Here is a 140,246-nt window from a genome sequence, read left to right on the forward strand (position 1 = left end):
AGAAAAAAAAACCCTTCAAGTCCACTCCCAGTGACACAGTCTGCAACAAGACCACACCTCTTAATTCTTCCCAAACAGTTCTACCAACGAGGGACCAAACATTCAAACATATGTGCCTACGGGGACCATTTTCATCCTAACCACCATACCTGGGATCACAAATCTCTAGATCCTTTTTCCATCCACACATGTGGGAATGCCTTCCACTGCCTGGAGCTGTTAGCACAGCTTCCCTGGAGTGGTTGCTTTGTGGGGTGCAGCTGGTGCCCCTGAGAATCCCCCCTGTTACTTCTTCTCAGACCACTACTAGACTCCAGGTTCAACTGAACTCAAAGGCTGAGAGAGACTCAAATAAATAATGGTGACTTTGTGGTGATGTAGAAAGTTTTGACCTCAATCTGTGGTTTCTACCCCGCCTTTGACCATTTAGTTCCTGGATAAACAACACTCACAATGTTTATATTTATAACAAGCCTTAAAAGGCACAAGAGCTGGGCAGATGTCTACCCTCTATGTTACTAAAATCTATTTCTTATTGATAACCTCGAGTTATTTTTTACTGTGTTTTATCCGGGCTGCTCCTAACTCCAGTTGGCCACTCTTCAGGGCCACATTTTCATGACTCACCCAATTCATGGCAGCTTCTCTGTTTACCTCCAACTTTGTGGTTCTCCTCTAACTCCCCAAGCCCAGGAACCCTAAACCCCACCTATGTCTCTTCTGCCCAGCTATTGGCTGTTGGAAACTCTATTTAACAAGCAAATAATTAGTGGGCAAGGTTACATATCTCCTACCTGTGGTCATTCTTGTTTGTGGGGCAATCAGTCTTGAGGAACTAATATTAGCATTAGAATTCAAGCATCATCAGACTAACCCACTATATTGTGTGTAGGGGATGGGTCTGCTGCTAAAGGTCCTGTTCCCCAATTGGTTCTTGATTGATCAATAAAAATGCCAGGGGCCAATTGCTGGTTGGAAGGAAAGAGGAGGGACTTCCAGGTCCCTGCAGATAGGCTAAGAGAGGTCAGAAGAGGAAGGGTGTTTCCCCAGGAATTGGAGGGAGAAAAGGTAAATGGCCATGTGAGATCTTGGGTAGAACAACCATAGGCCATTTCTCCAGTCAGGAGATTAGAAATGCAACTAAGCCTAGGGAAGTTTGGGGTTGTTGAGCAAGGAGACAGTAACCAGGACGCTAAGCTAATGGCAGATTAAGAGGTGCTGAGCCAAGCATATTGGGAAGGGCACGCTAGCCACGGGAGATTAGAAGCACCCAGAAATTGAGCCAATAAGGCAGGTTGATACTGAGTTATGTATGTGTACATCTGTGGGTGGAAGCTGGTAGTAGCTTTAAGCTGCCCAGAGCTTAAAGCAGGGTAGTAGAAACTACATGCTACAGTTGTGGGATTAGATTCATTTATGCACATGTGCCAGATGGTTATGGGGCTACTTTTCACTGTGGAGCTTAGAAATAAATGCATGAAGTGTGTACTGGCTGGTTTTGTATCAGCTTAACACAAGCTGGAGTTATAAAGAGAAAGGAGTCTCAGTTGAGAAAATGCCTCCATGAGACCCAGCTGAAAGGCATTTTCTCAACTAGTGATCAAGCGGGGAGGGCCCAGCCCATTGTGGGTGGAGCCATCCCTGGCCCAGCCCATTGTGGGTGGAGCCATCCCTGGGCTGGTAGACCTGGGTTCTATAAGAAAGCAGGCTGAGCAAGCCAAGGGAAGCAAGCCAGTAAGTGACATCCCTCCATGGCCTCTGCATCAGCTCCTGCTTCCTGACCTGCTTGAGTTCCAGTCCTGACTTCCTCTGGTGATGAACAACAATGTGGAAGTGTAAGCTGAATGAACCTTTTTCTCTCCAGCTTGCTTCTTGGTCATGATGTTTTGTGCAGGAAAAGAAACCCTGACTAAGACAAAGTGACTCACAGGGAGGCAGAGGCAGGATGATCTCTGTAAGTCTGAGGCCAATCTGGTTTACCTAGCAAGTTCCAGGCCAGCCAGGACTATTTAGTGAAATCTTGTATCTTAATAAGGGTTTCTATTGCTGTGATGAGACACCATGACCACAGATACTCCTATAAAGGAAAACAGTATTATCATCACGGGAAGCATGGTGGCATGTGGGCAGAAACATTGCTAGAGATGGGCTTGAGAATTCTACATCTGCATCAGCAGGCAGCAGGAAGAGAAAGACAATGGGCCTGATCTGAGCATTTGAAATCTCAAAGCCCACCCCCAGTGACACACTTCCTCCATCAAGGCCACACCTCCTCCAACAAAGCCACACCTCCTCCAACAAGGCCACACCTCCTCCAACAAGGCCACACCTCCTCCAACAAGGCCACACCTCTTCCAACAAGGCCACACCTCTTCCAACAAGGCCATACCTACTAACAGTGCCACTTCCTAAGTGCCTCTGAGGACCATCTTCATTCAAACCACCTGTCTCAAAAAAAGTTTGTGTTTGTGTGTCTGTCTGTCTGTCCTCTATGGGTCAGAGGACAGCTTTCGTCCCACCTTCACGTGGGTTGGGAAGGTCAAACTCAGGTCATTAGCCTTACCCAGGACTTGAACTGAGAATTTTAAATGGAAAAACGTGTTTGGAGTCTGAGATACCAGGGGTGATTGTGGCACTCTGCTTCCTGATTTGTTTACTTAGTTATATGAGACAGGATTTCACTGTGCAGCCCTGGCTGGCCTTGAACTCACGGATCTGCCCGCTTCTGCTTCCTGGGTGCTGGGGTTAGTGTGCAACCACTGTGCCAGGCTGCGTGGCGCTTCATGGCAGACACAAGGAGAGTAGGCTCCTACAGAGAGAGGGTAGTGACGCCAAAATAGCAAGATAAGCACTCTGACTCACAGGTGCAGTTGGCGTGCGTGGGTTTATGTGAGATTCCCTAGAAAGGAAAGGCTTCATCAGAATGGGTGGGTTCTGGGTCCAGAATCTTGAAATACAATCTGAACCGCAGAACCAGAGTCAGATCCCACAGTTGGATCTGTGACAGGAGAAGAGGCTGGGTACCTGTGAGGAAGGAATTTGGGATGCTGCCAAAATGTCACACACACTCTCTCTCTCTCTCTCCCTCTCTCCCTCTCTCTCTCTCTCTCTCTCTCTCTCTCTCTCTCTCTCTCTCTCCCTGATGCTGTTTCTCCAGATAGAGATGCAGGCATACAGAGCGGAGCTATGCAGTGGAGAGAGGGAAACGATTCGGTTTTCCAAAGATTACTGCACTCATAGCTTGAACACTTCTTATCACAAGGGTGTCAAGTGTCACTGTGGTCTGCTAACAGAGGCACTGGGGAGTAGTGGGCGGGGAGGGAAAGCCCTATCTTACAGAGGCTCCGCTGAATCCACTTTGTGGTTATTCACACACACACACACTGGTGGTGGTTTTCTGTAGTTTTTTTTTTTTTTTTTTAAATAAGATGTCCCCCATAGTCTCAGACATTCGAATAGTTTGGTCAGCAGTTGGTCATACTCTGTGGGGAAGGCTTGGGAGGTGTGGCCTTGCTGGAGGAAGTATGTCACTGGAGCAGGCTCTGATTGATGAAAGACTTGGGCTAGTTCCAGTTTGCTCTCTCAGCTCCATGCTTGCAGTCCAGGGTGTAAGCCCTCAGCCTCCTGTTCCTGCTGCTACGTCTCTGGTCCACCATTATGAACTCAGATGCTCTAGAACTGGAAGCTCAAATAAGCTCCTGTTAGTCACACAGGAAATTGGGTTAGCCTTCTGTCTAAGCTCCGCCCCACAGTTACCTGGCAACAGGGGTATACCTGACTCACTATAAAAGGGGCTGCTTTCCCCCTACTCCTCGCTCTCTTGTTCTTGCATTCTCTTCCCGCCCCCCATGTGCTCATGGACTGCCTCTACTCAACTCTACTCCTCTCTCTCTTTCTCTCTCTCTCTCTCTCTCTCTCTCTCTCTCTCTCTGCCTTTCTCTCTACCTTTCTCTGTTTCTACTACCCTCATAACTCCCTTCCCCTGAATAAACTATTCTTTACTACACCGTTGTATGGCTGGTCCCTCGGGGGAAAGGATGCCTCAGCATGCCCCCCCTTCCCCCACACCTGACTGCACATCCATATATCATATCCCTCTCTCCTTTTATCTCTTCATAAACATGTCAAAATTGAATTTTCTAAACTCCAAAAGACAAATCCAAATATCGAAAAATGAGGTCAACCTGAGCTACAGGAGGATTTCTGTGGGTCTCCCCACTCTCATGAATCTTTGGCCAACACTGTCCACAAGGGCAGTGGGAACGGAGTTCGGAAGCCCTGTGAGTATGTACGCTGAATAAATCACACGCAGTCAGTAGGCAGATCAACTTTACTTAGGGTGAGTAAAGGCTTATAAAGTTTTGGGGGACTGAGGGTAGGAACATTGAGATGAGCAGAGATGTTGGCTGGGGGCTTAGGGTACCTGGAATTAGCGTGGGAAAGCATTTCAGGGATCTCTGTGATGGCTGAACAGGTTTTGTCACCAGAGAGGAAATTGCTCCTATAAACTAATTGACTCTTGTCTCTGGAAGAGGCCCTCCCCTGGGGCTTAGAACTCCTGAGCAAGGTCAGAGAAGGAGAAACCCTGCTAACAAGGGAGTCCTCCACTACTTGCTGAGCTCTGGTCAGTGGTAGATTGGACAGCCTTAACTTTCCCCCACAGAATTCTGGTAGTTAGGTAAAAGCCAGCAGCATTCCTAGGGAACTTGGCAAACTGGTTCTTTTTTACCAAAAGGTCTCATTTCCCTTACCTCTAGCAGAAGCAAATCGAAGAGCTTGCTGGCCTCCAGGTTCCCTCAGTATCACAAGTACCTGCTACTCACTTCCAAACCCGTGTTAGCATCCTAGCCCTTCTCATCCCTCTTGCACCCTAACTGCCCTAGCTTCCCTCTCTTCCCACAACTACTCATATAACCCTACTATTCTCAATATGTGTGCGCGCTCTCTCTCTCTCTCTCTCCCTCTCCCTCTCTCTCTCTCTCACACACACACACACACACACACACACGAGCACACACACATTCGTATGTGTACACTCGGGAGGGAAGGAGAACACATAAGTAAATACAGAGAGACTGCCAGCATTGGTTCCCTGACTCATGCAGTGAGGGACATTAGGGTAGGAAAGGACAGGCGAAGAAGCCATTCCGATGCCCTCTGCCCACAAACACAGTAAACCAGAAGCAATGCCACATCCCTGGTGGGACTGAACTTAGCAGGGGGCCACCGTGCGGGGCTGGAACCAGTTTTTACATGAAGTCAGCTGGGATTCTGATGAATGTTCGAAACGCAAGGGCTCTGAAGAGCAACCAACGCTCTTAACTGTTGTGCTGACCCTCCAGCCTCTCTCTAGAGAGTTTTTACTGACACAAAAAGATAGCTTTGAAGGTGAGTTGATGTAGGGGTTTGCCTCTAAAGGGCACATACATCACATATCTCTTGGGGTCTTTTTTTCAAGGTACCTTCACATATAGACACTTTCCAGCTGTGGCGAATCAGCTTTTTCCTTCTTAAATGATCTGAAAATGATCAGTATAAAACTATGCTCTGAATTTTGAATGTTGGCCCCCTGCTCCAGGACACCAGCTTAGTGCTAGTCTCACATAACGCTGGGATGGCTGGTGGCCATTCCTTAGGCTGAGAATATGCTGTCCTTTGAACACCTGGACACAGCCGTACATAAATGGAAATACCTCCACACTTAGGAATTCCGCATACCAAGTTCCATCTTTGTCATTTAGGTCTGTTTGAACTGGGGTTACTAACTGTCACCATACAGCCAGGAAGAATAAAAGACCCTTCAGCAGTAGAAGCTACACCTCCTTCACAGACAAAGTGTGAAGTGTTGAGTTTTAGCAAAAGCAGGGAGCTGGGGACATTGTTAACCATGGCCAACTTTCTTGATCGCTTCCTGAATATTAGTGCTTTTTAAAAATCAAGGAGTCTCTTACCATCCCAGAACAATCCTAGGAGCTGGTTTCTAAAGGGCCAAGGGTTCCTTTCCCCGACCCTACCCTACCCTACCCCCAAGAGCAGGCAGGAGTTTATAAAATAGCTCCAGTTTATAAGGCCTAGGCAGAGGACCAGGAGAAGCTGCAACACTGGACATTTTGAAATGTATGAAGTTTATACTGACTTTTTGGCCTCCCTGGGATTTCTTCCCCCTCTGGCTTCCGATGCTTTACTGGAGTGTGATGAAGGCAGGGCCTGCATTAAGACACTCTGGTAGCTATCAGAATGGCTGGACTCAGAGCATGAGGTCCCGCTCAGGTGGGTCCTTAAGTCCTGCAGTAGAAGCCACCCCTCTGCCCCCAGAGGCGCTTCATTAGCATCCCATGTCAGTAACCTCATCTTACCTAAAGCTCTGGGAAGCACCATATGGTGTTACTAGAGATGCGGGTTTATTTCTGTGAGTTCTTAATCTCATGAATAATAGAAATGTAAAACCCCCGGGGTGTTGGCACACACTTAAAATCTCAATACTCCAAAGACAGTCTCAGGCAGATCTCTGAGTTCGAGGCCTGCCTGGTCTACAGAGAAAAAGAGAGGGAGAGAGTTCTAGGACAGCCAGAGCTTGTTTTGCAGAGAAACCCTGTCTCCAAAACAAAACAAAACAAAGCAACCCACCCCTTCCCCTAAAAAAAATAAAATAAAATAAAATGAATTTCAAATGGAAGCTTGAAGACAGTTTAGAAAAAAATACAACAGGGCAGGTGTAAATCTGGGTGGCTGTCCCCAAATGAAAACCACCCTGAACAGCAAGAGGTGGGGATGAAGAAGGAGAAAAGACCAGAGTATCAGGAAAAGCTTGGTCAGGTGAGGGAAACAGTGATCAAGGAAAGTAGCTCAGAGAAGGTGGGCCAGCAAAAGCACAGGCAGGAGGAGAGGCACTGCCCGGCTCAGCAAATGTCTGCTGGTGGGGGGGGGGTTCCCCAATTGAGATATACAACACCACGTGGCTGAAATGCAGCTGCCTTCTGAGGGTAGTTTGAAAATTTGAAGGCCAGGCTCTCTCCTGGCAGCCTGGCCCTGTGTGATTGGCTCAGCGTAAACCGCTGGCTTGGACCTCATGTCGGCATCTGCAGTCTTGTCTCTTTTCTTTCACCCTACTGCCTGCAGCTACCTTGTTTCCTCTTAGCATAGGAGTTTTGTAGCTGCTGTGACCCCTTCGTGCCTTTAATACCTGACCAGCTAGGTGACTTTTTCACTACCTCGTTCAGGTGCCAGCGTGAGGCACAACCTTGGCCACTTCTGGAGCACAGTGGACTTCACCTCAATGATACTGGTCTCTTCTTAGGCACAGGTGATTCTTCCAGCCCCAACTGATCAGCCGCATCGTCCCAGCAAAGCAAAGTTTTGCCCTTTGTGACTACGGTCTCTTGTTAATCGAGCTTCCGGCTGACCAGACACCACAGTGTCTTCACATAAAAGGCCATGTAGAGTCTTGGCTTCCCTCCAAAGCTTCAGAAGCTAGGCCTGCACAGCTCTCAACATTCTTATCATCGTCACCCCCTGACAGAACGGCTCACTGAACTCTCAGTACCCAATTCCCAAAGCACCCAAAATTCCCAAGTCCTTTAACAATCCTCCCCAAAACAATATGGTTATTCCAGTCACAGCAATACCCCACTCCTGGTACTAATTTATCATCTAAGCCTATTTGAGTTAGAGTTACTATTGCTGCAATAAGATACCATGACCAAAGCAACTCGGGAAGGAAAGTGTTTATTTGGATTATCGTTCCATATTACTGTTCATCATTGAAGGTAGGCAGGACAAGAATTCAAGTAGGGAAGGAACGTGGAGGCGGAAGCTGATTAGAGGCCATGAACTGCTGCTTTACTTGCTTACTCCTCACCACTTGCTAAGCTCACTTTTTATAGAATGCAGGACCACAAGGAATGGCACCATCTTCAGTAAGTTGGGCCCTGCCCACATCAATTAAGAAAATGCCCTATGGGCTTGTGTACAGCCTAAACTAACAGAAGCATCTCCTTAATTGAGGTTTCTTCCTATCAGGTGGCTTTAACTTGTGTCAAGCAGACATAAAGCTCTCTGTTGTGAGGTACGCACCAGAGAAGACTGCTTGGATATCATATCAGTTAAGCTAACACGAAGTCTTTGTTAGCTAGCTTGTAAGTGCACTGGGCATTCAGGATCCCAGTGTAGCTTTCTTTAGGGTGAACTTTTAATCTCAAAAACATTATCCTGAGTTGACAAACTTCAGTTAATAAGAAGAGTTAGCCAGAAGCAGAACTACAGAACCCAAGAGCAAGGTTAGCACATTTGGAGACTTTCCCAGAACTGTGGGTTCTAATGGACTCATCTTTGTTTTTTTACTATTGGCAGGTAGTACTGTCTATAAGCTGAGTTTTATGGCCTGAGTGGTACTTCTATCATGGAGTCCATTGTGCTAAGATCTGAGGGCCTACTAAGTCTGGGGCCCTGTTTGGTTCTCCACTGGTCTTAGTGAATGAGTCGAACCGTAGACTTATCCTGTTTTAGCTTAAGTTGCAGAGCCTTAATCCAGTCAGAATGAGAACAGAAAGCCCAGTCACTGCTGAAAACAGGGGGGCCAAGAGAACAAAGACTGGTGCCAATTATGTCCCCAACCATTGCAAGATTTTTTTTTTCTAATTACATCTGATCAATTAGCAGAGAAACAACAGGTCTTCTCAAAGCCGTATACGGCTTCCTTTATCTCATGGGACATCCTTTGCCTCTCCAATTTTGTAGGACCATTTCTGCAAGGAAATTTAACTGTTGCTTTAATTCAGAAACAGAAGGGTAGGTCCCGATCTTCGCGTCTACCTGGTTTGGAAAGCATCAGAAGAGGTACGTGTAGTCTACAGTCGAGCCATTAGTACACACCCACCCGATAATCGCAGGGGCTCAATAACGTTGTCGTTATCCAGATGAGTCAACCCATAAGTTAGAATAGCATGCATCAGAATAAGAGGAATGCCTAGGTTAATAGTGTTGGCTACTAGACCCTTAATAAGTCCTCTAATGTTTATTTGGGCTGCCCTGAGTCAGCGAGCTTCGTCAGTCAAAGGAGAGACAGTCTGGTTAGTTCCTATCCTTGTGTAGCACGGGGGCTACAGATCTGAACTTAACCAAAAATCCCAGCCTATTTCTGGCTCCAGGTACATCAAGTACTATGTAGAGTTGGCCGGGGTTTTGCCATGGATAGGGAATCTCTATTAGGACCCTAAGTCTGAGGACTTGAAAGGGCAGGTTTTGAGGGGGAAAGATAGTAAATCTATTCCCAGGTTTCATTCCAGTGGATTTAGAGTCTGTTTCCTCCGGGTTTTATTTTCTTGTTTCCCAAAGGCCAGAATCTTCCTTCCAGACCTTTAATTTTATCAGCATTAGGTCACAGAGGAGTGGCAGGGCTGAGGCCTGACAAGACCTTAAATTTCCAGTCCATTTACCACCGGCAGCTGTGACTTATGCTTACTATACGCGGTACAATAGATCCGTGGTGAAACGTCAGCTACCTCCGTAGGAAAGAACCACCATGTTGGGTCCTGTCTTAAGTTGGTTCCCTTTGTCTGCTTGCTTGATCCAAACAAGGGGATGCTGCTGGCGGCCTCGGAGGTTGACTGGGTCTCTCAGAGAGTCCGATGTGCAGCCTTTATGAAGGGCTGGAGGGCCTATAGTGACTCGAGAAAGAAATGGTTAAGGTTCTGCTAATCTCTGAGTCAGGAAAGGGGTGGAGTTTTTCCAAACATAGGGGGTAAATTCCCCATTATATGGGGTGCTGCAAGTGGAAGCAAAGCAAGACCTGTCCGTCTATTGCTGGACTCTAGCAAGAGTTTTATAGAGGGTGTTTGTTTTGTTTGCTTGTTTGCATTTTGTTGTTTTATGTTCTGTTTATTTTTTTTACCCACAGCCAGAACTCTGAGGTCTCTGTGCCCAGTGGCATTTTCTGTCTATATTGAAAGCTTTAGCTACTAATTGAGAGGTTTTTTTTTTCCTATGAAAGCCAGGTTACTGCCAGACCCTATTGCCAGGGAGAGGCCAAGTCAGAGGACCAGTTCCTGGCGGAGCTTTCTAGTTACTATCTGAGCAGTTCCTATCTGGGTGAGGAATGATTCTACCTACCCCCAAAAAAGGTATCGTTAAAAACAAGCAAGCACTTTTATCCTCCCCCGGCAGGCTGATGCTCTTGAAGCCAGTTCTCCCAGAGTCCTTGGGTGTGCTGGTTTCTCATTTGGTCCGCTTTCTGGGTAAAGGATCTTGGTTTCTGTTTCACTTGAGTACAGACCTGGCATCGGGCTGAGCCATCCCAGGCTAGGCTGTCTCGTGTAGGCATAACGCCTTGGTCTGAATTTTTTTGTGGTCCTCAGATGAGTAGCTTGCTGAAGGTCAGTCACCAGAGCCCTCCCTCTGGGAGAATGGTCTTTCCCTTTGGTGGTCATCGACCTGTTGGTGTGAGTGAGTTGTCCATTTCCTTACCAGAGTCTCAGGCAGTACTGGGTGGTGGTATACCATCAGACCATCAACAGGGCCCCACTGGCTTTAGGGCTTTTTGTCAGGAAGCCAGCTCAGCAGCCTGGCAATGGAGGACAGAAGCCAAACAGCCTCTAGGAGGGCCAAGATTTTTTTTTTATGTCCTTTTCCCAGCAGCAAGAAGCCCTCTTTCTCTATAGATCATGTCCCATAGTAAAAGCACTGACCGTCTGTGTATATGGTGGCGGACTTCCCTTCTCGCCATCCGAGAGCCTGGGTCAGATCAATCAATCTGACTTGGGCCCAAATTGTTTCAGTCAACACAACTATTGTTCCTAGTTTTCATCTTTCATCTCCCAACACCCCTGACCAAATGACCAGAGCCTGTGGCCAAAGGATGGCCCACCTGTTGAAGAGTTCTAGAAGGTGGCTATACCGCTAGTCTAATGAGACTCGGGGTCAGGATCTTATAATGCATAGCACCCCATGTGGAGGAGGCTGAGACCTTCCTCCAGGGAACGCTAGAACACCAGCTGTCTAAGGACTATGTGACTCAATGGCAGGTCTTACTCCTCGACTATCCTCAAGTAAGTATCCACCACTATGAATCCTGCTCCCTTTCCTGATGATGACCTGCCACAAGCAAGCACTTCTGCTCCCAGACAATAGAGGTCTCCTACCTCAATTCTGGATTCAAGTCCCCAGCAGGAGGAGGGACAGGTCTTAAGCAGGGTAGTAGAAGTGTCTCACACCACAGAAAGCCACTGATCAATATAAGGAAACAAAATTGGCAGAAATACATAGAAAGACACACACACACACACACACACACACACACACACACACACACACAGAGGCGGGGCATTGAATAGGAATGTCCCTCATAGATTCCTGTGTTGAATGCTTGGCCGTAGAGAAAAGGGCACTATTAGAAGGTGTGGCCTTGTTGAAGTGGGTGTGGCCTTGTTGGAGGAAGTGCATCACCATGGAGGTGGGCTTTGAGGTTATACATGCTCAAGCTTTACCCAGTGTGGCATACAGTCAGTCTCCTTCTGCTTAGAACACTCAGCTCCTCCAGCACCATGTCTGCCCACATGCTGCCATTTGTCCCGCCATGATGATAATGGACTAAGCCTCTGTAACTGTAAGCCAGCCCCAATTAAATAATTTCCTTTCAAAGAGTTGCTATGGTCATGGTATCTTGTAACAGCAATGGAACTCTTAGCAAAGACACATACACACATACACACTCACACACCACAATCATGGGGGCAGGGAGAGAGCAAAAGAGAGAGAGAGAGAGAGAGAGAGAGAGAGAGAGAGAGAGAGAGAGAACACATCTGGGGAAGCTACCACACTTTCACCTGTTCAGACAGGAATCCAGCAGCCGACTGACCTCTGTGTACAGACAGAAGGTACTGTACCCAGATTTACCTCTGGAGGTAATAGACCAGGCAGCCTTTTTGTTTATTTATTTGGGGGTAGGGGGATGGTAGAGGTGTAAGACTCCTCCAAATCTTTAGATACCAATTGAGTAAAGGAAGTCTTTGGGGCCCAGACCTCAGGCTGCATTCCCCCTAGGAGTCCCCTGACCACTACCTTCATCTTTGTTCCAAGGGGTTCTGACATACACACCCCCCAGACCCCCACTGTGTCTGAGATCTTGCTCGGAGACCTCAGTGGGACCTCTGGAAATGTTGTGGAGTATTTACCAGGTTTAAGTCGATAGAAAGTCAGGGATTACACTGTGTGCTTGGGAATCCCGGTGTAGCAACAAAAACCAAATCCTAAGTTGAGATATGTCTTAACAAGAACATTTATCCAGAACCAGAACTCACAGAAGCCAAAAAGCAAGGTTACTACATGTAGAGCCTTTTCTAGAACTACGGACTTTGGTGGATTAGGTGGTCCTGTTCATGTGCTGTTTTATGGCCTGAATGGTTCTTCCATCCTGGAACGACTTGTGCCAAGGTCTGGGGTCCTGTTCTACTGTTAAGCACAGTACTTTTAACCCTGAGCCATCTCTCCAGCCCTACACCTTATTTGGATTCATTGAGGTTTACATAAGGTCTCTCATTGATCCTGGAACTGATTTGGCCTCATTGGTTGGCTAATGAGCTCAAGGAACCCACCTGTCCCTGCCACCCGAGTGCCGGAGTTAGGGGTGCATACTGCAGTACCTAGTGCTTTTTAATGTGCCAGGCTGAGGATCTGAACTCAAGTCCTCTAGCTTTCCTGGCAAACGCTGTATAGGTTTATCCCCTTGGCGCACACCCCCCCCCCCCGCTTTTCCCAATGAGATCTTATATAGCCCAGGCTAGTCCCATGCCAGCTATATAGTTGAAGATGACCTTGAACCCCTGATCCTCCTGTCTCTACTTCCTGAGTGTTGGGATTGCCAGTGTGTGCCACCACCCCTGGCTTCCCTACATTCTTCATCAAACTAAATCTCCTAATCTAAAGTCCCCAGTGAATTTCCTGTCCCAGGAAAGCCTTCTGGGGTCCCTCCAGTACCTGGTACAGCTTTACTGAGTGGTGAATGAATGAATGAATAATGAATGAAAGAAATTGATTCCTCATGGTGGAGGCTAGTCTTTCCAGGGTTATTTACATTTTCCTCTCATCTGTCCAAAACTTATCTATCTGTCCATCCATCTATGTATGTATGTATGTATCTATTTATCTATCTATCCATCCATCCATCTATGTATCTATGTATCTATCTATCTTTTCTGAGACAGGCTTTTCTTTCTGATTCTAGGCTGTCCTAGAACTTGCTTTGTAAACCAGCCTAGTCTTGAACTCAGAGAACTACCTTCCTCTGCCTCTCAAGTGCTGGGATTAAAATCATGAGCCACCATACCTGGATGAAACTCTAGATTTTCCAGAGCAAAAGATACAGCCAGGCAATGGTGTTGCACACCTTTAATCCCAGCACTCAGGAGGGAGAGGTAGGTAGATCTCTCTGTTTGAGGCCAGCCTGGTCTACAGAGCAAACTCCAGGACAGCCAAGGTTACACAGAGAAACCCTATCTCAAAAAACAAACAAACAAACAAACAAAACAAAAAACAACTAACCAACCATCACCACCAACAAAACCCAAAAAGTTTAGATAAGATACATCATTTTCACCAAGTAATATTTATTTATAATGAAGTAGATGCTGTGGCTTCAGTGCCCTCGACAATTGGTTAAGGTGATTGCTGACAAGCCTGACGGCCTGAGTCCAATCCCTGGGTCCCATGCAGCAGAAGGAGAGAACCAACAGGGACGTATGGTCCCTGCCAGACTCTGAGCACCTCAGAGGCTGAGGCAGGGAAATCATGAGTTTGAGGATAGACTGGGCTACCTATTAAGATCCCGTCTGAGGGTTAAGACCTAACGAGTTTGGGAGTCCACTGGGTAAGTCCTAGTTTCTCATTCTCTAGCATGAAGGCCTCAGCTGAGATTCTAAGTTTCTGGGAAGAAAGGATTCCAAAGAGACAGCTGAGGAGACCACGGAACTTCCCAAAGCACCAGCAGCCACATCCCCAGCCTAACCTCCCACCCCCCCGCCCAGGTGGGTGTTCAGCCTGGAGCTTCCATCTGTCTATCCTCATCTGGGGACTTCTTGGTGGGCTGAGAGGCAGGCAGGGGACAGCCCTTAGCTGACCCTTGAGTACAGAGGTTGGACTTGGCTGGAGGTAAAGGCAGGCTCAGGCCGCGGGTGAAATCACATTGCCTGCCGGGAACTCTCTCTAGATTGTATTTAGCTGAACTAATTACATCATAAATCATTTTTATATTGCAGCAGACTGGTGTCTGCATGAGCTCATTAAGCGTACACCACAGCCTGTGTCAGTAAAAGGGACAGAGACAGAGGGTGTGTGCTTGTGAGTGTGCAGGTACTGACCCCTTTTTGCCTTTTGGGTCTAAAGAGGAGTCCACACTTCCTAATAAAAATGGTTCCTAAAGGCCTAGTATAGAAAGGACGAGGGGCTGACGAGATGGCTCAGTGGGAAAAGGCGCCTGCCGACAAGCCTGTTGACCTGAGTTCAATCCCTGGGTCCCACATGTGCATGGTGTCCTCCGACCTCCACTAGAGCACAGTGGCACACGTGCGCATATACGTGCAGAATAAATATAACTAAACAATAAATACAGTTAGAGGGCAGGAAACTGGGGGGCAAAGGGTAAGAAGTCACATGGGAGGCAGCATGGGATCAGGAGTTTGGTGTACAGGAGCTCTGAGCTGCTGGATTCTCAGCCCCAGATTCGGCCAGACCTGGGGCGATGGCTGACCATCGTGGATCTCACACAGTAACTTCCAAGAGAGGCAGAGAAGTAACCTGCAACGGAAGTGCTACGGGGAAGGGGCGTGGCTCTGAGGAAGGGTTGTAGGACCAAGCCAGGCGAATTTGGAGGGGGTTGTTCTAGACAGAGGAGCAACCACGGAAGCACAGAGGCCAGAAGGAGCTTGGTGAGTTTGAACCAAAAAGCGGAAGTGAGGTTGAGATGGGGAGGGAGAGCTGGGGAGCGGGAGAGGGGGGGCGACAGAGGAGGTTGGGGAGAGAAGAGTGAAGGATTTACAAAGGAGGTTCTTCAGGTCGTTCAGCTACCTCTAGAAGTGACGCACACTTTGTGAGCCTAGCACTCGAGATGCTAAGGGAGGGGCAGCGTGAATCTGACCCCAGCCTGGGCCACATGGTGAGACCCAGTCTCAGAAATGGGAAGGGGAGAAAGGAAAGGACGAAGAGAAGAGAGGGAGAAGGAAGAAAGGCAGGGAGGGCAGAAAATGAAGAACATCCCCTCTCCTCCTCCTTGTCCTCGCCCTCACCACTTCCCCTTTAGCTCCTCTTTACGCTCTTTACAGGAGCTCAGGAGCTCCTTCTGAGCAGTCAGGGGTCTGTGCACAGTCCCGGCCTATGACATTCACCAATCCAGCCATCAGTCTTATATCTGTTTATCATCCATCTGTCCATCATTCACCTACATATCCATCAACCATCCATTCACCCATCCATCATCCATCCATCATCCACCCATCCATCATCCACCCATCATCCATCATCCACCCATCATCCATCCATCCACCCATTAATCCATCCATCCATCCATCATCCATCAATCATCCACTCACCCATCCATCATCCACCCATCATCCATCATCCACCCATCATCCATCCATCCATCATCCATCAATCATCCACTCACCCATCCATCATCCACCCATCCATCCATCCATCAATCCTCCACCCACCCATCCATCACCCACCTATCCATCCATCCATCATCCATCCATCATCCATCCATCCATTCACCCACCCATCCATCATCCATCCACCCATCCATCCATCATCCATTTATTCACCCACCCATCCATCATCCATCATCCATCCATCCATCATCCATCCATCATCCATCTATCCATCATCCTTCCATCCATCTATCCATCCATCCATCTATTCATCCATCTATCTATCCATCCATCCATTTATCCATCCATCCATCTATCCATCCATCCATCTATCCATCCATCCATCTATCCATCCATCCATCCATCCATCCATCCATCCATCTGTGATCTACCCATCTGTTATGTGTCTATTCATTCATCTATGCCACCTACCATGTTTTTCCATGGATCACCCCCTACTAATATCCTACAGGCCTTTTGCCCTGTCCTTTCTACTTGACAGATAATTTCTGTGATTGTGTGACATTTGAAAATTTGCAAACTTTTCAGAAGGTATAAAGAGCGATAGGGCCCCAAGAGGGTTGATGGTTGTTCTTGTTCTTGTTCATTCAGGGGGTTAGTAGTTATGCTCAAAGAAAAAACAAGAAGAAAATGAATTAGATTTCGGGACCTCTCTCCTTTCCTCTCTAGCCTTTTTTTCTCCCCTATCTAGTTTAAGGGGGTTGGGAGGATGAGAAAAGGGTGGAGAAGAGTGAAAGAAAAAAAAAACACAAACTAGCAAGGATCAGCTGTAAGTTAGGGGTTGAAAGGGTAAAAAAGGGATAGAGAAGGGTGGAATAACCATCCACAAAGTAGCAAAATGCCAGTGACACCCATCCATCCCTCATCCATCTATTCAACCATCCATCCATCTATCCATCATCCATTCATCCATCCATCCATAATCTATTCATGACCCATTCATCCATTTATCATTCATCCATCATCCATCTATTCATCCATAATCTATCCATGATCTATCCATATCCATCTATCCATTCATTCATCATTCATCCATCTATCCATCCATCAATCTATCCACCCATCAATTCCTCCATCATCCACCCATCTATGTGTCTATCCATTTAACCACACCACTCACTATGTTTTCCCATGGATCACCACTTCCTGATTTTCCACAGGTCTTTTGCTCCATCCTCTCTACTTCCTGTGATGCCTCTCTGAGAAGCCTTCCCCGACCACTTCAGCCACTTAGTCCCATGTTCCTGCCAGCTCTTTATGCTCAAATAGGACACAGCCTGCACTGTGTCTGTAAGAGACCTGCCTGCCTCATGCATTCAATCCTTCCAGCCCCTCCTCCCCTTGATCTGTGTAACTTGGATGCAACCAACCCCACTCTCCAGACCTCAAATGAGCATGTTGTCCAAGTGAAGCCAATGGGAGAGATAACTGCAGGAAAGATCTGGAAAGTAAACCTCTCTCTCCTTTTGAGGTTAAAGTAATGTTGGGATTGCTGGAGGCCATGTTTGCCTCTAGGAGGAGACAATATGGATGGATGGATGGATGGATGGATGGATGGATGGATGGATGGATAGATGGATAGTTAGGAGGGAATCAAAGAAGAGAAGGAGAGGGCTGAGGAGGATAGAGGCGAGGGAAGGAGAGGGCTCGGTGAGTCCATAAGGACTCAGATCCAGCCATTCCTGAAATCCATGCTCCCTGAAGTTTTCCATAAAAACCAGTAAGTTCTCTTCTGTGCTGGGTTTTGATCACTTCTGATAGAAAACCCAATTGCTGATAAAGCCTCAGAGATCTGCAGAAGCTGTAATTGAGGTGCTCTAGCCCAGAGGGGTGTGGGAGGGATGTGGGCCGTGGCTTCCTTCTCCCAGAAACTCCTCCTCCTCTAGGACTATAGCTCTCTGAGACCTGAGCATTTGACGTTCACTAAGCCTGGGGCTGCAAGTCAGAACTGAGGTGCAAGGTCAGAGGTCAAACCCTGCAGAAGCAGCCAGGAGGTGTGGAATACAGAGCTTGGGGCTTTGCATCTTTCATGAGTGAATCCATTTTCCTTGACTTTTCTTTCCAGGGACAGCCCTAACTTTATTAGCAGGCTTATTAACTCTGGCTACTATTCAGGAAAGGTAACTTCCATCCCTGCTGGGTCTATCCCACGCTACTCCACACACCCCTGCCTCCTTTGTGGTGATCGATCCTGGAAAAGGTTGGGGTCCATGCTGGCCAAGAAGATGGAAAGAGAATCCAGCTGGGACTTGTGGATCAGAGGCTTTAGGGGAGAAATGTTGTTTTTAAAACATAATGCGGCCGGGGGTAGGGAATGGGTGGTGCTGGAGAGACAGCTCACCCCTTCTGAGCACTGGCTAGTCTTTCAGAGGACCAAATTTGATTCCTAGTACCCACATGGTGGCTCAGAGTTCTGTAACTCCAGTTCCAGGGGATATGATGTCTTCTGGCTTCTGTGGGCACCAGGCATGTATGTGGTGCACACACATACAGTTAAAAAAAATTTAAGTAACATAAAAGAGATCCAGTGCTGGGATCTACCACTGAGCCACGCCCCCAGCCACTCACTGGTGCATTCTAGGCAGAGGCTCTACCACTGAGCCATGCCCTCAGCCCCTCACTGGGGGATTCTAGGCAGGGGCTCTACCACTGAGCCACACCCCCAGCCACTCACTGGGGAATTCTAGGCAGGGGCTCTACCACTGAGCCATGCCCTCAGCCCCTCACTGGGGGATTCTAGGCAGGGGCTCTACCACTGAGCCACGCCCCCAGCCACTCACTGGAGGATTCTAGGCAGGGGCTCTACCACTGAGCCACGCCCCCAGCCACTCACTGGTGCATTCTAGGCAGAGGCTCTACCACTGAGCCACGCTCCCAGCCCCTCACTGGAGGATTCTAGGCAGGGGCTCTACCACTGAGCCACGCCCCCAGCCACTCACTGGTGCATTCTAGGCAGAGGCTCTACCACTGAGCCATGCCCCCAGCCCCTCACTGGAGGATTCTAGGCAGGGGCTCTACCACAGAGCCACGCCCCCAGCCACTCACTGGGGGATTCTAGGCAGGGGCTTTACCACTGAGCCACGCCCCCAGCCCCTCACTGGAGGATTCTAGGCAGGGGCTCTACCACTGAGCCACGCCCCCAGCCACTCACTGGTGCATTCTAGGCAGAGGCTCTACCACTGAGCCATGCCCTCCAAGTCCAATTCTGTCCTTGAACATTATAAGAATAATTAATAGGAAAACATAAGTATGATCACCTTTGAAGAGCCAGTGCCAGCCCACTAACCTGGTGGGCACAGCTGTGGGCACTATGGTTCGTGTCAACTCATTTCTCCTCAAATCTAACTTGAGAGGTACGTGTGGGTCTTCCACAGATGCAGACACTGTGCCTCAGCAGGGTACATGGGAAGGGTTGGGCAGTAAATGGAAACCTGCCTTCAGAAACAGGAAGTCAACAAAGAAAGGCTTTGTGGGTAACAGATGAATCACACACCAAAGGCGTAAACATCTTGCTACGAAAATCACTGGCTGCAGAAGCCGGGCCTGTTGCTGGCCTGGGAGGAAGGAAGGGGTGGTTAGGGAAGAGATGGAGTGGCAAGCCCTGTGATAAGGACAGGAGGCCGAGGTCACCAGGCTGGGAACCTGCAGGGCCCCCTATTTGCGCTTGGCCCCCCTCCTCAAGCATTCATATCCTCATGATGGCTGAAGCCAGGGATATCAAAATCAGAGGCGAGTACGGAGGCTTCAGGACCAGCCTGTGAGCTCAGAAACATGGCTTCCTAAGACCTACTCATCCAGGTAGAGCCTGGCCAAGGGTCCTGGTAGCTCTCCAGAGGCGGGTTGAATAGCCACGGCTCACCAGCTACGGGGAAATATCTATGAAGCCTGTGCCCACCCATGTCCCTCATCCCTTCCTCCCACATAGGCCAGTACGAGCACTAACCTTCCAGAAACACAGAGACAAAGAAAGACGATGCTACCAAAAGCCTTGTACCAGGGACCCCTCCATGTACCCTGTCCCTGAGGACCACCAGCATCAGACCCTCCACGGTGAGGACTGCTGACTCATTCGTTTCTTATGCCCTCTCTTAACCTTGAGACACAGGGCACCTGCCACGGGTAAAGGCACCAGAGACACCGGGGATGGACCACACAATCGCTTGATTGCTGTGTGTGCCTGGCCTCCATCTGTAGAGTGGAACTGTCCATGTTGTTTGCTACAGGGTCCACCAGAGCCAGTGAACTGCCTCATGGGAACCTCACCTGGGTTTTTTTTTTGTTTTTTTTTTATCATGGGAGCCCCTTAAATACCAGCTGTTGTGACAAATAGCATGTTGGCCTCAATAAGAAGTAAAAGAAGAAGAGCAGCCACACCTGTAGTTATAGGTGCTGTTCTGGGGGTTGAGGTGGGGGTGGATGGATCAGTTCAGCCAGGAGGTGGATGACCACCCTGGGCAACATAACTAACCCCTATTTAAACAACCACGGAACAAGAAACAATCTAGGTGTGGGAATATACACCAGTAATTCCAACGTCCCAGATCTGAAGCGGAGCATTTTGAGTTCAAGGCTAGCCTGGGCTAACCTAGTGGGACCCTGGCTCAAGGAGAGAGAGAGAGAGAGAGACATACGAATTAAGAGAAAAAGAGGAGGGAAGACCATGAAGAGCAACACTTTACCAACAAAGAGGAAGAGGCTGAGATGGAAGGGAAGCTAGAGATGGGAGAAGGAAAACAAGAAAGCCTAGCATGGGTAGAATATACCCAGAGGATTCTGGGAAAAAGACTTCAGTTGCCTGAGGAGTTGATGGCCCTTTGGTGACGAGAGTCTTGTTGCTCGTCAACGGTCTCTGTGATTTCTGTTTCACCAACCTGTGGCCACGCGGCTATGAGGAAGCAACCCCGCCAGTCTGAGACTCAGTTTCCCCACTGGAAAACGGAGAGCACAGTCTCCGCATACTCAGGGTGGCTGGAGACTTCGAGTCGTGCAGCCGAAGAGTCGATCTTACCTCTGAGGAGCAGCAGGTGGCTTTCCACATGGAGGTGCCACTGTGTCCACCCAGCTCACGCTTGGCAGACAAATCAAAAGGCTATAAATAGACCTGTCTCAGTTCTCATAAATGGGTTAAATATGACTTGGCATCCTGCCCAGGCTTCCTGTTAGGGCAGTGGGCAAGAACTGTTCTCTGCGGGGGTCTGCTGGGTGTCAAGGTCACTAGCAGTGGAGAAGGCGGGGACTGGAACTATGTCCAAATGATGTCCCTCCCTCCTAGAGAAAGGCTGCTACCAGCCTTCTGCTATAGCCCTGACCACAGCCTTGCCCAGTGACTCAGGCTGGGCCACTGGCCCAATTGCCTGGACTCACCTCCCTGGCTTAGTCTGCATTAGGTCAGCCTGTCTGCAAATGAGTCCTGGGACTCTGGGCAAGCACTAGGGGGTGGGGGTGGGGAGCAGGAAGCGGCATAATGGTCTAGGAGAGCCTGGGTTAACCTGGGATGCCCTGCCCATCTGACTCAGGGAAAATCTCAGAAGTGAAAGTTCTACCCTGACAACCTGATGTGCAGAGGTGGGTCCCCAGTGCCTGGGTTCAAGTCCCAGATGCCTCAGTTTCCCTGTCCGTGGAAGGCAGAAAATAACGGTACCTCCCTAACAGGGAAAGGGGATTCCTGACTCTCAGCATAGAGCTGGGGCAGAGGATCTGCTCTGGATGGGGGAGGGGTATGTCACTACAATTTGCTTCATTTGAATTTTGAGACAGTGTCTGACAGTGTAGGCCCTGCTGGGCCTCGGGTCACTCTGTAGTTCAGGCTGGTCTCAGACTCATGAGGTCCACCTGAGCGCTGTGATTAAAGGCATGCACCACCACACCCTGTGCTGTTTTTACTCATTTCTTTTTCTTCATGTGGAGGTGTGTACGTACATCTGCTTTTCTATAGATGCATCAGCTGCACACAGTGTCGGAGCACCCCAGATAAGGGTGTTGGGTCCCCTGGAACTGGGGTTATAGGAGATTTGAGCTGCCCTATGGGTGCTGGGAATCAAACCATTATTTGACAAGAATATCAAGTGCCCTTACCTGCTGAGCCAACTCTCGGGTCACTCCTTTGAGACAGGTTGTAACCTAGGTTGGCCCCTGACCTTGCAATCCTGACCCTCCTGGATGCTGGGAATACAGATTCTTAGCTTGAACTCTATGACACTCAGAAGCAAGGACCATAACAAAGATAAAGTGAGGACATGTCTGTGACTTCAGTGGTTAGTAGGTATGGGCAGGAGGGTTAGGGGTTCAAACTGTCATGTTGGGCTATGTGGCAAATTCAGTGCTGTGACCTTCCCTGAAGCAGAAAACAAACAAACGAAGGTAAGATTCTGAAGCCACCAAATTGGGTTCAGTGCCCAGACCCAATACTTCCAACTGGTGTGCCCTTAGATGTGGATTTAATTTCTCCATGCTTCTATTAACCATCGGTAAAATGAGAATGCTGGTTGTTTATGACGTGTTATGAAAATTAATACTCTGTGCTAGTTAGCCTCATTGTCAACTTAACACGGTCTAGACTCGTCTGAAAGGAGAGACCTCAACTGGGAAATTGCCTAGATCAGACTGCCCTGCGGCCATGTCTCTAGGGGTCTGTTTTGATTGTTACTTGATGTGAGAGGGGGCGGCCCACTAAGGCCCCATCCCTAGGCATAAAAAAGATCTCGCTGAGCATGGTAAGTCTGAGAGCAAACCAGCAGTATTCCTCCTCTGTGGTTTTTACTTCAAGCTCCTGTTCCTACCTTGACTTCCCTCAGTGGTGACATGTAACCTACAAGTGTTTCTTCCCCCTAAGCTGCTTTTAGTCAGAGTGTTTTGTAACAGCGACAGAAAGGAAACTGAAACACTCTTTACTTAAAACAGTACCCGGATATGGTTATGGGCGCTGTTGGTCATATCGATCTAAAGGTTCGCTCTATCTCTGTTGAGACTGAGGAGGGATGACTTGGCTTCTCTCGGGAAGTGTCTGATTAACAACTAAAGTACGCAAGAAAACGCACAGCTCAGGAGATCTCTGTGAGCCCTTCTTAGCCTAAGCCGTTTTGCTTGGATTTCTGTTCCATGTGGCACATGCATCCTAACACATAGAGAAAGCTACTGAGGGGCTCTGCCCATAAGTGAGGACCACATGGAAGGCAGGAGGGCAGGGTAAGGACCCAGGTCAAGAACAGCAGGCTGGTGAGGCAGTGTGTCTATGTTGGGGTCCTGATTGGGCTAACATCCTTCCTATAGAGAGTGCCTGAGAAATGTGGACAGCTCCCCCACCCCACACAGCTTCACCCCATCTAGTGTAACACCGACCATTTGTCCATCATAAGGTGGAGTCTGTTTCCTCCCCCTGTGTCTGGCCAGCCGACAGTGGTGAGACGGCGCACAGGATTCTCTTGGCCACGTGCCATGACCTTGTGAATATGACCAGGCTAGCCTGTTGGGGAATTTGAGGGGGGGGGCATTGGATGCTCCCCATATGGGTACCCATGTACCGTCCTGAAGCACAGTCACCCAGAGATGATGATGTCGATGGGAAGGAGCTGGGTCAGGCCCTAAGAAGTGCCCAGCTGTGTGACTCAGGTTTTTCTCCCTCTGACATATATACCTAAGAAAAACAACTTAATGGCAGACGGATGTGTTATGGTTCATGGTTTGAGAGGTCTTGGTTTGTGGCTGGCTGGTCTGGTTGCTTTCGGACCCAGGGCAAGGCACAGCGTAATGGTGGCAGTACAGTGGGGGAAGGGAGGGAGTCGGGCTTAGCTAGAAGAGGAGAGAACTGGTTAATTCATGGCAAACAGGAAAGGAAGGGAAAGAAGGGGGAAGTGAAGAGAAGGAAAAGGAGGAGAGGAGAGAGGAGGGGTGGGGCCCCCCAAGAGGAAAAGAGAGGGAAGGAGAACAATTTGAATCTCCCAAGAACACTCTCCTAAGCAAGCTACTTCCTCAGACCAGACCCCACTCTCTAGTTTCGGCCATTTTCCAAAAGAATGCCACCTAGAAATCACAGCAGGGAAGATGGCCCAATGGATCAAAGTCCCTGCCCTGCCAGTGTAATGGCCCGAGTTGGAATCCCGGGGACCCATGTTAAAAAGCTGAATCTGGCTGCCCGGTGCCTGCAGTCCCGGCACCGGTGTGTGGAGACTGGTGGGTCCCAAAAGCTCACCTGCCAGGCAACGAGACTGAAACAGTGAGTTCCTGGTTCCACCATCGATCCTGCCTCAAGGCAATATGGCAGAAGAGCACTCTGCTAGTGGGTTGAGGTTGTGCACGCCCACATGCTCACAACGTATGACATTAACCTAGCTGTCTTCCTAGGGTGGCATCTGAAAGACGGAGACAAGGCCTTCTTCGTGGATACTTCAGATCTATTACAAATTGCCAGGGAGCCCATCTTGCAGCAAGTCAGCCAGCACCATGATGGGGAAGCGCTTTCCTACTACTTGAAGGGGCTAAATTTGGGCTGGTCTCTGATGTGATACCAGGCAATGATGACATCTGGCTCATTTCAGTCTTGTCAGATGTTAAAAATATCATCTGATGCTGGGTGGTGGTGGTGGCAGCGGCGGCGGACACCTTTAATCCCAGCACCTAGGAGGCAGAGACAGGGGAATTTCTTTGAGTTTGAGGCCATCCTAGTCTACACAGCAAGTTCCAGAACACAAAGAAACCTGTCTCAAAAAAATTTTTAATTATATATATATATATATATATATATATATATATATATATATATATATATATATATCCTCTGATGGTTTCTCCCCCCCCCCCCCCGCAAGGATGTTTGCTACTATAAAATTTTTTTCTGATTTTTTATTGGATATTCTCTGTATTTACATTTCAAATGTTATCCCCTTTTCCCCAATTCCATCCCCCCTCCCCCTCCCATTGCCTCCATGAAGGTACTCCCTCTCCCACCTCAGTGCCTTGGCATTACCCTACACTGGGAAAATGAGCCTTTGCTGGACCAAAGGCCTCTCCTCCCATTGATGCCAGAGAATGCCAGCCTCTGCTGCATATGCACCGGAGCCATGGGTCTCTCCATGAGAACTCATTGGTTGGTGTTTTAGTCCCTGGGAGCTGTAATGGGTTTGGTTAGTTGATAATGTTGCTCTTCCCATGGGGATGATGGTTTCTTTTCAAAGATATCTGGAGCCAACTTAAGTTCAGCTCCTTACCATGGAAACATCAGATTGCTGTCAGCGCCTGCTAGTTTGACTATTCCCTACCACCCAAACTCCACTAAGTAATACCTAACTTCCCTTACCCTCCCATCGTCCCACACACACATACAAACTACAAGTGGAGAATAGAAAAAAACAGCCAAAGTCAGGTGGTTGTGGTACACACCTTTAACCTCAACACTTGGGAGGCAGAGGCAGGTGAATCGCTGTAAATTCAAGGCCATCCTGGTCTACAGAGTGAGTTTCAGAACAGCCAGGGCGACACAAAGAAACCCTGTCTTGGAAAAAAATAAAATAAAAGAAGTTTTGCCTAGAAGGTCATGCATCTGATAAATGTTAAAATAAACACGAAACTGGAAATTTTCTCAACAGCTAAGAGTAGGCACTGCTCTGGTGGAGGTCCTGAGTTTGGGTCCCAGCACCCACATGGAGTTGCTTACAACTGCCTGTAATCCCATTTCCAGGGAATTAGATGCCCTCTTCTGACCTCTGGGGTCACTGCAATCACATGGTACACATAAATTCCTGAAGCTACACACACATACACATAAAAGTAGACAAATCTTTAAAATAAAATAGTTGGGCTGGAGAGATGGCTCAGTGGTTAAGAGCACCAGCTGCTCTTGCAAAGGATCTGGGTTCAGTTCCCAGCACCCACATGGCAGCTTCCAACCACCTCTAATTCCAGTCCGAGGAGATCCAGTGCCCTTGGCTAGCCTCTTTGAGCAGAGCATGCATACGGTACACAGGCATACATTCACATACATGAAATAGAATGCAGTGTTGGCACACATGTTCAATCCCAGCACTGAGAAAGCACAGGCAGGTGGAGTTTGGGGCTAGCCTGCTCTACATATTGAGTTTTGGGTCACCTGGGGCTGCATAGTAAGATCCTGTTTCAGAAAGTAGAATAAGGAATCTCAATCAAGAATTTAAGAACGCAATAACCATGAAGCTGGAAAGATGGCCAAGCAATTGTAAGCCCATATTGCCCAGGACCTGAGTTCGGTTTCCAGAACTCAAGACAAGTTGCCGACAACCACCTGTAACTCCTGCACCAAAGGGATCCAATAACTCTGGCATCTGCAGGCAGCCGCACTCACATGCACACGTGACACGTGCAGGCTTAGATTTTTTTCAAAACCTACTTTAATAAATGTTCTCAAATGCTTTGACCCCCCCTTCTGTCCCACCGTCCAAAGGTAGGGGAGAAAAGCTGGTAAATAGGACGAGGGGATGTGGACCTGTTTAGAAGTAGTTCTTTGGGACAATTCCAATCTCCATTGTCCAGTTCAGTAGTGTCAGGATTCCAGACATGAATCAGCAGTGGTGGCACGATCCAGCAGAAACCTCCAGGCCTCCGCTAAATTGGCAGGAGTTGGTGGGAGGGACCAAACCCAGCCAGGACGCCAGGAGTTCTTCAGTTCTTCCCAGCTGTGCCTCTTTCAACAAAGTGAAGATCAGCAATGACAAGAGACCAAGGAAGCGTCACCAGCCATGTACACGCTCCATCACTGTCTGTTGAGCCCTACTTATGTTCTCTCCAAACATCACCTGTCCTCCCTCTGGTCTAGCCTCAGCAAAACACCATGTGAGTCTACATCACATGACACAACCAGAAACTTCCACTTCATCCTCACCCACATGTAGAAACTCTCTCTCTCTCTCTCTCTCTCTCTCTCTCTCACACACACACACACACACACACACACACACACACATAAAAAAGAAATCCTTAAAAACACAGTAAACAGGATGTGAGGTATAGCGATGAAGCCACACATGGATTCTTGTTGAGAAAAGACCAGTGTAAGCTACAGAGGGATGGAAAACTCTGGCTGATGCATAGGATTCTCCTAGTAACTTCCAATGGGGAGCAAGGGCATCGTGTTAGGGCTATTACCTGATCTCTGTGCTCAGTCACCATACATGCCATTTGTACTGGCTGGTTTTGTTTCAACTTGACACAAGCTGGAGTTTTCACAGAGAAAGGAGCCTCAGTTGAGGAAATGCCTCCATGAGATCCAGCTGTAAGGCATTTTCTCAACTAGTGATCAAGGGGGGAGGGTCCAGCCCATTGTGAGTGGAGCCATCCCTGGCCCAGCCCATTGTGGGTGGAGCCATCCCTGGCCCAGCCCATTGTGGGTGGAGTCATCCCTGGGCTGGTAGACCTGGGTTCTATAAGAAAACAGGCTGAGCAAGCCAGGGGAAGCAAGCCAGTAAGTAACATCCCTCCATGGCCTCTGCATCAGCTCCTGCTTCCTGACCTGCTTGAGTTCTAGTCCTGACTTCCTCTGGTGATGAACAGCAATGTGGAAGTGTAAGCTGAATAAACCCTTTCCCCCCAGCTTGCTTCTTGGTCATGATGTTTTGTGCAGGAATAGAAACCCTGACCGAGACACCGTTGTAGGCTGATGCCTCACACCTTCCAAAATCCTGAACTTCAGTTCCAGGCCCCACCCTGGAGATGCTGTGTTAGGTTGCACAGAGCCCCCCTCCACCCCACCCCATGCGGCCTTGAAACTTTTTATTTTCTTGGATACATGAAACTTTTTATTTTCTTGTGGACAAGTCTGGGTTGCCCTGCTGGAGAGACTACTTGAAAACTCAGTGAATGGCAGCCAGCCCTCGGGTGAGGAAGCCCTGCCAAGCTCAGGGATAAGCCTGCCTAGGATAGCAAACTTGATTATCAACTCGACTGGATTCAAAACCTCCTAAGGGAGGAGTGGGCCCCCCTCTGAGTGTAGCTATGAAGGTATTTCTAGGGACAGACTGTGAAAGGTCTGACCTAACCCGTGATTTAACTGATGAAGAGATTCAAAGTTTAAAAAGAGGGAGCAAGAGAGGTGGCTCAGTGGTTCAGCAAGATGAGCAGCCACATTGAACAGCTCACAACCACCTGTAACTCCAGTTGTGGGGGTTGGGTATTCTTTTCCAACCTCCTTTAGCACCTGCATGCCTGTGACATACACCCAAAGGCACACACACACACACACACACACACACACACACTTAAAAAAATTAATAGACTCTTGGACGATATGGTGTGGGGCAAGTAGAACCATGTCACCAGACAGAAAAACTGGTCAAGAAGACTAAGAAACCTTGGCAATTCTCATAACCGAGAACTGTAGGCCTTTGAATCTGCTCCCAACAAGATTTCTGTCCAGGAGCACGTTACCACAACACCCCACTAAGAGCACCTTAGCAACTGGTCACATAGCAGACAGCCCAGAGTTCTCCATGCTAATGTAGATTAGCCCTGGGGGGTTAGTCCATAAGCTTCCCCGACATTCCATCCTATAAAAGGTATTTACACCTTCCCACCCTGAGCAACTCGTATACCCATTTTTCCACCACGAATAAACAGTTTGGACAAGCAAGGATTCTCTCTCTCTCATCCAGAACCACCTTGAGGGGGAAGCCTTTGCTATCCAGACTACCCATGCTGGCCTGGGGTCCTGGCACTCACCCTGAGCTAAGCCAGATTCTCGCCCCCAACTCTACTCATCATAGACCGGTGGGCTTGTTCTCAACACCCGTGGTTCCCAGCAGTGTCTGGGTGCCACCTGGTCTGGGGCCCCCATCTTAGGCTGCATTCTGCCTCCCCTGAGTGGTGTTGGCATGTCATGAGCCGGTGCCCCAATGGTGGGGTGTGTGTGGGTGGGGGGATCATAGCAAAGTGCCCTTAGGTTTCATCCCCTACCACTCTCGGCCGAGCGGCATCTCAGCACCTCAGTGGTGTGACTGTTAAAGCTGGTGCCTGATTGGAGGAAATGAACATGAGTGGGGGGAGGTGTCTGAGGGGTGTGTCTTACTACTTCCTGGCTGACAGGAGGGTTACAAGACGGTTGTGAGCCACCATGTGGTTGCTGGGATTTGAACTCAGGACCTCTGGAAGAGCAGCCAGTGCTCTTAACGGATGAGCCATCTCCCCAGCCCTACAGGTTTCTTGTAGTGCCCTTCAGTCATAATCTCTCTGCCTTTCTATTTGCCCTCACAGCAGTGGAGCCAACAAACCATGGAACCTCTGAAGTCAGCAGCCAAAACGAACTGGATTATCTTGTAAATTCTCTCAGGTATTTGTCTCAAGGACAGGGGGGAAAATCTACTCAGAATTGCTGATCAGAGAAGCATGCACATTCCAAGAGGAGTGTTCCAATGATTTGTAAATGTGTAAAATGTATTTTTGTTATTATTTGAAATCTCTGAGGTATGGTTGACTTTGCAGCCACAACTGATACATGACCCGTTTTCCCATGGGAGAAGGAATTTACCATTCTGCGTCTCCACCTCCTCCCTAGTCTGTTATTGTATGTTTACTGAGTCCCAATGTTCCAGCTCTTTCTAAAGTTGGGTGCACCAAAGGGAAATAACATATTTCTGACCTCGAACTCTGTTTAGCTAATTAGAGGAAAAGATATTAATTTTATGAAAGTAGTAAGGGTTTTGGAAGGAACATGTATCAGTCAGGATGCACCAGGCTATGCTGTGGTAACAAACATCTCCCATATCTTAGTGGCTTATAATCACACCAGGTTATTTCCTGGGTGCCACATTGGTTGTGGGTTGGCTGTGATTTTGGTAGATGATTAGCCTTTATCTCTAGCACTGAGGCCTCTGCACGGAGAGCAAGAGAACCCTGGATTCTTGTTCTCCCCCTCCCTTCTTCCCTCCCTCCCTCCCTCCCTCTTCCCCAATTAATGTTAGTCTGAAAAGTGTCTTGTGTTAACTCTTCTGTACCAAAACAAAGTCCGAAATCACATTATCCTATGCTGAGGAGGTAGAGAGCCAGGGAGAACTGGGAGCTCCCCCAACTGACTGTTCTTAAAATATCTATGTGGCAGGGAGACTCTGATGCTGGCAGAACTCATTTCTTGCTGTCTGTATAACTGAGAGATCAGGCTGACTGGTGGCTGCCAACTAGAGACCATGGTGAAGTCCCAGAGGCCATTTACAGAAGTCCCAATGGTCCATAGCTCTGCAGTTCCTAGTCACACAGTTGATGAGGGAGTTGGCCTTCATACTGTGACAAAATGCCTGAGACTGTTAACCTATTGGGAGAGAAGGTTTATTTGTGGCTAACGGTTCCAAAGGCCTGGGTGCAGAGTGAGTTGGTTCAGAAAGTCAGAAGCAAGGGGCCCAGAAAGACAGCTCAGCAGTTACAAGAACTAGCTGCTCTTCCAGAGGATATAGGTTTGATTCCTAGTACCCAAATGTCAGATCACAACCATCTATACTGTAGTCCCATGAAATCCAATTACTTCTTCTGGTGTGCAGACATACGTGCAGATAAAACAATTATAAAATAATGCATAATATAAAGTCAGAAGCAAGGTCATGGGGCCAGGGAGCTAATCTCCTCATCTCGGTACACAGTGCCTGACGAAAAGCAGCGTCTCCTCGTAAAGGGACTGTCATTGTAGTGCAAAAGGCAGGGTGGCAGCAGCTCATGGTGGCTGGTCACATTGTCTCTGCAGTTGGGAAGCAGAGAGATCAATGAGGGTTCTCTGCTTGTTTCCCCTTTTACGTCATCTGGGGACCCAGTCCCTGGAATGGCAGACACCCACACTCAGGTTTAGGTTTCACCTGAAACCCCTTTGCAGACTCACTCAGAGGTGTGACTCCTGGGTGATTCTAAATCCACCCAGTTGACAGCCGAGCTCAACCACCATGTCTCCACACGGAGATGTAGGCACCAGGGGGTGGGAAGTCACAGGCGTCCCATTGGGGTGTTTAGATCTCCCACTGTGGTTTCGAACTGTCAATGCTGTGTAGACCGGCCACTAACTCAATGAAGAGATTTCAATTGGTTGTCGATGTTCCTTCTCAGGCTGCCACAGTCAGGGTCACTACAGGTAGAAGATACCTGGGGGTTCCTGCTGGAGAGGGTGCTGGTGTGTGTGTGTGTGTGTGTGTGTGTGTGTGTGTATGTGTGTGTGTGTGTGTGTGTACAGGTATGTGCAGATGTGTGTACAGGTGAGTGTGCAGGTTTATATATACTGGCAAGTGCATAGGTGTATGTGCAGGTGTGTGTACAAGTGTGTATGTACAGGTGTGTGTGTGTGTGTGCAGGTGTGTGTGTACGGGCGTGTGTTCCCATGTGTGTTACACGTGTCTAGTAGGACACAGTGTCCTTCGCTCACTCTCTCCCCCTACCTTATTCCTTTGAGACAATCTCTCACTGAACCTATAGTTTGGCAGGAAAACCCCATACCCTGCTGTGTAACCTGAGCCCCAGCTCTGAGGTTACGGGCAACAATGGCCTCACCTACTTTTTTTAACATAGAACCAAACCAAGTCCTCCTGGTCTTACCCACTGAGCCATCTTCCTAGCCCCTGAGACCTCTTGTGAATGACCCACCCACTACCCACCTTTTCCCTAAGCTCACTGTATGACCCCCAGGCCTTAATGTTCCTTCTGTGCCTTGATGTTCCCAGCTATAAAACAAGAGGTGACTGATAGTAAGAGTGGTGGCTTATGGGGACATGATGTTTATGGAAAAATTGATGTTTTGGCACATGAAGAGGGCCAAAAATAGTGACTATTTTTATCATCGTTATTCTCAGCTTCTGCTTCCCTGGCCAGTCCCAACTGACTCTAGAGAACTTTCTCCTACTCTGCAGGAACCTTTGAGTCCATGGCGTGTTATTTGAAGCCTTTGGTGTGTGGTACCTGGGGGAGCTTTACCCTGTTCTCCTGGGCCTACGTTCTGCCCTGGGAGCCCTTCCTATGCGCTCTGTCAAGACTTCACCGTGCAAATTTAGGGCAATGAGTCTTAAGAGGCATTAATATTTCATGTCTTGCTCTTGTGTTCTGCTAAACCGTGTGTGTAGTTTCTGGGAACAGCCAGGCCCAGCGGTTCCTGCTGATCAGCTGAGCGGGGGGCCCAGCATCTCGTCCCAGAGCATCACTGCAGGTTCTTCCCTCACAAGAATCGGGAACAATGACATGTCTAAGCTAAGGTGTGTGTGTGTGTGTGTGTGTGTGTGTGTGTGTGCTGTGACATAGAAGGGAAGATGCCCTAAGGAACAAGCAGGGAAAAGCATTGAGGATCCAGTGCAGACCGAAAGGAAGGGTGGTGCTTGGAGATGCCTCTGTGTGTGTCTGTGTGTGTGTGTGTCCTCCATCTTGTCCCTGGAAGAGAGGGTTGAATGCCGAGAACACAAAATACAATGGAGACACCTGTTGTGATGGTATTAGTATCCCTTTCCAGTTGGCGTGTTCTTCTTGGGAGGGGGAAGGAAGACCCAGACTCAGAAAGCTTGGAAAGTTCCATGATTCACAAGACCCTCCCTGTGGCTGCACAAACAGCGACCATTCTCTGGGAGAGAGCAGAGTCAGTTGCACAGAAATCTTAAGAAAGCAGCTTTCAAGCGTGACATCACCTATGCGGGACCTTATGACATCATCCATGCTGGCCCTTTGGGTGATACAGCTGCTTTAGAGTCACCCTCACTCATATAAGCACCCTCCCCATTCCCCTGCAGGGAGCCCCCAATAAACTCACGAGTTCACCAAACCAGTTGTATGTAGTCCTTTCCTTAGACTGTCATTAGTGTCTAATCTAAGATGAATAGATGATTGTTCACACCTCCCCAAACAAAGTCATACCACAGACCCCGAGAAGGTTCCCTCCTTCCCTTTCTCCTTCTGGGGAGCCCAAGAATCCCAAGTCTCCAATGACTACAGACCTCCCACAGTTCTCCTACTGTGTACTGAGGTTATCAGTAGATTGGCCGAGTGGGGCACACAAGAAGTGGCCACTGGATTTCAATCCAGGTCTGTGTTAGCTCGCACACCTCCAGGGCCTCGTGTGACGCTGCTTATGGATGGCCAGAGCTAAGGATGGGACAGTGAGAGATACCAAGTCCTCTTGGCCACAGAAGGCTCAGTTTATTTCACCAGGAGGACCTGACTCCTCTTCTTGCCGCAGAGAGGACGGAAGACTACCTGACAGAGGAGCCCTCCCATGGCCAGGAAGGAGACAATCAGCAGCATCAACTTCAGTCCCCTAAGAACAGAGTCTGCCTTGCCTGGCTGGATCCTGGACTGCCAGGGCCCCTGGGCTTTGGATTGTCTCTCAGCCTCCAGCAGATACTCAGAGGGTGTGGGGTTGAACTGGGCTATGAGTTCCTGTTCCACAAAACATCTGTAAGTGGCTGGCTGGAAGACCTTCAGGTGCTGGCCACCGCTTTGCAGGTCCATGATGGTGTTGATCTCCTGGCCAGAGAGTTGGTCCTGCCATGTCAGAGAGCTGCCGTTGGCTTCCCAGTGGACGGGCCTGCATGGGAGGAACAAGAGTCAAAGTTCAGGGTCCTGGAGAGAACAACTCCATGTTGCCTCCACAGAACGCTATAAAAGTTACCAGTTGGGTGCTCGGGAGATGTGGCCTGGGAAGCGTCTAGGCCTCTACCTCTGACTGGCTGGGTGGCCTACAGCAAGGGCACTAGTTTCTCAAGTAGCCCTCCTACACTGCACAATTCATCGACAAGGCCCAGGCTAGCTAGACCTAGGCCTTGAGCTGGAATAGCATCCACCCCAAATCTATGCATTTCCCAGAATCTCAGAATGAACCCTCATTTCGAAACCAGGCTATTATCAATGTGTTGCAATGACATCATACTGGGGGGCGGGGGGCGTAGAGTGGCCTTGAGGTCCAATATGTCCGGTGACCTTTTAGAGCCAAGACAGAGAAAGATCCCCAGGATGAGAGCCAAGAAAAGATGGAAGGGGGATGAGCAATGAAGCTTCCAGCATGGGAATGTCAAGGAGCCTCTGGTTCTCAGAGAAGCTAGAAAAAATACGGGATGGATGCTACCCAGCATCTGAGAGTATGACAGGAGTAGCCTCTCCCTCCTCCCCATGCAACCCCCCACAGCTTGCTTCTGAAGTCCTGGCTCCAGTGTGGTGAGAAAAATACAATTATTCCTTATTATTATTGTTGTTATCATAATTTTTATTATTGTTGTAGTTTTTAGTATATCATTATTTGCTTTTGAGACAAGGTCTTGTCTAACTATGTAGCCTTGGCTAGCCTGGAACTCGCAGGGATCCACCTGCCTCTGCCACCCAGTGCTAGGATGACACACCACCACACCCAGGCTACTAAGCAGTGGTACTCTGGGCTGGTAAGTGACTCAGGGTCAGTCATTTCTCATTTCAGGTCAACATATCAGAGAAATTAAGGAAGCCAGGAAACAGGAATTGGAAGAAGGTAGAAACATGTCTATCTCTCTCGGGCACACCCCACTGTCTGTCTCGGACACACCCCACTGTCTGTCTCGGACACACCCCACTGTCCTACTTCCTTCAGCTTAGTCCCCACTTTTTCTACCATCTCTCAAAAGCACCATTCAATTATGACTCTATCAAGGAATTAACCTCAGGACCCAATCACTTCCCTAAAACCTGTCAGTTGGCTACCAAGCCCTTAACACATGGGCTCTTGGCAGGAGGAACCCTTCATATCTAAACAGCAACAACTCACATTCCTCCTCCAACAGTCCACACTCACCTTAAAGCCAAGTGCATTCATTTAATGCATACCCGAGAGTCCTCGACAGTTTTGTGTGTTCATGTATGTGTGCATGGACATGCATACAAGTGCATACATGAATGTGAGGCCAGGGGTCCATGTCTGGTATCTTCCTCAATCACTGTCTATCTTTATTTAAGGCTTCATTCGTGGATTCATTCATTTATTATTTTTACGTGTATGAACGTTTTGTCTCCATCTATATGTATGCACCACACGTGTACCTGTTTTCCGTGGATGCCAGGCCTTTAGATCCTCTGGAACGGGAGTTACAGACCGTTTGAGTAGCCACGTGGATGCTGGGAACTGAACCTGGGTCTTATGCAAAAGAGCCAAGTGCTCTTAGCTACTGGGCCATCATGGGCGTATGTCTGCGCATGCGCATGCGAAGCGCAGGGAGCTGAAGAGCAAGGCCCCTCTGGAGTTGGGAGTTACAGGTAGTGGTAAGCCACCAGACATGGCTGCTGAGAGTCAAACTCAGGTCTGAGTGAATGGTAAACGCTCTTTACCACTGAGCCATTCCTCCAGATCCTCAACCTTTATTTCTTGAGATAGGGCCTCTCCAAATTCGGCTAGGCTGGCTAGCCAATGAGCTTCAAGGATCCACCTGTCTCTGCCCCACCCCTTTCCAGGGCCAATGTTGCAGATGTATGCTCTCAAGCCTCGTGGGTGTTGGGGATCTGATATCAAACTCCCATATTTGTCCAGCAGGCACGTTATGGGTAGGCGTGGCCCCAAAATGGAGCTTTTAGATAGCAAAGCAGACTCAAGCCCTGAAGGCGAAGGGAGGAGCCAACAGAGGCCAATTGTTGAGGGGCTGTTAGTGCAGCAGTAACAACAGGGGCAAATAAAAAGCTTACACTGCTGAGATTCCCCTCCCCAATATAACTGGCATCCTGAGGCAGGAGCAGGCAACCTGAGAGTGTCATCACTGGGACACAGACACTTTTCCACACCTCTGTGGAGACCTGGGCAGGCCTGACTTGGAACTTTTAGCTGTTTTTGTTAGTATCTTCCTCAGGTGTGGTTCACTCCATCCGCCACTGCTGCCTCCGTCCCGGGTGGAATTACCACCTCGGCGTTTTCTTTCCCCCACCGCCCATCACAAACATCACTCCATAGTCCAATTCTTTTCATGCAGTTTTATATACTACATTCTCAATCCACAAACCCTCTAGACCACAAGATTGCATCAAGTGGACAAAGATACAAACTGCCTTTCTATATGAGATAAAAGACCTATAGAATCCCTTAAAATATTCCAGGATCCAGGTCGGCTTTCTCTGACTCCATCTTGATTTCCTCCCCAGTCTCTGTTCCTCTTCCATTTTCCTATCTTTTCCTGCCTACCTCTGCACTATCCAATCATGTATCAACTTAGCATAAATCTACAAAGAAGTATTTTCCTTCTCCAGCCAGCTCTGACAACTCTACCCTGATTGGTCCCATTTCCACCTTATTTGCATATTCGAACTCTAGTCTTTATAAATTGCACAGAGGATGTTTTAACTGTTGAGGTATCTTCCCACCCCCGGTTGTGGCTGTCTAAAAAATGTAAAACATTAGTCTTATGAGATATGAGCTTGTGGTAGTAGACCTCTATGAATCGGAGGCTAGTCTGGTCTATACCAGTTCTAGGAGAGCCAGGGCAACATAGTGAGACCCTATCTCAAAAAGAAAGCAAACCAACCAACTAAACAAACTAATAAAACAAACTATTCGCATTGGGGACCAGAGAGATGATTCAGTGGTTAACAACGCTTCTGTTCTTGCAGGGGACCCAAATTTGGTTCCCAGCACCTGTGTCGGGGGCTCACAATTGCCTAATTCAAGTTCCAGAGGATCTGACCTCTGCAGGTAACCTTCAACTAACGTACACATCACCACAAACACACAGACACATACATGCAATTAGCAATAGGAAATAATAGTGCACGCTGAGTTAAACTACCAGAGTTAAGCAGAAAAGCAGGAATTAGCCAGAAGCCCTCAATGAGGCAACGGTGCCCTGACATACGCCTGCCCTTTGTTCAAACCGGTGCCATGAGTGATGTCAGCCATACTCACATTCCAGAGAAAATGCCACACAGTTCTCCGAATCCTCGAAGAATCTTATTCTCTCAAACAATAAATTAATTAGTAATCGTGAGACTCTTTAGAAAAGAAAACAAAACAACAACAAAAAAAAAAAAACCTCTTCCCATAGAATCAGTTTCTGACAGACATTCTTGCTGTGTGTCTCAGATTAAAGAGCTGTGTCCGGCATCCCTGGCTTCGTCATTGCTTTCAATGGGCTGACCTACCAAGATGCCCCTCCCAGCCTGGCACAGATCCACCATGAAGAACCCTGGGGACAAGGAACCAGGAGCAGAGCTGGAGTAAAGGTGCCATCACCTGTAGATGGATGCGAAGGGACAGGTGAGCAGCGCAGATGAGGATCCCTCTGTGAACCTGAAGTTATCGAAGATGACATAGTCTCCACTCGTCAGCTGGCCTTCGCACACCTCCTGGCAGGTTTCCATCTGCATCTCAGGCCTTACTCGGGCGTAAAACACATTCTTGACTCCCAGGTAAAGCCCACAGGGTACAGGCTCCTCCAAGGGCTCCTTGATGTAGCAGTAACCCAGCCGTTTGCGTTCTCCAAGTCTGTTACAGTTGCTGCATCTCTGCCAAGGTCCCCACTGGGTATACACTACCTCTCTGTGGCCCAGGTTCAGTGTGTCATTCATTAGGGGCTTCTGATCCAGGTTTATATGTGTGGCATGCAGCCTGGTGACATCCTGGAAATCAATCTTGTAGCTGGTCACTTGGGTTCCATTCTTGTCCTGGCATTGGTAGAGACCCGTGTCGGAGGGTGATGGGTTTTGGATGTAGAGACCACCTTCCGGGCTCTTTCTTGTATTGGAAACACTGGGCAGGTCGATGGGCTTCCTGTCTCCATCGAGGCCAGAGAAAAACCAGTGTGTATTGGCAAGATTGCATTCCAAGAGAACATCATTGTTGGAGAAGAGGGCCAGGAAACATTCCTTGGCCTTGGGACAGCTGACAGGAATGTGGGGACCCAACGCTGGGAGAGCAAAGCTGAGCAGTATCCACAGGATGGTAAACATGGTGGTCTGGAAAGAGAGCTGTGCACTGGCCACCAGCCTGCACATTGTGAGATCACTCATGAACTCAGCCTCTCAGTCTTTGGCAGTGAGGTGAACCTATGAGGCCACCAACTCTCTTTGTGACAAGCTGAGATGTCATTTGTCTAATCGGGTCTTTATCACTTGCTGTCCCGAGAGACGAGTTTCAGGCCCAGGCACTGGTACCACACATGTGAACATTAAGCAACCGTTCCAACCTGGGTAGACTGTGTCCCAGATGCAGCCTCACTGCGTAGCCCTGGCTGGCCCGGAACTCGTGTAATCCAGGCTGGTCTTGAACTCAAAAGAGATCTGCCTGGCTCTGCCTCCTGACAAGGGATTAAAGGTGTGTGGCATCACACTCTCCTTTTTAAAAATCATCTTATTTGTGTGTGTGTGTGTGTGTGTGTGTGTGAGAGAGAGAGAGAGAGAGAGAGAGAGAGAGAGAGAGAGAGCAAGAGAGAGAGAGAGAGAGAGTCCTATGGTCCTGTGTATAGGAACCTGGAGATCAGAAAAGGATGTCAGATTCCCTGGAGTTACAGACAGTTATGAACTTCCATGTGGATGCTAGGAACCGGACTCAGGTCCCCTGGAAAAGCACCCGGTGCTCTTTACCACTGAACCATCTTTTCAGCCCCAATCCTGGGAGGATTCCTTTTTAAATGTGTATAGGTGTTTTACCTACACCTATGCCTATATGCCATATGTGTGCCTTAGGAAGCCAAAAGAGAACATTGTACTTCCTGGAATCACAGATCCAAACATAGGACCTCTGGAAAAGCAGTCAGTGCTCTTAACCACTGAGCCACCTCTCCCTAACACACTTTTTTTAAAAAAGACTTTTTTTCATTTAGTATACAATGTTCTGTATTCACATATGCACACCAAAAGAGGGCACCAGAGTTCATTATAGATGGTTATGAACTACCATGTGGGTGCTGGGAGTTGAACTCATGACCTCTGAAAAATCAGGTGGTGCTCTTAACCTGAGCTCTCTCTCCAGCCAAACATACTCATACTTCTCAACCCTGAGGATAGGGCAGTGATGGTTCTGACTTCCTATCTCTCTCTGACCACCCCACTCTGTGTTCACCTCTCTCCTGTTTTCCAGAGCCTTCCAGCCAAGCAGAGACATGGTTGCTTCAGGACCTTCACATAGACTGGCCCCTAACTCTTCCCCCAAGATATCTGCAAAATGCATCTTAAATAAAGACCGCACTTTCTTCCACACCCAATCCTGTCTTACACATTTTCTCAGACTGGCCTAGATCAACCTAGAGGTGACCCAGACATGATTTCCTTCAGTATCTCTCGTGCACAGGTGTTTGGTAAATATCGGACCAGCTATCACTTCAATAAAAAAGGCGCCTGCCACCTTTGCAACACACGAGGTCACACACTACCAGCTCTGTCAGCTGTGGCAGTGACTTTTTAGAAGGCTGCTAGTCTGAGAAATGTGGACTAACCACTCCTGAGGAAAACAGGCCCTGGTCACTGTTATGGCTTCCGCTGGCCCACACAGAGGCATACTTTTATGGAGATTTTTGTTGAAAGCCACTTGAGCTTTTTCATGTGTTTACTTTGGGTTTTGTCATTTTTATATGTATTCACTTATTCATGTGTGTGTGTGTGTGGTGTGACAAAACTTTTCCTGGGGAGTCAGCACATACACACATGTCCCAGCATCCCAGATAGGGAACATACAACCAAAGGGCAGATGCTACTAAGTTGCTTACTTAGGATTAGAGTTACTTCCAGGAGTTGAAACAGCTCTAAGGCAGCTGTATCACCAAAGCCCACCCCAGTACGGGTGACAGGTGACAAAGCTGGGAGCCTGGTGGACTTAGCAGGTTGCAGGGTGTCCTTTTGAGGTGCCTCAGTTGGCCTAAACCTCTTCCAGGCTGCTCAGCTGGTTTCTGCTTCCTCCAGGCAGCTGGTCCAATCTCAGAATCTTCTTTGCAGCTTGTATTATTTACTCTGGCAGGAAGGGGCCTAGAGAATCTGGTCGGTTTCAGGGACTTCCTGAAACTATCTTGAGCACTTTAGCTTCCTGCTTAAGGAAGCTTCCCTGCAGGATAGGATGTTTAAATCTGGAGAGAGACTGTTAAACAGCTTCCTGTTGTATATGTCTGTCTGCACATATGATGTGTGTGTGATAGCATGTGTGTGATTCCAGGCACACATATGGTGACTGCGGTAGGGGAGCATGTCAGAGGACAACCTGTCAAAGGCATTTCTCTTCCTCTCCACTGTATTTTCTCTGGAGACCAAGCTGAGGTCACTGGCTTTGGTGGCAAGTTCTTTTACCCACCAAACCATCTGGAAGATCTTGGTTTGGTTTTTGAGAGTCCTACTATGTAGGCCTCACTGGTCTGGAACTCTCTGTGTAGACCAGACTGGCCTCGGAGTCATAGAGATACAACTGCCTCTGTATTCTGAGCACTGGGATTGATTTAAAATGATTTAAAATGAGATATTAGTACTGTTGGGATTCTGTAAATCGTGCTCCACAGTTACCTGGCAATAGCCAGGTATGCTCTGCCCCAGTTAGCTGGCACTAAAAAGGGGGCTGCTTGCCCCCTCCTCTCTGTCTTTCTCTCTTCGCCTCTTGGTCTCTTGCTCCGCCCCCCACCTCTCCTCTCCCCATTCCCTTCTCCCCGTCTCTCTCCATGTGCTCATGGCTCCCCTCTACCCTTCTCCTCTCCTCCCTTCCCCTCCCCTCACCCCCCCATCTCTCTTTCTCTCTCTTTCTCTCTCTCTCTCTCTCTCTCTCTCTCTCTGCCTCTACTACCCTCTTAACTCTCCTCCCCATGACCTGAATAAACTATTCTGTACTATATTATCATGTGGCTGGTCCCTCAGGGGGAAGGGATTCCCAATGTGTATCCCCCAGAGGCATCCCCCTTACCCCCACGCCTCGCCGCACCTTCATGAACCATATCTCACTCTCTTCATTCTTTTCCTAACATTGGTGCAAAAAAACAGGACATCATCTTTTCCTTTTTTTTTTTTTTTTTTTTTATATACACATCAAGGACTGCTCCTAAGGACATAAAAAGATAACTGAATGGAACTAGGAATAGTGGTATGTGTCTCTAATTCCAATACTTAGGAGGCAGAAGCAGGAAGATCCTGAGTTCAAAGCAAGTCTTGAGCTACCTAATGAATGCAAAGGGCTGAGGATAGCTTAGTGGTAGATGTTCTACTAGGCATAAAGTCTTGAGTTCCATAACCGTAGAAAAGAAAGCAGAACCGAAAACCCAGTATAGCTATCTCCAGGTGTCTTTTCTGTTCCGTATGCAGTTGTCAGTTTCTGTTGCTGTGAAGAGATGCCATGGCCACAGCAACTCCAATGAATAGGCTCACTTAGATTCAGAAGTTTAATCCATTGTCGTCATGGGAGGGGGCATGCCGGGATGTAGACTGATGGTGCAGGAGTAGCTGATCCACAGGCAGCAGGAAGAAAGAGAGCAACTCTAGGCTTGACAGAGGGCTTTTGAGAACCCCAAAGCTCATCCCTCCCAGTGATACACGTCCATCAAATAATCCTTCCAAATAATGCTACTCCCTGGGGACCAAGCATCCGAATGTAGGAGCCTATGAAGAGCCATTCTCATTCAAACCACCAACTTCTTGATTGCCAAAACTTCTTGATACTTTGATGGAAGGGATAACTTCATGGGGGAAAAAAAAACCCAATGACACTGCCATGGTTTGAATATGCTTCAGCAAGGGTCACAACCTCTGTAACTCCAGTTCCAGGCAATCAATCTATTGCCCTCTTCTGGCCCCTTTGAGCACTGCACATGTGGTGCACAGACATACATGCAGGTAAGACACCCATACACTCGAAAGACAAATATATAAATCTTAAATAAAAAATAAAATACTGTGTGGTTCTTATGAGACTTAAAAAGAATAATTAAAAAGAACTAAAATATCATCCATGGTTATAAAAACCAAGGACATTCAAGCAGGGAATATCTGATAAGCTGTCTTCCAGAAAGTTTTCTAAGCCTAGGTTTTGGGGCTGTTTTTAGTTTTGCTAGTCTATTTGTTTTTTGCTTTATTCTTTACACAGGATCTCACTACGTAGCAGACTCGTCTATGTTTTTTACCAATAGTTTTTTCATGTGATACCTACAGCTATTGCTATTTTTTGACCAATAATTATTATGTCGCATCATGACCCTTTGCCATCGATAGAGAAACAAATACATGCCAGATGTGGTACACACTTTTAATTCCAGCACCCAGGAGGTAGAAGGTGACAGATCTCTTATGTGTTCAAGGTCTATAGCAAGTTCCAGGCCAGACAAAGCTACACAGTAAGACCCTACCTCAAAAAGACGCCATGCCCTTGGTGCAAGGACAGAGGAACTGAAGGACCCTAGGGGCTTTTGACAGCCTTACACCCACCACCTCAGGTCAAGACTAGACCAAGTATCAGCTCCCTGTCTTGGGTCAAGGCTAGGCCAAATTCCATTCTCCACCCACGGTTCTTGGGAGGAGCAGGAACATTCTTGAAAAACCCCAGAATGTACGGGCTGACAGTCACCTGGCCCTCTGGTCCCAGATAGAGTTCGAATGCATGTTATATGCTTGCTAGCCAATAGATTCAAAGGTCAATATGCCTAGCCAATGAGTTTAAACTGTAACCTTGCTGATATAACCTGTATCCCAAAAAATATAAAAACTGCTTGTTATAGCCATATATCTGCACGAGGGACTGATTGAGGATTGACCCTAACGCGCCAGAAAATAAACCTCTTGCGTTTGCATCGATCCCCGATCTCTCGTCTCATTTAAGGGAGTCTCCAGGTAGTTAAGGCTTGAGTCTTATAGAACAAACCATATGCATCAGGGTCCAGCAGCAGGTCCTGACATCAGTGTTTACATCAGCTGAGCTTGGGCCTGAGTCTTGGACTCCAGGCTGCCTGTGTGGGCTGGAGCTATGTCTTTCTTCGTCACCACCTTCCTCTGCATCATTTGCCCAGATCCCAGCTCAGACGCTATATCTGGTGTGGAAATATCTAAGCAAATGGATCCCTCTAGACTCTGACCATGAAGGCTTCTGGGTTGGGAAGAAGAGCTTGTTTGCATACTAACAGAGACCCCCCTAGCACCGTAGCCTGGGAGACTGGGCTTGGGTGAGGACCAAAAGAAGAGCTATTAGCATCCTGTTCCTGTTCATTACCTGTAGATGGAAGACAAGGGACACTTGAGTGGAGCATGGCTGTTGGATTTGTCCAGCTGATATGTGTCAAAGACGAAGTAAGGCTGGTTGGTTTCTATGGCAGTTTCACACGGCACCTGGCAGGCTTGTACCTGGAGTTCAGGCCGCAGGCGCTTATCCGTCACCTTCTCTCTCAGGTAGAGCCAGCAAGGCATGGGCTTTTCTAGGGGCTCCTCCACGTAGCAGTAGCCTAGACGTTTGCGCTCACCAGGCTTTTGACAACGGTTACAGTCCTGCCAAGGATCCCAGCGGGTAAAAACAAGTATGTTGCCTCCTAGGTTCAGGCTCTCGTTTCCCATGGGCGTTTGGCCCAGGTCTTTGTGTGTGATGTGCAACAGAGCTACGTCCTGGAAGTCAATCTCATATTCTACTACACGGGCCTTGTGATCATCCAGACAGCGGTAGAGCCCTGTCTGGGAAGGCTGAGGGTTAGACAACTGCAGGTCGCTCCCAGGCAGTACCTTTACATCAGGAATGGAGTTAACCAGGGATAGTCTGTCTTCTAAAGATGAAGAAAAATACCAAAGTGCTTTGGGATAGTTACACTGTAGGATCACGTCATTGCCTGAGAGCAGGGCATACTGACACACATTCTTATAGGGACAGCTGATTCGTTTCTGGGCCCACAGCATGGGAAGAAAAAGACCAACCAGCCACAGAGTGGCCAGCATGGCTGACTGAACGACACGAGGAACTTCAGAACCTTCTTGGGTACTGTGACGTCACCCACAGAACTTGGGCACCGCCAAGCTGAACTGTGGTTCAGCGAGTTTCCAGACATACACATCAAACATAACAACTTGGGCGGGAGAGATGGCTCAGCAGAGGAGAATACTGGCTCCTTTTCCTGGGGACCTGGGACCAACTCACTGCACCCGCATAGCAGCTCACAGCTGCCTGTAATTCCAATCCCAGAGGACCAGATGCCCTCTTCTGCTTCTGTGAGGACCAGATACACATGTGATGCCCAGACCTTATGCAGGCAAACGGATGACCATAAAATAAAAACTGAATGAAACGTCTGTCATCTATATAACTTACATGGCCCCAGGAAGTAGAGAGAATTATTTACCCTCTGCACATCCAGGACACAAAGACAACTGTGCTTTGATGCAGACATCCTCGTAAGTTCACACTGCGGCATCCCAGAGGGCGGTGCTAATTTTGCTGGTACTGGAAACCTTAATGTCAATCTTACCAAACAAGAGTAGAGACCATGACCCAAATTCTCACTGTCAAATGATGCAAGTTTTATGTCCTGTCAGACCGCCTATCTCTCTAAAGTGGATTGTGAAGTGGGGCGTGAGAAAACAGCATCACACTCGGGAGAAGGGGGAGAAGGTAGGGTTTATATTAGCCCCAAAACTCCAAGGCCGGAGGGTTTTCAAGGGTTTTTGGCTATGCAGGACCTTGGAGGAACACTTCAGAATTATTCGACAGAGCATCTCCTCTGGGTGGAGGTCACAGTGTAAGGCGTAGAATGTGCAGGAACGTGTCAAAGCATATTTTATAGAAACAAGAAAAGGCCATGTAACAAGATGGCTCCGAATCTTAACATGGAGTCACGCTGGTCCATCGCTGGGAAGTGGGACCCAGTTAGCTACGCTATGGTGGTATCCTTGGGTCTATATTGTCCCTGTCCTCTTCCTGCCTGCCTCTCTGTGCCCTGGCCTCCATGAAGCAAGTGGCGAACTTGGTTCTGTGCCTCTCAAACCATGCAATACAAGCCCCGAATGACAAACCATTTCCACCAAACATGCCCAGAAACCTCTGAAACCATGAGCCCCCCCCCCAAAAAGATTCAAACAAACAAACAGATAGCAACACCCCTGTTTCTCACCAGTATTTGTCACAGAGATGGAAAATACCTGACATGGGAATGGGACAAGGGCTTCATGGCCATCGAAGGGGGAAGGAGAGGTGCTGGGGTACTGGTCTCTACTCTTTCTGAAGTCCAGTGGGAAGCCATGACAGGGGCCCTCCTCTCCTGGGGTTAGTAAAGGCTCTTCAATCATCAACAAATCGGCCCCCTGGTGTCACTGGGACTACTGACTGGGACAGCCTGGATTCCACCATCTAAGAAGCCCATTCTGGAATCTTGGAAACACCATTCTTTTCTCACACTCATGCCCGGCACTGGCTAATGGAAAGTGCTCCTCCTCCAGTGCCCCACAGATGCCATCTGAAAGGAGACTGTCTGCTGTGGTGGGGGTGGGGGGGTCTTGTTTCACACACACTGTCTATTAAATGTTCTGGACTGAGACCAGGGATGGGGGGGACCCTCTTCACTTCTGCAACTATAGTTGACGAACTCGGCTCGCCCCACCTAACTGCAGAAAGACAGGAAATGGAGGGATGGAATGTTTGCTGAGAGATGTTGTCGTCGGGACCGGCTGAGACTGGTGATGAAAACCTGATTAGTAAAATGTCAGATGACAGTAAATGATTTGAAGAGAGGACAGTGGGCAAGAGAAGTTAGGGATAAGCCTGCCGTGGGATATATGCCGAGACTCTAAGACTTTACGTGGAAGACGTATCTTTGGAGACATGGTAAAAATGCTGAGTAAAAGTGGGGTGATTCAGGTGGGTTCTAATCCAACACAGATTCTTGCTTTCCTATGTTGGAGACGATGACCAAGTTTTGGGTATTGGTAACATATTGATAATAATGATTTTAAGTCACTCGGGAGCAGGGTGAAATTTTATGAGACCCCTTTGCTTTTGAAAGCCGCCCTAAGGGAAATAAATGGTAGCAGGTGTCAGAGGAGGAAGGGAATTCTGGTAGCTAAACGAGCCATGTGTGAAAGTCTGATTCAGGACCAGCCAGGCCCGTTTGTCTGAAGTCAACTAAGCAAAGTTGGTTGGGGAAGGTCAATCTGGCCAACGTATTTTGAATTTTGCTTGGGAGGGACTACATCAAGGTTCTGAACGGAAGGATGTGGCCTGACACCCTTGTAGAACACAGAGAAAAAAATGGTAGGAAAATGGTAGGTTCCCAACTCACCAGGCAGTGGTCAGTTCATGATCTCCCAGAATGCGTTTCCCCTCGGCGCCACCGGGGAGCAGTAGTGTTGCGCTGAGGACGAGAGCCACTGGCCATGTCCAGGGTGCAGGTGACGGCCTGGGAACCTTTGAACCGAAACAAGTCTGTTGGTCTCCAGTCTTGGCTCAGCGCCTTTAAGCATCAGAACTTCCGGAAGCCTGACTAAGAGCGAGGGACATCCGAGTGGGAGGTGGGAAAGGAACCACAAGTTAGAAAATGAGGGAAGTAAGGAAAGTGCCTAAGTACGACTACAACTTTTTAAAAGGCGCTGTTCCCACGAGCGTCCCCTAGGGGGTCAGAGCATCTCTTCTAGTGAGACCTCATGGATTCCTCGATTCATTCAAATGGGGAGCCCAGAAGACCGCAGCACCTCCCCCACCAGGACGAGAGTGGGAAGGCAGGCGGCGTCACCGATATTCCCCTGCCAGCCAGGACCTGGCTCTGCCTGGCACCTCCCTGAAAGGCGCACCTAGGCCGGTCCATCGGCGCTGGGGACAGGGGTGTGGACCAACAGCGAACAGGTGCGCACAAGGCCCGGCCCCTGTCGGCAGGTGGAGCACGCCCAGAGGGTCTCTGTCCTCAGGGAGTTCGGTCCTTTCAACTTTGCTCAGAGCAGCAGGTGGCTGCACAGGTCGCCTATGGTGCAGGCGCCCTCCTGGCAAAACGGTCACTTGGTTCAGGCCCTGGAGGCAGGAGCGCACCTGAGTCAGCCCACTTCCGGGGAGGGAGGCCCGCAAGGCCCGCCCCCGCCGCCCACCCCCAAGCCCAGCCCCGGGGCTCCCACCCTTGTGTACCTGGGCGGTTCCATTCCCGGGAGTGCGCAGGGGGGTAGAGTGACCCAGAGTGCCACCGCGCACCGGGTCAGTTGTCCCCGGGAAGCCGGAGGCATGAGCTTCGGCCAAGTTCTTCTTGTAGGTTAGAACTCCTCCAGTGCGGGTAAAATGGGCTTGGAATAGGGGCCGGACGCAGCACGCACCCTTCTCCGCCTTGGTGCTCGCCGCGCCCCCTACTCTCCCGATACTTGGGAGGGGACGCGCGGGCACCGTCGCTGCTAGACGGGCGCGATGGCGCCGGCGGCCAGCGCGTGTGCTGGGGCGCCTGCCTCCCACCCAGCCACCGTGGTCTTCGTGTGTCTCTTTCTCATAATTTACTGCCCAGGTAAGGATTGGGGTCCCCGGTGCTGTGGGACAGTGGGAGGGCACTACAGGAGGTGGATAGAGGGCTGCTGTTCACACCAGCCCTGGAGGACCCGGAACGAAGTGGCGGGGAGTCGGAGGGGGGCGGTGATGGTTGGTACCCGGAGTGCAGAGTCGAGATCTCCAGAACCCGTCTGGTTGGGGAGACCCCTGTGTGCCGGAGGAGCGGAGTTTCTTGTGGCGCCCAGCCCGCTCCTCCGCCTTTGTTGGGAGATAACAGGAAGTGAAAACTCTGGTGATCCTAAGCCTGAGAGCTGGACGAAGAAGGGGACCCTTTGTGGGAAGGAGTAAGGGGCTCCGGATCATGAGATAGGCTACCCACTGGGATCTTGGACGCACCCCAAGATTTCTAAGTGTTGGGGTAACGGGGAGAGGTCATGCGAGGGCTGGATCAGGCGAAGAGACGGAGATAAAGTCCCTTGGCTTGGAGTGGGTGTGGAATTGGGGACTCCCCACCCCACCTACCTCCCGGGTATCTGTAGGGTGGACTTTTGAACCTTAAATCATCTTCTGCCGGCCAGCGTTCACCTAGATTGTTTAATGTTGGCTTAGGTGGGGGCCGAGGGTTCCATCCACGTTCCTTTTGAAGAGTCTCTGGGTAGGAGGATGTGGACAGAATATTTCAAGGACCTAGACCGTATGACTACATATTTATTACTTCTCAGCCCCGTGGGTGTATAAAATGGGCATGATTATCCGCCTGCCTCGCCAGTCTCAGGGATTAAGGAACAATTTGCTATACTGTCTAAGTGGTGTGGCTCATCGCTGCCATGGTACCTCCCTGGGCTTGGCTCTCCCTGCTGACTATCCTCTTCTTCTCAGATCCTGCCCGTGCCGTCCAGGTGACTGTGTCTGACCCCTACCACGTAGTGATCCTCTTCCAGCCAGTGACTCTGCCCTGCACCTATCAGATGAGCAACACCCTCACAGTCCCCATCGTGATCTGGAAGTACAAGTCATTCTGCCGGGACCGTATCGCTGACGCCTTCTCCTCCGCCAGTGTGGACAACCAGCTCAACGCCCAGCTGGCGGCGGGCAACCCCGGCTACAACCCCTACGTGGAGTGCCAGGACAGTGTACGCACTGTCAGAGTGGTGGCTACCAAACAGGGCAATGCTGTGACCCTGGGAGACTACTATCAGGGGAGAAGGATCACCATCACAGGAAGTATGTGGGGCATGGTGGGAGGAGGCTCTGTGGGTGGTGGGTTGAGAGTGTTTGAGTGTCCTGTCTTCAGTGGGCTGATGGAGGAAGGAATCCTTTCATTTACCCACCTGCTCACCCATCCAAGCTTCCACGGATCCATTCCCTCACCTGCCCACACTTCCATCCATCTACCCTTCCATCCCATTATCCCACAACAGAGCCCGGACTATATACCAAGTTTGTCCCGGGCTTTGGGAATATAGAAATAAAACCACCAAATCGCCCTCTTAGAGAGCTTAGTATGTTATAAGAGAAGCAGACTAAACATGTAGTGTCAAAAGCTTGTAGACAGAGCAACAACAACAAAAACTTGTAGAGAGTAAACTGGGGGATTTCCTTGGTGATACCAAGATGCCATCAATAAGAAGTAATACTTCAGCCTGCTGCGGTAGCACACTGTAAACCTAGCACTCGGGAGGCTGAGGCAGAAGGATCTTGAGTTTCAAGACCAGCTGCGTGCAGTGAGACCCGAGACCTGCTTTGATTTTTGCCTGCAGTAGGTTGGCAAGTAGTAGACACACAGTCATTGAATAACTCCATCCTGTTGTTGTCATGTTTTCAGAGGTTCCCTAGAGACAAGGGTCTTGCTGGAAGTTACACAGTTGGTAGCAGCTGAGTTTGAACCACTGTAGGCCTAGGCTCCAATCATTCATTCACTCCTTATTTTTGTTCTCTGATGGTGCTAGAGATGGATAGAACCCAGGGCTTGGTATGTGCCAGGCAGAGTTAAGTGGCTAGCTCTACCTCTGAGCCCCGCCCCCAGCCCCTCACTGGGGGATTCTAGGCAGGGGCTCTACCACTGAGTTATAGCCACAGCCACTGACTTGGTGATTGTCAAGGATCTACTGTGTCCTAGGTGCTCTTAGAAGCACTAGGGAAAAAAGGTGGTGAGCAAAATAGCCCAGACCCGTCTCTGTCCCAGACTGCCTTCTAGTGAGAAGACTTAGGAAGACTGAGCAGACCAAGCATGGAGGTGCACACCTCTGACCCCAGCCTGGGGAAAGTGGAAGCAGACAAGGAGTTAAAACCACCCTCAGCTATGTAGCAAGTTGAAAGCCAGCCTGGCTACATGATCCTTGGCTCAGGGTTTTTGTTTTTGTTTTGTTTTTTTAAAGGAAGGTTGAAAGATTTCAGATAACTTTACCAGGGAGGAAGAAAATAGCTTTTAGGTGGTGTGTGTGTGGAACCACTGGGGAGCGCCATCTTTGCCAGCGTGCTTTGAAGGATCCGGAAGGCAGAGGAAAGACAGAGAGATAGCAGTGGGCCAGGGGTGCAGGCTTCCCTGGGTAAAATGGAGGCGTCTCTTCGCTTTACGGGATTGGTTTTAATTCTGTGTAGGAGCACAGGAAGCGGTGGCCCTTGGCTATCGAATGTTCCCTCTGTCCCTGGCAGGACGCAGGTGAAAAGCAGGGCCCCAAGGGATCAGCCTTGCCTTGAATCCCCATGGAAACGCAGCCCTCAGCTTCCGCTGCCTGTGAAGCTGGGAAGAGAGGGCTTCTTGGGAACTACTACCTCCTTCCCCCGGACTAATAATGATCAGGACACCATAAATACAGAGAAATCCTTGAAGACTGGATGGAACTGGATGTGCTTTGGGGGATGCAAAACTCAGTAATGTCTGTCAGGATATATCCTGGGGAAACCTCATAGCCCAGAGCCCTCAAAGACTGGTTGTCTCAAAGCTGGCTTACCTTAGTAGTGGTAGGTAAGTGGCCATATTTTAGAAGTCCCAGTAGCCATGAGAGCCTCCCTTCTCCTCAGCTTCAAGGACAAAGTACTGAAGAGGCACTTAAGAGGTAGACCTCTCGGCTGGTGTCCCGAAGGCCACCTGTCCTCCTACTTTTTGAGAGTGAAAGTAAATGTTACCTTGTCCCCAGCTACTTAGGAGGCTGAGGCTGGTTGTGTACATGTATGTGTAGCAGAAGTTCAAGGTTCAAGGCCATCATGGGACACTTGGTGAAACCTTGTCTCCAATAGTCAAAAGAGGGTGTGATGCATCCTGATGGTACCACTGTACCTGTCTAGTATGGGGTAAGGATGTAGGTTGTCCCCAAGAAATGCAAAAGATAGAAAAAAAGTAGATGCTGGTCTCCCAAGGCCTCTCTTCCACACCTCTTGTCTTGGGTTGCTTGGAGCCATGTGCCCCCCCATCCCGGCGCTCCCATTCTGAGCTGTCCGAACAGGATCCTGGGGGCCTCTGAAATCACGAGGCATCCATCCCTGTGCTGTGTGTAAATGAGGAGTCAGGACATAGCCCAGGCTCTGTTCCCACTGGACACCAGTATCTTGGCCTCTCACCTCACACATGGAATTAATGCCCAGCCCCTGTGATCTTGGGGGCCAGCAGGGACCAGGAACAGGGTGTGCCCCCGCAGGAAGGAGGTGGGCCCAGGCCTGGGGAGTGATCAAAAGAAGCCGGAAAGCCTTCTTTTCATGGGTTCTGCAAACATCTGATGAGCCAAGTACAATACAGCAAGGTCCAGATCTGGTCCTGGAGGCCCCTGGTCTTAATGTCTGGCCTATGTGATCATTTCCCATGGCAGGGGGTTCCTGTTCACGCCTTTGGCTTTGGGAGAGGTTTGCTGTAGAGCACATGGGTCAGGAAGGAGTAATCCAAACCATAGGTCCATGGGGGACAGAACAGCTGTTGGGTGGGCACTCCAGCCAATGAGCATCCCTACCAGCCAATCCCACGGACCCCAGGTCCCCTTGTGGTATCTCCAAGAGCATTTACCATGCTCCAGTTCACAGCACCTGACACCCACTGTTGGAATTGCTGAGTTCAGAGAGCAGCGAAGGAAAATGACTATTTAGGGCGGTCTTCAGTTACTGAGTCTTTGAGGATTCTGTGCATAACACAGCTGTAATCAACAATGGCTAGAAGCCTGACCTTGGAGAGGGAGTCAGTCTTCGCTCCTCCAAGGTTACCCCGGGCAGCCTTCCCAGAGCTGCGCAGCCCCTGCTTCCACGCCTGGCATGTCCTTTATAAAATTCCTTCTTACCATCTGATAGGCAGTGTTAGCTCCAACTCAGTCTGAGGTGCTGTGAGGACAAACGTTCCTCCAGGAAGGTTCTAGATTCCTCTCAGGACTTCTGAACTGTCTGATTGCTGAAGAACTCTGGGAGGCCCAGGCTGGCATTGAACTCACAACCTCGCACTTCAGCCTCCCAAGCACTGGGATTACGTCCGATGCATTCACATCTGGCTCAAGCTTTTGCTTTTGCAGTTTGCGAGCTAACATTCCAGGCCAGCCAGTCTCAAAAGAGAGAGTCGGTCAATAAAGAACTGAACATAACTTTTATGGGGGGAAAAAATGCCAAAACTAAAAAAGAATTATTTAAATGAAGTAAGGGGCGGCATTTGTTTTTTATTTGTACGAGTCTCCTTGGCCTAGCAGCTTTGGCCTGTAGTGAGATTACATGCCACATGGAAAACTCCCTTGAACGTTTCTGAGAGGTGAAGGGAGAAGGCTGGTAGTGCTGTAAAGTAAGTGTGAGCTCGGGGTCCGCTGGAAGGGCCAAGGAACTCCAGGGCCACCCTGTGAGAATCTCCACTTTCTAAGGAAGGTTAATGACACAGTTTCTGGAATATTGGATGCACGTCTCTGTTTTGTTTGTTGCAGCAAAGGGGTTCAGGTGTTCTCACTGTGGTCCAGGCTGGCTTCAAACTCCATCCTTCTACTTTAACCTCCCCAGCGCTGGAGACGTGCCCTCAGCCATGTTGAATGCTTCGTGGGTAGATCAGGTGTTTATCTGATAGACGGATGTCTAGAATTCTAGGATGAGCAATACAAGCTTAGGAAAGGGATAGCCTTTTATAGAGTCAGAGGTAGCTGGGGCTGACTCCGTTTCTTCTGCCATAACGTTTGTCAGAGAAGACAAGAATTCACACGGGAGCAGGGTGAAAAGCTTCAGTGGGCGGGCGATGTGAGTTGGGGTAGCCGGGGAGTGGAAGCTACCTGGAGGGACTTGAAGGATAGTTGAAGGCCACTGGGATTGTGGGGATGACACTGACATAGCTAGTGGCCAGAGATCATGCTGAGGGCTTTGCGGGCCTAGAGATTGTGCTTGGCATCTCCTTTCTGAGGAAGCTTTAGCCCTTAGTAGGTGGTGTCTCCGTGGGAATCATGGATTTGGGCACCCAAAGTTAACTGCTATTATCATGGGTGTGGTGGGCAGGCTCCTGGGCCCATGGGACCAGGTAGGCAGGGAGGTCATCAGGAGCCTGTGGCTGAGAAGACCAAGGTCACAATCCCCTGGGATTCTAATAGCTAAGTGTCTAAGGCAGAGTCTCCAAGCTGAGGCGTCTTGCTAGGTTGATGAAAAGATGTGACTAATTAGGGCCTGAGGAGCAGAGAGGAAACCGGATGTGCTAAAAGACTCTCATTAGTGGTGTCATTAGCAGGCACCTTGCCTGGAGCTGCCCTAGACCAGAGCGTCCCCAAGCCCTGGGACTGACCTGGAATGTGGGGATAGAACGGAAGGAGATGGGCTTGGAACTGGGAGTATCTGGGAGTGTTGCCGGCTCACCCACACCCACTCCTTGGTGCCTAGGCATCTCCTATCTGGGATCTGGCCTAGTTAGCGTGGCTGCCTAGCTTTGCACACCACCCCTAAGACCTGATGAGGGAGATCAGACTTAGCTGGGTAAGAAGCAGGTATCTAGTATGAAAGCATGGGTCCTGGAGTCAAACCGTCCCCTCCTTTGGCTGGATTATGTCATTGCTCCACACCAGATGTCTCGGCCCCAAAGCCACAGTGGTAATTACGTTCGCCTCTAGACTTGGTTTGGGTTTCTCTGTTTTATGTCAGCCCTGGGGATCTAAGGTGTTCTGTGTGCTGGGTGAACATTCTACCACTGAGCCACAGGCCTAGCCTGTGTTTCTTTATTTTGAGATAGGATCATACCACGTAGCCCAAACCTGTTCAGCCTGAGACTATGCTGCCTCAGCCTCTTGAATGCAGGATGAGCAGCCGGTGCCGCCGTGACTAGCACCCAGACATCTTCAAATAACCCGTCTTTGGTGTTCAGAGCAATACATTAAAAAATATGCTCTTGGATGAATGGTTTCATTTTAGCTGGTAGGTACTCTTCTGAAATCCCAACTCTTGGGAGGCTGGAGTGGGAGGAATTTCCAGTTCAAGGCCAGCCTGGGATACAGTGAGATACTGTATCAAACAAACAAAACCTAATGATTTGATACTTATTTCTGTGTGTGAGTGGGTTTTTATTTTTGCCTGTTTATGTCTGTGTACCACATGCTTGCCTGGGGATGTCGGGGGTGGGGGGTGGTATTGGATCCCCTGGAACTGGAGTTAAAGGTGGTTATGGGCTGTCATGTGGGTCCTGGGAGCTGAACCCTGGGGTCCTCAGCAAGGACAACAAGTGCTCTTAACTGATAAGCCATCTCCCCAGCCTCAACCAATGAGGCTCCCTCCTTACGATGTAGGGGGGTCAGCCCCTACTGATCTTAAGGGTGCCCCCCCCTGAGGTGTCTTCACACTGTTTCCTCCTGACCCAGATGCGGACCTGACCTTCGAGCAGACGGCCTGGGGAGACAGCGGAGTGTATTACTGCTCCGTGGTCTCAGCCCAAGACCTGGATGGAAACAACGAGGCGTACGCGGAGCTCATTGTCCTCGGTGAGTGGGGACGGGCTCAGAGGGTGCTGGAAGCAGGGGAGCAGGAGCTGGGATGCCTCTTGTCCACCTTGTGTGTCCACCCTGTCATCCAGCTGGGCCCTGTCGCCTGCTTTGCTCCTTCCCTCACGGCACTGCCAGTCACTTGGGCTTCTCCATGCCCTGCACCCCAGACAGGCCCCTTCCTAACCTCTGTGGCATTTGCAATCGGCCAGAGTCAAAGTTCAGAGTGTACCGAGGACTCTACCTCTAGCTAGTCAACGGTTCTAAACCGCATAGACTTGGGGGTAGGCGTGGTGGATTATGCTTTTAATCCTAGCACTCGGAGGCAGAAGCAGAGGCAGGTGCATATCTGAGCTTGAGGCCAGCCTGGTCTGCATAGCAAGTTCAAGGACAGACAGAGCTACAAAATAGAGAGACCCTGGACAGAGTTAACTGGTAGTGAGAACTTTCCTGAAGTGGAGGTCTGTTGTTCTGGGTCCCTATAGAAAGTAGTGGAATCAGTAACCTCCCCGCTGTCCGGCATTGCTTACAATAACCAATAAAGCAAGTCTGGTATACTGCAAGCCGGTCCATTGTCATTGAGAAGATAATGGCAGGAAAATAAGTCTGCACGAGTTTGGTAAAGTCGTGTATTTTGAGAGGGTGGTGGCCCATTTGGGAGGCCGAATCAATACAATCAGGAACCCCAGGCCAGGGGCTGGAGAGCTGGCTCAGTGGTTAAGAGCACTGACTGCTCTTCCAGAGGTCCTGAGTTCAGTTCCCAAAAACCACAGGGTGGCTCACAACCATCTGTAATGGGATCTGATGTGTCTGAAGACAGCGACAGTGTACTCAGGTTAAAAAAAGGAAAAAAAAAATTCAGAACGACCTGGGCTACATTGAATTTCTGGCTCATCTGAGCTATGCGGTGACTTTCTAGGTAGCCTGGACTAGCTGCTTAAAAAGGAAATAGAGGGGCATTTTATTTTAAATGTAGTCTGATATATTCTGGGTCTGGAAGGCTAGCTGTATAGCTGAGGTTAGACCTACCTTCTGCCACATGTCCAGAGTCACAGTGTACCGAGTCAGTCCCTTGTCCAAACACAAAGTTTGTCTTCTAGCCTTTTGGGGAGCGGTGCTGTGTGTGGAAGTTGGAGTGTGTCTAAAACATGGCAGGGGTAGGGTAGAGTGTCCCCAGGATGTGCAGTCTGGCCAGTCCGAAGCCAGCACATAGTCCTGTGACATGTGCTGGATGTGAGAGAAGCTTTATCCAAACAGTGCCATCCTCATGTGTGAGCAAGGGAAGGGTGGGGACAGGTCCAGAGGTCTCAGGCCACAGCACAGAGGGCAAACGGTGGGCTCCCCTCTCCCCCCGCCCCCCATGACCTCAGGACCTTTGGTGGCAAACATGATCAACGGTTCTTGGAACCACTGAGGATCTCATGAGTTTTCTGCCATGTTTGTGGTCTGTATCTAGTTGTTTATAGTATTAACATGGAACTAGGATTTTAAACAGGGTCTCACTGTGTGGCCCAAGTTGGCTTAAAGGAACAGCCCCTATAACCCCCAAATCTCATCCCTCTTGAGTGCTTAGATTATAATTATAGTATGTGTCATCACAACCTGTTGAAATCCTGCTTTTAGAGTCCCAAGATAACTCAAAACTGGAAGATGTTAGCCACCATGGTGGCGGTGGTGGCGGTGCACCATGGTGGCAGTGGTGGTGGTGAGGGAGCGAGGGAGCCTGTGGAAATCCCAGCTTTGCTCTCCAGGGAAAAAGTATACCTAGTGTTTACACAGTTTTGGCTTCTTGAACCACATTGGTATTTATTGTGAGGCAGGACCCCATGTAACCTTCACTACATAGCTAAGGGTGTTTTAAACTCCTGGTGCTCCTGCCTCAGCCACCGAGTGCTGGGATTAGAGATACACACCGTCACACCCAGCTGTCAAGCACACGTGTGCTCCTGTTGGGCACAGGGCCTCCACCGTACCCTAGAGAAGGGTCTTGAAATGTGTGGGACCTGATTTGTGAACAGAACTCAAGTTTTCCTGGGTCACAGAATCGGGGCCATATGATTTTAATGTGCCTCCATGGCAAATTACTCCACGGGGGGTGGGGGGGATTGCTGTGGACTGGAGTGTAGTTAGGTGGTAAAGCACATGCTTAGTTAGCAGTCATGAGGTCCTGGGTTCAAGCCCCAGCACTTCCAAAAGTAGATACATTGTATTTTGCAGTTGTGTCCCTATAAAGAATTCATTGATATACTTGGTATCCTTTTTTTTCATACTTTACTATTTAGGTTTTAATACATTTATTCTTTGGTAAGTTCATACAATATATAAAGTTTTGGTTATATGCATGTACATAACCCACTCCCTACCTCCAACTTGCCCCAGATACGCCCAACATGTTTCTCTTCCAAACTCATTCCTTTTTTTAAAAAAAATAGCTTATTGAGTCCAGTTATTATTCACTCTATTTTCATGGGGATGTGGCCATTCACTGGAGTATGGGCAAACCTACCTGACTTCCCCCTATAGCCATAAGTTGCCCAAAGTTCCTCATTTTGAGCCCTGAATGATAACTTATGCCTATAATCTGGGAACTCAGGAGGCTGAGGCAGCAGGAGTGATTCAAATTCAAGGCCAACCTGAACTACACTGTGAGGCTGCTTCAAACAATAAATACTTGGTGGGCTCTAGGGTTCACAGAGTTCACCTGACAGGACTTGTGTAGGTGGGAGAGATGACGGGCCAGGCTGAGACCCACCCTTTAGGATGGATCCACACTTATGTGATGGGGCTCTTGTGGCAGGGTGGGAAGTATGCCTCTGGCCTTGACTATCCTAAGTCACCATTGTCTCCCTTTCTGTTTGGGACATGTTTTCCACTGACCAGTTGAAGCTGGCTGTTCTTAAGAGCGATGGCTTGGGCTGGCCATGGCCAACATAATTTTGTTTCTCTTTTGTCCCTCCAGGCAGGACCTCAGAGGCCCCTGAGCTCCTACCTGGTTTTCGGGCGGGGCCCTTGGAAGGTATGGGGTGGAATCCCTGGTGGGGCTTCTCTGGTCCCCATAGACTGCTTCTGTTCCTAGTTACCCTCCCTACCCCCTAACTACTTCTTGCTGGAGACCTCCACTAAACCTGCCCCATTCTGTGACATCTAGTGGCCTGGCTGTGGGCTTGGGGTGGTCTGGGCTGGTTGAAGAGGTTCTGGGGCATAGGCAAGGGGCTCGAGTGACTGGTGCCTGCTGTGTTCTTCTGGGGCTCGGGTATGGGCCGTGGCTCCTACCCCTCCTGAAGGCTGTTTGTGTTGCTCCCTCCAGACTCCCTCTTGCTTTCTGCTTTGTCTGTTTGAACTCAGGATAAGGTCTCTGATGTGGGGGACTGAAGCAGGCTGGGGCGGGGGGGGGGGGTGTTGGTGTCCCTCTGTTGCTACGCCCTCGTCTTGGGCACAGAGAACCAAGCTGTAGTTGCAGGTTCTCTGAGGAGCTTTGCATAGTTCCGTCCCAGCACTGGCTCCACAGCACCCTGTTGGGCACTGGGGTTCCTCAGCCTTCCCAGCTCAGGGACCGTTCTCCTCCTTCTACAGATTGGCTCTTTGTGGTCGTGGTCTGCCTGGCGAGCCTCCTCCTCTTCCTCCTCCTGGGCATCTGCTGGTGCCAGTGCTGTCCCCACACCTGCTGCTGCTATGTCAGATGCCCCTGCTGTCCAGACAAGTGCTGTTGCCCTGAGGCCCGTAAGTTCCCCCGTACCTGCTCCCCCCACGGGAACTCTGCTGGGCACGTTACCCTGCCTTCCAGATCTGGAGACTAAGGCAGTGCGCGAAGCAGACCCTGTAGAACCTGTTATATTTCCCATTATCATTCAATTACTTCAGCTTTTAATTTCCTTTATTTTGAGGCTCCCCTTATTCCGAGTGCTAAGCAAACACTGCCGCTGAACTACAGCCCTAACTCATGAGGGTTTTTTAAACAAACAAACAAAAAAAAAAAAAACACACACACACACACACAAAAACCCAAAAACAAAAAAACCTAATAATAATGTCTAACATTCCAAGATATTAAAATATCACAGGAAGGTAGGGCTCCCATTAAGAAACAAAATCCAAGTGGGTGTGGCAGTGTTCCTAGGCAATCCCAGCACGGTGGAAAGATAGGAAGATCTGAAGCTTGAAGCTTGCCTGGGCTACACAGGGTCCTGTCTCAAACAAAGCAGAAACCTCAAGTGGAAAGGTAAGAAACTAAATGCAGTTCGTAGGGTAAGCAGCACACCACTCAAGCTGCACATCCTGTGGAGTCTCTGTCAGATGTCTCCCTCACATCCAAGGGGGGCTGGGAAGAAGCAGTAGTTTAATTTCCCTGTGCTCTTTAAATTCCCCCTGGGAGGCTGTCTGGATACCTGTGCACCCTGGTGCACAGCCCACAGAAGAGAACAGGCCAAGCGGGACTTTGAGGCCAGCTAGGTGAGGTACCTAATGGGCAGAGCTCTGCACAACAGGACCTTGGAGGTTTGCGTGTGGAGAGCATTTGGTGGGGCCCACAGAACATGCTTCACACCTGTCCCTGTTGGACAGTGCCACAAGCCGATGCGCAGGTCAGGGAGGCCTGCTGTGAGCCAGGCTCCCTTCTCTATTAGGGACCCAACTTGTTGACTTCCAAACACTAAGAGACAACTGTGAAGGTGCCAGGAGGAAGCTGCTCTCAAGGAGGAGCTTTCTCCGGTCTTACTGGCCATGCTGATGTGACCCGTGGGTCCATTTTACAGATGCAAGGGAACCCCAGGAGCTGTGAGCACCAAGACTGGGGCTGGGCCCATCTAGACTCCATTGTCACATACCCAGGAACCCATTGCTTCCCCATGGGAGTTTCTTCCTGTCCTCTCTGCCCCAGTTCCTTACTGCCTTATAGGAAGTATCAGCCTGCTGCTAATTATAACCTAGCCAGTCACTTAAATAAACTTAATTAATGGAGGGTCCCCACATGGACAGAGGAGAGCACTTAAGTTTTCTGCTCCCCAAATTAGAGGAAGCCTGAAGCGTCCCAAGGGGAGTCCCGTCGTAACTTCTGCTTTGAACGAGCATGCTAAGGAAGCACTCTACCACTGACCTGCATTCCCAGGCCTCTTTTTACTTATTTCAAGACTGCATCTTCCCAACTCAGGCTGGCTGGCCTCAAAACTATGGAGCCCTTCAAGCCTGAAGAGATTAGCTGGGCATGGTGTGACACGCCTTTGCCCCCCACACACACACTCTGAGTTCAAGGCCAGCCTGATCTACAAAGCAAGTTCCAGGACAGCCAGGGCTGTGACACAGAAACCCTGTCTTGAAAAAACAAACAAAAGACTCAGTGGTTAAAAAAAAAAAAAAACAAAAAACACTTGCTCGAATGGGAAGGACCAGAATTGGATTCTCAGCCCAGCACCTCCCACTTCAGGGCTCTTATCCTCAGGCCTCTGCAGGCACCTACACTCAAGACGCACACATCCACATCCCTAACGTGCACACACAATTAATGGAAGCCAGGGCTGGTAACATGGCCAAGCCTGCAGCAGACATCTGGTCTCTAGTATCTCTGCAGTGAAGGGGAGCAAATTTCTGCAAGTGGGCTTCTAACTTACACACACACACACACACACACACACACACACACACACACGATGAATGGGAATAGTAATGCTGGTGAGAAAAGACAAAAATCCTCTAGCTCCAATAGACCTTGACCAGTAATCCCCCTGCCTCAGTCTCCTGGGTAGCTGGTATTTGCCACCCAGCCTCTAGCCCTTGAACTGTCACGCTAGAATCAGCTGGGTGGGGATGGCCAATCGTTAGAAACATGAGGGGGTACTATATTACTCTAGGGTGTAGGCAAGGTAACTTCCAGGGCCCCCTGTGTGTCCTTGTCTTGTCCACTTACTGCATCTTGGGGGTGACAGGATGTTATGAACCCAACAGACGTGACTTTTCCACAGTATGGGCCAGGTTGCCCCAGCTTATGGGGACAGTAGTTGGCCCCGGACCGGGACTTTGTTTATGTAAAAAGTGACTTTGCCTACTAATGCCTTTACATACAGACCTGTCCTTGGTTTCTATGGCCACTGAGGCAGGAGGATTACAAATTCAGGTCTATCTTGGCCACAGAGTTTAAGACTCTTCCTCAGCCACCTATGATTCCCTGTCTCAAGATAAGGAGGAGGGAAGGGGCTGAAGTTGGGAATGTGGCTCAGTGGAAGTCTGAGGTCCTGCAGACAGAAGGACACATGAAGTCTTTCCATCGTCAGCTGTTGGCAAGCCACCATGTGTAGACTGGGGCCCTGATGTATCAGTGTGCACCGCTGGTCTCAATGCCTCGAGAAGTCAGGACTTGGTGAAGGCTGTGTCCCCTAGCCTAGAGTACCACAGGGATAGTGCGGAGGGGCAGAACCATGTCTCCCAGAATCCCATTCCAGCACAGCTTCTGATCACTTCTCATTCCAACCTGCCTTCGCAGTGTATGCTGCCGGCAAAGCAGCTACCTCAGGTGTCCCGAGCATCTATGCCCCCAGCATCTATACCCACCTCTCTCCTGCCAAGACCCCACCACCTCCGCCTGCCATGATTCCCATGGGTCCTCCCTATGGGTACCCTGGAGACTTTGACAGGAATAGCTCAGGTGAGGCCTGGGGGAAACCAGACAAGGGGTGGGATGGGGCTGGAAGGGAGCATGGGAGATTGGGAGTGCCCAACTCTGCTCCAAATGGCAGGCAGTCACTGACAACCAATCTCTACTAGTCGGTGGCCACAGCTCCCAGGTACCTCTGCTGCGTGAAGTGGATGGCAGTGTCTCTTCAGGTAAGGGACCTGTTGTTGTTATTTTGAAGTGGTTGTGCCTGTGGGGGGGGGAGGGGCAGAGAGGGAGGGTTGACCCATATGCATCTATCGCCCCCCCCCCAAACCAATCACCTTGTTCCTCTCAGAAGTACGAAGTGGCTACAGGATCCAGGCTAGCCAACAAGATGACTCCATGAGGGTCCTATACTACATGGAGAAAGAGCTAGCCAACTTTGACCCTTCCCGGCCTGGCCCTCCCAATGGCCGAGTGGAACGGGGTGAGCTGCGGACCTGAGGGGGATGAAACACGCTTGCTACCGATCCTGCACAGACAATCCTTGCCTGCGGAGCTCCTAGGGGAGGGTGTGAGCATATGGGTGTTGAGGCTAGACCCTCCTTAGTACCAGCAGTATCTCCTTTCTCCACAGCCCTGAGTGAAGTAACCTCCCTCCATGAAGATGACTGGAGATCCAGGCCTTCCAGGGCTCCTGCCCTCACCCCCATCAGGGATGAGGAGTGGGATCGACACTCACCCCGGAGTCCCAGAATGTGGGAGCAGGAACCCCTTCAAGAACAACCAAGGGGTGGTTGGGGGTCTGGGCGGCCTCGGGCCCGCTCTGTGGATGCTTTAGATGACATCAACAGGCCTGGCTCCACTGAATCTGGACGGTCTTCTCCCCCAAGTAGTGGACGGAGAGGACGGGCCTATGCACCTCCAAGAAGTCGCAGCCGGGATGATCTCTATGACCCTGACGATCCTAGGGACTTGCCACATTCCCGAGATCCCCACTATTACGACGACATCAGGTCTAGGGATCCACGTGCTGACGCCAGATCCCGTCAGCGATCCCGCGATCCTCGGGATGCTGGCTTCAGGTCCCGGGACCCTCAGTATGATGGGCGACTATTAGAAGAGGCTTTAAAGAAAAAGGGGTCTGGAGAGAGAAGGAGGGCTTACAGGGAGGAAGAAGAGGAAGAGGAGAGCCACTATCCCCCAGCACCTCCGCCTTACTCAGAGACTGACTCGCAGGCCTCGCGGGAGCGGAGGCTGAAAAAGGTGAGCTGAGATCCTCTCACTTAAGACCTTCAGGACCCCCCCCCCCCTCCCACAGCCCATACGCTCAACAGCTTTTTCTTTTCTCCTTTTGCAGAATTTAGCCCTGAGCCGGGAAAGTTTAGTCGTCTGACCCCACGTTTTGTATGTAGCTTTTATACTTTTTTTTTTAAATTGGAAGATTGATAAAACTTCACGAAGCCTAATAAAATGCCTAATCACAAGCTCTAAGCATCTGTTTTGCTGCGCGAGCTGGGAGGAGTGGGACCAGCGAAAGAAGGGACCAGACAGGCCTTCTGCTTTCTCCTTGGCCAGCCTCTTGGAGTACGTGCCCCATGCCGCCTCCGCCCTGCCCCGCCCCGACGTGCGCATGCGCCCTGCGCCCTCGGGAGCGCGCAGCCCCGCTCCCCAGCCTCCCCGGCTCCTCTACGACCTACTTTGCAGTCTTCCAACCCCGTGCCCCGGCGATCTGAGCCCCGCGTCCCTGTTGCCGGGCGTTTAACCGGGCCTGCGTTCCAGCCCGTGGTAGTCCCTTGTAGAGTCCCCGGGCCTGTGCGTGTGCGCGCCGGGCCGCCACCGGAGCCAGACAGCGCGCGTTCCCCGAGGCCTGCCCTCCCCCTCCCGCGCGCGCGCCCGTCCCGGGATCGCGCCGTCGCCGCCACCGCGCGCGCGCAGCTCCAGTAAAGGAGGAAAAAAAAGGGGGGGGGGAGAGAGAAAGGGGGGGGCTGATAGAAAGCGGCGGCAGCTGCAGCCACGATCCGCCGCCGGACCGGGCCAGGCCGGGCGGCGGGCGCGAGAGCGGCGATCTGGGCCACAGGGCGGCCGCCATCCGGGCAGGGCCGAGTTGAAAAAAAAAAAAAAAAAAGCTCAAGTCGCGGCGGCGGCGGCGGCGAGCGCTCAGGGAAGCAGGCCCCAGGCCGCGTGCGGCGGGCCGGCCGGCGGGCGGGCGAGCGGGGGGCAGCTGAGCTGTAGCCCGGAGCCTCGCGCCGCCCGGAGCCGGCGGCGGGCGGAGGCGGCAGGAGGAGGCGGCAGCTGCAGGAGTAGCGGCGGCGGCGGCGGCGGCATCTCCTCCTCACATGACCCCACTGTTTGTCCCCGTGATCAGCGCGAGCGGCTCCCGTGTCTCCTCCGTCCCCTCCTGCTGCGCGGCGTGAGCGCCGGGCTCGGGCCCCCCCGGCCGCCCGCCCCCTCCCCTCCCTCCCCTCCCCTCCCCCCCACCCCCCCCATGGACATGCTGGACCCGGGTCTGGATCCCGCTTCCTCGGCCACCGCTGCTGCCGCCGCCAGGTAAGCGCGCCGACAGCTCGCGCCCCTCCGCGCGCCCTGGGCCCCGGCCCCTCCAGCCCGGCGCGCGGGGGCCGCCATGATCCCGGAGCGGCCTCTGGGCCCGGCTCAAAATGGAGGCCGCAGGGAGGGGAGCCGGGCGGCCGGGGCTCGGCAGTAGTATTGACCCTGCCGGGGGCCGGGCCTGGAGGGCGGGCGGCGGGCCACTGCGCCCCGGCGAGGGGTGCGGGCCTCGCTGACCCCGGGCCCTGCCCCTCGTGTGCCCCCGCAGCCACGACAAGGGACCCGAGGCCGAGGAGGGCGTTGAGCTGCAGGAAGGTGAGTGTTTGCGGGGGCCACGGGGGCTGCGGCCCGCGCCGGGGTTGCAGGCCGGGGACACCGGGAGGCCCCGCGCGCCCACTGAGCGTGCCCCCTGCCCTGCTGCCCCCACAGGCGGGGACGGCCCGGGGGCTGAGGAGCAGACGGCGGTGGCCATCGCCAGTGTCCAGCAGGCGGCGTTCGGCGACCACAATATCCAGTACCAGTTCCGCACAGAGAGTAATGGAGGCCAGGTGAGGCGGCCGTGGGCCGGGAGCCCGGAGGGCCAGCGCCGGGGCGAGCTGAGGGAGGGCAGAACGCGTGCGGCGGGACAGGGAGAGCCTCCGACCTGTCCCCCACTCGGGCCCCAGCGTCGGTCTCGTCGCTCTGCCGCCCCCTGCAGGTGACATACCGCGTAGTCCAGGTGACTGATGGTCAGCTGGACGGCCAGGGCGACGCGGCCGGCGCAGTCAGCGTCGTGTCCACCGCTGCCTTCGCGGGGGGGCAGCAGGCTGTGACCCAGGTGGGTGTGGACGGGGCAGCCCAGCGCCCCGGCCCTGCCGCTGCCTCCGTACCCACAGGTCCCGCAGCACCCTTCCCGCTGGTAGGTGGCCCGCAACTTATGGGGAGGGACAAGGGAGGGGGAAGGGGGGCGTATGACACAAATGATGTTCTCCGTGCTGGCAGGCTGTGGAAGGCCTGGTCAAAGTTTTGCACAAGCGTTGGATAGGTCTTTTGGAGTTTTTCTCAGTAAAACAGGAAAACTTCTTTGAGAAAAGAATCGAGCTAATGATAGTTGAATCAGACTAGACAGAACGGCACAGGCATTGGGCTCCCACGGCCCCCCCTCCCAGTCTCACAATATAGTAAACAAACACCGATACCAATAACAAAGGTGGGATAGCAGGGTTGGCTAAGGACGGCCTATGTGTACTCCTCCCTAGGCTGTAATTCAAAATCCATTCAGCAATGGTGGCAGCCCAGCGGCCGAAGCTGTCAGCGGGGAGGCACGGTTTGCTTATTTTCCAGCATCCAGCGTGGGCGATACCACAGCTGTGTCTGTTCAAACTACAGACCAGAGCCTACAGGCCGGAGGTAAGGGGGGGAGGGTCCCGAGGGTAAAGCTAGGGAAACCACTTAAGCAGTTCCAGCTTGATGGGTTACTCATGCTCACTTGCTGTCTCCTGCAGGCCAGTTCTATGTCATGATGACACCCCAGGATGTGCTTCAGACAGGAACACAGAGGACAATTGCACCCCGGACACACCCCTATTCTCCGTATGTACCAATTCCACTGTTGGAGTCAGAGGGTGGGGGTGGGAATTGCTGGGCTGGGGTATGGGTTTTGTTAGCTTTTGCTTCTGAAGGATCAGCTGTCTTTGTTGTTGGGTTTTTTTGTTTTTTTTTTTTTTCTATTTCTTCCCTCTCTTCACGAGGATTTATTTTGCAAAGAAAATTGTGATGGGATGGAGCGCTAAATCAGAGGTAGAGCGCTTGCCTAGCATTTTGCAAAGCCCTGGACCCTGAAAGCAAAAGGTGTTTGTCAAGCCTGAGAACTTGGTAGATGCTCTTTTCCCCTTGTGTTTTAGGAAGATTGATGGAACCAGAACTCCTCGAGATGAGAGAAGAAGAGCTCAGCACAATGAAGGTAAGGATGGTGGAGTGGCCCTGGGTGCTTTGAGCCCATTGCCTGCCATGTCCAGATGCTGCAGAGGCGCGTGTGGAGTGGGTGGGTCGGTGCTGATGGCTGAAGGACGGCAAAAAAGATGGAGGACGTACATTGGGTTTGGCCAGATATTTTATCTTGCCTAGTCTGTGATTTTGATTGGTTGGCCATCTTCTTGAAGAGGTGGACCCCAAATCTGCACATGGGTTTTGACTTCATTAGCAAGCTCCTTGTCCTCCATCTGTAGCTGGGCAGCCTCTGGCCAGCTAAGACCAGTGGCTCCTTCTCTACCCGGAAGCTACCTGTTCCACCCTGAGGTCTTTTGTCCTCTAGTGCTGTTCCTTGGTCTCTCCCAGCCTTGATTGGTCACCACTGCTAAGCACATAGCAGCACTCAGGGTAAGAAAGTTCTGATACCCAAACAGCCATCACTCAACAAATATTTACTGACCCTGGATCCCAGGCAGGGCAGGGCAACAGAGCACAGGCCCTGTGCCAAGTCTGCAGCCTGACCTAGAGAATCCGTCAGAATTGTACCGAAGGACAGCTGTGGCTGAGGGATTGCTAAGGTGCTGAAGTGAGGTTGCCCTCGGAAGGTTTTTCTGGGAGCTTGGCAGGTAGAGGGATACACAGGCTGAAGGGAGTGAAGTTCTTTCAAGGGTACTGTTGGCTTGTTGCTAAACTTCTGTGCACTTTCAGAATGAGCCAGGGTGAAGTCCTCAGGTGTCCAGACAAGACCCTAAGACTTGGGGGTACTTTGATGTAAAGGGGGAGGCATTGCTATTCTAAGTGGCAAGCTCAGACTTTGAGCCACTTCGTACATTCCCATGCCAGCCTCTAGACCTCAAGATACCAGCAGAGACAAGGTCTGGGCTCTCAGTGCTCAATGGTAGGAGACAGGGTGCACACGGCTGCCATTCGCTCTCAGCATGCCAGAGCTCTGGACGAGAGAAGGCTGAGCGAGTGGAGAGTTGTCAAGACATGCTCAGAGGCCTCTCTTGGGATCTGAGAAGCATAGATAAGTGTCTGGGCCCAAAGACACAGCCGCTTTGAGGAAGAGCAGAATGGGGGAAGGGAAAGAGGAAGGTCTTAGTGCTGGGGAAACCTACCAGGCTGGCTCACAAAGAGTCTTTAGGAGCTCTTCCCTAATTGGTTTTCCTGACCCTGGGGATGTAGTTTGATCATGGGGAAACCATCATGGGGTCTGTGTGTGGATTCAGAATAAGAAGACGGGAAACCAAAACATAGGACTGTTAGAGATGACGTCTGGAAAGGCAGAGGCCTGGTCTGAAGTGTTGGGATTTGTAGGATGGGTATAAGGAGTTGGAATCAGGAGCTGCTAGGTGGAGGCCTAATACCTGGGTCAGGTGGCTTTGAAGGAAAAGGGTAAGCTGGGGCTTGAGGTTGTTTTGAGTGTGATTTGGGGAAATTTGATGGTCCTTGGGCTGTTACAGCTCCTCTGCCCAACTGGGATTTGGTGTCAGTCTTTGCACCTGTGTTGTCCAGTGTAAAGTGACATGATACAACTCAGTTTTCTTTACAAGGCCCCAGCCCTAACTCTAGCCTCCCACTGAGCTTGCCTCAGGCTGTGGCAGCCTATAGTGGGCATGGGAGGGGTCACTGTGCCTCACCCTGGATTGTTTTTCCGCTTCCAATAACCTCAGCCCCTCCGTCCAGCCCTGTAGCCTCTAACCTATAGAAGGTTTGAACCACCATCTGCCTGTCCTCCTTGTGACTTGGCAGTCTAGCCTACCAGACTGGCTCCACTGAAGGTCACCTGTGACAGCCTCGTTGCCAAATCTGCTGGCTTCTTCCCTGTCGAAGCTCCAAACACCTGCTATGACAGTTTACCTCATCTCCACCTCCACTACTTTTGGGAATGTTGTTCCTCCTCCTCCTCCTGTTTTTTTCTTATTCTCGTTCCCTGTTTGTTTGTTTCTCCCATTTCTACAACAACCTGGTAGTCTTAACAGGCTCTCTAGGCTGAGCCCTGGGGGTCACAGGAGAGGTCCCTGGGCTGTCTTTGCAGTGAGGCCCTCAGAACTGGAAAGCAGCATTCACAGGTGTTCCTCAAGGTCTGGGCCTGAGTTCCTTTTCCATTTCCTAGTAAGCACCAGCCAGAGGGACACTAAAGGTCTAGTTGTCATGCCCCTAACACTCATCCCCAGCACCAGAGTCTTTTTTTTTTTTAAGTTGCCTCTTCCCATCCTCCTGGGGCTTGGCCCTGGCCTCTGAAATTACCCCTCAAAATCTCCGATGTCTGGTCGTCCCCGAGACTTCTGATACCTGTGTTGTCCTTACAGAACGCACTGTCTGCCTTCGTGAGAGGCCCGAGTCTGCTTCCAGAAGTGAGGCAGGCTGGCTTTCAGAGCCATGGCTGGGCATCCTATGCCACACTAGTTTCCGTGAGTCTGTCCATAGAGCCATGATTGTCACTGTTTCCTGCAGTGGAGCGGAGAAGGAGGGACAAGATCAACAACTGGATCGTCCAGCTTTCAAAAATCATTCCAGACTGTCACGCAGACAACAGCAAGACAGGAGCGGTGAGTGTCCCCAGTCCCTTCCGGAAGTCGGGCTAACACCAGGCGTAGGAGCTGTTCTATCCTGACTCTTGCCTGCTGCCCTCTGCTCCAGAGTAAAGGGGGCATCCTGTCCAAGGCTTGCGATTACATCCGGGAGCTCCGCCAGACCAACCAGCGCATGCAGGAGACCTTCAAGGAGGCAGAGCGACTGCAAATGGACAATGAGCTCCTGAGGCAGCAGGTGGGTACAGGCCTGGAATCCACGGGGGCCCAGTGTGCCAAGGCCTAACCCTGGCTCCCATGTCCCCCGTGGTGCCTGCAGATCGAGGAGCTGAAGAACGAGAATGCCCTGCTTCGAGCCCAGTTGCAGCAGCACAACCTGGAAATGGTGGGCGAGAGCGCCCGGCAGTGACACCCGTCGGCTCACCCTTCAGCTGCTGCTGGCCTCTGCTGCCCCTCCCCCAGCCCTTAGCACAGAGAGGGAGATGCCCCTCCCCAAGCTGCGTTTTTTTATAGTAGATTTTTAACAAAAACAAGGAGACATAATGCATTTCTGTTGATACATTGCCCACTACCCTCCCCCATGCGGAAACCATGTCCACCTGCCCATCTGTCCGTCAGCCTCCCTTCTCGTCCTCACCAGCCCATCGCTTATAGTGGGCTCATCAGGAGGAACAAGGGAGGAGGACAGAGGCCCCGCTGCCCGCTGCCTCCTTGGTCTCTAGAGGTATTGAGACAGGGTGCTTATGGGAAAGAGGGAGCTTTGGGGACGGGGGCCTTCCCTGGGGCCTGGACCTATGCAGGGAGGCCATGCCCCCCCCACTCCTCTTGTTTCTGGATCCCTGCTCCCCTCTGGGTGTGTGTGTGTGTGTGTGTGTGTGTGTGTGTATGTATGTGAGTGTGTGCGTGCGTGTGTGTTTTAATTTTCTTTATGGAAAATCGACAAAAAATAGAGAGAGAGGTATTTAACTGCAATAAACTGGCCAGTGTGGCCCCGCCTTGTCTGTCTGTGTGTCCATGTTAGGCATGGGGTCGAGTACTAGTCCTAGGGTCTTCTCGGGGTCTAAGCTTCAGTTATACTGTGGCTGTGTGACAGTAGCTGCAGGAGTCAGCTGAGGCTCTGGGGTGCAGATTAGGGGTATGGGGACTGGGGTCAAGGACATACCCCCTGGTGTTAGAGGGGAGGCTGGAGTCTCCTAGGTCAGTTCTTGAAAACAGGGCTGGTGAGTATCCCCGGGCTCTGGGGCTGAGGCCCTCCCCTCTGTACCAGCCAATGATGGGGCCTGGCCTTGAGCCCCCCACCCCCAAGAGAGGGCAGATGGCCAGAAAGCCAGGCTTGGCCCGGCAGTCTGTCGCCTCGAATTGTAGCTCTGGCGCCTGTGTCGTGACCCCTGCCCTTGGTTGATGATGAAACCTGTCCTGAGCAGCCACAGTGATGCCTGGCGGGGTCGGGGAATACCATCATGTCCCCAAAAGACTGGCTCACCATTCCCAGGATCTAGGCCTGCCTGTCAGTTTCCCCTTGCTGTACACATCGTACCTTGTCACAACCTCAGTACTCCTTATGGCTTCTGGTATCTTGAGAACCCTGTCTTTGCCCTTACCACTTCCTAAAGCCCTCTTTGAGGGAACATGTGGGACAAATGTGCCCCAGTGAGCAGCCACCTGATAGAAGCATTCCCAGGCTCTGGAGTCATAGTTTGATAATGTCTCAGGCTTCATACACCAAGGGTCCAGGTAACAGACAACACCACACGGGCTTTAGCAGTTCCCCAAGAACCAGCTCGAAAAGCCCGAGAGTACCAATCTGGTATATGTATTCCAGCATGACACGGGGAGGCTCTGGCATATTGCCACTGCCCTTGGAGCTGTGTGGTAGACATGGTCAGCTCCTGCTCAGCCAAGTCCCTCATGCCGCTATGTCCACTGTGTCGCCTGTGCTTAGAGTAACAGATCATCAAGCCAGACCCCTGTGGTCAGCGACTGGAAGGCAACTTCAAGTGTAAACACTGATAGAGCCCAGGAGGAAGCAGGCAGCCACTTAGAGGCCAGGGAGCACCAGCTGTTAATACAAAAGTGAGCGGGCACTGGTGTTAAAGATGCAGAATCGGTGTACTTGCTGGCATGTGAGACCAGTGCATTAGTTCATATGCCAGCCTGTGAAATTGGCTCTGGCCATAAATAATGTCTGCTGCCCCTATAGGCAGAAGGTGACACAACATGACAGCTCCATCATACGGTCTTCACGTTGGACACTCGGTGCATAGTTGGGGCTGACACTGACCCAAACTCCTGGGCATCTCTCCGATCTCTTGGCCACTGTGCCTAACTCATGCTGGGATGCACCCTGCGCCCGTGTACCCCATTGCTGGGTCCTGAGGAGCCCCATGAGTGACAGTCATCCTGAGGACACCGATAGGTGTGAGAGGCACAGCGCTAACACTGATCCACTCGATGTTTAGGGGAAGAGAGGGGGATTTTTCTGACAGCCATGGGGTGAGGTCACAGGTGGCTAGCTGAAGGTTTGTTGTCTGTGGCTGTGTCTGCCCCACCTCTGGATGCACCTCTGCTGGCTGAGAGTGACATAACCTCGTCCCCCGTCACTGTGTTCCCGCTTATCTTACCCGCCTGTTTGGCGCCACGTTCTTCTTGGAAATGAGTCAGGGCAAAAGGGAGGGAGCTCAGGTGACCCTCCTCCCACTGGTCCCATAAAAGGGACTGGGACTGGACCCTAGACACCAGCTCAAGTCCTTAGACTGCACAGCAGGACGGAAGACGCGATGGCACTAAGCACTCGGATCCAGGCTGCCTGTCTCCTGCTTCTCCTCCTCACCAGCCTGAGCAGCGGCACCTTTCTCCGTCAGCAGGTGAGCAGACCAGACCAGAGCCAGGTCCCAGGGAGGCAGGGCTCCTCAGCGCCGAGGAATTAGGACAGCTCAACCATGATGGCAGCTGTTGACAAGACAAGGTGGTCCTTAGTGGAAGGGCTGAGAAGCTACATGGGTGTCGTTGAAAAGCCACTTTTGTCATCCTACTGTGGGAAATGGACAGGAGGAATATGGTGGGAGCCAGTCAAAATGTTCCTCCTGCTGTCCCATCCTGGTCAGGGCTTTCCTCAAGCAGCCTTTAAGTGACTTTTCAGTAAAGATTCCTTGTGGCTAGCACAAAGACAACTCTCATGAAAAAGGACCAGAGGTGGGGCTAAGAGGCTGTCAGCCACGCAGTGTTTCTATAAGAAAATGATACAGAAGGGCCTGGAGAGTTGGTTAGCTGTTCAGAACACTTCATGCTTATGCAGAGGACCAAGGGTCAGTTCCTGCCACCCATATAGTGGTTCACAACCATCCTTAACTCTAGTTCCAGGGTATCTGACGCCTTTTGACCCAGATGCTCATTCAGCACTAGGCATGCATATAGTATGCATACATACATGCGAGCAAAATACTCACACATAAATCTGTAAGGAAGAAAACAGAAAATGAACCGGGAACCAGGCTGCCTCTCACAGCCTACCGCCCCACAAGGAAATAGTACAGAACCAAGTTTGGTGTGGGTACTCCAAAGGTGGAACCGGATGGACCTGGGGTTCACAGTCATTCCTGGCTTTTCTGGCTACCCAGAAAGTTCATTACCAACCTGGGCTATATAAAACCCTGCCCCTACCCCCCCCCCAAAACAAACCTACTAGATTTGTGCCTTGGAACTGAAACCGCGGAGTGAGCTCTCAGGGCAATCACAAGACCCTTGGGGACTGTAGTCTGATAAGTGGAGCTGGTATCGGGAGTAAGGAGAGACCACGGAGGTTCTGCTGTGCCAAGCTTTGTGGACAGCTGCGCAGAGGATGACTCTCGAACTGCTCAGAGTCAGGAGGAAAAGCCGCAGTCCACCTGACGGTGCTGAAAGTCAGTGTGCTACGTGGGACCAGGTTATAAGAGCTAAGAGGCAGGGAGACCTGTCGGGAGTGTTCAGCAGAGTACAAAGAAATGGAATATCCAAGCAACAGTGGGGGAAGACAGGGAAGTAGGGTCCCTTCTAGGAATTCCGTCTAAGCACAGGTCTCTAAGACCCTGGAGAGGAAGCTGGCAGAGAGTCCGAAAGCTATTTTGGGGACTCCACAATACTTAGTACCTCTTTTGTTTTCACAGATGAGACAGACGACAGCACTGCAGCCTTGGCACAGGACAGAAAGCAGGACGGACAACAGTGACAATGCGGTAAGAGCATCTGGGACTCCCTCCCTGATCCCGCCTCTTCCGTGCCCTGACCAGACCGCTCACCTCTCTTTCTTTCCACAGCTCCTGATGCAGACGCGAAGGAAGCGAGACACCAACTTCCCCATATGCGTCTTCTGCTGTAGATGCTGTAAAAACCTCTCCTCCTGTGGCATCTGTTGCGTTTCGTAACATAGAGGGGTCAAGTCCTGGCCTCTCAACACCCCAGCCTCTCCTCGGCCCCACTTATTTATTCCTTCTCTCTCCCAGCAATGGCCACAGAATAAAGATGGTGATTTTATTTCCAAGCTATTGTGTCTGGTTTTTATTGTTTTTTTTTTTTAAAAAAAAACTTTTTCTTTTTCTTTGCCAAAGATACGGACTTGTTGCAAGCCCCTGTCATCCAGAGACAGACACTAGGTGGGATATACAGGTTTATGTACATTGAGTCTGATAGAAAGCTGGGCAAAGCGTTTCTTGTCTGTTCTTCACTTTGTTTTCTACTTCAAAAAATCCGGAGTTTATGTAGCAACCCAGGAAAAAAGCTGAAAAGACCTTCCTCAGTGTTTTTCTTTCTTTCTTCTTAATTTTTTAAAAGTGTGTGTGTGTGTGTGTGTGTGTGTGTGTGTGTGTGTTGATTGTGAACACATATAACAGCCAGCATAGCCCCAGCTGGTACGAAACTTGCTTTGTTGAATTCACAGAGGTTTCCTGCTTCTGTCTCCTGGGTCTTTAGATTAAAGGTGTGTGCTAGAGCTGGAGGGATGGATCAGTGGTTAGAGCACTGACTTCTCTCCCAGAGGTCCTGATTTCAAATCCCAGCAACCACATGGTGGCTCACAACCATCTGTAATGGGATCTGATACCCTCTTCTGGTGCATCTGAAGACAGCAACAGTGTACTTATTATTATATAATAAATAAAAATCTTTAAAAAAAAAAAAAAGAGGCATGTGCTTTATCTACCATATCCACCAGTCAATCTTTTATTTATTTATTTATTTATTTATTTATGTTTAATTCTGTGTGTGTGTTTCTGGGGTTTTATTTTTTTGTTGTTGTTTGTTTGTTTTTGAGACAGGGTCTCTCACTGAACCTGGAGCTCACTGATTTCCCATAAACTGTCTGACCAGCAAGTCTCTAGGACCCATCTGTCTGTCACACCAGCCTAGAACGTGGGCACTCCCGCTCAGCTTGCACAGCAAGGACTACCCACTGAGCCATCCTTCCAGCCTGATTGCTCTACTTTGAACAGGGACACGAATGCATGAGTCATAATTCCCCACTGTCTCAGCTCTGACCGTTTCAACAGCCCTAATGATGAGGGAGGACATGGGTCGCTTGGCCTCCGTTGGATCCCGGAAGGGACATAATAGTCTAGACACAAGGTCCCCTGGGAGCTGGCCGCCATGTCCTGAGGAAGGCAGGGAAGGGCATCTGATTTTGTCAAGACAGACTGGAAACGTTTTTTGTGAGATATACTAATACTTTAAATATTGGCAGCAAATCTGGGTATGGCAAGTTCCAGTAGCAGTAACAATAAGAAGTTCTTTCAGCAAAGTGCCCTCTCTCTCCCAAGAACTGGGTAATTAAAAACAGGCCTCACACAGAACAGCCCGATACTTACACAACCGACGTATACCCTGAGCCAAGAGACGTACATTTGTTTGTTTGTTGTAGACAGGGTCTTGTGTAGTCTAACCTGGACTTGCACTCTCTAAGTAGCCAAGGGTGACCTTGAAGTTCTGATCCTCCTGCCGCTACCTCCTGAGTTCTGGGATTATAAACCCGCTTTCATGAAGTGCTGCGAGGCACACGTAAGGCCTTGTGATTTCTAGCAGCGGCTTTACCACCTCTAGTCCTATGTCTTTATCCCGGGTTTATGTTTAAGACAGGTTCTCCCTCTATATTTAGCCCAGGCTATACTAGAACTCACTACGTAGCTCAAGTTGACTTCTAAAAACTTGCTGTAATGCTCCTGCCTCAGGCCGGCTAGAACTTTAAACCTCTATCTGTAGGACAAACTTAACCAAACTAGAAGCCAGCAGCAACCTCATCCACCACAACCTTTTACCTCAGAGACACTAAGAGGCTGGTCATCAGAGGAAGCTGAAAAGAACGCAGACACCACACCACACCACACCCCCCCACGCACACTATTTTACGACCTTGAAACTTAGATTCAATGGAATCCTGGTTTCTCTGGTTAGCTTCACTGTTTAACGTAACAAAAACAGGACACTGTAAAACCAAAGGCACTGATGACAAGTCTGATAGGGTTGAGTTGAGGAACAAGGAACAAACTCAGTACTGCAGAAGCAAACCCTCCCCCATGGTGACAATGACGTCATAGCCCCTGATTTTCACACACACACACACACACACACACACACACACTTCCTGGCTTGCCCTTTCACACTCTTCAGAAGACCCCTCTCCCTCACCTACAGTTTTAGGGTGTGACTTGGAGTATTTCAGAAGGAAAGGCACTCCATAGAAGCCAGTCACTCCTGGGCAAATTCCGGTCACTGCCTGGCTTTGGAGTGGCAGGTCTTTACGGAGGGTAACAGTTACGGTGACATCATTACGGTAGGTCCTAATCTGATATGGTTGATGTCTTGGCAGAAGCGGATTTGAACCAAAACACAGCCAGATAGAACCAAGGGCAAACAGTCAAACCTCCAAGTCCAAGGTTGAGGAGGGGCTGGGGGAAGGGCAGGAGCAGATCCTCCCCTCAAAGCACAGAAGGACGGAACCCTGCTGCCACTTGATTCTGAAATTGACATTGAAGCCTGAAAGGATGTGTCGTAACACATTCTAGTTTGCACATTTGTCCCCAACCCTTGCAGACCGAATACCTGCTTTCTTGAAGGCACCAGCTGATTTGTGTACCAGGTAGCTCTCTTACCTACCTCCCCTCTCCTCTCAGCCTATCCGATACACTCTTATAGGTAGGCCCCTCCTAATCCCCTGACTCAGTCACAGACTCTTAGTGCCCCTGTGTCCCCTCCCCAGGGTCTGCCTCTAGTTTATACCTGGAACCAACATATTGCCCACCCTACACAGAAACCCCAGCTCAGTGAGTCCGGTGTGTTTGGACATCTGTGGCACAGGGCACCTCAGAATCTTCACATTCACCCTCAAAGTCCAGGCACCAGGTCCCTCTCTTCTCCGGAAGCCAGGCTTTCAAGCTCCACCCCACTTTCAATGGACCATTGTCTCAGACTGGGAAAGGCACGGGCAGAGTCTGACATCATGAAGCCTGAGGTGGGGGTGTCACTGTCCCCAGCCCCAGTCTTCAGGACTCCTGATCCACTCCCTGGTCTAAGGGATTTCCCTGCCCTCACTGCTGGAAGAAAGGACCCTCCCACCCCCAAGCCCTGCTCTGGCCTCTGCAGTCTGGTGGACCTGCTCTGTGTGTCCTGCTGCCTCTAACACCCCATCCACCTCACAAAGCCCATTCCTAATTCAGGATGACTGAGGATTCCACACCCACAGGGTCCTCATCCATCTCAGAAAGCCCCTGTGGCCCACGCACAAGCTTTAAAGACCCCCCCAAGCAAATGCGCAGGCAGGCTGCAGTGGGAAGCCTGCTCTCTGAGCTCCAAGCTCGATGGGTAGGCAGGGACAAGACAGCATCCCCAGGGCAGGGTGGCCAGCTTCAGTCATGTTGAGTTCTATAGAAAGGACAGTTCTGAAATGGAAAGGCAGGGACCAGACACAGTGGCACACATCTATAATATCAGCACTGTGGAGACTTAGCCATGTCGTTTGTATTCGGGGCTAGCCTGAGCTGCATGGTAAGCTGGAGGCCAGCCTGCACTACATAAAGAGAATCAACGAATTAAGAAGGGGGGCAGGGGGGAATGGGTCAGCAAGATGGCTCAGAGAGTAAGAGTATCAATGTCAAGCCTGATGACCCGAGTTAGATCCCTGGGGCCTACAAGATGAAAGGAGAGAACTGAGGTACATTTGCAAAGCCACACATGGATGAGAGAGAGAGAGAGAGAGAGAGAGAGAGAGAAAGAGAGAGAGAGAGAGAGGGAGAGAAAGAGAGAGAGAGAGAGAGGGAGGGAGGGAGGGAGGGAAGGAGGGAGAGAGAGAGAGAGGGAGAGAGAGAGAGAGAGAAGGAAGGAAGCAAGAGAGAAAGAAGGAGGCTAGAGAGTTGGCTTAATAAGTCAAAGCACTGACTGATCTCTCACAGGACCTGGGTTCAAGTCCCGGCACTTACATGGTGGCTCACAACCATCTGTAACTCCAGATCCAGGGGTTCTGATGCCCTCATCTGACTTCCATGAGCATTAGGTCTGAAAGTGGTGCACAGACAAACATGCAGGCAAAACCACCCATATACATAGCATACACAAATCAAAAATGGGGAAATCAATAAATGTAGTTTTTTAAGAGGGGGAGCCGTTGGCTCCAGAGCTAAGCACCGTGTTTCTGGGAAGAGCAGGCTGGGGTCTGCAGGATGGCGTGGGGACAGCTTTCTAGGAATTAGGGTTAAGGGTGACATATCTGAGTCCCAGGGTGTCACAGGGCATTAGAAGAATAGAAAAGAGCACTTATTTTCTGTTTAACAGGTGGGGACAGACTCAGGACAACATAGAGTCCCCCATTCTCACCAAGGGAAGGCTGTGGTCCAAGGACATTTCAGAGGACAAGAAGTGTCAAGGAGAAAACAGACCAGGAGGGGAAGCATGGTGGGGGGGTGGGGGTGGGGGGAGTGGTGGGTGATTCTCAGCGTGGTAGAGGTGGTGCTGGAACCAAACTAGGAGAGGGTGTGCTTCCTCTTCCTGGCAACCAGTCTCTACCTGTCTCTTGGGACCAAGGTCACAATGTTGCCACCAATTCCTAGAGGACAACAGGTTTCACCTTTCAGCCTGGAACTTTCAGAAAGATGAGGCCACTCCTCCCTCCCCCGACTCCCACATTAGGGTGTATATTAATGGAGGAAGGGGAGGAGCAAGGCAGACCCCCATCTTCTCTAGGAAGGAGCAAGTAGGACCCAGGCGTCAGGCTGCCCAGTCCTAGTCCTAGCCCTGTGGTGACAAGGGCCCCTTTGTGCCCCCCTCCCCCGGGGGCAGGGAGGAGCTGGGCCCTGGAGGCAGGCGGCCCCTGGCACCCGGGGGGCAGAGGAGGGGTTGGCAAGTGGGGGCCTAGACCCTGGGAGGCCAAGGGACTGTAAGCCCGGCCAGGCCAGCAGAGCAGAGGGTGCAGAAGCCAGACCATCCAAGTGAGTACCGAGGCAGAGCGGGCCAGGGCAAATCACCCCCAGGGGGTTGGGAGCACTGATCACCAGGGCTGGTGCAAGGCCAGGTATGCCAAGGAGCAGAGGAGTGCCACTGTGAACCAAAGCAACCAAAGATCTTAGTGGAGGCAGTGGGGGGGCGGGGAGGACAGAGACAGCAATGGGGCCTTGAGAAGAAGAGACAGAAAGGACAAGGGGACCTCATGAATGGTGGAAGCACCAGCAAGGCCACCTCCCCTGCAGTTTGCAAAATTGGGAGAGATGAGACAGGGGATTGGATTGGGGGGAAGGGGAGGGTCAGAGCCATCGGGCACTGGAATCCACCATGTGGATGTGGGTGAGGCGAGCAGTCTGTGAACACCTGGGCACACAGTGAGGGTGACAGTGTGCGTGCCCACCTCCCCGTGTAGCCTTCTGTATGAGTGTTCCACAACTCCCCATTGTACTTCACTGAGACTAGGTAGGTGTGTTTTCCCCACCCCCACACCACCCTTCGATTCGGTTTTGTTTGTTGAAATAGGGCCACTCAGTCCAGGCTAACCTCTACCTTGTTAATGGAGCCAAAGCTGGTTTTGAACTCCCGGTCCTGCTGCCCTGCCTTCCTAAGTTCAGGAGTGACGAGTGACAGGCGTGCAGTCACTGCTCCCGGCTTCCCTGATGGAAACTTAACGTGCTGTCGATGTGGGATCTGTTTGTCTTGCGGATATTAGCCTTGTGATTCTTTAGAGAGCTTCAAATCATTGTCCTAGCTGAGGTTGCTCGGGCATACACACCATGATCAGAATTTGTCCCAGAGGAGAATGCACCCTGTGCATGACTTTGTCATCCATCTGTTGTGCTGAATTGATTGGTCCTTACCTCTGGGAATCTCCCGTTCCTTCCGGTCCCAGGTGCCAGGGCCACACGTGCCCTGTGCTCATAGATGTGTCTAGGTGGAGTTCTCTGTGGTCCCACCTCAGTGTGTGCAGGTTCTTGTGACTTGCACACTTGCAATCAGGACAGCGGGAGCCATGACTGCCCAAGTGTGCGTGTCCAAGACTGAGGGGCAGTCAGGTGGTCTCTGCACAGCTTGTTCCCGGATGCTTCTCTGTAGACACGGGTGTCTCAGGATAGGGGTGTGTCCTCATGGGTCTCCAAATCCCCATTCTGTAAGTCTGTTCTTGCTGGCTGTCACATTTCCTACTAGCGTTTGCATGTTTCTGAGCATGCATGCGTCTGCATCTGTGGGAAGAGGGCAGCCAAGGCCGGGAAAAGCAGCTACTTCAAAATCCTGGCTCTAGTCCCCAGTCGACCCACAGGGCCGCAGGGGCCAAGGGGCCGTCACCTCTGGCTCCTCCTGGCCCCTTGCAGAGCCCAGTCGGGAGCAACCAATCTCACTCACACTCCACCTACCCCCAGGAGGTCCCTAGGATAGAGCACCCACACCCCCAAAGGAACAGGGCTCTTTTGTATTGGCTACTGGCCTCTGGTGAGGGTGGGGACACCCTGGGCCTGCTGCGGGTGGGAGAGGGCGGCAGGAATTCACACGGCACGCTGGGAATGCTGATGTTGTGAAACCCAGTCATTGATGGGGCTGGGTCCTTGCCTGCCACCCCCAGGCCCCATCTGCTCCTTCCCTGTCCTCACCACTCACTGTTCCCCTCATCTCAGACCTACCATTCCCTTCCTTCCCCATGGCTCTCCCACGCCCCAGCTTGGGGGGGGGGGGGTGTCGTGGTGGTACAGTATCTTTGAAGCTGTGTGGGAACATCCTGTGTATCCATGGGTACCAGAGACCACAGGGATGTTCTTACAACACAGACACCACCCATAGTATACATGAAAGAACAGGGGGGTGGGCACTGAGGCTTTCACCCCGTAACCCCTGTCTGACTTGTGTTCTAGGTTGACTGGCCACTTCAAGTGGAATCAGGAGACATTCCGAACTCAGGGAGACTGAGGTGAGGGGTAAGATACCCATGTTTTCTTTATCTGACCTCGGTGAGGGGTGCTCTCTGAGAGGCAAAGACATAGGAATGCTTACTTAGATCGCTACTAACGTGCCATTGCCATTCGGGGACAGCACAGCATGGCTGCTAAGTCTGCAGACCAGCTATGTAACCTTGGGCAAGCTCTGTACCCTCTGGACACACAGTAATTGCACCCACCTCAGAGACACCAGAGTTGGAACACCGTTGCCACTTGAGCTACGAGAATGACAGACAGGAGACAAACAGATCCCTAAACGATCTAACTGCCCATTTCAGAACAGTGGTGGCATCCATTATTAGACATATCTATTAGAGATGTCTGCAGCTAAAGGCAGGGGACAACTGGGGCCCGTGTTTGAGCTGGGGTGACTTTGGGAAGCTTGCTTAACTTCCCCCGGGGGGCCTGGTTTCAAGTCTGGGGGCTGCATCTGGCTTGCAGCACCCAGCTCTGACTAACAGAACGTGGGACTGTTGAAGAATGGGACACTGAAGCCTGGCTTTTAAAAATGACAGCAGCTAACCTTGACCCAGCGTCCCCTGCCCCCAACACCACCCCCCATCATCCTGTGGCCTTCTGAAAAACCGTCCTCTTGTTCCTCTCCAGCCCTAGCTCACTCACTTGCTGGACAAGATGATATTCCTCACCACCCTGCCGCTGTTTTGGATAATGATCTCAGGTAACTGCTGGAGAGCCTTGTCCCCTGTCCCCGCACCCCACATTCCAGGCCAGTGGCCCACCATGGGAACTGTTGGAGATAATGGGGTGGGCTCTGTCCGTCAGCTTCTGTGCTTCCTGCCCACCTACAGCTTCTCGAGGGGGCCACTGGGGTGCCTGGATGCCTTCATCCATCTCAGCCTTCGAGGGCACGTGTGTCTCCATCCCCTGCCGTTTTGACTTCCCGGATGAGCTCAGACCGGCTGTGGTCCATGGTGTCTGGTATTTCAATAGTCCCTACCCCAAGAACTACCCACCAGTGGTCTTCAAGTCCCGCACACAAGTGGTCCATGAGAGCTTCCAGGGCCGCAGCCGCCTGTTGGGAGACCTGGGCCTACGAAACTGCACCCTGCTTCTGAGCACGCTGAGCCCGGAGCTGGGAGGAAAATACTATTTCCGAGGTGACCTGGGCGGCTACAACCAGTACACCTTCTCGGAGCACAGTGTCCTGGACATCATCAGTGAGTCGGGTCCCCCAGGGTTGGGTGGGCTCCAAGGGGCTGCAGCAATAGAGGGAGGGGCAGGTGGCTGTCCTCAGCATCTGGGCCACCAGCTCTGGATGACAGAGCCAGAAAAGGGCAATTTAGCTGGTTGCAAACCCCATGGACTACATGGATGGCAAACATAAACAAAGCAAGCCCTAAGTGGTCTGGCTGACCTTACTCTTCTAGAGATATCTAGAGCTAAAGACAGGGGTCTGGAGTCGGTTAGGGACGAGGCTTCCAGATGCCTGCTTTAGTTGGGTGACTTTGGGTACCTTAATTTCGTTCTTTGGCCCTTGGTTTCCCATTCACTGCCAGCAGGTGAATGGTTTTAAGGCCGGGAGCTGTTCCCAGCCTCAGATCTAAGCTCTGGCTGGTTGAGGCAGGACGTCTGCTGCGCAGGCTTGCAGTAGGACACTGGAAGTTTGGAGCTGACAGTTGAATTCTTGCACTTGCTTTGCATGGTTTCATTCCTAATAAGACAGCGGTGGGGGAGGATATCACGAGATGGCTCAGTGGGTAACGGTGCTTTGCCCCCAAGTCTGACAACCCAGATCTGATAACTGGAACTCATATGGGAATGGTGGAAAAAGAGAAACAACTGCTCTAGGTTGTCCTCTGACCTCCACAGGACACGCACATGCCCACATGTATCCACACACACACACACACACACACACACACACACACAAATAAATGTAAATAAGATGAAGGAAGAAACAAAGACAGACAGACAGAGAAAAAGAAGAAATAAAAGACAGGGTCTGGTGCATAAACCTTATTTCCAGCTTCTTTGAGGGCTGACACAGAAAGACTACAAGCCTAGCTGGGATACTGAGTTGGTTGAGGCCAGCTTTAAGAACTTAATAAGACCCTCAAAATTAAGAGTAACCAGAGGGATGAGGGGATGAGGATGTATCAGGTCCAAGGGCTAATCCTCAAAACCAGGGGTGGGGGTGGGGGGTCAGAAAAAAAAGGCAGGAAGCTGTGGCCGGGTTTGGAAATTGAATAGAGGTCCCTGCCCAGCCTCAGGGACTCTCACTGTCTGGTTTCAGAGAGGCAGCCCTAGTTAGAGACCTTAGATTAAGTTCCCTAGCAGCCTTTGGTCTTTGTGAGTAGGCACACTACAGCCCTGCTGTGGAAAAAGACCACATCACACACCACACGCTCAGCACACCATAGTATTCATGGATCACACACCCCCCCAAACCGCGCACACACACCCACAAAACACGCAGCTCCCCACCCCGATAACATACCTGTCTTAGCTTGCTTTCTCTTGCCGTGGTAAACACAGTAACCAAAAGCAACAAGGTAGGACGGGGGTGGGGGGTGGGGGGGGTTTCAGTTAACACTCAGATCGGAGTCCATCGCTGAGGGGCGGGGCGGGGACTCAAGGCATGAACCTGGAGGTGCGAACTGAACACCGCAGAGAAATGTTACTTCCTGGCTTACTCCTCAGTCTCACATTCAACAGCTTGTCTTACACTTTCCAGGACCTCATGGCTCGAAACGGCACTGCCCCACAATGGCTAAATCCTCCATCAATCACTGGCTCCACAGACTTACTGTGCGAGCCCATCTGATAGACCATGTTCTCAATTGAGGTTCAATCTTTTCACATGACTCTAGGTGACACAAACCCAAACAGGACAATATCACATACATACACATCACACCCTGACAACTGTCCCTCCTCCCCAACCCAGCGGCCCACGAAGGTAGGGGATATGTACAGGGACCGCAGAGGAACTTAGTGAATTTCCATATGTCACAGAAGCAACCTGATAGGCTGTGTAAAATGCTTGGTGTGTGTGTTAGGGGTTGGGGGTGGGGGAGGGCGGTGACAAACACCTAGAAATTCAAGGGGATAAGGTCCCAGGAATGGAGCCGGATAGGAGGGTATGACCACAGCCTGAGACTGCTTCCAGAACCCTCTTTTTTTTTCCTCCTCGTACACAGACACTCCCAACATCGTGGTGCCCCCGGAAGTGGTGGCAGGAACAGAAGTGGAGGTCAGCTGCATGGTGCCGGACAACTGCCCAGAACTGCGCCCAGAGCTGAGCTGGCTGGGTCACGAGGGGCTGGGGGAGCCCACTGTGCTGGGTCGGCTGCGTGAGGAAGAAGGCACCTGGGTGCAGGTGTCGCTGCTACACTTCGTGCCCACTAGAGAGGCCAACGGCCACCGTCTGGGCTGTCAGGCTGCCTTCCCCAACACCACCTTGCAGTTCGAGGGTTACGCCAGTCTGGACGTCAAGTGTGAGCCTGGGTGCGGGTTGTAGCAGGGGCGGGGACTGGAAGAGACCGGGCAGGGAGTGGCTGGATAGGGAGACTGTGGGCGGGGCTTAGATGGGTAGGAGTTGGGGGCGGGGCCCTGCTGGTGGGTGGTGTACTGGGGCGGGGCCGGTCTGGAGGGTGGCACCTGGAGGGAGGGGCTTGGGGCGGAGCCTACGCTGGTGGAGTTAACTTAGGTCTGGTGCGTGGGTCCTGGAGGGGTAGGACCCAGAAAAGGGACCTGGAAGGTGCGACCTGGGGACGGGGCCTGGGCTTGTGGAGCTGTCCTAGATTTGATGCACCCATCTATCAGTCCGCTGACCCTTCGCCTTATTCCGGGCCTCAGACCCCCCAGTGATTGTGGAGATGAATACCTCTGTGGAGGCCATTGAGGGCTCCCACGTCAGCCTGCTCTGTGGGGCTGACAGCAACCCGCCACCGCTGCTGACTTGGATGCGGGATGGGATGGTGTTAAGGGAGGCAGTTGCTGAGAGCTTGTACCTGGATCTGGAGGACGTGACCCCAGGAGAGGACGGAGTCTATGCTTGCCTGGCGGAGAATGCCTATGGCCAGGACAACCGTACCGTGGAGCTGAGCGTCATGTGTGAGTCTCCACCCGGGGCATCCAGACACCCCTGCAGGGAACAGACACTTGGAAAGGCTTCACTCAGAGGAACTACTAGCCTTAAACAACAGGAACTCCCTTGCATTTTGCAGCCGTAGTTTAATGGAAGGGCTGAGGATACCCTAAGCATCAATCAGCTTCACTGAGCGGACCTGGTTGTAATAGGAGACAGACGCTGTCGGAGCAGGTCCCTTAACTGATAATCGAACACAGGCCATTCATGCATGTATTCATTCATTCATTCACAAATATGTATTGAGGCACCGTGCCCAGCGTTGAGGAAAATAAAAGACAGTTGCAGCCAGTGTTTACTCACTCAGCTCTCTCTGAATGGCATCCCTTACGCCTCCTGTTCAGCTCCCAGAAGCCTCCCCTCACCGTCCTAATTGGAACCATGACCACCCAGTTCCTCTTTCCTAAGCTTTCTTTTTTTCTTTCCCATAGCAGAAAACGTATTTTATGTCCTTACACAGCATCTTTCCATAAGCCTTGATCAGCTAGAATAGTTCTTGTCAGTTGCCAGGGTTTTGTCCCAGGTGGGATGATCAACCTTATTCTATGAGGCCGGAATTATTACGCCCATTTTTAAGATGGGAAAAATGAGTCCCAGCGTTAAGACACAGGGTCTGCGTAGCTTGGATGGGGTAGGTAGTGCCAGCATCCAAAGACAAGCTCCCAGACCCCACACGTAATTCCAACGTTCAGGATAAGGCAGGAGGATTGATTGTCATGAGTTCAAGGTCAGTCTGGACTATAGAATGAAGTAAAAGGTCAGCTAGGTTTATGTGGCAGAGCCTGTGCCAAAAATAAATGGACAAATAAACAAACAGCGTTAAAAAAGGGAAATAGAACGATAATTCATGTAAGTAAGACTGCCAGGACTGGATGGGACTGTCCAGGGTCACATTTGCTGGTGGGGGTTGGACAGCAAATGAGCAGTTTCCATGGGTTCTGATTTTTTTTTTTTTTTTTTTTTTTTGGAGGCTTGTGACTGACTTTTTTTCATTTTAAGTAATTTATTTTTTTATTTTATAATGTGCACTGGTGTTCTGCCTACATGCATGAGGGTGTCAGATCTTGGATTTACAGTCATGAGCCGCTCTGTGGGTGCTGAGCATTGAACCCCGGTCTTCTTAACCTCTGAGCCATCTCTCCAGCCACAGGGTTCTGATGTTTTGCCTTCCCGCAGATGCACCTTGGAAGCCCACAGTGAATGGGACGGTGGTGGCCGTAGAGGGGGAGACTGTCTCCATCCTGTGTTCCACCCAGAGCAACCCAGACCCCATTCTCACCATCTTCAAGGAGAAGCAGATCCTGGCCACGGTCATCTATGAGAGCCAGCTGCAGCTGGAACTCCCTGCAGTGACGCCCGAAGATGATGGGGAGTACTGGTGTGTAGCTGAGAACCAGTACGGTCAGAGAGCCACCGCCTTCAACCTGTCTGTGGAGTGTGAGTGCCCCTCCCACCCTGCTTCTACCAGTGGCTCCATGGGGACACCTGGGTGACTGGGAGGTGCCCATACATCCCAGCCAGGGTCATCTTTGTCCCTGATAAGACTGGGGAACAGGCAGGGAGCTGGATCCTTACTAATAATCTTCCATTGAGAACACCACGTTCCCGTGTCCTGGGAGTGGAAGGAGCTTTGGACCAAAGGGGTTCAGGATCCTGTGGTCATTGCTCTTCTATAGAATTAAGAAGAGGTAACTCTGGTATTTGTCCCTTGGAGAGCATTGCTAGGTAGCAGATGTTGTTGGATGTGCTATATGCGGAGACCTATTTCACCTTCATTCCACCAATACCCTCTTTACAGAGAAGGAAACCGAGGCTCAGGGGAATTAGGACACTTGCCCAAGGTCACATGGCTAAAAAGTAGCAGGTTTTTGAGAATCAGACCCAGGCGATCTGGCTCTGCTCTGCAAGGCTTAGCGCTGATCACCCTGAATTCATGCGCTGAGCCATTGCTGTGTGCTTCTGAGAGGTGGGGGATGGGACCAAGGAGATGCCAAGCTTATTAGCAGACATAGCACAGTCAGAGGAGTGGTAAGGACAAATATATACGCTAATGTCCTAGGAAATGAAAACAATTATACATTGCCAACTAGCACCTGGCCTGAGCTCTCTATAGACCACTCTGTCTACGTCACGCAAACCTGCTCCTGGGCTCACTACAGGTGGCAGCAGCTAAGTTCCAGTTTTTACTTCTTCGTGCTTTCTAAGAATTTCCAAACAAAGAGTGCTATCTCCTCGTTTCCAATACCCGGGGCTTCCTTCCCAGCCTTGCCTGTCTTACAGCACTGACCTCTTAACTGTACCTCTTACATTGCTGCCAATGGAACCCAGGGCTTTATGTGTGTGAGGCAGGGGCTCTACCCCTGAGCCACGCCCCCAGCCCCACTGAGCCACGCCCCCAGCCCCTCTGAGCCACGCCCCCAACCCCTCACTGGGGGATTCTAGGCAGGGGCTCTACCCCTGAGCCACGCCCCCAGCCCCTCACTGGGGGATTCTAGGCAGGGGCTTACCTCTGAGCCACGCCCCCAGCCCCTCACTGGGGGATTCTAGGCAGGGGCTCTACCCCTGAGCCACGCCCCCAGCCCCTCACTGGGGGATTCTAGGCAGGGGCTCTACCCCTGAGCCACGCCCCCAACCCCTCACTGGGGGATTCTAGGCAGGGGCTCTACCACTGAGCCACGCCCCCAGCCACTGAGCCACGCCCCCAGCCCCTCACTGGGGGATTCTAGGCAGGAGCTCTGCCACTGAGCCACGCCCCCAGCCCCTCACTGGGGGATTCTAGGCAGGGGCTCTACCTCTGAGCCACGCTCCCAGCCCCTCACTGGGGGATTCTAGGCAGGGGCTCTACCACTGAGCCACACACTCGGTCCCAGCTCCTTTTCTGCAAAAGGAGATGACAAAAACACCTCATGAGTAAGATGGCTGTAAGGATGAAAGGAACATGTCCTACGAATTCTTAGATATCTTTGTCTTGTCCCATTGGCCCTTCCTTGGAACTCAAGTGGGTGTTTGTCACTGCAGCCAAAGATTTGTCTGCTTTCTTCTCTATGCAGAGGTAAATACTTGTCTGAAATGATAAGCATTTCATACCTGTCTTTGGAGTCCCATTGCCTCTTAAGATTTATGATTTTTATGTATTAGTGTTCTATCTGCATATACACCTGCATGCCAGAAGAGGCCATTGGATCACATTATAGCCAACCATGAGCTGCCATGTGGTTGCTGGGAATTAAATTCAGGGGCTCCGGAAGAAGTCTGGAGTCCCATAGCCTCTTGTGAGCTAATGGCCCCTCCCACTTTTCCGGGGGCCAGGAAGGTAGCTCCATTGATAGAGTGCTTACCTGGCATGCATGAAGCCTGGGTTCCATCCACCAGGGTGCACAAGCCCCACGTGATGGTATACACCCCAAATCCATCAGTCAGGAGGTGGAGACAGAAGGATCAGAAATTACCCTTGGTTACCAGGGAGCCTGGGGCCAGCCTGGATGTCTTAATTGTGTGTGTGTTGATGACAAGTTGTTCATACTCTCACGAAAACAGCTTAGGGGAGAGGTGTTTATTTCCCTCCTCTCCCCAGGCTGCAGCCCATCACTTTGGGGATATCATGTTGATAGGAACTTGAAGGAGCCGGTTACATCACATCCACAGCCAATAGTGAAGTGAGCAGTAAGCTAATGCCAAGCTCAGCTTTCTCTGCCTTTCACTGGGTGGGGGTGGGGTGGGGGGTGGGGTGGGGGGTGTGAACTAGTGTTGCTCACACTCAGGGCAGGTTTTCCCTCCTTAACCCAATTAAAAAAAAAAAAAAAATCCCTCTGGCATGCCCACAGACCAGCCTAATCTGGACAGTCCCTCACTGAGACTCCCTTCCCACAATGCTGAAGATTATTAGCACCACGACACTGGGGGGGACCCTGGACTCTGACTCCGAAAACCCAAAACCCCAAACCAAAAGTTCCCCTCGCACACTTTCACTTCTCCATCTTGAAGGCTCACTGGCCACATTCAGCCAGTAGATGGCAGAGTTGGAATGCCAAAGCCGGGCACCCCCAAACTCCCCATTCTTTGAATCTTGTCAAGGGGTGGTATATTTCTTCTGCAACCTCTGGGAAGCTGGAAAGATACTGACTACACACACAGGCAGGGCACCAGCACTCGGGCATCTGGTGTGGACGCTTGTCACCAGTATGTTGGTTGTGATGTCCTGAGTGGGAGTGGTTAAGAAATGTTCTAGAATCATCTTTTTAGTTTAGATCGGCATTCCTCTGGGCTGAGCTAATTGCTCACCAGTAGAGCAAGCAAGGTGCATGCATGCTGCCTGTCTGCTTTAGCTTTGCAGAGACATGCACCAAGGTTCCAGCCGGAGCTACCCAGCCCTGGTGCACATTTATCTGCTCCTGGGATCTGCTGCCCACCATTGTTACTGGCGCATTCCTCTGGGCTTAAAAATGGATACTCAGTGACCTGATCATTTTTTCGCCTCCATGGGCAGAATTGGGTCAGAATCCGCTCAGTATGTGGTCTAGAACCAGCAGAGAGGTGTCGGATAGCTTAAGACTGATAAAGAACATAGTTTTAAAAGCACAAGTGGGGGAGGGAGGTGGCTGGGGGGGGGGTTATGTGCTTCTGTACAAACATGAGGGCCTGAATTCAAATCCTATGCACCATGTTCAAAGAAATGTGTACCTATAACCCTGGTACTGGGAGCAGAGACAGGAGGATTCCAGAGACTGCTCAGTGGCTAGCCAGTTGGTGAGCTCCAGTATTAGAGACGCTGCCTCAGAATGCAAGTGGAAAATGATAGAGAAATGCATCCAGTGCCACTCTGACACGCACATATGCGTTTACCCATGAATGCACAACTGCACATAACTGCACATATATCACAACTCTCTCTCAAACACACACACACACACACACACACACACACAAATACATCATTTAGCTGGGCATGGTGGCTCAAGCCCATAAGTCCAGCCCTTGGGAGACAGAAAACCACAGAGAGTTCTGGGCTATTCAGAGTTCTATAACAAGACCCTGTCTCCAAAACAAGCTAACCAAAAGCACCGCTCAGTGTTCTAATGCAGCATCTATTCTGGGGAGATGAAGGACAGACATCCGTTCTACATGTATAACCAAAGCTATGAGAGCAGGAGAGGGGTGTTGGTGATAATGAAGAAGGGAACCAAGATTCAAGGGGTCCCCAGGTGAGGAAGCAAGTTGGGGGACATCCTCGGGGCCAGGGTAGAAGGAAGGAACTTGCCAAAGGAGGCTGTAGCTTGGATGGGTCACACGGGTTCCTTCTGGAAAACATGACTCCAGCCATCATGATCAGAGGCCATGACTAAAGTTACAGATGGTACAGATGAGAAAACACAGCTGTTATGTCCCATATTGAGGCTGGAGTCAATCCCAAAAGCAGAGGCAGGAGAGTTTCTCACAAGGAGCATCCCAAGTCCCAGGGCTAATATGGATTGGGATTCCAAAGAAGAAAGAATCCTTGGGACCAGGCATGGTGGCATACGCCTTCAACCCCAACACTTGGGAGGCAGAGGCAGGTGGATCGTTGTGAGTTCAAGGCCAACTTGGTCTATAGAGCGAGTTCCAGAACAGCCAGGGCTACACAGAGAAAGCCTCTCTCCAACCCCAAAGGGGTTGCAGGGCAGGGAGTGGAGAAAGAAAGAAAAAATAGAATCCTTGGATGGCACACTGGTGTATGTCGGATGTCACACTGGTGTATGTCGGATGTCACAGTGACCCGTGTAAGGTACCTATTAGGAGAGCTTGTGTGCAGAGGGGACTGTGACATCCTCATCAGGCACAGAGTGAGAAATGAGTGCCCTTCTGAGGTCCTGCCATTTTGAATTTAAGTCTGTCTCTTGAATCCCCTTATGACTGTCCCCAAGCATAGGGGCCCTGGTGATGTGTAAGAGTGTAAGGATGTTGGCTTAGGCTGATGGGTTTGTTTGAGACGGGGGTCTCACTATGTAGCCCTGGCTAGCCTGGAACTCTCTAAGTAGATGAGGCTGGCCTTGAACTCACAGAGATCCACCTGCCTCCGCCTCACCAGTACTGGGATTAAAGGTGTGCATACACTCTTACACCCAGTGCTGGCCAGTGCATTACAGTGTTTAGGATATCTAACCACCTTAGCCGGGCTCATGTCGCTGCAGGGTTGTATTCGGACTGAACAAACAACAGCAAGTGGGCAGGGTTACAAAGTGGTTGGGGGTTCCAGGTTTCTGAGTCAGGACCCATAGAGAGCGATCTCATCCACCGGGCCTGGCCCCTACCAAGGAGTCCTGGTCTGAGCCTTGGTTTTAATCTTGCAGTTGCTCCCATAATCCTGCTGGAGTCACACTGTGCAGCGGCCAGAGACACCGTGCAGTGCCTGTGTGTGGTAAAATCCAACCCGGAACCCTCTGTGGCCTTCGAGCTGCCTTCCCGAAACGTGACCGTGAATGAGACAGAGAGGGAGTTTGTGTACTCAGAGCGCAGTGGTCTCCTGCTCACCAGCATCCTCACGCTCCGGGGTCAGGCTCAAGCTCCGCCCCGCGTCATTTGTACCTCCAGGAACCTCTATGGCGCCCAGAGCCTTGAGCTGCCTTTCCAGGGAGCACGTGAGTGATGTGATCTGGGGATGGGAGCCACAGGAAGGAAGAGGAGGGTCCCTCTTGGATCCGCCACACCCCTATTCCTACTACTGATCCAACCACTGAGCATGGACCAGCTATATAGACTGATAGAAGAGCGAAAGATGTTATCTAGACTTGTCATACCAACTACGTGGAAGGCTGAGTTTTGAGCCTGTTTAGGAAACTTAGTAAGACAGGAATTGGGGGCGTGGCTCAGTGAGTGGTAGAGCCCCTGCCTAGAATCCTCCAGTGAGGGGCTGGGGGCGTGGCTCAGTGGTAGAGCCCCTGCCTAGAATCCCCCTGTGAGGGGCTGGGGGCGTGGCTCAGTGGTAGAGCCCCTGCCTAGAATCCCCCAGTGAGGGGCTGGGGCCCATGGGTCAAGCATTTCCTTACTACTTAGGAGGCCATGGGTTTAACCCCAGTACTTAAAAAAGAAAATAAATAAACCCTCAATTTGTAACCGAAGAATAGAGGTTGCCTAAAAAATTGGGCTCTTACTCCCCGGGGTTTCCTGAGAACCCAGGCACCCTCATGCCTACCAATAGGCCTGAGGGCTCCTGGTCCCATTCTCTATCCCTAGACCGACTGATGTGGGCTAAAATCGGTCCTGTGGGTGCTGTGGTTGCCTTTGCCATCCTGATTGCTATTGTGTGTTACATCACCCAGACAAGAAGAAAGTGAGTGTCCGCCAGTCTGATCTAGGGACAGTGGGCTGGGAGGAGAATGTGGAAGGCTGGGGTGAACACGGAAGCGCGGGAGCGCTGGAAGTGGGGAAGAGAGGAAGCCATTCGGGTGTGTGGAGAGGGTTCCCCGGGAGACCCCGGTAAAACTGATGTTTCATGCCTCCCTGTAGAAAGAACGTCACAGAGAACCCCAGCTTCTCAGGGGGAGACAACCCTCACGTCCTCTACAGCCCCGAATTCCGAATCTCTGGGGCACCTGATAAGTATGAGGTGAGGGCCACACCCCTGTGGCTCCCAGTTAGCTTGGGAAAGACAGACTGGCAAGGTTGCTAAGGGTAGGGATGGGGCGAAAGGGAGGCCAACTGGCAAGGTTGCTAAGGCTAAGGGATGGGTGGGTGTTTGTAGGGCTGGACTGGGGTTGGGGTTTGGGAAGGAGGCCTCTCACTGAAGGGCAGGAGGGTTGAGGGGGTGGGGCCTGGATAGTCCCGCCCTTCCTGCCTGTGCCTGTGACTGCATTTCCTTCTTCAATAGTCCAGAGAGGTCTCTACCCGGGATTGTCACTGAGAGCCCCAGGAGGTAGGTTCCGGGGGCCTCAGTGTGCCAGCCTCCAGGCCCTAGGTGGGCCTCGGGTTGGTGTGCATGTATGTATGTCTGAGGCACTCTTTGGTTAATCCCAGCCTTGCTCAGCAGCCCTGGCCTTGTCTACTCTGTTCCTTCGCTGATCCTTTTTTTCCCCTGTCTGTGGCCATTGCGCTATTGTGTGTCCAAATGCTGGTGGGGTGGGAGTCAGGAGTAGAGAGCCAGAGAAGTGAAGAAATCTAGAGAGGTGTTCTGGGTTCCATCATTCATGCGCCCCTAAAGTCATTTTCTCAAAGACCTCTTCTTGGAACCTGAGATTCCCGGTTAGCAATGAGAGAGGTTGGTTTTACTGGTATCAGCACTTGCGAAGCCCCCCACTCCAACCCCTAAGTGAGACTCAGTTTCTGTGGAGCTCCCTGAGCTGGTGGCCCCTGAGAAAAAGGTGCCAGCAGCCCCGTCTTTGCACGCGATAGTCAGAGAGACCCACGCTGACGGGTTGTCTTCTCCTCTCCACAGAGTGAGAAGCGCCTGGGGTCTGAGAGGAGGCTGCTGGGCCTTCGCGGAGAACCCCCAGAACTGGACCTCAGTTATTCCCACTCAGACCTGGGAAAACGACCCATCAAAGACAGCTACACCCTGACAGAGGAGCTGGCTGAGTATGCAGAAATCCGAGTCAAGTGAGGAAGCTGGGGGCTGGCCCTGTGCCCCCCCCATCAGGACCCTCGCTGGCCCCCACTGGCTGTGGGCTCCCTTTCTTTTGAGAGTGGTAGGGGTGGGATGGGGGTGGGAAGGGGCAGGGCAGGAAACAGTGAGGTCCTGGGGGGGTTCTCCCCCCCCCGCGCCTCCCCTCCTTCCCCCACTGCTCTTCCCTGCCAACATTCCGTGCCTGTTACAGCTCCCTCTCCCGTTTCTGTCTGTCCATGTTATTTATTGTTCTCCCTTTCCTGGTCTCCTGTCCCCTTACCTGTCTGTCCCCAGGACCTGTACAAAAGGGACATGAAATAAATGTCCTAATGACAAATGCCAGTCTAGACCCATCCTTTGGAGGGAAGGGGTGTATTGGTAATACTTTTCTCATCGCTGCAGCAAAATACTGGACATAAACACGTTTGTAGTTACTTTCTGTTCCTGGGGGGGGGGGTGATTGCATTACAAGAAGCAACTTAGGGAAGAAAAGTTTTTGTTTTTTTTTTCTCTTCTTTTGGTCTGTCTTTAAAAGATTTATTTATTTCATCTCATACGTGTGTATGTTTTGTGTGCACCATGTCTGGGGCCTGCAGAGCCAGAAGAGGCCATCAGATCTCCCAGAACGGGAGTCACAGACAGTTGCAAGTTATGACACAGGAGCTGGGAATGGAACCAGTGTCCCCTGGAAGAGGAGTGAGTGCTCTTATCCACCGGGCCATCTCTCCAGCCCCAAGGAAGGTTTTCTTTTGACATATGATGCTGGTACAGACTTCATCCTGATAGGAAGACTTGGCAACAGACGTGAAGGCAGGAGCGGGAACCTGGCTGGCCACATTTTCATCTACATTGGGGAAGGAGAAAGAGAGAGGACATTTGCCAGAGAGAACAGGAAGTGGGCTTCACAATTAGCATCCAGAATGAGCACCACCCACTGGGGATCATGTGTCTTAGGCACATGAGCCTATGGGGAAATTCTTTTCTTCAAACCACCCCAGCAACTTATGGGAAAAGGGGGATGTATTGGGGCTCATGGTTTGAGGGTGCAGTCTATCACTGCAGAGAAGTCATGGCCGTGGGACCCTGAGCCGGCCACTCCCATGGCAGCCACAGTTGGGAGACTGATAGAGAACTGCTACTTACTGCCCAGCTCACTTTCCTTGTATTTGGTCCAGGACCACAGCCCACACACACCCTGATGCTCACATTCAGAGTAGGCCTGCCTAGCTCTATTAGACATGTGTCTCCTAGGTGATTCTAAACCCAGGCAAGTGGATAAGGAAGATTAACCATCACAGGGAGTCCGCCATTTTGTTTCTGGGATAATCTGAGTTTTGCCTTTACCTCAGCTGGGCCCTGCATTGGGGCAAGATTCTGAGTGCACACTCAGGCTAAGGGTTGTCACCTAAGGATTATCATCTAAAGACCATCTAAGGATGTTCTTTGGGACTTGGTGGGTTCCCTGCTCCTGTTTCACCCCCTAACACTAGACAGGAGAGAAACAAAGACAGGTGGGAGAGAGGAATTAGGAAAATCCCTGAATCTAATTTCTTTCCTTCTGTTTCTTCTCTGACCACAGCTCATAACAAACCACAACCTACCTTCCTAAATGACCATTCCCCCTCCTCACCTCTCAGGGCCCTAAAATCATGTACCCCCCGAAAAGTTCCCAGAGTTCCAGTCGTCACACAGTTGCAGAAACTATCTGCAGCTGGCTGGCAAAACCACACATCGGGTAGAGCACGAGGCAAATCGTAGTCAGCTGCTGCGGGTGGTCTAAAGCAGCCCACAACCCTACATCTGGGGATTAAAATGAAATCATACACTTATACTTTTTTTTTTTTTTTGCTTGTGTTTTGTTTTGTATTTTTAGGAAACTAAAATTCCAAACTTCTCAAAACTGTCACTACGAGGATCCTCATTTCTGTTTCGGTTATGGTCACATTGGTCACCAGGCGCACTTTCTCAGACTCTCACCAGTTTGGAAGAAATTCAGACCCCACCTTTCCCTGTTGTGGCACATGGATGGCTTTGTTCCCTCACTTCCCCTACCTGTGACCCATGCAGATAAAGTAGGGACCACAGACCCAGCACCTCATGGGTGTATGTTGGCTGCACTGCTGTCCCCGTACCCCCATACTCCACCTCAGACTTTCACCTTTCCAAACAAATATTAGGCCCTATCTGCATACTGAACCCCTTTAGGAAGATGAGGCTGTTGGGAAAAAGGATAAATTCTACCCCCCAAAAAGGGTTAAGAAGGGGTTCTGTAACTCTAATGGGGAGATGCGTACAACCATCTATTCACCCTAGACAGGGCACCCAGAACACACCAAAGGAATGGCCTGACCCCAGCTCAGTGATCCAAGGAACTGACAGTTCCTTGTTAGGTACAGTGGCTGAGCCAAAAACCATTGCATCATTGAGAAACGCGGCCTGAGTGGTGACTCACAAAAGCTGCGTGCCAGAGTCTCTTCTCCCCAACCATTGCCGCTGCTTTATAATCTTGTGGACAGGTCTTATGAATCCAGCAGCATTGGGGATTTGGGAACTTATTAGACAGACGAGTCCCCACCCCCATCCCACACCCCTCCCCAACCACCACAGGATTAAAAAACTGCAGCTGTTTGCAAAAGCTGATGTCCTTGATGTTTGGGGGCGGTCTTAGGTGGCTTCTCTAAACCTCCTTTCTTGCTGGTGGTACCTGGAAAGTTCAGTTTTGTGCCACAAGCTTTGTCTCTAAGGCCACTTTGTTGCCACCGTGCCTCCTGCCATTTCAGCTGGAACCACCAGCGACGACGAACAGGGTCCCAGGTCTTCCCCGACTCTTGGACAGCTTATGGTCTTGCAGGTCAAGGACATGAAAGCCAACAGGCTCATGCACAAGACCAGACAGCAACTTGTCAGACCCGCGCCTATGGAGGTGTGTGGGGCTTTTGGAGCAGGGGACAGAAGTGAGGCTTAGGGTTTTAGGGGTCAGGGGTCCTGCAGGAGAGTTCCAAGTGTGTCAAGACCCCTCCCCTACAAGTGGTGGCAGGAACTGGAAAAATCCGAGGAGATAAACTGGGTGTGGTGGCACATGACTGTAATCCCAGATCTCAGAAACGGAGACAGGAGGAGCATCATGAGTTTAAGGCCAGGACTATATGGTAAGACCCTACCTCAACCCCAACACCAGGAGCCGGAACAAGATGAAATGAAGCTAGGATAAATTTGTCTTTTGAGACAGCCGGGATGGAAGTTTGGTCCAATTCCCATATGCACACCACTTGTTGGTGGGCACACCCTGACACACCTTACCAACAGACCCTGGCTCCAGCTGGTCTGGCCGGGTAGAACTGCATCCTGAGGACTTTGCCCTTGGGAGAAGAACAATGTTAATAAATGTCAATAACTTCCACATGACCAGCCTAGATCAGTGGTTTTCAGTCTTCCTGATGCTGTGACCCATTAACACACTTCCTCACGTTGTGAACCCCAACCGTGAAATTATTTCATTGCTACTTCATATCTATAATTTTGCCAGTCTTATGAATCATAAATATCTGATATGCAGGATATCTGATATCTGGCCCTTTCACTGCAACCCCTGGGAAGGGTCGTTTGTCCCCTCCTGCAAAGGGATTGTGATCCGTAGGCCAAGAACCACTCGTCTATAGCCACGCTGGTGCACCGGATAGTCTCGAAAGGGTGTCTTCGGTACACATGTACGTGTGGGCTGAACATCCGTACACATCAAATAAAAAAACAACAAACAAACAAACAAAAAACAACCAAAACAGGGGGAAAAATCAAGGAAATTAGGGGTGGAGATGCATTCCTGTCATGCAAGCACTTAGGAGGCTGAGGCAGGAGGACCTGGGTTCAAGGTCAACCTGGCCCACATCGTAAGGTGATGTTACAATGCAATACAATACAATATCAAGTCGAATTTTACAAGGTGTATTCTCATGTCCCTTTGTTTTCCTGCTTGCCTGTATGTGCATTCACAGAGGCCAGGAGAAGGAGTCGCAGGAGGTTGTGAGCCACCTAAGCTCGGTAATGTGAACTAACTTCGGACCCCCTGCCAAAGCGCTCTCAAGAGCTGTGCCATCCCCCTGGCCCCGAGTGAGGTTTGGTTTAAAAGAACAGAATAAGTGAAAATGGTTCAGGTCATTTCCGGACAGGACCACAGGGATTGAAGGCTGTGAACCAACCTTCAGGGTTCATAGTCACTGATGGAATGAGGGGACAGTGTGGGTCAGGATTCATGGAGGAGGACCCAATGGAAAGAGGAGTCAAAAAGGGGGCTGCTGCTACTTCCTTGAATGCCGGGAGAGGGATTAGGGATCCTAAGAGTGTTTTCTTCTGGCCGCGTCTGGGCCTGGGGACAGGAAAGCCTGATGGTGCCCTTTCTTTGAGAAATACCAAGTGAGAAGTGGGCACAAGGACACAGTGATTTAGTAACACAGAGAACCAGGGATGAGGTGGGGCTGGCTGGAAGAGGGCTAGCAGGGTCTCTTGGTCTCAGAGACTGGGGGTGGGGGTGGTGGCTGCACGTGTTATGTGGGGGACCGCTGTCACCAAGCCCTGGATATGACTCAGGCCTCTCTGTTCTGCGGGTCCCACGGACCTCCTGAACGTTCCTGGGTGCAGGGTTCAGGACAGACACTGAGATGAACTGTTGTGGGTAAGAAGTTTATTACAAGGGTTATTTTTAATGCCACGAACAGACAGACAGACAGAGACTACAGGCTCCCCAATCAAAGATGGACAGCGTAGTACAGACTCTGAGGAGAGGAATCAGACCCACATGGGGAGCTGGGTCCCTCATCATTGTTTTCTGTGGAAGGGGTTTTATCAGTACAACCTCCAGCCAGGGTCTTGGATTCCCAAGCAACGGACAGGGAAGATGTGGGGAGCAGGATGTGTGGCCAGCCGTGGCCCTTAGATATGAATGCACATTTCCAGGTGAGCGATTCCAATGCTTGGAACTCTGGGAAGTCTCTGGGTGTCTGTGCAAGGGGAGGGGCTCCAGGCACTGGTCTGAGCAGCAGTCTGGTCTGGATTCTGTCTCCTGAGTCACTTCTGGCTGAGGTGATGTAATTCAACCCTGACCTACTACTCCTAGATACAGCCTCCCCCGGGGTGGCGTAAGGTGCGGGCAGAGGGGCACACCCATGATCCGTAAAAGGCTTGGGACAGACCAAGACCATGTTAGCAGCACAAAGAAGATTCATTTGTCCCAGAGGGAAAAGGGGCAAGGAAAAAAAGACAAAGACAGGAGACAGAGGAGGAAGGAGAAGGGGAAGGGACCAGAGAGAGGGAGGAAGGATATTTGCCCTGAGAGACAAAGGCCTGCTTCTGGATATAGGGGAGACAAGGCAACCTGTAAGCAATGGTGGTTTATAAAGGGCGAAGGGGAAACCCTGCGTTAGGGAGGGGTGTTTAATTTTACCTGGGCATGTTAATGAAGAAGGCCAAAGGGGACTTTTTATAGCTGGACGTTGGTGGTCAGCTTCAAGAGGAGGAAGTGGCCAAATAAGGGAACACACCTTGGGGGCTAGCTTTAGCAAGGCAGAGGGAACTGGGGAGAAAGGCAAGGCCTGTTGGAGCCTTGCTTGATGTACTGGGGCAGTTCCTCACTGTCTAAAAGGCTACAGGCTACATCCAGAACTTGGCTGAGGATGAGATGCTTGGCTAAGCAGGGCTGGGTCTCTTCACATCCTGGAGGACCAGGAGGTAGAGATCCAGACAAGGGTTTGACTATGTAAACCTTCAAGGCCACCCCTAGGGTCCCACCTCTGCCAGTCAGACCCCATCTCCTGAGAGCTTCACGCACAACCTTTCAAAATAGCACCACCAACTGGAGACTGTTCAAAATAGGAGCCCTTGGGGAACGTGACAGCTACCCAGAGGCCTGTGACTTCCGGGTATCTGTTTCGTCACAGGTCACAGAGCAAGCCATAGCGTCTGCAGGTGCATCAGCTGCCTCCTGCAGAGCACCCGAACAATTTGTGCCACAGACACATGGGAAGCGTTTCACACACTTGTGATTTGGAAAGGGTGACCACGCAACACACACCCTTAAAACTGAGACACCAAAGTCATCACTGTCCTTAGAACAGGCACAGGGATGTCACGGCTGACCGATGGAGACGTTGAATCTAAACCCCAGGTATGTTTATTACGTGCCGTGCTGTTCTGTGTATGTTGTGACACATTGTGATCTTGTAAGCACCAACATCACTCATGTACCATAGTCCTGTCCAGGAGCCTGGGGTTCAACACTAGGTATGGAGTTCCCGCCCTGAATGCTCCCATTTTCCTGGCTCCATTGCTCCCTAGTGAAAATGTGACAGTCATCCTTAAACAGAGTCCATGTATCTCACTGGAAGGAAAAAGTGATATCAAAGCTACCATTTCTGGGAGTCCTGCCTTCATGCTCTGGACTTCTCCAGAAGCCTTTGGCTACCCTGAAACATCCGTGACCTGTTGTCCAATTTCCTCCTGTGTCAGGACTGTGAACAGTCTCAGCATTGTGGAAGGCAGAAAACCCAGACTTTCCTTTGGGAACCGAGACAGATTCAAGTCCAAGAAAGCCCTCTACCTAAGGCTGTTATAACTTGGATGTCTGGTCTGGAGCCTCACTCTAAAATCAATGTTTTATTAAAATGTTTATTATCCTCTTTTCTCTGTGACAGTCTCTGTCTTAGTTGGGACCTCTTAGGACTCCCTGCATGCTATAAACCATTCTACCACTGAGCTGCGCCAGCCCCTCACTGGTGACTTCTAAGCAGAGCCACACCTTTAGCCTTTCACTGGGAGATTCTAGGCAGGGGCTCTACCACTGAGTCAAGCCCCCAGCCCCTCACTGGGGGATTCTAGGCAGGGGCTCTGCCACTGAGCCACGCCCCCAGCCCCTCACTGGGGGATTCTAGGCAGGGGCTCTACCACTGAGCCATGCCCCCAGCCCTTCACTGGAGGATTCTAGGCAGGGGCTCTACCACTGAGCCACGCCCCCAGCCCCTCACTGGAGGATTCTAGGCAGGGGCTCTACCACTGAGCCATGTCCTCAGCTCCTCACTGGAGGATTCTAGGCAAGTATTCTACTGCTGAGTTACATCCAAACTTCATTTTTAATTCTGAGACAGTCTCACTAAATTACTCAGGATAGCTTTGAACTTACTTTGTTGCTCAAGTAAGTGGTCCTTGAATTTGTGATTCTCCTGCCTCAGCACCTGCACCACCAGGCCCAGTTTTTTTTTTTATTTTTATTTTTCTTAGCTTTCTATTTTTAAGTAATTATAAGCACAGGAAGTTGCAAAGATAGAGCACAAAGATCTGCGCACCAGTCACCCAATTTACATAAATTACAGTACAGTGTCCTCAGCAGGGACCACGCTGTAGGAATGTGTGTGTACAGCTCCACGGTGCCTTATCTCACAGGTTTGGACGTGTGTGATAGCCACACAGTCAACATACGGAGTCCCTCTGTGACCACTAAGACCGTGTGCTAAACCTCATAGTACAACCCTCTTTCTCCCCTGTCCTATTGCCCTGGCAATAGGTTATCTCTCCCTGTTCTGACAGTACATGAGAGGCTGAGGCAGGAGGATTGTGAGTTCCAGGGCAACATGACTGGACATAGCAAGATTCGATCTCCAAACTAACAATCCAAAACCAAACAAAAACAACTGCAACAAAGCCCAAACAACCAAACAAAACCAATTCTCAGTCTTGTCACTCCCTAACAATATGGTTTGAGAACTACTTTCCTACATATTAGAGGCAACCAGAGAGGCATTAAAGCAGACGGGGAGGAGGGGGTTACAGGCAGTGCTTATACAGGCAGCTTCAGTATCACTAGACTTTGCTTCCTGAAGAGGACCCTGGCTCAGTTATCACAGGTATTAAGGGCCAGCTGGTCTCCACGCTAAGAACGAACGCAGCTCAGTTTGTTTAACGACCTACCCGTCAAAGGGCGTGCTCCTTTCCCCCAGTGTTTGGCTGTCACGAATCAAGTAGCAGCGGGTGGTCTGCCCAGGTTTCCGTACACAGACAAATTGTTTTGTTTATAGAGGACAGAAGGCCTAGGGTGTAAGGACTATGTCAAGGACAGGTGGAGTTTGCTCAGTCTTTGAAGAAGCTGGCAGAGCATCAGCTGGGATGCCGGTGTCAGCTTCCGATGCCATCTGCAGCGTGTGAATGATCAGGCTCCTGCATCCTCAGCAGCAGCTGGTATCGTTTTCCTCGCCATCGCCCTCACCACCGTCGTCTGACAACATCACCGGTGCGTTCACTGTCACCATCACCCTCATTGTCGTCACCACCATCAGCACCATCACCCTCATCACCATCACCCTCCGGAGGAAGAAGGAGACAGGGGAACCAGGAGACTGTATAGCAAGTTTAAAGCCAACCTTAGATAAAAAGGACTATGAATTATTTCTTCTTCTTCTTCGTCCTCCTTCTCCTCCTCATTATTTTTTTTTCCTCCTCCTCATTATTATTATTATTATTATTATTATTATTATTATTATTATTATTTAGCTGGCCTAGAACTCATGAGCTTTGACCCTCTCACCACTGTCTGCCAAAAGTGCTGGGGTTGCAAGTTGTGCCTCCAAGACCAGTCTAACTGGTCAATGTGTTTTTATGTGAGTTCTTCTGATACCCTGTTATGATCCCGGTTAGGATCTGCCCCGATGCCTAACGGTGCTGAATGTCCTGCCTGGTGCTCATAGGCCACCGAGAGTCCATCCTCCTCAGTGAAAAGCCTCAAGTCACCGTCCATTTTCTGACTGTGTTGTCTTAACGACTCACCAACCGTACAGCGCCTCCATTTAGAAGGGACACTTTGGCGGTGATTTAAATTTGTTCCTGTATGTATGTTGTGCGAGGCCCTCTTGTCCGCGTGGGCATCTGGGTACCACATGCACACCCGCTGCCCTCGGAGGTCAGAAGAGGGCGTTAGAATTGAGAGGAGTAGTGTTGTGAGAGGCCCACGTGGGTGCTGGGACTAGAACCTTCCTCTGTGAGAGAGGCCAGGGTCCTTAACTTCTCTCCAGCCCCAGTTCAGTGGTTTAAGTATGTAAATGGAGTTGTGAAACTATCACCACCTCCAGGTTTAGAACATTTGCTCACCCCTGACCGACTCAGTCTCATGAGGATTTACTGCCAGTTTCCTGTCAGCGCCTCCCACCGCTCACCCAGCTAACCACCGAATCTGCATTCTGCCTCAACACCCTTTTTCGGGACTTTTCACCTCGGGGGGCATTGAATCTGTGGCATCAGGTGGCTGGTGTCTTCCCAATAACACGTTCCAAATGCCTTCATATTGTTTTTCTTACCGGGGCTCCATTCCTGCTGCGATTGTCAAGGAAACAGTCTGCGGTCTAGAGATGCCATGTTTTGTGCCGATGGACACCTGGGTTATTCCTTTGTAGCCTTTATTAATAATGCTTCCCTGAGCATGCGCTGAGGGTTCTGGGTGAACATGTTTTCACTTCTCACACGGAAATAGCTGGCTTGAGGGTGGATCTGCTTACACATTTAATGCCTAATCTTTGAGCAACTGTTTTAAAAGTCATTTCTTTTCAAAGATTTATTTATTCATTTTATGTGTGTGGGAACACTGTCTCTGTCTTCAGACACAGCAGAAGAGGGCATCGGATCCCATGACAGGTGGTTGTGAGCCACAATATGGTTGCTGGGATTTGAACTCAGGTCCTCTGGAAGAGCAGTCAGTGCTCTTAACCGCTGAGCTGTCTCTCTAGCCCTGAAGTAATTTCTTTTACATCTACTCTGGCACCATATCAAATGCTCCATTTTGACACAGGCGCCCAAGCTTTGCTTGTGGTTATTACTTTTTGTTTTGGTGCTCTTAATAGGTGCACCAAGTGACATGTCATTTGTATTTCTCTAAAGACTAAGTGATATCAAAGGCCTTTCGTCCCCCTCTCTCCCTGCTGTCACCTAGCCCAGGTTGACCTTGAACTGGCTGAGCACGACTCGTAAATTCTGTCCCCACTTTCTGCACACTGAGATTTCAGCACACCTAGTTTACATGGTGTGAGGAATGGAACCCAACACTTCCTGACCACGAGGCAGCCATGTTACCAACTGAACCACAGCCCGGCCTTGAATATCTTCATGTGGTTATTTTCTATTAGTAAATCCTCTTGGTAAAATATCTCTTCCTGTTACTGGGTAGCCCTGGATGCAGAGCAGGCTTGCCTCAAACTCAGAGACCCCGCCTCTGCCTTTCGCATTAAAGGTCTGTGTCATCATGGCCAGGTGGGAGTTTTAAACTGAGCGCTGCTTTCTTTCTGGGTTTGTTAGCAAAAGTAGGAATGGAAGGCAGGACTTGTGGGTGACACACAGAGCCCTACACTTTCCTGGGCTCTCATCCCTGAATGAAACTTCCTCCTCCTCTTCTTCCTCCTCCTCTCCTCCTCTTCCTCCTTCTCTTCCTCCTCCTCTCCTCCTCTTCTCTCATACATTACATCCCTACTGCATTTTCTCCTTACTCCACTCATCTTAGTCCTCCCCCCAAATCCCCCCACACTCCCACCCCAACTCCAATCTCTTCTGAAAAGAGCAAGGCCTCTCAGGGATATCAAACAAGGCTTACATTAAGGCTGGGCACAAACCCTCTTTTTTTTTTTTTTTTTTTGTTTTTTTTTTTTTGTTTTTGAGACAGGGTTTCTCTGTGTAGCCCTGGCTGTCCTGGAACCTACTCTGTAAACCAGGTTGGCCTTGAACTCAGAGATTCACCTGCCTCTGCCTCCCAAGTGTGGAAACTCACCACCATGGCCGGCTCGACTTTCTCTCTTTCCGTTTTAAGACAGGCCAGTCTGGAATGTATGATCTTCCTGGTTGAGCCCAGGAGTATTGGGGTTCTAGGCCAGCACCTCCATGCATAACTAATCCTTGAACTCATGAAAAGCCTGTTGCCTTCAGCTTCCCAGCTGCTGCTATGTTAGCTATGAGCTGCCATACCAGGCTTATATTGAGCTCTTGATGTCTAATGTAAGTATGTATGTGTAGACAAAGTTCTCATGGTAGCCCTGGCTGTCTTAGAACTTACTATAGAGACCGAGCTGCCTTCAAACTCCCAACAGTGGCTCACCCAGTGCTAGGATGATGGATGAGCAGCCTTATGCCTGGTTCTTGAGAGTTCCTTATAAGGATTATCATTTATTATTTTTATTCATGTGTATGTGCCCATTCGGGCAGTGACCCCCCCCCCACTTCTCCTCCCTTCACCCCTCCCTTCCTATGACCACCCCAACCCCCATCCCCCCACCCCCAAACCCCGCCCTCTTTAACTGCATCTAGTGTGCTTGATCACCTACAGGTGAGCAGTACATGGGCAGGAAGTACGTCAGGATATATGTTTGTCCCTGATTGGATGGAAGTGGGAGGTACAAGAAGCACGTCAGGATATATGCTTGTCCCTGATTGGGCCTGATGGGAAAGATGGCAGCCTTATGAGGTTGCCTTTTTAAGCCTTTGCAAAGTGTGACTTTTCTGAGAAACCAGAGGTGGACCTGGTCAGAGTCCATCATCCTTGCCAGAATTAAATTATAGCTCGCTTCGAATTTGGTTCAGAATCGTAGAAGTGGGTGGTGAGAACCAGATCCAGGTTCTCTTCAAGAGCCATGTGTACTGTAACCACGGAGCCATCTCTGTCCCCTCCCATAGCTGCTAAGAAGCTACGTAGTGTGTGATTTTCCCATGGAAATACCACTTCTCCTTTTGCTCTCTTAAGATTTTCTTCTTCCTAGAACTTTCTTAAATTTAGAGCTACTTTCAGGAGCCTGATTATGTGTTTTGGAATGATGTTGGAGAATTTATCTTCCTTCACTCAGCTTCCCCGGAACCTGCAGCTGTTTGTTGCAGAGATGCTTCTTGAAATTCTGAGGCAAATGGATGGAACTAGAAAACAACTACAAATGCTTCTACAGGCAAGGATTCACTGGAAGGTGGGTCTAGACAGAATTTAGCATTACAATACCCAACAGCCTACAACCTCAACAGTTCAGAGTTTCTAACTGGCTTGCGCTCTCTGTCTGCTCCTCTGAGCCTTTATGTGCTTCTTAAGGAAGCCTGAGAGTTTTACTGTACTTAGCGGAAAAAATAGGGGAAAGGGGAGCTGGTCTTTCATATCCTCTACTTTGAAATCTACGGATTCAGTTAAAAAAAAAAAAAAAAAAGAACGAAAAATATTATTAGTCCTGGCCGATCTCTGTGAGGTAGGGGTGATCCTAATTTATACAGCAAGTCCTAGGCCAGGCAGGGTTACATAGTGAGAAACATTTTAAAAAGAGATGTAATTAGAATCTAGCATAGATGGGAAGGGGCATATGAGGCTCTGCCCATCGTGAAGAGTTTAATTAAAGGTGTAAACCACCATGCCCAGATAGTTTCTCCTTTTCAACCCATAGTTCTGGTCAGAAATCAAATCTAGCTCTTTGCAGTTGATTGGTGGAGTTTCTCCACCTTGGTTGTACCCTGCCATATTACTACTTGTGGGGGAGGCAGCCTGGGGTTAAAAGTAGGTCCTTGCACATATTAGACAAGTTATCTACCACTGAGCCACGCCCCCAGACCCTCACTGGGGGATTCTAGGCAGGGGCTCTACCACTGAGCCACGCCCCCAGCCCCTCACTGGGGATTCTAGGCAGGGGCTCTACCACTGAGCCACATCCCCAGCCCCTCACTGGGGGATTCTAGGCAGGGAGAAGATTTTACTCTTTACCATACTCCCAGGACCCCATTTTTATTTCAAGACAGGGTCTCATTAAATTGAAGCTTATCTTGAAATTACTCTGTAACCGAGGCAGATCTTGTACTTCTGAACTTCCTGTTTCAACTTCCTGAGTATTGGGAAACCGGCCCTTTTACTCTGCCACTCGCCCCATGACTATCTTCTAAGAAAGAGTTCTTAACTCTTTCCGACTCAGGCTACTACCATGTCTAGTGACAGGTAGCACACATCGAGCCCCTTAGACACTCTGAGAAGGACAACAGTAGAGCCTACCTATCATGTAGAGGGCGCATGTCATTCATGTCTTCAGAGATAACACTGGAGAAACCAGGAATGTTATTAACACAGGGGTGTCTCCTCTGTTTTCTACCCAGAAAGTTAGGAATGGGTGTTATTAATAACCTGGTGACCTTTGCTATCTGTAGAGCCAAACATCACCCAAATCCCTCCCCCAATATTTATCCCAGACTTTCCCTCCCTAGACCGTTATCTTTGGCTTTCAATGAATAGAGCTAATCCTTAGGTGAGGTATCATGTGTACCCTTTATATTTTGGAGCTCACTGACCTCTGCCTATCTTAGTCAGAGACCACACCAGATCCTAGGCCCTTAAGCTACAGAACCCATTTTCATGGTCAAATAAACTTTGCAAAAAAGTTTCCTGCCTTTTGGCCGTTCAGAGTTCCTCCCGGTCATGAGCGACCCCTAAACTTCTGTAGTCATCTTTTCCTGACCTGCCATGACCCTGAAGACATTCTTTGCAGCATATTCCCTGGGCCCGTGGAACTGAGGTCAGCTCTGCCCTCATGCTCCCGACATCTGTGGAATTTGCATCTCTCTGGTAGCTGCTGCCTGGTTCTGCCACAAATACACTCACTGATTAGAACACTCACGATACAAGTGACTCAGTTTCAGCCCCAAGACTGTCCCATTTGTAGGGCTGCCAGGTGGGACGGTGGGTAAAAGCGGTTGTGGGCAAGCCTGACAACTGAAGTTCAACCCCTGGAACAGACAGAAATGTGGAAAGAGAGAGTTGACCACAGGTTGCCCTCTGATCTCTACACAAGCACTGGTGCAAACATACACACACATACGCGCACACACACACTCTTCACACTCACACACACCACATACATACCACACACACCACACACACACACCATACACACACTCTTCACATTCATACACACACACCACACATACCACACACATGCAACATATATACCACACACATGCACACATACACACACAACACACACAATACAATACAAGCACACACAACTATACATATACACATACACAAAAACATACAATATAAACACACACAATTCTCAAATATACACAACACATAAAAACACACACACTCACACACCACACACATACACACACACCACTCATGCACAACACACACACAAACACTCACACACACATACAACACAAGCACATACAACACACAGAAGCACACAACACACAAACATGCACAACACTCAAATACACACAATATACACACACAGTACAACACACATATACACAAACATAACATCTGGCACACAAACACAAATATACACTTGAACACACACAATACTCAAACACACACACACACAGAGACACACACACTCATGTGTCTGAACACCACCACAAATAAATAAAAGGAAGTAGAGAAGACTTCTCATTCAGCAATTCTTCCTTCCCCACAGCTCTGGCCCTCCCCTAGCCCATGGCACTGCTAAGTCACCCATGCCAGCGCCAGACCCCTGCTCCTGCCTCCCATTAGACAGTTAGTAGTAACAAGATGGCAGCAGCAAGCTAAAGTCACTTTCAAGAAGACCTGGTCTGTCCCAGCCAGCTGGGAGCCCTAGCTCTGGGGAAGAAGGTTTTTTTTTTTTAAACTTTATTTTTATTTATTCATGATGGTGCCCAGGTGCATGACTCGGGGTGTGTGTGTGTGTGTGTGTGTGTGTGTGTGTGTGAGTATTGTGTATTCAAGTGTGAATTTGTGTGTTGTCCGGCTCTAGGGAGACCTGGACAACTCAGCTTGGTAATTCATCAGATATAGAAGACACGCAAGCCAAGGCCTGACTGCAGAGAGTCAATTTGACTCTCAGCTTGTGTCCTCCAATGTGGCCTCTCTTCCCCACCACATCTACCTCCTCTCAGGGGCACAGAGAGGAAGGGGGCGTGGTCGGGGTCTGAAGGGGGCGTGGTCAGGCTCATGAGAATTTTCTTACTTTTTACTCTCAGATCCTGCTGGAGGTCCTGCAGATCGCACACGGGAGAAAACAGGTAAAACCATCTTGATCTTTTCTCTTGCTCTCCACAAATAAATTTGCAGTGGCCTCTGTGTGCTGGCCAAAGGGACCTGCTGGGCTTTTTTCCTTTTTACAATAGGCACAGGCGGTCCTCACCTCCAACCTCTGAGCCCCGCCCCTCAGCCCCCATTCTCACCCCTTACCCCCATCCCTGTCTTTCAGCGTCCTCTTCTCAGGTTTTCTGGGTCCCCTGAGGTAGAAGAAGCTGTTGAGTGCTGGGGAGGAAATGGTGAGACCAGGAAGCTAATCCTGAGGCTCTCAGAAGGTGAGCAGGTCATAGGTCTTGTGTGGCCCTGTTCTATGCTTCTGGACTTAGTAACAGTTGCTGCTGCATCCTGTTCTATCCATCTACCTCCTCATCTATCCAGCTCTGGAACTCCCTGCTTCCCTGCTCGAGCTGAGTTCTCCTGCCAGGCTCTGCTAAGGATAAAGCTGGAGGCGCTGCCACACAAGCGCGGTGGTCCAGCACCTGGAGGCTGATAGTTGCCACGGCCTTCGTGGTAGCAACCCCACGGGTGTGTCAAAGTGTGTTCGCTGGAACAGATTAAAATTGATCTCATGGCCAAAGAAGTATGGCCATGCTTGTCTAAGCTCATCAGACAGCTTGGGAAATCCTGCAAGTAAAGCCTCCTGTTGAACTCAGCTTTTCCCAAGTGGCTGTGACCTTGAAGCTATCTCTACGCCTGTACCTGGAAACTGAGATCAGTTCTACCTCAGATGATCTGCCCCAGCCCCATCTCAGGTCAGGCCAACCCCCTTGGTAGAGGAAGAAGCCAGTCCAGTTTGCTCTCAGCAACTGACCTAGCTTTCCCCACACCTGGTCCAAGTCACGCAACTGTCCTAACTACCCTGCGGCCTGGGACATAAATAGCTGGAGACGGGGAGGTGCTGATGCAGTGTAAGGTATGGGAAACCTGGGTAGGGTGGGTGGAAGGGAAGGGACACAGCTCTGCTCTGACACCGGAGACACACTCTGATGGCGCATCCTGCAAGATCCCTGGGGACTGACGCAGAGATCACAGCCACATGAATAGGGTCAAATTTAACTCTTCATAACCTGTAGGATGGTGGAGGCCAAGCTCGTTGGACACACACACACACACACACACACACACACACACACAGGGTGGGGGCATATACTGGGTATCAGTTGTAAATTCCCTTAATCACACAGTTGAGCTCTGTCAGGCTAGTGCTGTATATATAATGCTACTTATTTATACTTACAATGGCTTTGGTAAGCCAGAGTAGCTTCAGTTTTGTGTTCACAGATCCAGGCTCCCAAATTCTGGGATTTTTTTTTTAGGTGTACACCACAATGGCTGGTCCTATGTATGGCTTCCAAAGCAAAACATTTCTCATGACAATTTGGTTTCTTCCTTATGGTCAGACAGTGGGTGATCAGACAAAGAACCCCCCCCCCCAACTGGTAGCAACTGGCTGATGTTAGAAAAGGAATGCCTTGCTTCTTGTTCCCAGGGCTTAAGGGGGGGGTCATTCAGACCACTCTGTTTCTAAGGCTTTCTAACTCCTTCCAAATGTTCTGCTGATGTCATACTTCATTATAAGTCCAGTTTTACTTTTTGGTATAGTATTATGAATTGAATCTAAGTCCTGTGCTTGCTAGGCAGGGGCTCTACCACTGAGCCACGCCCCCAACCCCTCACTGGGGGATTCTAGGCAGCTGCTCTACCACTGAGCCACGCCCCCAGACCCTCACTGGGGGATTCTAGGCAGGGGCTCTACCACTGAGCCACGCCCCCAGCCCCTCACTGGGGGATTCTAGGAAGGTACTCTAATGCTGAACCTGGCCCCTAATGCCTTAGTGGGTGATTTCTCTATCACAGAGATATACTCCCAACCCTCTTTTTATTTTTGTTTTGAGACAAGTCCCTTGTTAAGTTGACTTGGGCTCGAACTTGCTTTGTAGCCAAGCTGACCTTGGGCTTGCAATTGTTTTGCATCAACCTCTGGAGCACCCAGATGTAATTCTAGGCCTGAATCACTAGGCCTGGCTCAGATTTGTTTTAATGTGATCCCCCTCACTGCCACCCTACCACCCCAAAGTCTTTCAAATCACTCTGTCTGACCCTCTGTATAATCTTGCAATGGTACCCTTGCTACTTGAGCCTGGCATTCAAGGACTATAACAAGCTGGCAGCACAGAACCTGAGATAACAGTTTTAGGAGTTATACACGTTATCAAGGTGGCTCGGGGGTCAAAGGTGCTGCCTGTGCAAGTCTGACCAAATGAGCTGGATTCCTGGGACCCGATTAATGGTGGAAGAAAAGAATCAACTCCAGAAAGTTCTCCACAAGGTGGTCCTCTGGTGTCCACATATGCACTGTAGAATGCAGATGGCTCACACACTGGATGCATGCGCGTGAGCGCCAATATGATAAAATGAAAATTTAAAACGTAAGTGGGTGAAAGAGAGGGGTAGAGGAGAGGAAAGTCTGCTTGAAGAAGTACGGTATATCCAGAAAAGGCTCTATGAGCACCCCAAACCCACATCTCCATCACATAACCACGCCCCCAAAACTGGAGAAAGGGGTCAGAGTTGAGAAGACAAAAGACAAGCAAGCCACAAGATGGCTCCAAGGCAAACGCCTTTTGTTGTTGTTGCTGTTGCTGTTGTTGAGACAGGGTCTCAGAATGTAGCCCACGATGGCCTCAGACTCATAGCAATCCTCCTGCCTCAACTCCCCAAATGCTGGGATTACAGTTAACATCCAGTTTATAGACTAACTCTTCTTTTCTTAGGTCCCACCCAGACAAGACACCATGCACGCCCACTGCCCATGGCTCCTCCTCATTCTAGGTGAGTGCTGAGGTCCAGGTTGATGGCTGGCTTCGGAGACAACAGTGGTAAAACAGAGAGGAGATGAGCCTGGGGCATTGGAGGGGAACTGTGGGGAGCCAATGTGCACAGAGATGGATATCCTGTGCTCCTGCTGCCCCGTGTGTCTCCCCAGTGTCTCCCTCTCCTACTTGTAGTGGAAGTTCTCACCCCTCAATAACAGCTTCTGACCAGAGTTGTTACCTTTAGGACACGCAGCTGCGTGGACTGTCGAGCATCCTCAGACCCTCTTCGCCTGGGAGGGAGCCTGCATCCGGATTCCTTGCATGTACAAAGCGCCACAACTCATGGCACGTTTAGGCAACATTCTCCTTTTTCAGAACTATACGTTTGACAAAGGCATCATGGAGTTCAGAGGAGATATCCTGTACAACAACACGCAGACTCAGGGCAAAGAGACTGAGCCATACCTCTCTCAGCAAGGGAGAGTCACGTTTCTGGGAAACAGAAAGAACAATTGTACCCTGAAAATCGACCCAATACATGCCAGTGACAGTGGGGAACTGGGGTTGAGGTTGACCTCAGGGATTCACAAATGGATGGAGACCATTCACCTTAATGTCTCTGGTAAGGCATGGGGAGGCAGCCGGCTGGTAAGGCTTGGGGAGGCAAAGAGGGAAAAGGAAGTGTGTTGTTATCCACTGACTTGTAGTAAACAGCCCAGGTTTATGTCTATTTAACGTATCAGAACGGGCATGGCCGCCACGTTCTCCCAGCATCCCTCAGTCCCTACCTGTTACAGAGAGTGGCTGACACCTGCCCCACCCCCGCCACCCGCCCCTCCCTCTACCCCAACTTTCCAGCCCAAGGGCCCAGCTGCCCTTCCCTCTTCCCTATGTAATCCATCCTCTGGGTAGCCCGCCATCTTTTATCTTTTGCTTTCTTTCTTTCTTTTTTTTTTTTTTTTTTTGGCTGCTGGACCAGGTTCCCCTCTCTCCCCTTTTCCTCCCGGCCCCTCCTCACCTGGCTTGGGATTGTATCCACTCTGGACTCTCTTTTCAGGCTAGAATCCTTTTAGGTTACATGTGGATTGCACAGGGCTCAGCCAGGGGTCTCTGACCTAGTTAGTATTATCCATGCACACTAGAGCTGTCCACACTGTGCCTCTTGATGCCACAGCTGTTGGATGGTCTAGCATCGTGGAGATGTGAGCCCCAGGCCTCTGGGTCAGCCCACTAAAAAAATGTTGTGCTCTGCTGACGCTAAGTCTGAGGCTGTCAAACAAACACGCACATGTCACCCATGAATAGCAATACATGGAGAATTAAACCAGTAAATAAATAAGTAAATAAATAAAATCACCCTGGCTGAACATGAGCCTGTCACCAATGATACATGGAGAATAAACCAATCAAAGAACCCTGGGTGATTCTGAGGTCCTTTAGATGGAAAGAGGAAATGAGAAACAAAGTCAATTTAGATACAATTTTCTTCCAGCAGACTTTGTGTTCTCAAGGCCTTCCAAAGCAGTTGAGCTGAAGAGATTCAGTGGCCTTGTAAGGGCTTCTTCTGGGGGCACTAAGGGCAGGATGCCTGAAGCCAAGGGTGAAAGGTCAGTCTGTGTCCTATCCCCAGTAAGCAGGCCTCTCTCTTCTTTCCCCCTAGAGAGACCATTCCAGCCTTACATCCAGCTTCCATCAGAAATTCGGGAGTCCCAAAGTGTCACTCTGACCTGTAGACTGAATTTTACCTGCTTTGGGTATGACATCCACTTGCAGTGGTTTCTGGAAGGGTCTGAGATCAGCTCTACCACCTCTTCGGTCATCTCCACCGTGAAGGAAGTCTATACAGAGAGCAAACTCACCTACCAACCACAGTGGACGGACCACGGCAAGAGCCTGACGTGTCAAGTCTGGCACTCTACCCAAGTGCTCTCTGAGAACACAGTGCGTCTGGATATTAAGTGTGAGTCAGTCTCTGGGTGGGAGGGATGTTACCTGTCACCTTCTTCCTAAATCCTGTTGAGCTGCACCAAGGGTGGGAAGGGCCTGTGTCCGCTGAAGATTCGGTTGTCAGTTACCTGTTTCTGGGGGTGGCACAGGCTCGCCACACAGTCTCTTCTGTCAGTCCTGTGCCTCAAGATACATTCATTTTAGCCTCTGGCTTTACCTGAACAATAAGGCAACCTAGTTAAGTGTGGGGATGCAGGCCTGGGACTGGGCATTCAGGAGGGAAGGCAGGCAAGCTTGGGCCACAGAGTAAAACACTCTCAAAAACTAAAGGCTGGTGATGTATCTCAGCGGTATGGTACTTGCTTAGCACTTGTGAGGCCCTGGGCTAACCTCCAGCACCAACCAACCAACCAATCAATCAATCAATCAATTCTGAAGCTACAGCCGGCTTTGAGGATCAGCTCCTTAGGGTTCATTGTTCCCCACACATGTAAGTCATCATTATTTTATTCTTCATTCATTCATTCATTCATTCATTCATTCACTCATCCATTGAATGAATATTTACTGTGGGGCCTTGGCATGGTGGTACATACTTTTAAATCCAGCACTCATGAGGCAGAAGTAGGTGGAGGTTTGTGAGTCTGAGGCTAGCCTGGTCTACATAGTGAGTTCTAAGCCAATCGGAGCCCTATCTTCACACAAACAAACAAAAGCAGCCAAGCGTGTGAATTGATTAGGTGCCAGTCTTGTCTTGAATGCCAGCTTAGGTTAAGAACACCGCACTGAGCCAGGTTCTGCCTGTGTGGGGTAAGGGTTACAATGGGGGAGACACAAAAACAGTAATCAAGAAACACAGAACAGAATTGCCGGGAGGAAATGTGTATTTAGAAAAGAAGAGGGCTGGGTAGATAATTCTGAGTTTGCCTAGCCAACCTAATAAACCCCCTTTTGAAATTTATTTTTAAGCTTAGTATTACAGTGACATGCTGTTTGTTAATTTTGAAAAGATTTAAAAATCTTTACTTGTGTGCGTACGAGTGTTTTGCCTGAATGTATGTCTGTGCATTGATCACAAGAATGGTGTTTGGGGAGGCCAGAAGAGGGTGTTGGATGCCCTGGAACCGGAGTTACAGAAGGTTGTGAGCCTCCCTGTGGGTGCTGCAAACCCGAGTCTTCTGGAAGAGAAGTCAGTACTTTTTTTTTCTTTTTTTTTTTTTTTAAGATTTATTTATTTATTATATATGAGTACACTGTCACTGTCTTCAGACACACCAGAAGAAGAGGGCATCAGATCTCATTACAGATGGTTGTGAGCCACCATGTGGTTGCTGGGATTTGAACTCAGGACCTCTGGAAGAGCTGTCAGTGCTCTTAACCACTGAGCCATCTCTCCACCCCCATAATGATTATTTCATTTGTTTGTTTTTAAGTACTTAGGAGAGATGATTCAATGGCTTAGAGCATTTACTGCTTTTACAGAGGACCTGAATTCAAATCCTAGCACCCATGCCAGGCAGCCACCAAGAGCTCTGTCTCTGCAGGAGGCCTTTAGTTTCTCTGACACAGATACACACAATGAAAAGAAAACAACTTTTTTTTTTTTTTTTTTTTTTTTTTTTTTAAGTATTTGCCTTATAAGAATGAGAACTTGAGTTTGAACTCCAGAGAGCTCACATTTTAAAAGTTGAATGTAAGCAGGGTGTGGTGGTGCAGGACTTTAATCCCAGGACTCAGGAGGCAGAGGTAAGGGGATCTTTGAGTTCGAGACCAGCCTGATCTACAGAGCAGGACAGACAGAGCTACACTGAGAAACCCTGTCTAGAAGAACAAAAAGCCAACAAAAGAAAACAGGAAAGTTGAGTGTGGTGGCTAGCTTTTGTTTGTTGTCTCAGCAGCGGGGAGGCCGATCTGGGGGGTAGGGGGGGGTGGAAATCCTTGGGACTTGCTGGCAAACAAGTCTGGTTCAACTGAGCTCCAAGTCAGTGAGAGACCCGGTCTTTAAACATGTAAAAACAAGATGGATGTTTCTGAAACACAACATCCATGGTTGTCCTCTGACCATATCTACCTGTGCACACGAACCTCAAAAAAAAGGTAAAAAGGGGGTTAGGAGGCCAGTGATGTGAGGAAGGTGCAGACCTCAGCTGACATGAGAGGGAGGGACTAGAACAGGCAAAGAAGACCTAGGGAGAGGAAGGAACGAGTACAAAGGTCCTGAGGTAGAGTACAGTGAAACCACGGCAGTGTCCGTGGACCGGAGAGGAGTGTGGGTCAAGCCTGAGCCTTTTGAGGTTAGCAGAAGGACGTAGAGAGCGGAAGACACTGGTCTCCTGGGCTGTACCCGCCCAGTGGATAGCTTCAGTGCCGGACGGGAGAGATGGGAGCAGGCAAACCAATGAGGAGCTGGGACAGGCGCCTGGGTGGACAAAGGAACCAAACCAGAGATGTGCGCACTGCCGCTGTCAGAATAAAAGTGCAGCCACCGAGCGTTCCCTGTTCTCCCCGCAACTGCTTCTCTGTTCCTGCAGACACCCCAAAACTGAACATCGAAGTCAATCCCACAGAGGTCAAGGAGGGCGACTCTGTGACCATGACATGCCAGGTTACCCACAGCAACCCAAGCCTCAGGACCCGGGCGGTGTCGTGGTACAAGGATGGGCGCCCCCTGCAGGAACAGGAAATGATACAGTACCCGGAACAGATATCCACGCTAAATCTCCATTCAGTGACGAAGGACATGAGAGGGAAATACCAGTGCCGGGCTTCCAACGACATAGGCCAAGGAGAGTCGGAAGAAGTGGAACTCACTGTACTCTGTGAGTTTTCTCCAAGCTAGTGAGGGAGGTGCGGCGTTAGCGGGATCCTCAAGAGATAATAGAGGTTCAGGTGGCTGCGTGCCCACGTTTGCAGGATCTGCTCACCTGTCCCGTGGCTGCCATGCGTTCTTTCAGATGCTCCGGAACCCTCCAAGGTCCACATCGACCCGTCACCCGTTGAAGAGGGAAAGTCAGTAGTGCTAACTTGTGAGTCACTGGCCAGTCCGCGTGCAACAAAGTACACCTGGTATCACAACTGGAAAGAAGTACCCGGAGTTACACAAGAGAAGTTCCACATCCCTGAAGTCTCCCTGTGGCATGCTGGGAGTTACTCTTGCTTGGCACAGAACCCTCTGGGTCGTGGACAGAAAGACCAGGAGGCTGAGCTGGATGTCCACTGTGAGCAGACTTCTAGTTTTTGTAGGAAAGAGGGAACTAGATGAAGGAAAGCAAATAGGTGTAGGGGTGAGGGGTTGTGGGAGTAAGGGGGTGTGGCCGGTGTAGGGTGTGGGATGTCGGGAGCTTGGGGGTGAGGGGGTTTTAGGTATAAGGTGAGGGGGTGTTTGGTGTGAAGGTGTGGGGGTATAGGGGGTGTTGGATGTGGGGGAGAGAAATCTGGAATTTCATAGCTGCATTCTAGACAGTGATCAAGAGACTCAGCTTGTGGCAGTTGCTAAGGAGATGTTTGTTGAATGACTGAATTTCACCAGCCTGGTCGGCCCAGATCTGTCCTCCCAGCTACTGGGGAAACTGAGACTAAAGGATCACAAATGTGAGGCCTGCCTGGGCTGCAGAGTAAGTTCAAGGTCAGCCCAGGCAACTTAGTAAGACTGGCTCAAAAGTAGAAAGAAGACTAGAGATGGAGCTCAAAGACAGAATAGTATCCTACAATATACCCGTGAGGGACTGGGAGCATAGCTCAGCAACCAAACACTAGCCTAGAATCCCCAGTGAGGGGCTGGGGGCGTGGCTCAGTGGTAGAGTCCCTGCCTAGAATCCCCCAGTGAGGGGCTGGGGGCGTGGCTCAGTGGTAGAGCCCCTGCCTAGAATCCCCCAGTGAGGGGCTGGGGGCGTGGCTCAGTGGTAGAGCTCCTGCCTAGAATCCCCCAGTGAGGGGCTGGGGGCGTGGCTCAGTGGTAGAGCTCCTGCCTAGAATCCCCAGTGAGGGGCTGGGGGCGTGGCTCAGTGGTAGAGCCCCTGCCTAGAATCCCCCAGTGAGGGGCTGGGGGTGTGGCCCCGCTGGTGGAATGCTTATCACACACGAAGCTCTGGATTCAATCCCCGAGGGCCTAAACGAAACAAATGTACTGGCACATATCCAAAAATCTCAGCACCTAAGATAGGAAAGCAGGAGGATCATAAATTCAAGGTCATCGTGGATCTGTAACAAGTTTGAGGACTACCTGGGCTATGCGAGACCCTGCCTACGATTAGGATTTCCCAGTCAGGGGCGAGAAGACATAGCATCAGTGGGCAACGGGTAAGACCCTGAAGAAGTCCTGAGCGATCTGAGAGCCGGAAGGGCTATTTCATCATTCTTCCCCACGGTCTGGTTTTCTTAGCACATCACAACTTGCTTTGGAGCTGCTTCCAAGATACGGATTTGTTTGTTGGGCACTAGCAGCTTGAAGACACACAGGGCCACCCTAGACATCTGGATAGTAGTTACTAAGTATCACACCACTCTAAGGGTATCCTTTGGGAAGGTTCTAGAAGGATAGGTGCCCGACTTGATGGGGGCCTACAGTGCACAGTCTGACAGCGTTAAGCAGCATGGGTTCTGGCAATGTGCCTCACAGCCACAGGAGGGAGCAGGAGAGGATTCCTTCAGGGACAGTGTGAAGAGGCTTTGTGAAAACCAGCCTTGCAACTAACTGGCCCAGGGTGGTGCAAGTCAGCCGCTTCAGTTTTTCAGGGGCTAAGGCGGGATAGTCACAAGTTCGAGGCCGGCCTGTGCAAATTTACAAGACCCTGACTCAAAAACAAAAGGCTAAAAAGAAAAAAAATAGGGGGGCTGGAGAGCTCCGTGGTTAAGAGCACCAGCTGCTCTTCTTCCAGAGGTCCTGAGTTCAATTCCCAGCAACCACCTGGTGGCTCACAACCATCTTTAGTAGGATCTGATGCCCTCTTCTTCTGGTGTGTCTGAAGATAGCTATAGTGTACTCACAAACCTTTTCTTTTTCTTGTTTTTTTTTTTTTTTTTTAAAGAAAAATAGATTAGGGTCAGCAATGTAGTTCATTGGTAGAGCTCTTGCCGAGCCCATGCAAAACCATGTGTGTGATCTCTGATGCTTGCAAAAGGAAAGAAAAGTAATCATTCTTCATTTGCCTCTTTGCTCTACCCTAAGATGCTCCCAAGGCGGTAACTACAGAGATCCAAAGCCTCACACCAATTCGGGAAGGAGACAGTGTGACCCTGGTCTGTAGCTACAACTCCAGCAATCCAGATGTCACCTACTACCGATGGCTTCCTCCAGGTTCTGGGGATGAGCTCACATCCGGAGTGCTGAGGATTCGGAAGGTGACATGGGATGCTGAGCCTGTCAAATGTGCTGCCTGCAACTACGAGTGTTCGTGGGCCGTCCCTGTCAGCCTGAATGTGCACTGTGAGTGACGGGGATGTCCAGGAGGTGGTCACATTGAGATATGTGGATGGGAGAGTGAGGGAACGGGGACCCGGACCACAGGCTACAAGAGAGGACGGAGGGAGGAGACAGGCTCAAGGTCTAGACAGGAAGTCCTAGTCAGTGGAGCAGTGGGGACATCAAGAAGGGAAGAGAACCAAAACATCACCTGTGGCTGTGACCCTGCAGACGCTCCCAGAGCCGTGAAGATACTGAAGGTGAGTCCCACATCGGAGATCCACGCTGGGCAGCCTGTCCTCCTCCGATGTGACTTCTCAGGGAGCTACCCCTCAGAGGTCCGCTTCTTCTGGAGGAAGAATGGGAGTCCTGTGCAGGAAGGGAAAGACCTGAGCTTCGGTTCCATCTCTCCGGAAGACTCTGGAAATTATAACTGCATGGTCAGCAACTCCATCGGAGAGACCTTGTCACAGGCCTGGAACCTCCAAGTGCTGTGTGAGTGGCTGGAGCTGAGGAGGAGACGTGAAGATAGTGAGATGACCCGCTGCCCTGGCCTGACTCGGGGTCTCCCTTACAGATGCTCCTCGGAGGCTGCGCGTATCCATCAGCCCCGGGGACAGCGTGATGGAGGGGAAGGAGGCCATCTTGTCCTGTGAGAGTGATGCTAACCCGCCCATCTTGAAGTATATCTGGTTTGACTCCAATGACCAAGACCTTCACTTCCCGGGCCAGAAACTGAGGCTGGAACCCCTGAGCGTCCAACACACAGGTTCCTATCGCTGCCTGGGGACCAACGAGCTAGGCACGGGAGAGTCACCGCCCAGCACCCTCACTGTCTACTGTAAGTCCCCCCTGCCATCTTCCCATGGGTCCCTTTCCTGTCCCGGGAGCTGCAGTCCCTTCCCTCTTCCTTGTCCTGTGTCCAGCCCAGGCATACCCTGTGACCAGTAGCTCCTGAGTGAAAAGACCTGTCATTCAGTCCTGCTCTACTGACCTGTCTCCCTCTTTTCCTCTACATAGCAATCTCACCCTTGATGGATAAGATCCTTAGTTTTTTTTCTTTTTGATTTTTGTTTTGTTTTGTTTTTCGAAAGTGGGTTTCTCTGTGTAGCCCTGGCTGTCCCAGAACTTGCTCTATAGACCAGGCTGGCCTGGAATTAACAAGTATCTGCCTGCCTCTGCTTCCCAAATTCTGTGACTAAAGGCATCCACCCCCCCACTGCCCGGCTAAATTCCTTGTTTCTTATCTCTTGATATTTTAGTGTTTTAAACAAGATCATATGAGCACATGGTTAAAAAAAAATGTTTTCGAGCACAAAAAGGATGCTGAACAGGGCATTGAGGGGTTGGAATGGCAGTATCCTAGAAAGGCCAGTGCCAGCCTGGGCTATGTAGAAAAACAAAGCAAAACCAAACAACCATATCTCCCTTTCCTACAAGGCCCACCCACATACTTTTAATTTATTTGAGATAAGGGTCTTTGCTATGCAGCACAGGTTGGCCTTGAACTCCTAACTCCGGAGTGTAAGGATTACAGATGGAAGTCACCACGCCCGGTTTACACCCTTCCCTCTTTCAAAAGTCTGTAGTCCAGCCCATCCCTCTAGCACCCTCTTAAAGGTATAGATGTGCAGAGACCCTTGCTGTGGGACACCTGTCAAGGACAAGCAAGGGACAAAGCTTGTGCGGGGCTGGTCTGCCTAGGCATACTTGAAGTTTTGACTGTCTGATCAAACTGCTCTCAGGGCGAGGGTCACAGACCTTCTGTAGGAGATTATCTACAGAGGAGCTTTTGCTAGGGGCAAAGATTTGTTTCTTCTCTCCTACCAGGGGTGGGAAGACAGGGACTACTTCTCCATCCCCTTCTATATCATTCTCCCCTATGTGGAGGAGATCTGCAGGCAAGAAGGACCAGGCTTCATGAAGGGAGAAGGGAAGGATGCTCTCTGTCCATCTTCACAAGGCAGAGCGTTGTTTATCTTTCTTCACCAGACAGCCCAGAGACCATCGGCAAACGGGTCGCCTTGGGACTAGGGTTCTGCCTGGCTATCTGCATCCTGGCCATCTGGGGGATGAAAATCCTGAAAAAGTGAGCCCTATCCGCTGTCCCCTCCTTCTTCCTGCCCCCTTCCCACAGCTCACAGCCTGCCTGGGTCACCCCCACCCACCCTCACAAACCCCTTAATCTTTAGATGGGAACGCAACCGGAGCCAGCAGGGGCTTCAGGAAAATTCCAGTGGCCAGAGCTTCTTTGTGAGGAACAAAAAGGTAAGATGAGACCCAGGGTATGACAACAGATGAGGAAAGGACATGAGGACACACAGGCATCTGCAGTCTCAGTGCTGGAGAAGACGAGCCAGGGCCAATTTGAGGCCAGCCTGGCTTCTATAGTACATGAGATCCTGTGGGGGGGGGGTGGGGAACCTCCAAGAAATTGTTGGGGTCTAAGGCCAGGGGAAAGGCATGGGGTCAGGGAAGAGAGACACAGCTTCAACTTTATATCTTCCAGACTAGAAGGACCCCTCTCTCGGAAGGCCCCCAGTCCCAGGGATGCTACAATCCGGCAATGGATGACACAGTCAGTTACGCCATCTTGCGTTTTCCAGAGAGCAACACACACAGCCCTGGGTATGGAGGGTACTGGAGTTTGGTAACTCCCTGGGCATGGGAGGAAAAGCCTTGGGTCCCAGGCTGCCCTCTCCGTGGCAGGCCCCACCGTACACTCATTCTTGCCCCATGACAAGGTCACAGGCCTCAGAAGGGACCTGTGTCTTTAGTTCAGAAGCCGGTGTCCGGAGCCAGGCTGCACCGAGGGTTGGCTATGTTGTGATACATCCACACAGCCTTTCTCGTCAGCTGCTGCTGTGGCGATGTAGACAGAGGAAAAGAGACGTCTTCCCCTAAGGGGCTGGGGTTGAGGTGCTGCTGGGAAACACTCACGTGTAACCATCTTCTTTCTCTCAGAGATGCAGGGACCCCAGCAACACAGGGCCCTCCTCCTCCTCCAAACGATGACACGGTCACTTACTCAGTGGTGCAGAAGCGGCATATGGTAAGAGGGCAGAGCTACGGAAGGTCGGGGGGCCTGGGGGGTATCAACTGGGAGCCGGTCATGGGACACACATGACAGACAATGGAGTTAGGAATAGTGGGGGGTCTTAAGTCTATTTTCTATTGCTATAATTGAATACCCCAGACCCGGTGATTTATAGTGGAAAGAGGTTTATTTTGGATCGTAGTTGGTTCTGGGAATCCAAGACCAGGGAGATGCATCTGGTGATGTCAGAGCCCCGAGGTGACACAAAGCATTCATAGCTGGGGCATATGTCACAGAGAACTTCATTTCCTAAAACAGTCTCTGCCTCGATTATCTATCACTCTATCAATATAGTCATCTCCCATAGACCCCACAGCCTGTCTCTTTCCAACACATGAATCCCAGGGGACACACTCAGACCCCATAGTTGCTTAGGCAGAGAGCAAAAGTAGGAGCCAGGACAGGTACCTGGGTATCTAAGGGGCACAGCACAGCCATCTGTAGACAAGATGACCCCAACTGGACATGGGGGACCCAGTGAGAGAAGGCTTGAAAGGGAATGGAGAGGGAGCTGGTCACCACAAGGCCTGGCTTCCCTTCACCTGTTTTGCAGGGTGACTATGAGAATGTGAATCCAAGCTGCCCGGAGGATGAGAGCATCCATTACTCAGAGCTGGTTCAGTTTGGGGCTGGTAAGCGGCCCCAGGCAAAGGCAGACGTAGACTATGTGACCCTCAAGCACTGAGGTGGGAAGAAGCTGCAGTGAGTGGCAGGTTCGGGAGCCTAAAGAAGACACCAACTTCCTCCGCGGCTGCGGCTCTGGCAGGCACAGGCAGCTCCCCGGGCACACACATAGGTGCGCATGCCCACACGGTCATCTAAAACCCTGTGTCTGGCCGGATGTAGCCAACCTTCTCTGTACTGTGGTCCTTCCCCAACACTGCAGCATCTGCTTCTCTAACCCCAGGCACCCACCACCATCCGCTCCATCGGGAGCCTCCCTTCAGCTGGATGAGATCTACTGGGACCATCACTAACGTTTCTGCTCTGACCCCTTGATACTCCACCCCACTCATTAATCTTCCTACCTACTTTCTGGCCCTGGAGAGAAATCCCCAGGAAGGACCGAAATAAGGAAGCAAGAGGCACTGTCCCCAGTTGGTTTTTCTCCTATAAAGATGTCCACGATTGTCTATGAGTTAAGTCGGACCTTCTGTGGAGATGGTGCCTTCCCTCCGGGGTCCTGGACGCTGAGCAGACAGAAAGACATAAACATATATACATACACACATATACATACACACATATATATGCCAACATAACTCTTTTGTGTTGGTGATTGACATGATTATGCTGGAAACCTGGAGCAGGGAATGGCTTCTTGGATCCTGGAGGGAGGGGAAGAGACTCAGGGTAATCTCATGATCAAATCAGTCCTTAGGAGCACTATTGTCTTGCAGCATTGGTATTTAATTTAGAGCTTCATGCATGCCAGGTGTGATGGTTTGAATATGCTTGGCCTAAAGAGTGGCACTACTAGGAGGTGTGGCCTTGTTGGAGTAGGCGTGGCCTTGGAGTGTTACTTTGCTTGTGGGCTTTAAGACCCTCATTTTAGCTTCCCGAAAGCTGGTCTTCTGCTAGCAGCCTTCAGATGAAGATGTAGAACTCTCAGCTCTTCCACCATGCCCGTTTGGATGCTGCCACACTATGATGATTATGGACTGACCCTCTAAACCTGTAAGCCAGCCCCAATTAAATGTTGTCCTTCTAAGAGTTGCTTTGGTCATGGTGTCTGTTAACAGCAGTAAAACCCTAACTAAGACATCAGGTAAGGGGCTGGAGGGATGGCTCAATGGTTATGAGCACTGAGTATTCTTTTAGAGGTTCTGAGTTCAAATCCCAGCAACCACATGGTGGCTCACAACCATCTGTAATGATATCTGATGCCCTCTTCTGGTGTGTCTGAAGACAGCTACAGTGTACTTATATGTAATAAATAAATATCTTTATTACTCTCTGTATTTACATTTGAAATGTTATCCCCTTCCCCCACCCGGCTCCCATCTTCCCTCCCCCTCTACTTGTTTTCATGAAAGTACACTTGCTCCTAATCAACCTCTCTACCTCAGTGCCTTGGCTTTCCCCCACATTGGGAAAACGTGCCCTCCCTGGACCAAAGCCATCTTTTCACATTGATGCCAGACACTGCTATCTTTAGCTACATATGCAACTGGAGCCATAGGTCTTTCAATGTGTGGTGTTTTAGTCCTTGGGAGCTGTGGAGGAGTTGGTTGGTTGATAATGTTGTTCTTCCCATGAGGTTGCAACCTCTTTCAGCTCCTCAGTCCTTTCTTTAGCACCTTCATTGGGGTCCTCGTGTTCAGTCCAATGGTTAGCTGCAAGCACGCTCAGCTGTATCTGTATGACTCTGGCAGAGCCCCTGAGGAGGCATCTCTATCTGATTCCTGCCAATAAGTACTTCTTGGCATCAGCAATAGTGCTTAGGTTTGGTCGCTGCATACGGGGTGGATCCCCAGGTGAGGCAGCCTCTGAATGATTTTTTCTTCAATCTCTGTTTCTCTATTTGACCTTGTATTTCCTCCTGTGAGTGTTTTGTTCTCCCTTCTAAGAGGGACCGAGGCATCCACATTTGGCTTTCCTTCTTTTTGAGCTTCATAAGGTCTGTGAATTATTTCTTGGGTATTCAGAACTTTCTGGGGCTAGTATCCGCTTATCAGTGAGTGCATACCATGTGTGTTCTTTTGTGACTGGGTTACCTCACTCAGGATGATAGTCTCTAGTTCCATCCATTTGCCTAGGAATTTCATAAAGTTATTGTTTCTAAAAATAAATAAATCTCAAAAAAAAAGACACCAGGTAAAGTACTCTAGAGCCACATCATCCTCACTTGAGGTAGGCAGGTGTTCTGCCATTGAGCCACGCCCCCAGCCCCTCATTGGGGGATTCTAGGCAGGTCCTCTACCCACTGAGCCACGCCCCCAGCCTTTCATGGGCTCAGTTCTAGCACTGAGTCATACTTCTGGCCTCCTATTTATTGTGAAATAGTACCTTAACTTACTCTGTAGCTCAGGTAGGCCTTAAACTTAGAATTCTCCTGCCTGAGCCCCCCAAGTAGCTGGATGACATGCCTTCACCACCAGGATGCTTCTGGGAAAGTGTATTTGGCTTTGCAGCCGAGGGGAGTATTAATGCACATCTTAATTCTTCTGTTTACCCAGCTGAGTGATCTTGGGCAGAGTTTTCCAACATGACTGAGCCTCTGTTTCTCCAAGATGGAGGTGTCGTTATTCTCTTACTACATGTGTGATTCAAGGAAGTAAAGTTTACTCTTCTATTCAGTGGGGTAACACTGAGAAACCAAGTGCAGAAGGCAAAACTCCTAAAGCCTCAACCCCAAATTCCCATCATTACTTCCCAGCCAGCCTGGACTACACAGAAAGACACAAAAACAACAACAAAGAAATAAAGGAAGAAGGATGCATTCTCCCAGCTGTCCTCAGCAGGAGACCTGGTCTTTTACCACCCACCACTACCTTGATCTCCCCAGTTTGCTATTGGCTCCAGTGAATCAAGGTCTCAGGCCTAGCTTTCCCCATTCACCGGCTCAGCCTAGGCAGCAGGGTGTGCTTGACCAACGCCAAAGGCAAGGAAGAACCTTGCAACTCCTGGCACCCAGGAGGGTCTCCTTCCTTCCCTTTCTCCCTTCTCATCTTTCCCCAGAGCCAGAGGGAGGTGCTGATTTCTTCTTTGTCCCCTAATTGATCTCAGGTGAGCACCACCATTGACTTCTCTGGAGGCCAGTGGGACTTTTAAATGCTGTTTAAATGAAGGGCTGATGAAAAGACCTCTGTGGTCAAAGGTGTCTGCCTCCAAACCCAACAACCTGAGTTCGATCCCCAGGATCCACAAGGTAAAAAGACAGAACTGACTCCAAATAATGTCTACACACACACACACACACATTTAAATGTAAAATAAATATTTGGGGTCCTGGAGAGGTGTCTCAGTAGTTAAGAATACTCAGAGTGATTTCTCCAGGTCCCCCCCCCCCTTTTTAACATTTATTTATTTTTACACTAAAAAAAAAAAAAAAACAAACAAATAAAACCACCCCACTGTTTAAATGAGAGAATAAAGATTTTAGGGGCTTCTATACTCACATGAAATTTAGCAATATTCAATCACTAATGAATTGTTCATTCCTATTTATGACACGCATTTGGTGAATATGTATTCACACATCCGGGGGCTGGAAATTTGGCTCAATGTGTAGAGTGTTTGCCTAACAGGCTGGAATCCACATGTCCTACATCCAGCACTACATAAAGCAGTACAGTGCTGCTGCCAGTAATCTGAGCACGGGAAGGTAGAGGGTGTAGGAGGGTGTAGGATCACAAGTTCAAGGTCATCCTCCACCGCACAGCAAGTTCGAGACAAACCTGGGCTGCTTGAGACCTCAAGACACAAAACAACAACAACAAGAAGGCAAACCCCACACGGGACAGAATTCGTTGTTGGGGTGCAAGAATTATGACCTACAGAGCCAATGATGTGACGCTTTCCATCAAAGACCCCTTGAGGGCAAGGTCTTCTCCAAGGAAGCAGAAGGCAGGCCTGAGGCTGACAAGGTCTGGATTAGGCTTCCTGGCAACCACCAGGTACCTTCTTATCCTGTCCCCAAGCCCAGCTGCTGATATAAAGGTACTTCATGACCCATTGACCACGAGATGTGGCTGTCAACAGCTTTGCTGGGGCGTGAAGAGCAGGTGGCCAGGAAGTCCAGAGGCCCGGGACTCCAGAACACGGCAGCTTTCCCCACCCTAGATTAAGCCATTATCCCAGGGCCAGAGTACCTGTGAGGCACCCTGGACCCATCAGACTCAGCACTCATGAATCCAGCCTTTTAGCAAAGATAGCAGACACAGGGTCATATATATGGTCAGAGGGACAGTGAAGGGTCGCAGAGCAACTTGCACATGGAAGATTGCGGACCCTCAGGAAAAATGTCACTGTGTAGAATCAGACCGGAACTGCCAGTGCGTGTATGTATGTAGGTGCAACAAAAATTAAAAAATAAGCAAGCAAACAAACTGGGCCTGGGGATGGGAACCAGGGCTTTGTGTAAGCTAGGCAAACACTCTACCAGTGAGCTGCAGCCCCTCACTCAGATTCTAGGCAGAGGGTGTACCACCAAGCCACATCCCAAGCCCCTTCGCTGGTATTTATTTTGAGACAGCGTCATTAAGCTCGCTAGCCTGAACTCGAACTCACTCTGTAGCTCAGGTTGGCCTTGGACTTGTGATCCTCCTACACCAACGTCCAGAATAGCTGGAATCACGGGTCGTACCACCAGGCTCAGGCCACTAAGAGATTCTTTTGCTGTTCATATATGGATGACAACGTGTATGTACTGTGGGTGACGGAAGTCTCCAGAATGCCTTTTGTTGTTGTCGTCGTGACCTAGCAACGAGCCAATGAAGCAGGGATCTTCCTGTGAACTCATCCAGAAGTGGGTTTGGACGGGCAGTGGATGCGTCGGGAGGGCACAGTGCCGTACCCCATGAACCCTGCTTCTTTAGGGTCTTCACCCAAGTCAGTCCTATCTCCATCCTTGCTCTCGCTCCCATGTGCAACCTCCTGCAAACCAGCAAAGGATGTCTCATCTGCTGCTCATCCAGGCTGCGAGAACCTCTGGCTAATGGCCGCCCCGCCCTTCTCTCCCTTCCAGCTCACTGACCATCCCTGGCATCATCTACCAGCCCTGCAAGGGGACTCCTGAGTCTCAGAGGCATCCGGCAGCACTAAGAGGTGAGTCCCATTTTCAACGGCTCCTCTCTTTTCTGGGTTTCTGTGCCCAAGATGTTCCCAGAGGTGTAATATATACTGAGGGGAACTGGCCTGCCTTGGGGCTATCTGTTCCCTTAGCACCTCCTTTGCCTGCCTCTCCCTGCCTAATGTAGCTAGTATCCAACAATGATCTCTGTCTCTCTGTCTCTGTTTCTGTCTCTCTCTGTCCCTCTCCCTCTCTTTCTATCTCTGTGTCTCTGTCTCTGTCTCTGTCTTTGTCTCTCTCTCTTTGAAACAGTACCTCACTATGTATATAGCCCTAGCTGGTCTGGAACTTGTTCAGTAACCAGGCTGGCCTCAAACTCACAGAGATCTTCTTCTTTCTCTCTCCCGAGCGCTGAGAGTAAAGGTGAGCGCCACCACTCTGGGCTTTCTCATTAAATAAAAAAATCCATGTGTACGTGTGTGAGGCCAAAACACGTTGCACGGGAGTTATGGATAAATGTGATTGAGGTGGGTGTTAGGAGCCGAACTCGGTCTCCCAGAAGAATAGCAGGCACTCTGACCGCTGAGCCATCCCTTGAGGCCGCCCCTGGTTTCTCTGGTCAGGATTTGTTCCTATGGGGGTCTCTGGCGCCCATACAGCCTGGTTCTGACCTCTCTCTGCTCCTCTTTCCCCAGAGTCTCGGGGATCAGACATCATCGCTTCAGCTCCGGAACCTTCTTTCTCTTCCGGTTACACCGAGTAGTTAACTTCATCCTAGGAGGCAGTACAGTGGAGGAACAGCTGGGAACTGAACGCTTGAACTCCCTGATTCTGAACCGAGTTCTGTCGCTATCCGGCAGTCATTTCCTTCTGTGGGCCTTGGCATCCTCGGTGGCTCTAGGACTGGCTTCTGATGCTCTGGGCTGGAGAAACAACAGTGTGAAATTCTTTTCTCTGCAGATGAGCTGAACACAGTGGGCAGGAGGAACAGCCACTCGGCCCCATGGACCTGCCCCCACAGCTCTCCTTCGCTCTCTACGTATCAGCCTTTGCACTGGGCTTTCCACTGAACTTGTTAGCCATCCGAGGTGCAGTGTCCCACGCAAAACTGCGACTCACTCCCAGCTTGGTCTACACACTCCATCTGGGCTGCTCTGACCTCCTACTGGCCATCACCCTGCCCCTGAAGGCTGTGGAGGCGCTGGCTTCTGGGGCCTGGCCCCTACCGCTCCCCTTCTGCCCCGTCTTTGCCTTGGCCCACTTTGCTCCGCTCTACGCAGGCGGGGGCTTCCTGGCCGCTCTCAGTGCTGGCCGCTACCTGGGGGCTGCCTTCCCCTTCGGGTACCAAGCCATCCGAAGGCCCCGCTATTCCTGGGGAGTGTGCGTGGCTATATGGGCCCTTGTCCTCTGTCACCTGGGGCTGGCCCTTGGCTTGGAGGCTCCTGGAGGCTGGCTGGACAACACCACCAGTTCCCTGGGCATCAACATACCCGTGAATGGCTCCCCGGTCTGTCTGGAAGCCTGGGACCCCGACTCTGCCCGCCCTACCCGCCTCAGTTTCTCCATTCTCCTCTTCTTTATGCCCTTGGTGATCACTGCCTTCAGCTATGTGGGCTGCCTTCGGGCACTGGCACACTCGGGCCTGAGCCACAAACGGAAGCTCAGAGCAGCTTGGGTGGCCGGAGGAGCTCTCCTCACACTCCTGCTCTGTCTGGGACCCTATAATGCCTCCAACGTGGCGAGTTTCATAAACCCGGACTTAGGAGGCTCCTGGAGGAAGTTGGGGCTCATCACAGGGGCCTGGAGTGTGGTACTCAACCCCCTGGTCACTGGCTACTTGGGAACAGGTCCTGGACGGGGGACAATATGTGTGACAAGGACTCAAAGAGGGACAATTCAGAAGTAGCACTGGGGCAAGGAGCACTGGGTGGGACTCTGAGTCTGCCAGGCACTCAAGAGGGCTGATCCACCTCAACTCAGGAGGCCTGGCCCAAAGCCTTCGAAGAAGCCACTTGTAGGAAACGATACACCTGGAGAGGACAGTGACCTTGTACGAAGAGAGTGGAGGACAAAGTTGGGCAACAAGGGACAGTGCACCTTCCTGACACACCTCAGAGTGCTCCCAACTGCTTTTGGCCTTTTTTGTCGTAGGAGGGGTGTGAGGAGAAGCTCGCTCCAGATCAGGAGGAATACCACCATCACAATCCCGTTTTGAAGCCTTTCCCTAATAACCATTTCTGAGGGAGGAACATTTTCATGACTGAAGAGGCAGCAACAGGGCCCTGCCATACCACACAGAAGCCACGAGGGGGCAGCACTGAAGCTGAGCACCGAATGCTGGCTGGAAAGATAAGGGGGTCTGTGGGCCTGAGCTCCAACGGAGGCAGCGGCCAACTGTGGCGAGGAGGAGGTGTTGGTTGCAGGTACCACACGGAGTCTCATCCTTCAGGTTGTCTCATTTGATCATCATAAACCCTTTTAGGTGGCACTCCACTCCTCTCGAGTGTGTGTGTGTGTGTGTGTGTGTGTGTGTGTGTGTGTGTGTGTGTTTGATTTTACTGGAGACTGAATTCAGAGCCTTAGAGCTGCGAGGCAAGTACTCAACGGTTGATCTTTATCCCCAGGTACCTAACCACCGCACACCACAAACAAGCACCACACATATTTCGTTTTAGCAGACAGGGTTTAACTGTGATCTTGAACTCCTGGACTCAAGTGATGCCTCAGCATCCAGACGAGCTGAGGCTGTTGGCACAGGACACAGTTCCCCATCTCACACAACCTTTGATTTCAGCCAGGTGCCCACTGATCAGATGGGCAGGTTGTAAACCAGACTCAGTGCCCAGCAGAGGGCGCTCACACCAATGCCAATCTGGAGCATGCTGGCTTGTCCAGGGAGCTTCTTTTCTGGTTTGAGCAGACACCACACACTCCTTCAGATACCTGCTCTGGGGTAAAGGCAGCACTCCCAGACAAGGAAGCCTTCCCCTAAAAACACGGTGAAGTAGCTAGGGTGATGAGCATCTTCATTTTGGAGATGGTCTGAAAGATTTCTTGATGCCCTGTAGCAAAGATGAGGTGGAAGGTGATCCTTCCAAGCAGGAAACCAAGGCTTCATGGACATTTAGAAAAACTAGTGGTGTCAGCTATAGGTCATCAATGGAGAAGGAGGAGGGCACAAGCTAGCCCATGAGAGGTAGGGCAGAGGGGAGTGACCATGAAGGTGACAGACACTTGGGCATCTCTGAGGAGGTCAGGTATCAGAGTTTCTTCTGATCATGAGAGTAAGTCATCCAGTGATGATGGAAAGCAGACATCCCAGAGCAGCTGGACTGCTTCACACAAGCTATTCCTTTGGGCAAGTGCATCTCTGTGAGTTCAAGACCAGCCTGGTCTACTTACTGAGGAACAGGACAACCAGGACTACATAGTGAGACCCAGTCTGAAGAAAACAACCAAACAAACAAAAAAAAAAAAAAAAATCACTTTACAAATCCTAGAGACTAAAACACCAACCATTTAGCACACATGGGAAGACCCATGGCTTCAGTTGCATATGTAGCAGAGGACAGCATTGTATGGCATCTATGGGTCCTTTGGTCCAGGGAGGGCACATTTCCCCACTGTAGGGAAGCCAAGGCACTGAGGTGGAGAGGGTGATTGGGAGAGGGTGCACTTTGAGTAGACAAGTTGAATGGGATGGGGTTGGGACCGGAAGGAGGAAAGAGAATAACATTTGAAATGTAAATAGAGTAAGTATTCAATAAAATGATTTTAAAAACCCACTCCATACATTAAATAGTCATGTCTGTCTTTCATTTCATTTTTGAATCACTATGAAGCCAGAAATCACAGACCTGGCCCCTGGGCAGTGGGGACACCAGAGCATCTTAGTAAAAGTGTGTACAGCACCACTGCCTGCTCTGGTTAGAAACCTCTGTCCTACTGCCCTGGGGTACCTGTAGGGGTGGAACCACTGTACCCACTTACCTGGGCTTCCTCCCACTCAGGGAATGACCTACGTCCTTCCTGGAACCCAGGAGAGCTGAGAGATGACTCTGCAGGGTGGAGCCACCCCACCCCACCTCCGGATACCCAACTCCCCCAGGAGACAGCACCTCAATTAGCATATACATCTTCATTATTTACTCTTGCTAAATTTGAGCCCCAAGGCCAATGAAAAATGCTTGTCCCATAAGCAGCACCTTTGACAAAGTCAGAAATACATGCAAGCTAAGTATACAAGCCAATCTTCAAAATAAAATTTGCAGGTAAGTACTCCACCTTTACAGCCCCGTAAAGCTCTCTTTTGTTTCTTACACAGGATTTCTCTCTCCCACCCCTCAGCATTGGCTCCCAACCACAAATGTACTTTCTGTTTTCAAATATTTGCCTATTCTGGACATTTCATGCAAATTAATCTGTGTGAGACATGGCCGGTATGCATAGCTGGATTCTCTTACCACATGATTTGGGGTTCGTCCATGGGCTGAGTTTGTGTAGTTCACCACTGACTATGATTTAATCCTGATGCATCTTTTTATTAAGGGTTATTTTCCACTTGTGAGCCAAGGTCACTAGGGCTGGGTTGAGATGGAACCTGAGCCAGCATTTGAGACTGTGCATGTGTTCCAGTCCCTTCCGTAAATATTCGTCATGGAATTATTGGTGTACATGTATGTTCAACATTCTACCTACACCAATAAATTGATGTCCAAAGTGACGACCCCACAGTGTGTTCCCCAAACACTGTGGTGTCTCTCCATCATTGACAGAGCTTCGTCCTGACTGGTGTTGTTCTGACAGTCATCTGGTGCTCGTCTGTTGGTTTCCTGCTCTGTTCCATAGGTGTGTGAGCACTGGGCTGTGCTGTTGTTGAGCCCAAGCACAGCCACATGTGAAACACTTACCCCCATCTCACCCCATCGCCGTGATGTCTAAGAAGGAAAGAGAACTGGAGAGTCACTTCTCTGTCATGAGCAAAAAAGATGCTGGGCATAAAACAGTGGTGCCCTGAGGTCTTGTTGTGGATTGTACCCCCACCAAAATAACCGCAGTCACCACTGTCTGCAGCATCACCACCATCTTCAGCATCATCATCCCTGATCCCTGCCTGGACCACAAGGACCCCAAAAGGAATAGGGGAGGTGCTATACTATGTACTTAGCATCATTTGTTTTATTTGAGACAGGGCTTCATGTAGCCCAGGCTAGCCTCAAACTGTGTGTAGCCAGGAGCTGATGATGACCCTGAACTCCTGATCTTCCTCCTAATTTCTGGATTACAGGTAAATGAAAGGTTTATCTCTTCACCAGCCCTGAGGTCTCACTCCTCAGGCTCAGTTTTAGTTCAGAGCTGCATGTTCCTATGGTACCGGGTTGGATCCGCCAACTCGGGCCAACTTGTCTACCCAACTCCCTTCCCCAAGAAGATTTCTACTGCCTGTTCTCTGCCTCTATCCTGGGGTTTTTCTGTACCCCAAAATTCCACACAAACACAGCTCTACAGCCCAATAGCTTTTAAAACAGGCTTATATATTCAACTCTCAATCCTCAAACCCTCTACACAACAAGATTACATCAAATAGACAAAGATACAAACTGCCCTTCATATAAGATGCCAGACCTATAAAATCCTTAATGTTCACAGCTATTTAAAGCCAAGTAATATCACCTGGGTCCAGCAGGTCCTTGGGAATCTCCATGTAGCCAGGACTTCTAACCTCCATCCTCTGACCTCTCCTGACCTCTCAGCCCTTCCTACTTTCCTTGCCCAACCCAGATAATGGCTTTCCTTTATTTTACTAATTAAAAACGATGGCTCAGTTGGAATCACCTGTTTATTGGGCACATCTTCAGGAAGTGGAATTAACATTAAAATACAAACAGCTATAGGACAATCTCCAATGTGCCACCACACCTCCTCTAAGAGATGGAGGTGGAACTCAGGGTTTCCTGCCTGATCTGCAAGAGTTCTTCCAACTTAGCTATCAGCACAGTCTAAGTGGTTTTTCCACTGAGAGACATCCCAGGCCAACATGCATGCTTTCAGCTATGAAATTGTATTGGTGCCTCGATTTATGGAGCAGGAGACACAGGGTTGAACTCATTCATTCCCAGATCCCAAGCTAGCAGGAAACAGAGCTGGTTGCGGAGCCCAGCCCCCCATTCATGCCTCTCACTTCCCACACTGGATGAGCAGCAGATAAGTATCAATCTAAAGAGACACACTGAGATCCCTGTGACGGAGATAAGCAAAGCAAAGGTCCTCCCTGGGCTGTTCTGCAGAGATGCACACATCCTTAGATGCTGTCCTTTCTTTTTGCATATGGACACAGCCCTGATAACTAGCTCAAAGCCTCTTTTGTGCAGTTCGGCAGTGAGTGACATCACAGGCACCATCAAGTCTTTATCATTTCTGCTGGACAGCTAGCTCACTGCCCTGGTGCTGTAGGAAGCAGCCGGGCGCTGGGCTATCTTAGGGTGCCAGTTCTCCAATCTACTGGTAAGTGTGGGGCTGAGGGTTATGCGTGGATTGAGGGGGCACCTTAGTGATGTCTGCACTATGTGAGGGACAGGAAACTAGAGTGCTAGGCAAGACCACCTGCAGGGGAGAGCATGTATGGACATGGTGGTGGGGTGTTTGTAGTGTTGTCAACAGTCTTGTTTGATGGATCAGTTTCGGGCTGAGGGAACCTGAAGAAGATACCCAACTCCTAACCTATCTTCCTATTCTTCTGTCTCACCAGCATCTGTGACCATGGAGACAAGCTCCGTGCCTGGCAACCAATGGCTTTTCTTTACTGTGTATCTCTTGGTGTTCCTCGTTGGACTCCCCCTCAACGTGATGGCCCTGGTGGTCTTCGTGGGCAAGCTGCGCCGCCGCCCAGTAGCCGTGGACTTACTTTTGCTAAACCTGACCATTTCAGACCTGCTCCTGCTCCTCTTCCTGCCCTTTCGCATGGTGGAAGCAGCCTGTGGCATGAAATGGCTTCTGCCCTTCCTTCTCTGCCCCCTTTCTGGGTTCCTTTTCTTCACCACCATCTACCTCACCTCCCTCTTCCTGACGGCTGTGAGCATCGAACGTTTTCTGAGCGTGGCCTACCCACTGTGGTACAAAACCCGACCCCGGCTGGCTCAGGCCGGTCTGGTCAGTGGAGTCTGTTGGTTCCTGGCATCAGCTCACTGTAGTGTGGTTTATGTCACCGAATACTGGGGAAATGCAACCGACAGCCAGGGGACCAATGGAACCTGCTACCTGGAATTCCGGGATGACCAGCTGGCCGTCCTCCTGCCTGTGCGTCTAGAGATGGCTGTGGTCCTTTTCCTGGTGCCCCTGTGTATTACCAGTTACTGCTACAGTCGCCTGGTGTGGATTCTGAGCCGGGGAGCCAGCCGGCGCAGGCGCAAGAGAGTGATGGGGCTCCTTGCAGCCACATTGCTAATCTTCTTCGTCTGCTTTGGCCCCTACAATATGTCCCATGTGGTGGGCTACGTCCGCGGTGAGAGTCCGTCCTGGAGGAGCTACGTGCTCCTCCTCAGCACCCTCAACTCTTGTATCGACCCTCTGGTTTTCTACTTTTCATCCTCCAAGTTCCAAGCCGACTTTCATCAGCTCCTGGGGAGGCTGATCAGAGCTTGTGTGCCTTGGACTCAGGAAGTCAGCCTGGAACTGAAGGTAAAGAACAGAGAGGAACCATCCAAGGAATGTCCAAGCTAGAGAAGCGTGGGCTGGAGGAGGGCTGTGGAACCATTGGCTCAGTGCTTTGGTGGCAGAGAGCGCTCCAGGGACAGGAAGTGGTAGGCGCACATACATCTGTGCATTTCATTCCCTAGTTCACACAGACTAGAGTGCATTGTGACAGGCCTTAGACACTGCTGTACTCAGATTATCCTTGGGGGGGGGCTCACATTCGGGACTCTCCATCTCACCCTCCTTTCTATCCTTTCATAAGCCCTGAATTCCACTGTGAAATGCTGTGCAGGTGAGAGATTTCTCTAGAAGGAAGAGCCAAGCCTCTGCTTTAGCTGTCAGCCTTCAGAGCTTCCCTGGGTGGAAATGGGAGAGAGGGGATTGCCCAGGGCTGGAGCTGAGCAGGGGACTTGGGGTGCAGGAGGGGTGCTAGCCACTTACTCCTTGTTCTTCAAGAGATGTGGGAATTCCACGGTTGGGGGGGGCACACTTCCCTTGTGTGAGTTTTACAGACAGTTCCTTCTCTTCTGTAAGCTCATATCTTCTGGGATGCTTGTGAACAAAGGCAGGCAATGAGGAGAATTATCCAAATAAATGCTGTACCTGGGAAAAAGAAAATAATGTTTCTTCATCTCCTTGGTTTTGTGGGCAGGGTATGTGGTGGGTGGAAGGACCCCTCACACTGTTAAGGAAATGAATGGAACAAATCTCCAGGTGCCTGCCGTGGGGTAACACTAATGGCTGTTTTAACTTTCATTATTTTGTTAATTTGGGGCTGAGTAGAGGTAGCTGGTTTGGTGGCTGAAAGAACCCAAAATAGCTTCTCTCTGGGTGAAAAAGGGAAAAAGTGTATTCCAAATTGTCAAGTCTGCCCCCCTGGAAATTAAGGAGATGAGACAGGGAAAAGATTCTCATGGTTAAATGGGACCTGGAGACAGGGAGTATGGGTGAGATCATGCCTCAACCCAGCTGAGGAGCCAACAGTAATCCTGACACAGGACCAGAAGCAGGAGTGTCTGTGTAGATATGAGCTCTCAGATGCTTAATGGGTGATTTGCAAGGCCAGGAGAGCAGGCTGAAGAGAGAGAAATCTCCCTGAGAGTCATTACCAAAATAATTCCAGGCAGAGAATAGAGGGTGACACCTGTCAGCATCCTAAATTCAATCACAGCCTGAGCTACAGATGAAGACCCTGTCTCCAGATGAAATAAGGGCAGGAACAAAGCCCACCATGGATCCCGTGCCTAGCAAGTGCAAGACCCTCAGTTTGATCCTCAGTGTGGAGAAATAAATAAATTACCGCCTGCTGAGTTAGCATTTCTTCTAGGCTCCCCTCCCTCCTCCTGGGACTCTAAAAACAGTCTCCAGATATTGTGACAGATGTCACTGTTCTGCAGCTCTGCTGCTGGAGCCATTTACTCCAAAGGCAGTCTTCAACTTTTACCTCCTGGAAAATTTTGTCTCTGATTCCTTTCCATCTGGTTGGCACCTTCTCTAAGTCAGCTGTGGAGGGGAAGCTCTGGGCAGTTACTAGACCCCAAGGCACAGAGCAGCCCGAGCCTCTGCTGTACACTGGCCTCAGACCTGCCTGGATGCTCTGACTCACAGGCCACGGCTGCAGGGGCTACTGCTGTGGCAGGGAGAGTTCTCCTCACATGCACATAATGCCCTCTGCCAGGGGAAAATGTCCGTTTGTCTCTGTGGATGTCGACCTATTTGTCTCTTTGCTGATACATAGCCACCCATGTGGAAGTAAATGTCATTCCATTCTAGGATGTAACATGTGACTCCCACCACCTTTGGTAAGGGTAGGGGAAGAAAGGGGAGCTACAGTTTCGGTGCCATCTTAGCTAAGGGCAACCACACGACTGTCTATAGTTTCAGTGCATCTTAGTTGAAGGCAGATGCATGACTGTCCACCATCTTTATTATGGGCACTCACTGCTTCACCATAGTCTTACTTGAGATCAACCTGACTTAAAAATAAAAAGATATCCAGGGCTGGAGAGAAGGTTCAATGGTTAAGAGCACTGACTGTTCTTCCAGAGGTCCTGAGTTCAAATACCAGCAACCACATGGTAGCCCACAACTATATGTAAGGGGTCAGTTGCTGTCCCATGGAGTGACTGAAGCCAGCTGCCGTATACTCTTGTACATTAAATAAATAAATAAATAAATAAATAAGTCTTTTTAAAAAAAAGATAACCAAAGACAGTTTTTAGTTAAGATAAGGTTTTCATGTAGTTTCAATATGGCTTCAATAAACAGTAGTTTTAATATTACTTTAAAGAATTACGGCATTAAAAAAGCCAAAGACCACAGCCTTTGATCAGTCTCATTGTGTGCAACTGTTATTAAGTTACAATCTAGAACATATAATTAGAAACAGACACAGAATGTCTAACTCCGGTATACTTAATAGATGCTAACTCTCAATCTTGTCAGAGATCTGCTGAATGGAATGGCAGTTGTTTACTGTGATACTAAAGCTTACTATGACAGACAGAGACTCCCAAATCCTAGCAATGGCCTCCAAAGGTCTGCAAGAAGATGTGGGCACAGTGAGTCGGGACTCTCCTTGGACTGTGGTAAGATAACCACTGACAAAGACCACTCCATTGCCTAGCCTACTGCCAGGGCTCTGTCTAAACTGTGGGCAAGCAGAGCCCACTTGGAGAATTAAATGTCTCATGTTGTCTACGGCCAGGTGAGTCATTTCTCCCAAGTTCCTCCTCCCCAGGAAAGCCCCTCATCTTCTGGGTCTTATGTGCAGACTGCCTCTGCCCAAGTTGGGATGGAGACCATAGGGACCTGGGACAACCGTTTAGGAAGTAGACTGTAGACCAAGGCTGTCAGTTTAATTAATGCACTTCATCTAGATTATAATTTTCTTCTTCCCAGATTTCTGACTACAGTGACAGCTAACCTACCCGAGCTTGACAGCTAGAGAACAGACAGCTAGATCCTTACCCCAAGGTGATCTGTCACCATATTAGCTCATTGGTCAATTCGTTAACTAGTTCAGACTGCCAGATCGCCTATGGAAAACGCAGACAGGGTTGCCTTTCTCAGAGGCTTCCTGAGAAAAGTTAGGCACGTTTTGCTGGAAGCCTTCCGAAAATGTAAACTGCTACCTCCTCACCTGAAAGAAGTCTGTTTGCAGTGACTGCTTCCCAGGGTTTAAGCCGATGTCTCATGATAAATAATCAAATAAAAAGCTTAAGTTATGAAGGTCTAAACGAGGGTCTAAAAAGGTGTCTTAAGAACGGTAATCATGGGCTGGAGAGATGGCTCAGCGGTTAAGAGCACTGACTGCTCTTCCAGAGGTCCTGAGTTCAATTCCCAGCAACCATATGGTGGCTCACAACCATCTGTAATGGGATCTGATGCCCTCTTCTGGTGTGTCTGTAGAAAGCAACAGTGTACTCATGTAAATAAAATAAACAACTCTTTAAAAAAAAAAACGGTAATCATAAGATATAAAGGTTGAAGGACATACGAACTTAAATGGTGATAAATGCTTTAAGCTACAAAATGCTTCATATTTCTCCCGCCTGCCATGACACTGTTATACTGAGACTTCAAAGGTTCAAATCCTGACATTAACCAACGGAAAACTGGTAAATTAGCCTAACTCTAAAAAGACATTCTACTATATGATCCACTTTCATAACCACAAGTCCAAATTTGAAGTTTCCCTTGGTTGTCTTCTAACTATAGACTTAAGGTCTTTCTCAAGCTAAATCTACATGACCAACTAGCATATTCTCAAGGCCAACACTTTAAGTTTCCTTTCTTGGCCTTTTAAACATAAACTGAAAAGTGTCTCTCATTTTGCTAAATTAATATACATTCAGTCTTCTAGACAGAGGAGGAGAGCTTCTGCCCCTTCTGTCTATAAAATGTGCCGGTCTTCCCTAAGCTCATCTTGAAGACTGTCCGTGCTGTTAACAAATGTATCTCTTGTGTACATTTATAAGCTTCAGGAAACCCAAACTCTTCTCTTGGACCAAACAGACTCCATCTAGATAAGTACACCTGCCAATCAATCTTCTACCTGCTGCCTGTTCCAGAGACGGGATTCCTCCCCTGTTCCCTGGTCTTGGGACTCACCTCACCACAACCACCAAGACCTAGGGTTTCATATGTATACCTAAGAAAAAGTTTTTTCCTCTCAAACCCTACCTAACTTTATTTTCCTGCCTCTAATATGTGTGTGTGTGTATGTGTGTGTATGTGTGTAAGTGTGTGTGTGTGTGTGTGTGTGTGTGTTTCCACATCATGCCAAGTCCAGCCGTTCACTCAAAAAATCTATATCCAGGACAGATGCTCCCATCTACTCTCACAGACACTTCTTCTGGATCTGCTCCTTCCCACCAGCAGATGGTCCCACAGACCCTGCACAGCCATGAAAGACCTTGGAAACAGTCAACTCTCCTAGGACTGGACCGACATCCCCATCCCCATTATCTTAGGTGTCCCAGAGACAAATTGTCACCCCAAAGTCAGCAAGAAGGAGGTAAAGATCACGTGATGACCTTATTCCTGCTTTACCATCAACTCTTTCTGGTTTCTCTCTCTCTCCCCCCCCCCCCCCTCCTCTCTCTCTCTCTCTCTCTCTCTCTCTCTCTCTCTCTCTCTCTCTCTCTCTCTCTCTCTCTCTCTCTCTCTCGATTAAACCAAAATGGAGGAATGTTAGCATTGTTTTCTAGGAGCTGCCCAACAATAGCCAAGTAGAATCCTGCTTGGCTTAGTAGAAAAGGACTGTTTACTTGTGCTCTCTCCTCCTCTCTCTCCCTCCCTTCCTCCCTCCCTCCCTGCCTCCCTCCCTCTCTCTCTCTCTCTCTCTCTCTCTCTCTCTCTCTCTCTCTCTCTCTCTGTCCCCCTCTTTCTCCTTCTCTCTCTTCCTCTCCCTTTGTCTCTCCCTCTTTTCTCCCTTTCTCTTTCCCCCTCCCTCTGTCTCTTCCTCTCTGTCCCCCTCTTCTCTCTCCACATGTTCCCATCTGGCCTCTTTCCTTCTTCCTCTCTCCTCTCTCTGTCCTTCTCGGTCTCCTCTCTTTCTCTGCCTCTCCTCCTTTCTCAGCCCCCCTTCTCGTGCCCCAAAGTAAACTCCATTTTATACCAGACCCATCCAATGGCTGGTACCTCAGGAGGCATGGGCTCTCCCATCATGCTGCTACAGCATGTCACTGCATTACAAAACATATCAGCTTCTTCTCCGACCCATTAACCAGAGCACTGCTGTCCCCACCCACTGTCCTGCAGGGGACCCTCCTCCCTGTAGCCTCTTTTTCCTGCTGTTTGCTCTTGAGCTCCAAGGAGGACTCCACGTTCCTTGTTTCAACTATCCTTTGCTTTTGGGGGGTATCTCTCGACAGAAAGCAGGTCAGTGGTTGTCATGGGCTTGGAAAAGCTAAAATGGAGATAGAGACAGGGGACGTGCCCCTGGGACGTTACAGAGCTATGGAGATATTCTATAACTCGATAGAGCTGGAATGTCACGTCCTGGGTCAAAGCCATAACCTTAGAGTGAATGAATATTCTTGCCTCAGTAAGGTTTGTGTGTGTGTGTGTGTGTGTATCTCTGTGGACTTGTTTGTATGTGCCCATACATATGCACATGAAAATCGGAAGTTGACATCTGGATTCTTCCTGCCTGAAGATCTGAATTTGATTCCCAGAATCCACGTGGAAAAAAAAAAAAAAAAAAAAAAAAGAACTAACTGTCCTAAGTCTTCCTTTGATTCCCACACACAGACTCCCCACCTCACCCAATAAACAAGTTGATAAATATTTCAAAAGTAAAGTTAAAACGTTTCTGTCCTGTGTGACTTTTGAATCCAGATCTTGTGTGCCCTGCAGGCTGGCTTCCAACTCAGCAAGCAGCAGAGAGTGACCTTGACCGATTCCCTACCTTCACCTTCTAAGGGCTGGGGTCACAGGCTCTGGCAGACCACACCCAGGAACAAAACCTCCTACAACACAGTGTGCTCCTTACCCCTCCCAGGTGCCTCTTTCCAATACCAGCATTGTTTTATTATAAAGATTGACCACGTGTCTGTTTACTTAGTTTGGAGAAGTGTGTAGGTGCATATGTTGAGGCACATGCTGGTGGGAATAAGTTCTCTCCCTGACCGTGTGGGTCCCTGAGGGTTGAACCCAAGGGACCAAACCCTGCAGCAAGCACCTTCACCTGCTGACAGCCGTCCCATAGGCCCCTGATTCTGAACCAACATCTTGCTATGCAGCCAAGTGCTGGAATTGTAGGCTTGCAGCATCTCAAGCAGATGGTTGTGTCTTTATTGTCTGAAAAAGCCACATGGAGGGACTGACCTAGACATTGGAGCTTATTTGAGTCACGCTGTGGCGTTCACGGGCTCCTGGAATCCACTAACTGGGTTTCTCAGAACGTGTCCCCATTCCTAAGTGGGGCAAGGGAACTGCTGACTTTTCAAAAGTGTTCTTACCAGTCTCTGCAGGTCAAAGTTCTGCTCACCCTGCAGGGCTTCTCTGAAGCTCAAGAGATGGCTGTGGAGGACACAAGCCTGTGTGTGTGTGTGTGTGTGTGTGTGTGTGTGTGTGTGTGTGTGTGTTTTAAGACAGAACCTCACTATGTAGCCCACACTAGTCTCAAATATATGATTACTCAGCACCCTGAGTAATGGGGTTATAGGGTACATACCAGATTTCCTTTCCTTTCCTTTCTTTCTTTAGTAAAACATTTTATTTTATGTGTAAGGTTTTGCCTGCATGTATGTGGGCACCCCTTGCACCTCACTTGCATGCCAAGTGCCCAGGGAGGCTAGAAGAGGGCACTGGATCCCCTGGAACTGGAGTTGTAGATGGTTGTGAGCCACCATGTGGTGGCTGGGATTTGAACTCAGGACCTCTGGAAGAGCAGCCAGTGCTCTCCACCCCCAGCTTTA

General features: G+C 50.3%; 8 protein-coding genes across 14 annotated transcripts; 7 read left to right on the forward strand and 1 right to left on the reverse strand.

The window, feature by feature from the left end:
- Positions 1-32,759: 32,759 nt before the first annotated feature.
- Positions 32,760-43,436, reverse strand: FAM187B (family with sequence similarity 187 member B; the record flags this gene model as incomplete). Of its 2 annotated transcripts, none has more annotated exons than XM_080908388.1 (2): positions 32,760-33,147; positions 42,727-43,436. In XM_080908388.1, the coding sequence occupies 2 exons, from the start codon at positions 43,434-43,436 to the stop codon at positions 32,760-32,762; spliced, it is 1,098 nt and encodes a 365-aa protein (XP_080764514.1). The 2 variants fall into 2 exon arrangements, with proteins under 2 accessions (XP_080764514.1, XP_080764513.1); XM_080908387.1 differs by lacking the exon at positions 42,727-43,436 and adding an exon at positions 36,796-37,511.
- A 3,336-nt stretch (positions 43,437-46,772) lies between these two features.
- Positions 46,773-62,042, forward strand: LSR (lipolysis stimulated lipoprotein receptor). 4 transcript variants are annotated; one of them, XM_080908765.1, is made up of 10 exons: positions 46,773-46,966; positions 47,827-48,171; positions 53,733-53,852; positions 56,812-56,868; positions 57,426-57,572; positions 60,325-60,486; positions 60,606-60,665; positions 60,791-60,922; positions 61,073-61,701; positions 61,796-62,042. In XM_080908765.1, exons 1-10 carry the CDS (start codon positions 46,873-46,875, stop codon positions 61,829-61,831), a joined length of 1,782 nt encoding a protein of 593 aa, XP_080764891.1. In that variant the 5' UTR covers positions 46,773-46,872; the 3' UTR covers positions 61,832-62,042. The 4 variants fall into 4 exon arrangements, with proteins under 4 accessions (XP_080764891.1, XP_080764892.1, XP_080764893.1 ...); XM_080908766.1 differs by having other exon boundaries at positions 60,794-60,922; XM_080908767.1 differs by lacking the exon at positions 56,812-56,868.
- Positions 62,043-62,433: 391 nt separating this feature from the next.
- Positions 62,434-68,459, forward strand: USF2 (upstream transcription factor 2, c-fos interacting). Of its 2 annotated transcripts, XM_080908269.1 has the most exons (10): positions 62,434-62,985; positions 63,254-63,300; positions 63,415-63,533; positions 63,683-63,883; positions 64,224-64,374; positions 64,470-64,557; positions 64,869-64,927; positions 67,393-67,487; positions 67,579-67,707; positions 67,789-68,459. In XM_080908269.1, the coding sequence occupies exons 1-10, from the start codon at positions 62,924-62,926 to the stop codon at positions 67,876-67,878; spliced, it is 1,041 nt and encodes a 346-aa protein (XP_080764395.1). In that variant the 5' UTR covers positions 62,434-62,923; the 3' UTR covers positions 67,879-68,459. The 2 variants fall into 2 exon arrangements, with proteins under 2 accessions (XP_080764395.1, XP_080764396.1); XM_080908270.1 differs by lacking the exon at positions 63,683-63,883.
- Positions 68,460-70,246: 1,787 nt separating this feature from the next.
- HAMP (hepcidin antimicrobial peptide) lies at positions 70,247-78,866 on the forward strand (the record flags this gene model as incomplete). Its single annotated transcript, XM_080908318.1, has 4 exons — positions 70,247-70,333; positions 71,612-71,680; positions 71,762-71,865; positions 78,812-78,866. 4 exons carry the CDS (start codon positions 70,247-70,249, stop codon positions 78,864-78,866), a joined length of 315 nt encoding a protein of 104 aa, XP_080764444.1.
- Positions 76,873-91,632, forward strand: MAG (myelin associated glycoprotein). 2 transcript variants are annotated; one of them, XM_080908910.1, is made up of 12 exons: positions 76,873-76,912; positions 78,812-78,874; positions 79,502-79,574; positions 79,705-80,073; positions 82,057-82,353; positions 82,715-82,972; positions 84,183-84,443; positions 89,333-89,620; positions 90,216-90,312; positions 90,489-90,588; positions 90,850-90,894; positions 91,414-91,536. In XM_080908910.1, the coding sequence occupies exons 3-11, from the start codon at positions 79,529-79,531 to the stop codon at positions 90,880-90,882; spliced, it is 1,749 nt and encodes a 582-aa protein (XP_080765036.1). In that variant the 5' UTR covers positions 76,873-76,912; positions 78,812-78,874; positions 79,502-79,528; the 3' UTR covers positions 90,883-90,894; positions 91,414-91,536. The 2 variants fall into 2 exon arrangements, with proteins under 2 accessions (XP_080765036.1, XP_080765035.1); XM_080908909.1 differs by lacking the exon at positions 90,850-90,894 and having other exon boundaries at positions 91,414-91,632.
- An 8,136-nt stretch (positions 91,633-99,768) lies between these two features.
- Positions 99,769-120,586, forward strand: CD22 (CD22 molecule; the record flags this gene model as incomplete). The annotated part of the gene is made up of 15 exons (XM_080908320.1): positions 99,769-99,966; positions 106,576-106,617; positions 106,806-106,908; positions 109,694-110,071; positions 111,110-111,409; positions 113,928-114,215; positions 114,351-114,614; positions 116,564-116,821; positions 117,029-117,292; positions 117,375-117,638; positions 118,790-118,886; positions 118,990-119,065; positions 119,307-119,425; positions 119,762-119,849; positions 120,448-120,586. The coding sequence occupies 15 exons, from the start codon at positions 99,769-99,771 to the stop codon at positions 120,577-120,579; spliced, it is 2,871 nt and encodes a 956-aa protein (XP_080764446.1). The 3' UTR covers positions 120,580-120,586.
- Positions 120,587-126,631: 6,045 nt separating this feature from the next.
- FFAR1 (free fatty acid receptor 1) lies at positions 126,632-127,534 on the forward strand (the record flags this gene model as incomplete). Its single annotated transcript, XM_080909182.1, has 1 exon — positions 126,632-127,534. The coding sequence occupies one exon, from the start codon at positions 126,632-126,634 to the stop codon at positions 127,532-127,534; it is 903 nt and encodes a 300-aa protein (XP_080765308.1).
- A 4,853-nt stretch (positions 127,535-132,387) lies between these two features.
- On the forward strand, positions 132,388-133,347 carry FFAR3 (free fatty acid receptor 3; the record flags this gene model as incomplete). Its single annotated transcript, XM_080908324.1, has 1 exon — positions 132,388-133,347. One exon carries the CDS (start codon positions 132,388-132,390, stop codon positions 133,345-133,347), a length of 960 nt encoding a protein of 319 aa, XP_080764450.1.
- Positions 133,348-140,246: the final 6,899 nt, after the last annotated feature.

Source organism: Micromys minutus (assembly GCF_963924665.1).
Source record: "Micromys minutus genome assembly, chromosome: 32".
Classification (NCBI taxonomy): Eukaryota; Metazoa; Chordata; class Mammalia; order Rodentia; family Muridae; genus Micromys; species Micromys minutus.

Bases quoted from the DNA above. Each gene is read 5' to 3' on its own strand.
- MAG (XM_080908909.1), top strand. From the start codon at position 79,529: ATGATATTCCTCACCACCCTGCCGCTGTTTTGGATAATGATCTCAG. The intron at 80,074-82,056 runs GTGAGTCGGGTC...CCTCGTACACAG, and splicing joins CAGTGTCCTGGACATCATCA to ACACTCCCAACATCGTGGTG. The intron at 84,444-89,332 runs GTGAGTGCCCCT...TTAATCTTGCAG, and splicing joins CTTCAACCTGTCTGTGGAGT to TTGCTCCCATAATCCTGCTG.
- LSR (XM_080908765.1), top strand. From the start codon at position 46,873: ATGGCGCCGGCGGCCAGCGCGTGTGCTGGGGCGCCTGCCTCCCACCCA. The intron at 53,853-56,811 runs GTGAGTGGGGAC...TTGTCCCTCCAG, and splicing joins CGCGGAGCTCATTGTCCTCG to GCAGGACCTCAGAGGCCCCT. The intron at 60,487-60,605 runs GTGAGGCCTGGG...AATCTCTACTAG, and splicing joins CTTTGACAGGAATAGCTCAG to TCGGTGGCCACAGCTCCCAG.
- USF2 (XM_080908269.1), top strand. From the start codon at position 62,924: ATGGACATGCTGGACCCGGGTCTGGATCCCGCTTCCTCGGCCACCGCT. The intron at 62,986-63,253 runs GTAAGCGCGCCG...GTGCCCCCGCAG, and splicing joins ACCGCTGCTGCCGCCGCCAG to CCACGACAAGGGACCCGAGG. The intron at 64,375-64,469 runs GTAAGGGGGGGA...TGTCTCCTGCAG, and splicing joins CCAGAGCCTACAGGCCGGAG to GCCAGTTCTATGTCATGATG.